The 144,179-nt window shown below is 39.4% G+C and overlaps 1 protein-coding gene and 1 long non-coding RNA gene across 4 annotated transcripts; both read left to right on the top strand.

Moving 5' to 3' along the window:
- The first annotated feature begins 22,189 nt into the window (after positions 1 to 22,189).
- Positions 22,190 to 24,985, top strand: LOC131256300 (uncharacterized). Its single transcript, XR_009176730.1, has 3 exons — positions 22,190 to 22,689; positions 23,207 to 23,257; positions 24,686 to 24,985. It is a non-coding gene; the product is annotated as an uncharacterized LOC131256300 (long non-coding RNA).
- Positions 24,986 to 63,478: 38,493 nt separating this feature from the next.
- On the top strand, positions 63,479 to 134,669 carry LOC131255428 (aminoaldehyde dehydrogenase 2, peroxisomal). Of its 3 annotated transcripts, none has more exons than XM_058256131.1 (15): positions 63,479 to 63,637; positions 66,416 to 66,558; positions 71,123 to 71,203; positions 71,293 to 71,441; positions 84,549 to 84,641; positions 84,757 to 84,880; positions 85,028 to 85,093; positions 85,356 to 85,422; positions 86,304 to 86,380; positions 94,314 to 94,427; positions 132,099 to 132,176; positions 132,275 to 132,426; positions 132,521 to 132,581; positions 134,062 to 134,168; positions 134,268 to 134,669. In XM_058256131.1, exons 1-15 carry the CDS (start codon positions 63,529 to 63,531, stop codon positions 134,356 to 134,358), a joined length of 1,512 nt encoding a protein of 503 aa, XP_058112114.1. In that variant the 5' UTR covers positions 63,479 to 63,528; the 3' UTR covers positions 134,359 to 134,669. The 3 variants fall into 3 exon arrangements, with proteins under 3 accessions (XP_058112114.1, XP_058112115.1, XP_058112116.1); XM_058256132.1 differs by lacking the exon at positions 63,479 to 63,637 and adding an exon at positions 64,060 to 64,079 and having other exon boundaries at positions 66,393 to 66,558; XM_058256133.1 differs by lacking the exon at positions 63,479 to 63,637 and having other exon boundaries at positions 66,408 to 66,558; positions 71,107 to 71,203.
- The last annotated feature ends 9,510 nt before the right edge of the window (positions 134,670 to 144,179 follow it).

Raw genomic sequence — 144,179 nt, 5'->3', positions numbered from 1 at the left:
ATAACCTTAACCTAAACCTTAACCTTAACCTTAACCTATAACCTAAACCTATAACCTAAAACTTAAAATCTAAACCCAAACCTAAACCCGATCCCGAACCCGAACTTGATTTCCTAAACCTAAACCTTAAACTATTCTCAATTCCCTAAAGCAATAACCTATAACTTAAACCTAAACCTAAACCTAAACCTAAACCTATAACCTAAACCTAAACCTAAAACCTAAATGTATTCTCAAATCCCTAAACTGAAACCTACACCTAATCCTAATCACAACTCCTTAACCTAAACCTAAACTTGAAAACCTGAACCCGAACCTGATTTCCTAAACCTAAACCTTAACCTATAACCTAACCTAAACCTAAACCTATAACCTACACTTATAACCTAAAGCTAAACCTATAACCTAAACATAAAACTTAAACCTAAACTAAAACCTAAATGTATTCTCAAATCCCTAAACCTAAGTCTATAACCTAAACCTATAACCTACAACATTAACATAAACTTATAACCTAAACTTATAACCTACAAAATTAACCTAAACTTATTCTCAAATCCTAAAACCTAAAACCTAAACCTAAACCTAAACCTTACCCTATAACCTAAACCTTAACCTATAACGTATAACCTATAACCTAAACCTATAACCTATAACCTAAACTCAATTCCCTAAACCTTAACCTATAACCTAGCTTAAACCTAAACCTATAACCTACACTTATAACCTAAACCTATGACCTAAACCTAAACCTACAACCTAAACCTAAACCTAAAACCTAAATGTATTCTCAAATTCCTAAACCTAAACCTACACCTAATCCTAATCTTAACTCCTTAACCTAAACTTAAACCTAAACTTGAAAACCCAAACCTAAACCCGATCCCGAACTCGAACCCGATTTCCTAAACCTTAACCTATTCTCAATTCCCAAAACGTACAACCTATAACCTAAAGCTAAACATTAACCTAAACCTATAACCTAAACCTAAACCTTAACCTAAACCTAAACGTATAACCTTAACCTAAACCAAAACCTATAACCTAAACCTTTAACCTATAACCTATAACCTAAACCTAAAACCTAAACCTAACCTTAACCTATTGTTGTTTCTATATTTTTTTAAACTCTTTTTTAATTCATTGCTTAGTTTTAATAAGATTGTACATAATCTGTTGCAATGGAAAAGAAAAAGGCTTAGTTTTTTTAGTTCTGTTAAGCTTCCTTATCATCCATGCATAGCACTGGAAACCTTTACTAAACTGTAACTCTAATCGAAACTTTATGTGCAATCTGATCAAGTGCATTAACATCTAATACTATCCTATTCCTTTGCAGGATAACATTGCCGTATTTATGGGCCCTTGTGCTGTGATTCTTGTTCTCATCATCATTGGACTCTCATGCGTGGGAATCAAGGATGTATCCCTTCAACACATGCCCCTTCTTACAAAGCTTTAATTTTTGTTGTTCTTTCTATTAACTTGAATTGAAACACTTTTTTGCATTATTTGCTTCCATTAGTTTTATTTAAATGATCATTTTTATTTTAAAAAAGTGTGCCCACTTTTTTGGAAAAAAAAAAGCAAATGAAGTTTCTGCAATTCTTCATAATTCTGAATTATAATGTTTTGTTAGTTGAATATTCTTTTATTAGGTGAAAGACACAAAATGAAAATTGTTGCTGATTTTTTTCTATTTTTTTTAACGCAAGAAATTTTTTGACGGCTTTAAGCCGTCCATATTTTTCAAAAATATTCAAATCTGAGACGGTCCGTAACCGTCCTTTTAAGGTTCATCAAAGACGGCTCATAATGGTCCTTTTTAAGGACGGTCCATGACCGTCCTTTCAAGGTTCATCAGAGACGGCTCATAACGGTCCTTTTTAAGGACGGTCTATGACCGTCCTTTTAAGATTCATCAGAGACTACTCATCACAGTTCTTTTTAAGGATGGTCCATGACCGTCCTTTTTAAGGACGGTCCAGGACTATCCTTTTAAGGTTCATCAGAGACCTTATAATGTCTATATTTATTGACGGTCCATGACCATTTTTCTTTATAGACGGTCTATAACCGTCCTTTAAATGTCCATAGAAATGACGGTTCATGACTATCCTTTAAGTAATACGACGCCCTAAAATAGGACAGCCCTTGCGACGGTCCAAAACTATCCTTTATTGTCTTTTGAGACGATTTTCAGCCATCCTTTTTTTCCAGTTTTGGCGTAGTGATTGTGATTACTATACGTCCTAGTGACATCAGGGTTGTGGCCTCCACAGGCATGTCAAGGATGGCCAAATGAGACACCGAAAATGTTTGGTTTGGGCATCTGGCACTTTGGATGTCCGTGGGTGAAAGTTCCTAAACCTCCGTGGCCAAGAGACGCCCCAATGTCTAGATCGAGTGGATATATGAGTACCCGAGTGTCGAATACCAGTACGCTGCGTCTCCTACTGTGTCGTGGTCGGTTGGGAGGGGGTGTGACCTTATCCGCCCAAGTGAGGGGGCTATAAGCTCGGCTGAGTTTGACTAGCTCCCAAATGGGTCTGCTATCGATGAGCCGGGTAGGCATTGGTATACTACTGGTAGGTAGGTAGTGAGGTCTTTTCCACTCGCTCGGCTACGCGGCTGGTTGGGGCGGTAGCCAGCTTAGAGTGTACTAGTCCGTGGTGATGATCCAAAAGATGTACAGTACTAATTCGTGGACTTATTGAGAAGGAGTTGCATACTCATTCATTCATTCACTATCCACTCGGGCTGGTAATGCACAACTAATTATTGTGTACCTTCGTAATGACAAGGATTTTGGTTGGGGCGCGTGACGAACCTGAGGTCATGGGTTTTCCACATTGACTATCCAAATTTAGGTATGGGACTGGTTTGGATAGAAGTCCTTTGTGATAGGCCCCATAGCCTACGATACCACGCACTATCATCCCAATTTCACACTTCAGCTTAGTCATTTCATTCGCACCGCATATTGCATATTGCATTACATCCTTGGCATATGGCATTTTGGGTTGCTATGTTTCTGCATTTATATGACCTAGATGAGGCTGATGGTATTCGTAGCTCTTCCGAAGTGCATATTGTATTGCATCCTCAATATCTGATATCTGGTTCATTATGTTTCCGCATTACATAGCCGATTTACATTACTTTCTCAGTATATGACATTAGCTCGCTATGTCTTTTCATTGCATATTCTGGATAAGGTTGATGATATTTTTATAGACTTGTCAGTATTTGTAAGGCCCGTATCCTAGTTCATACTATTCTTTCAACTTTCGCTGTCCTCTCGTTTGAATTTCGGCAACCTTCGACCCTTAACCGGTATTTGTGCGTGACCCTGAGTCACACGCCATCAACCTGAGTCGACTCAACCCGAGACTTGTACTTTAACGACCGCGCCGTTGCCTCGGTTCCAATGCCACATCTCGCGGGCTGAGGCGATACCCAGGCCAGGAGATGTGGGCCCGCGTTCAGTTTGAGGAAAACACCGCGCTTACGAATTCCGAGGGAATCTCAACAACTTGTCACATCCATCAACCCATTAACCAATCACCTCAACCAAGTACACCATCACCTCACACCCTTCCCCAAGCAACCCCCAAAGTCAAAAAGGTTCTTACACACCCATACTTTTCTTACACCATCTACCACAAAAGTTAAAAAAGTCTCTTACACATCCATCACCACCACATCCATCACCCATCTCTCTCCCTTTACAACCCTCTCTCTCTCTCTCTCATTCTCAAACCACTCTCCCAAGCAAGAGAAAACACCGTACGTCCAAGCCCTCCCAAACCTCCCCAAGAGAGAGCTTAGTGTGTGGCCCACTTCCTACCCTCCCATCTCCCATCTCAAGCATCCAAACTCCATCTCCTCCGTTAGGATCGAAGCTAAGGAGTAAAGGAAGCCAAGGGAGCAAGAAGGAGTAGACGGTGGGTGATCTTGGTCCCACATTTGCATTTTTTTTGTGTGTGATTAAAGTGCCACTTGTAGTGGGACCCACTTTGATGTATGCTTGTATCCATGAGGGGCCCATAGTGGCGGGGCCCCTCCGTTATCTCTGATCTTTCTTTCTCTCTTTCCACTTTCCTCTCTTCTCTCTCTTTCTCATGTATTGTGGACCCCACAATGAAGTATGATCCACGACGTCCCATCCGTAGGGCCCACCTTGCTGACCGCCTTTGGGTGGGCCTGGATGTAGGAGAACACAAATATCAGATTGATCTAAATATGGTGGGCCACGTCCAAGTGGGACCCACCATGATGCCTGTGTTGTATTTAGTCCAGTGTCTAGGGACGCCGGACGTGCATCACAATGAGGTGTGGACTGACATTGGGTGTGCTAACAGTGAAGTGTTAACTGATAGTGGTGGTGCACTGTCAGTGGGTGTGCTAGCCATGGAGGGGTGCTGATGGTGGGGTCCATGAGACCAATCCACACCGTCCATCCTTTTAAATGGGCCACACCGTGGTGTATATGGTTTATCCAGACCGTTCACCACCCTTGGATAGTGGGACCCACGTCCATGTGGGGCCCTCCTTGATGCGTCTGTCTACACCTAGATCCATAGCTCAACTGACAGACTGAGTGGAGACACCTCGTTTCAACGCTGGGGTCCAGACCCTCGCTCCAGTGCTAGGCGGAGTGCAAGGTACCTCGTCTCAACACTAAGGTCAGTTGGGGTCCATGGGACCCACCATATCCCATGCTGTCCACTCGTTTGGATGGGCCACACGTGTTACGTGTGAGCCGTCCACCACCCCTGAACGGTGGAACTCACCCTATGTGTGGGGCCTCCATTGATGTATGTGCATGTTCAGGCCGTCTAGGGTCTGGATGTTGTTTTTTTTAATATAATATTAATACATTATGTTATATTATATTGATATATGATATAATATATTATATATTATATAATATCTTATATTAGCTAGGAAGGGTGGGCCCTACGTGGGATCCACCTCTGCCTTCTCTTCAATGCTTAAAAGTTGCTGTGCAGTAGTATATTATATATATATATATATATATATTATATTATATATTATATATCATATACATGACATGTGAGGGTGGGCCCTACGTGGGACCCACCTCTGCCTTGCTTTAAGCAGCAATAGCAACATGTACGGCAGCTATATGGTTGCTCTGTTGCCGTGCAACCAGCTGCTGTACACAACAGCAAGCTCTATGGGTCCCACCTATTCCATCCACATCGTCCATCTATGGGACCCATCATGATGCATGTGTCGTATACAAACCGTCCAACCATTTGAAGATATCATTTTATGGCATGAACAAAAAAGTGGGTCAGATCTAAAGTTCTAGTGGGCCCCACCATTTAAATAGCGAACCGTGACATCCACCGTTCAAACTTCTAAGGGCCATGGTAGTTTCCAAATAAGCTGATATTGTTTTCACTTCATTTATCTCTGTTCTATCTTATGAATAGGTCGGGTCTTAAAATACATAAGGGCGGGCCCGACTTGATATATATGAGGCCCATCGGTGCAACCGATTTGATATATATGAAGCCCGATGGTGCGACCCATATAATGCGGCCCATGTGATGTGGCCCACTTAACATATGAGGCCGAGTGATGAGGCCCAGGCGCGAGGCCCGTTATGATATATTTGAGGCTCAGGTGCGAGGCCCACCTGTTGTGTATTCGAGGCCTGATGAGATGTATGTTGGCCCATATGACGAGGCATATGTGACATAAATGAGGCCCATCGTGATTGTACATATGGCCAATGGGCCCATTATTGTTTGGCCCTATGTAGGCCACTCCTTGGGAGCAATGTTGGTTAGATGTCCACATTGAGGGGCAATGATGGTTAGATGTCCTCATTGTGACCTTCCCTTAGGCCTTGTTAGGCCCATTCTCTTCATGGGTTAACCCAAATAAATGGGCCCCATTCACCGTAGATGGATGACTCTGTGCTATCAAATTTGATATAACCACGGTTGAGTGTCGATCTTTATACTATGGTTGATCGGCTGATCATCTATGGACCCCGCTTTATTTATCTGCAGATTATCGGTGCCGATTATTGAGGCCAACACTGATTATCGACCCTGATTGTCGATGTCGATTATCGACCCTGATTACCGGTGCATATTATCGAGGCCGATTATCATGACTGATTGTCAATTTTCGATTGACGTGACTGATTTTTTGATTCTGATTGTCGTGACCGATTTGTCGATTTCAATTGTCATGGCCGATTGCCGATTCCGATTGACTTGACCGATTGCCGATTAGCGATCGAGGCCGTTTATCATGACCGATTGTCGATTCCGATTAACGTGACAGATTTACTGATTTCGATTATTCGCCGATTCCGATTGTCATGGCCGATTGCCTATTAGCGATCAAGGCCGATTATCGTGACCGATTGCCAATTTTTGATTAATGTGACCGATTTGCCGATTTCGATTATCGATAGATTCTGATTGTCGTGACCGATTTGTTGATTTTAATTGTTGAGGCCGAGTATCGAGGCCGATTCCGAGTGTCGATCCCAATTGTTGAGGCTGATTTCGATTGTCGAGGCCTATTGTGATGTATTCGAGGCCCATGGGACATGGCCCGTTGTGATATATTTTCGGCCCATATGGTGAGGCCCGACTTGATGTATATTAGGCCGGTGGGAGCGGCCCATTGCGATGTATATTAGACCTGTGAGATGCAACCCACTTGATGTATATGTGGCCCATGAGTGAGGCCCATCGTGATGTGTATTAAGCTCTTGAGTGAGGCCCATGGTGTTGTATATTTGGCCCTGGTGTGAGGCCATGAGTCCACTGTATGTTAGGCTCTATATGGGTCATTCCTTGAGGGCAATGTTGCTTAAATGTCCACATTGTCAAGGTTAATTGTCGATGCCGGTTATTGATACTGATTATGAGTATGTAACCGTATAACATCATGATACATGCCCATACGCATCATCTGCATGTTTGTTATGAGATGTGGTTGACCATTGCATGTGTCCTTGGGCAGATTGTTATGAGACTCCCTGATAGGCAGAGGTTATCTCACATGAGCACACGGTATGCGCAGGATTGATGCATGACTGGATTGTATGACTCATGCATCTTGCATTGTGTGTTGTGATCACTATATGCTCTATCGACATCAGGGCCGTAGCCTCTACAGGCATATCGTGGGTGGCCAGATGGGACACCGAAAATGTTTGGTTCGAGCATCGGGCTGCCATAGATGGCCCTGGGTGAAAATCCCTAAAACCCTCTTGGTACCAGTGGATGTCCCAACGTCGAGACTGAGTGGATGTACATGAGTGCCCGAGTGCCAAATACCAGGAGGCCGCATCTCTCGCTGTGTCGTGGTCGGTTGGGAGGGGGTGTGGCCTTACCCGCCCGAGAGAGTAGGCAAAGCTAGGCTAAGTTTGACCAGCTTGAGGAATAGGTCTGCTATCGACGGGCCAGGTAGGTATTGGCAGACTACTGGCCAGGTGGATAGTGAGGTCTCTTCCACTTACCCAGTTGTACGCTTGATGGGGTGGCAGGTGGTGTTGAGTGTAATAGACCCCGGTGATGATCCCAGAGAGGAACCGTACTGATATATGGACTTATTGAGTAGGAGTTACATACTCATTTATTCATTCATTTACTATCAACTAGGGCTGGTGGTGCGTAACTATTTGTTACGTGTACCTTCGCAATGGCCATGATTTTGGTTGGGGCGCGCGACTAACCTGAGATCAGGAGTTTACCACATTAAGTCTAACTATCCAAATTTAGGTGTGGGACTGGTTTGGATAGAATTCCCTTATAATAGACCTCATGGCCTGCGATACTACGTACTATCATCCCGACTTCACACTCCAGCATGGTCATTCCATTCACACCGCATCTCACATTACATCTGCAGCATATGACATTCTGGGTTACTATGTTTATGCATTTCTATGGCCTAGATACGACTGACAGTATTTGTGGACTCATCAGGATTTGCATATTGCATTGCATCCTCGGCATCTGTTATTACCTTATTATGTTTTACATTGCATAGCCTTGGTACGACTGATAGTATTCATGGACTTACCAGTATATTTTCACTTACTGTGATTACTCTAATATTGGTTACTTGGCACTTACCTTACAAACACTTTCACCACCCTCAAAGCTTTCTATAAGCTTATGCACGATAGATGCCTGCACGTGGCGTTAGGTTGCAGCAGCGTTGAGCTTGAAGCATGTAGCTGTCTTCTGGAGCTTTGATTTCGATATATGTATTTCCCTTTTAACATTCTATTCAAATGATTATATTAGTGGATATGTGATGATGATGTTGCCTTTATGATTTGGGTATACTTGTGGTTATGCTTCTTATGAGACAAATGTACATTGGAAAATCCTCCTTGTAGGATCCGAGGATCGAAACCTGGTGTATGGACGCTGGGAACCGAGAATGGGGTACAATAGAGGCTGTCGGCACCGGGTTCGGCGATGGGGATTCATGTGAATCCGATTTTCCGGTTTGGGGCGTGACAGTATTTCTGCTTACTCTAATATTGAATGGTTCGTGGACTTACCAGTATTTCTATTTACTCTGATATTATATTTTGAGCACGCATATACTACTCACACACTTACACCACCCTCTAAGCTTTCTATAAGCTTATGCATGATAGATGTGTGGAGGTGATGCTAGGTTGCAATAACGTGGAGCTTGGAGCATGTAGTTGACTTCTGGAGCTTTGATTTTAGCATATGTATTTCCCTTTCAGCATTGTATTCAAACGTTTATATTAGTGGATATGTGATGATGATGTTGCCTTTGTGACTTGGGTAAACTTGTGGTTATGCTTCTTACGAGATAAATATACTTTAGAAAATCCCACTTGTAGGATCCCAGGATCGGAACCTGGCGTATGGACGCTGGGAGCTAACAATGGGGTACTACGGAGGCTGTCGGCACCGGATTCGGCGATCGGGAATTTTGTGAGCCCGGTTTCCGAGTTTGGGGCGTGACACTGGATCTTTAGATCTGCCATATTTTTTGGCTCAAGCCTTAAGACAAGCTCAAAAAATGGATGGACGGTTTGGATATAACACATACACATGATATAACCCACAGAACTTGCTGACATCAATACACTAACTACATAGCTAGTGTGTGGACACCAGCCAATCCATTTCCGTCCAGATCGGACATGGATTTCCCGCCAAGGACGCGGAATAGCCAATGATAAGTTGATTAACGAGAATCGCCACTGAAGTGACGCCACCAAGTTATGTGGGACCCACCATATGTATGTGTTGTATTCACACTGTCAATCCATTTGGTGATATAAATTTGAGGTATGAGTCAAATGATGAGTCAGATCCAAAGCTCGAGTGGACCCACAACAGAAATCAGTGGAGAGAGTGTCGTCCACTAATAAAAATGTCTAAGGGCCACAAAAGTTTTCGATCAAGCTGAAATTTGTGTTTTACCTTTTTTCATGTCTGTCTTAACTTATGAACACATTGGATCTCAGATAAACATCATAGTAGACGTTAGGAAGGTTTCAATTGTGGGTGTCACTCTTCTCACTGTTTTCTGTGGTGGGGTCCACTCCAAATTTGGATCAGACTCATTCTTTGTCTCATGCCCTAAAATGATATCTCCAAATGGATGGATCGTGTGGATACAATACATACATCATGGTGGGTCTCACAGAACTTGGTGGCATCACTACTTCAATAGCTGAGTCTTGCTACTCAACCTGTCTGTAGGGGTGTACATCGAGTTAAACCGAGTCAAGCTAGCCTTAGCTCAACTCGGCTCAACCACCATCTGACCTGAACTCGAACTCGGCTCGGCTCGATCCTTGAACCTAACTGGCCAGCTCCGCTCGGTTCAACTAGTAGCTCGGGCCAGTTCGGGCCGAGTTCGAGCCAAGATCGAGCCGAGTTCGTCATTGAGGCATTTCCTCAAACACCTACACTGCACCTTCAAAATACCCGGACTACACCTTCTAAACAATGCAAAAAATAGAGTTGCTATAGCAAAGCTCTTAAAAACAACAAAAAATATCAATACTCAACTTCTCCACTATCATTTTATTGCAGAAAATGAGATTACAGTAGGTATATATAGAGATTTCAGGCATATATGAGATTACAACAAGTATATATAGAGATTTTAGAGTTTGAAGAATCTGAATAGCTTGATTGATTCACACCCACCATCATCACAGGTGAGACACTATTGTAGAAACCATTCTCATATGATGTGCATCCCAACCCAGGTACTCGACTCAAACATAACATTTTATTAAATGCAACTCAACCAAGGTACTAGACTCGAACACTTCGTTGAGTCATTTTATCAAACACTTGGTGAGCAACATCAATGCAAAGTAACCGAGTCACCAAACTGGTTTGATCCGAGTTCAATTCAAGCTAGATTCGATTTGAGTCGAGTCGAGGTAGGGCCTACTCGAACTCGGCTCGAACTCATTTTCAACCTTAAAAAATCAGCTTGACTTAGCTTGAACTCAGCTTTGAACTGAGTCGAATCGAGCTTTTTCGAGTCAAGTTGAGTGAGCTAACCGAGCTAGCTCGGTTCGTGTACACCCCCACCTGTCTGTATCTAATCTGCCTCCTCCTGTGAAAACCTTCTGCATGAACTTCCTGCCAAAGATTTGTGTGGGGCCTACTGTGATGTTCGTGAGAAAGCCTGTCTGTCCATCCATTTTTCGAGCTCATTTTAGGACATGCAACCAAAAATAAGATGTATCCATTTTTTTTTGTTAGCTTGTTAATACACCCCACTGTCAGTTGACGCTTCACTGTTAGCAACCCCCATTAGAGATCGATACCAAGACCTCAAGTGTTGAAACGTGGTATCTTTCACTTAGTCTACCACTTGAGCTATGGATCAGGGTGTAAGATGTATCCAAAACTTAAATGGGCCTCACGATAGGAAATAGTGGGGATTTTGTGACCTATGTTGAAACATTTATATGGCCACAAAAGTTTTGTATCCATTTAAGTTCATGGTGTTTTCACTTCATCGCAGTTAAAATGACCTTATAAACAGTTTGGATGGAATATAAACATCAAGGTGGAGTCTAGGAAGGTTTCAATGGTGGGCATTCCTTTCCCCATTGTTTCATCTTGTATAGCCTACTTGAGTTTTGGATACTCCTCATTTTGGTCGAATGTCCTAAAATGAGGTAAAAAAAACGGATAGACGTGTTGGATTTCTCACAAACATCACAATGGGCCCCACCCAAAATCCTTGCGCTGGAACTTCACGTGAAAGGCTTTCGTTAGGAAATCTGCTTCAGTCATATGCTAGATTTACCGCTAAAACCTCTTGCAGAATTCCCTGCGCTAGAAACATAGGTGGGGCCCACCTTCATGTTTGTGAGAAACCCACCCTGCCCATCGGTTTTGTGAGTTTATTTTAAGACATGGGATCGAAACTGAGGTGGATCCAATAATCAAGTGGGCCCAAAATGTGAGGATTGAACATCTTGATTTGAAATATTCATGGGGCAACATAAGGAATTTATCTATTTTTTATGAATAATGATATTTTAATTTTCTCTTAATTACTTTAATTTATTTGAATTAAATAGAATAATTTTATTTTCATTTAATAAAAATTAATTTCTTTATAATGTAAAACATTTCCAAATAGGAGATAGGGGCAAATGCATCAAATTAACGTATTTAAGACCTTTCATATGTTTGTTAACAAACACGTTGTTTCAAATTTGGTACTTAATTTTCAGACTTCCACCATAATTACCAAACAAAATTTTTGACTTCAGATTCAGGCTTCAGATTTCATATTCAGGCTTCAGATTTCAGATTCAGGCTTTAGACTTCAGATTTAACAAATGGGGCCTTATTCTCAAAAAATTTATGACAATGACCTTATGGTATAACGAAATAAAGGTTTTAGCCTCCCCTCTCTAAATTTTAGGCTTTTTTGCCCTATGGGCACTTTTTGTTTTTTTTTTTTAAAGGATAAAAATGCCATTCTGTCAGTCGTTCCCTCGTATGGTAGTAGCTTATCTTGAAAGTTGAAAATCCTTTTTTCAAAGAGGAGATTGTGGTTCTGTGATCACCTCGCGCGTGCGTGAAGTGTCATTGTTACGGTGTGGCCCGCTCTGGCTCAAATTTTGCCACACACCATTCCTGAAAACGGGAAAACAGATTTGTTCAGAATCGCTAGGTTTCCTTTGCTATATAAACCTTTCCCAAGGTTGTCAGAATGATATGTTTAAATCTTTTGAGCCTTTTGGAGTCAGCACTAGCTAAAATAAGGCTTTAGAATCTACAATTGGCTAGAGTCCGTAGAATCACCTAAAGAGCGAGAAATCCAAAAAGTTCTTGACTCAAGTGACTCCTAAGTTGATATATGCTATGGATTCAGAGTAAGGGGTCTGATTATGGAAAAGGAAGTATTTTTCGCTTGTGCAACACACGGTTTTTACTTTATTGGGTTGTACATTTTTAGGGGCTTCGAGGGACTTCCGATAACTCTCAAATTAAATTGTACTATCTTGGCCTATATGGCCTAAATAAGTAAAAATTTAGAGAACTAAATCAAGGTAAATGTGCTAGTAAAAGTAATATAAAGACAACTACAATCCTAAATTTTTGGTTATTCCTTTAAATAACATTTTTATATAGAAGATCCCAAAAATGAGAGATTGTAGAGCATACTAGTCGTGACATCAGAATAAAGCCTATTAATAAAAGTGTTTGTAAGTAAAGAAGGAAAGAAATACAAGAGTGCGAGTGGGTGCAGGTGTTTAGGGGATGTGTGGAGTGGAACAGGGTTTAATTCAATATGTGAGAGGGAGCGAAAAAATCAAACACCCTTTCATTAACAAAGTGGGTGGTCGGACATCCTGGGTTTTGACCCTACTCATTGACTTTTGCTTGATTTTGGCTTTTAACTTCTCAATTGAAAGCGATATAGATAGAATTGAGGCAAGGAGCTGCTCCTGAAAGTAACATGATAAGTTTAGTTTAAATTATTGCAAAAGGGAAGACAAAAAGTTAATCGAACCCAAGTATAGGGCTGCAATGTAGTAATAACTTGGTAAGACCGAGGTCGATCCATGATAACATCTAAATATTGCATATTTATCCTCTCAGTTGCACTATTTTTCATGCATTCAAAGTACTTAATTAATTAACTAACATTTAAGTTGTACATGCGAGGTAATCCGGGAAACAAAGATAAAATCATGCTTAAGAAGAAGGATTAAATTCAAAGGATTAATCAAGAGAAGACTTAGAGATTTGGAAGTCATTAATAAAGAATTCACATGCCAAAGATACAAGAAAACTAAGTAGAAAAGGTGGAGAAAAGACTGGTGAAATCAAAAGTTTGATAACAGAATAAACCGACTGTTCGGTGCCACCTAAGGTTAGTTCGGTCTAACCGAATGTGTAAAAAAAGTCCAGTAAGAAATGATGATTTTTGGAGAAGCTAGGTTCGATGCCACCAAAGGTCCCTTCGGTGAGACCTAAGAGAGATGGAGACTTCATATGCAAATAGAAGAAATTTGGCCGCAATCAAGAGTTAATTCGATGCGACTGAAGGCTAATTGGTACGACCGAAAGTCCCAGTTAAATGTAACCGAAGCATAACTAAAGTATGTAAATTGAGGTCAGTTTTGTATCAGTGTGGATTTTTTCTATTTAAGGAGGTTTTTAAAGCTTTTCTTGGTACGAATTAGAGTAAAAGGTATTGGGTAATGAGTTGTGGAGCCTCCAAGGAGTCATCATTCTTATCCAATCCATTGGTTCTAATTACTTTTATGTTTTTCTTTTTTATTTTTAGTTTAATCATGTCTTTGATTAGCTAATCTCTTAGATAAGGCTAAGGGATGAACCTTTTAATTGATATTTGATATATAATTCATTTCTTCAATGAAACTTTAAGATTTTTATGTTGAATTATAATTATATATGATTGAATTCCTAGATTGGGGAAGGAATCAATCTGTAAAGTTGTTTGATCTATTATCGCCTCTGAGTACATTAGATGCTTTCAATTCCCTATGATGTAATTACCTAGATCTTCATAAAAGATCAAGCCTATCATGATTCTAATATTTATTGGATGTTTTTAATTGATATTAATATGTTATCTTCTTATTAGAATGGATTGGAATCCAGTTCTAGTTGAGTTATCAACTTAAGAAGACGAATTGAATTCAAAGTCTATTGATTAGGGACTCATGGATCCTTAATCCTTTTTATCATTATTTTTACAACTCTATTCCACTAGTTTAAAAACTCAGATCAACCAGTTTTCATATAATTAGTTCTTAATCTATTCTCTCCAAATTCCCTATGGATTCGACCTCGATCTTACCAAGTTATTATTACATCGAGGTCCGATACTTGGGGTTGTCAACTCATGGGTTTGGTCAATCCACATGAAATTTGGTGAGAGTATACTAAGATTTTAATTTAAGAAGAAAGGTTGGTCTGGGTTTTTAATCTAGTGGAATAGAGTTGTAAAAACAATGATAAAAAGAACTATGGATCCAGGAATCCCCAATCAATGGACTTTAAATTCAATTCATCTTCTTGAGTTGATAACTCAACTAAAACTATTTCCAATCCATTCTAATCAGAAGATAAAATAGTAATATAAATAAAAAAACATCCAACATAGATTAGAATTATGATAGGCTTAATCTCTCATGAAGATCTAGCTTTTTTTTTTAACACACGCACACACACCCCACACACTCATGCTAATGGAATTTCACCACTTATAGATACTTGAACCCTTGACTGAGTGTTGAAACTCATGAGAATCTACCACCCGAGCAAGAGTAGGGATCCTCATGAAGATCTCGCTTACCACATCATAGGGAATCGAAAGCATCTAATATATCCAGAAGCGACAATAGATCAAATAACTTTACATATTGATTCCTTCCCCAATATAAGATTTCAATCACATACAATCACAATTCAACACAAAAATCTTAACTTTAATTGAAGAAATGAATTAAATATCAAATATCCATCAAAAGGTTCATTGCTTATCATTAGTTAAGAGATTAGCCAATCAAAGACATGATTGGACTAAAACTCGAAAAGAAAAATATAAAAACCAACAAGAACTAGTGGATTGGAGGACTCCTTGGAGGCTCAACAACTCCTTGCTTTATCCATTCTACCATAATTCGTACCCAAGAAAGCTTAACACACTTCCTTAAATAGAAAAAGTTCACACTGACTTGGAACCGACTCCAAGTTACGCACTTTGATTACACTTTGGTTGCAGCCAACTGTACCCTTCAGTCGCACTGAATTACCTTCGGTCGCTCCGAATTAGCGCTCGGTTACAGCCAAATTTATTCGGTTTTCCATCTGAATTCTCTCTCCCTTAAGTCGCACCGAACCCCCCTTCGGTGGCACAGATCTTAGCTTTGGTCGCACCTAAAGTTGAGCCGAATTAAGTTTGAAAATCTTAGTTTGTTGCTCGACTTTTCTTTGCACATTCGGTCGGACCGAACCAACCTTAGGTGGGACCAAACTGTCTATTATTTTTATTATTTACACTACATGATTTTTCAGTCTTTTCTCCACATTTTTACTTAGTTTTCTTGGATATTTGGTATGTGAATTTTTCATTTATGACTTCTAGATCTTCAAGTCTTCTCTTGATTAATCTTTTAAGCTTTAATTCTTCTTCTTAGGCATGATTTCATCTTTATTTCCCGGATTATCTCGCATGGACAAGCTACATGCTAGTTAATTAATTAAGCACTTTGAATGCATGGAAACTAATGCAATTGAGAGGATAAATATGTAATATTTAGATGCTATCACACCTTCCAACCAACATTTTGCTACTCTTGAGCAAAACATGCGAGAAATTCTGAATTAAAAAACAATTCCGAAAAGAAACCAATTCTGTAACCTTAAATAATTTCAACTTAATCCAATCCAGAAAGAATCAAATCAAACATATCATTCACCTAAATTCTAGTACTTTGATAAATATTTCGATTAAACTCAAGTAATAATCATTTAATTGAATAATTGCTAACATTAAATTTCATGAATGTATTAAGTAATTCAGACTTAATAACACCATATATCTAGTGTTTATACCTTCATGTCTATAATGATAGTTAAACACATGAACAAAACAATCAAAACCTAAACCAAAACTTGTCTTACAGTTCAAAAATTCACTTGTCTAGCTCTTGAATTTTCCATCGATGGCTTTCACACTATTACTTCTTTTTTTAAATAGTCTTTTCATAAATAATTTAATAAGTAACCCTTTTCGACGACAAATATTTTTAAGCCAGGTAATACTCTTCATTTTTCACTTTTCTCAATAAACATGATGAAAAAATCTCCCAGGTTTGGTTCCTAGTAAGGTTTGGTTCCTAGTATTATTCATAATCATTATTTCAACAATTCAGTGTCCAAACTAAGGTCTAATGTGTAAGTTAGATGTGACAAATGAATTCATAAGTCAATTAATGTTAAAAGAATTTCAACTAAATATCATTGAAATGAACTTAATATTAAAATCCATTAAGTAACTAGAATTTAGGCCGTAAAAATATTTTATACTAACACTCGAATTTACCTCTTGAGACTATATAAAATTATAGAGTTGGGTCTAATTTTTTTATTTAGAATTTGTAGCTAAAAAAATCTCTATGGAAACCCACCCCCAACCTAAAATCTACATTGTCCTCAATGTATAAAATGTATTCAATAAATATAACATGAAAGCAACAAAATAAAGAGGAGTAGGTGGAACAAGTATCTAAAGGACAACATACGATAAAAAACTTCAAAGATTGGTGCTTCAACAACTAAAAATTACAAAACAAAAGATCATATTCTACTAAAAGAAACTAAATCATAAGAAAGAAAGGAAAAGGATCTCCATCAGACTAGGAGACCAGTCCTAATACACAAGATTTTCTAGAGATATGGACACTTCTTCTGGAACTAATTTTTCCACAAACGGTTTCAGTCTCTGACTATTTGCCTTAAACACATTACCATTTTTAGGATTCACAACTTTCACGGCCCATAAGGATAAACAATCTTTACTATGAATGGGCCAGTCCATCTGGATTGCAATTTTTCAAGAAAGAGATGAAGACGAGAATTATAAAGGATGACTGTCTGATTTAGCTCAAATATTTTTCTGAAAATGTTGTTGTCCTGAAACACCTTCATCATCTCCTTATAAATTCTCGCATTGTCATAAGTGTATTTCCTAATTTCTTTTAACTTCACAAGCTAGAGCTTACGTAGCATGCTATCTTTGTCAATGTCAAAATTGAACTTCTTTATGGCCTAGTATGCCTTATGTTCCAATTACATTGGTAAGTGACGATCTTTTTTAAAGACAAGTGAAAAGGAGAGCTCAAGTAGTCCTAGAGGGGGGATGAATAGGACTATACCAAATAATTGAATAAAGTACTGAATAATAAATAAATCAGAGATCTCAATTGCACTAGTATTGAAATGTTGATTCAAACTGATTCATAGGACAACCTTCACTCAAACAAGTTTAGGTAGGACAAACTTATTTCACGAATGTGATAAGAATTAAAATTCTAAACTAAACACAAGTAAATAAAACTAAATATTACAAGCATTCACCACTTTAACATAAAAGGAATTACAAACATTCATCACAAAAAAGATAAAAGCATTCACCACAATACCAAGAATTATAGTGGTTTGGTGTGTCAATAATTGTTCTCAAACAGCCACACCTATTCCACTCCCAAAATTATTATCTTCGTAATCTTGGCTTTCACTATGAATAAGGTTTTCTCGAGGTCACCTTAAAACCTGATACAGTTGTGATTTTACTGGGCTATCACAAACAAAAACCCTCACTGAGATTTTCTAACTTATCTTAGAAAAACCAATACTGAGATTTTCTAGCTTATCTCATGTATACTTATCTTCACCGCAGAAGTTGTAGCCGAAGAACCGTTTTTCTTGAATGTCGAATGTTCAATGTTCAATCCGATAGAAAAGGTCCAGGTTCTATTGATTTTAATTAAATTTAAACCAATAACTACTTGTATTAATTCATTGAAATTTCAATAAGAAGAGTATTCACTCTCTTTTTAAAATAAGAATGACAGAGTTTGAGATTAAGGAATTAAACAAAAAAGTTATAAACTGATTTATAAATACCGTTCAATAGCTTGACAATAACTAAGGCTTCTCTCTCTCTTATAGAAGGATTTTGATAGACTTAAATGAATTTTAGGATTGAGAGAGAACCTTAATTTATAGGTAAAAAAGTTATTTTTTTTACTAGCCTAAGGCAATCTTTGACTGGCCTAAGCACCAGATTTAGTTCCAATGGATTTTCAAATTTGAGCGGGATAAGATTTAACAAATCTTCAACTGGTTGAAGGCTCTACTCGACTAGTCGAGGATGCCAAGATCTGAAATGATTCAGTTGCTGGACTTCGAGTAGACCACTCGACTGGTCAAATGTGTAACAGAAATTCTATTTTCACTCGGTTTGTACTGGGATTGGTCGAGAAAATCTTAGGTTGGTTAAGCTAAAACTTAGGCTAGTCGAAACTCAACCAAATACAAGCATAAAAACCCAAATTTAAATATATTTTGATAGCACTTAAATCTAAGGTTTTTCTATCACGACAAAAAAAAAGAGCAAAGGCTATGGACTATGAGAGTCTTTTGTTAAACCGTAGCTATATTACTACGGATTATATCTGTAGCTATAAGCTACTTCAATCTGTAGCTAAAAGCTACAATCTCACCACTGTTTGGGGACCCATGGGGCCCATTGTAATGTACATGTTTTACCTAAGCCATCTATCCATCTTGAAAGCACATTTTAGGGCATTAGCACAAAAACTAAGGCAGATAGATGTCTTAAGTGGACCACATGGTAGGAAATAGTGGAGATTAAGTGCCTACCGTTATCTATGGTATGGTCAACTTGGGCCTTCGATTTGCCTTATTTTTGGGATCATGTGCTGAAAGTATATTTTAAAATGAATGGATGGTGTGGATAAACCACATACATTACGGCAGGCCCCACGGAGCTTCCAACTGGACCGTCCGTCTCTAATTCCTTCATCAAATGTATTACCAAATCGGCACCAAGAAAAGAGCTCCCATGCCAGGTAAGAAAACCCTTGCTCTTCTTTTCTTTCCTGCACAAGGAAGCAAGAATGGAAGCCCTAGCCCACCTGCCTCGTGAGATCATTAACCCCATGAACCAGCACCTCAAGCGTGTAATGGATCTCTCCATAAAGCACAAATTTCTCCCTAAAGATCTACAGGTCCTCCTCTTTCTCTATTCATATTTTTCGTTCATAAATTCAAGGGTTCGAGTACCCATAGGTGGTGAAATTCCACCAGGGCGTGAGTGTGTGGGGGTGTGTGTGCGTGGGTTTTAAAAAAAAGTTCAATCGATTTTTCCCTTAAGATTTTGTGTATTACTGTATGTTTTAAAACAAGTTGCCAATGATTGAATCTGTATAGTTTACATCAATCATTTTTTATTTGGCTATGTTATTCTTTGGCACCTTACATGCTTGATAAAATGCCAAACGGCCCAAACTTGCTGTTTTGGGGAGAACCCTGCTTTATTCCCCTGAGCTGGGTTTTTCTGTACATGGTGTAAAAGAAAAGTTATATTACTATAACTTTTCTAATAGAAACTTCACAATGTACTATATATGTATATCAGATTTCATGTGTACAGTTATAATGCTAAAATTGACCGTTTAAATTTGGGAAAACTGCCACATGCATATATAGAAATGATAAAAATTCAGATTAAACTACACTCAGTTTCTTAAAAGAAACATTTCAATAATTCTGCAGCATCAGTTTTTTGGTTCTCCTATGCACTGGTATGAAGTATTCAACTTAATTATCTGATATATTGTGCAGTCATAGGCTGTGATTGGATGGTTTCGTTAGTGGTAGAAAGCCATTTGTTTGAATAAAGCTACTGATTCTGTTAAGCATATAGAAATTTTAATAGTAATCATGGGAGAGAATAACTCTACTTTGGAATCCTATGATATCTACCATAAAGAATCTAGAGGGTATTCAAGGATTCCCAATAACTACAACTTGCTCGATCAGGTATTCTGACACTTCTTTCCTCTCTCCTTGTTGCTTTTCCTTGAATTCTTTCACTCGCCATGTTTGTAACTAACGGAAATAAATAAATGGTGATTGTAGATTTGTAGATGAATTAGAAAGTCCTATTCATTAGATGCTTCACTGCATGTGCGGCCCATGGTTTAGGGTTCCAAACTGTTGATATGATGTTCCTCATTCTGGAAGAGGAATGCCCTGTAATATCCCAGGATGTTCCAAACACTTATCTTGGTGGTCTAAAAATGTAGACTGAGTACATTAACATTTCATATTTCATAATGACAAGTCCATATATCAAAGGCTTAGGGCCTGTTTGGCTAGACGGATCCCATGGGATTAGGAGGGATGGATGGATTTTAAGGTAATGATGGTGGTGTCAGTGGATTGGTTTAAGATCCATGGGATTCCTATATCCCGGGACAAGTTCACTGAGTCTGTTTGGCATGCCTAGCATATCCCGGGATTTTACCTTCCAATCCGTCCAACCAAACACGCCCCTAGCATGATTGAACGGGATTAGGAGGGATGAGATCAATTTTAAGGTAATGATGGTGATGTCAGTGGGTTGGTTTAAGATCTATGGGTTTGCTATATCCTGGGACAAGTTCATCGGGTCTGTTTGGATCCTTTGGCATATCCAAGGATTTTACCATCCCATCCCTCATAATCCCATGGGATCCGTCTGGCCAAACACGCCCTTAGGATTTTCTTATTTGGTGTATTTCTAGTACATCACTCAGCTACTGTCAAGGCTGGCAGATGAACATTTTGAATCAGAGAATACCATGGGCCCCTAAGCAGGGAACCCTGTATGTTAGAAAGCGAAGGGCCCGGAAGACCAGCCACACATCTCGTGTTATACTATGGAACCAAACACCTAAATCTTAAATGTCAGCCATAAATACTTGTAGTTTCAAGAGATAAGTTCACTACAGCTATTTCTTTTCTTTGATGTCAGTGTCTCATGTAGATTAGGCCAAATAGACCATCCATTGGTCAAACATAAATCTGAGGAAACACTTACGAATTAAAGGAATCTCTATTAATGGAACTTTGTAAAACATCAAAGAAAAAAGTCTTTCACCTGTAACAGAAGACGATCATCATAGTTAGCCTTCTATTTAAAATCTGTAGATGTAAGTTTTTAGTACCATTTATTCCATGCCCAAGTACATGTAAGTTAGTATCTCACCGATATAAGGAATCGGCCAGTATATTTTTTATTATTATTATTATTTGAAAATTACCCTGAATGGCCCCCATGACTATTAGATGCATACTTGGAAAATTTTTACTTGTTTCGAATCTTATAGCTCCCTATTGGAATTAACCTGGATGAGGCGGGGTATAAGTATCTATCATATGTTGATAGACCCAATAGCTTTATAGGGTGCGAAAAGCATATACCATGATCTAATTGTTTAATGGTGGTTTCACCTGATAAACTGGATTGGATCTCCTGTGCATGTGCCAGGTTGGCATGTCTATTTGTGTAGAGATGACTATGGAGGGGATTGCAAACCTCTAAGGGCTTGTGCCTGGGTATAGTATTTTGCCACATTTAATTGTAGGTTTCTTGCAATTTTGTTTTTAGTAACTAGCAATATCCATGCCATGCCTGGACAATCTCCTGTTGATTTTTACATGGATGCTTATTCAAAAAATGATGTGTGTACAGTTGTTGGTTGACATGAGCTGGTTTTTGGTTGCAGGTAATTGATTATGGAGTTCATAAGCTTTGGAAATACAATAACATTGGGGGTATTTCATCTATTACCTACCTTGTCAATTCTATGTTGAATTGCCTCATTAAGCTGCTTGTGAAAACTATCTAGTCCTCTTCTTAATAGACCTTAAATAATAAATAATAATTGCTTTCAAAGCTGATGATTGTATTGTCTATATGCGCTAGCTGTTGGCTGAAATGGATATTAGTTGAGAAGATCCTGAGTAACTTTCTCATCTTGCAATTCTGTGGACAAGGCCCAACTATATTATATGCAGGTACCTATGATCTCCTATATATTTGTTGTATATGATTACTTGGAACCGAATGTGCAAGCCTTCATTACTAGATGTAGTTGTTAGATCCATCTAATTGATGGCTGAATGGAATGATTTATTTGAATGTAAAACTGTCATGATATGTTCGGTTTTATGCCTTGAAACTTGATTCTTGTAAATTACTCTTGATATGTTGGATGTGCTTGGCTGGTATGTTTTTGGGCATTTGGCAAGCCATCAACTTGGCTAATATGCTTAAAGATTAACTAGAAGTAAACTAACATGTTATGTATATGTTTTGATGCAAGACAATTTTTGCAAAGTTGGGCCAAGAATTCCAACTTAAACCTGATCCACAACCCATTAATGATAGTGTTAGCCTAGCTCCATTTCAAGTTGAATAACAGAAACATATTGGTAAATATTTTCTATTTTCTCTGTTTTGTAGGGATTTTTAGAATAATTTACTTTTAAATATTTCAGACACTCTTGATCCTCATGCAAACGTCACCATCATGTATGCTTTTATTCACATATGCACTAGCATCATTGTATAGCATCATGACCTAAAAGTTAACTCTATTAAGTTTGAATATTAGATTGATAGGCCTTTATTGGACACTTAAAATGAAAATATCCATGGTCTTATTTCAGAATTTAAGTATCCATGAATGGGAGGTTAGGATTGTTCAACCAATTTGGCTTTTGGAGTGAGCACATTTTCTTTATTTAGCACTTTATACCTTTGAATTAATTAATTACTGTCAAAAGTTTGTTTTATTTTCTACTTTAGTTTTTAGACATTTATGAAATTGCCCATACTCTACTTTTCAAACCTGTTAAAAATAACATAAACCGTACATCAGCACAGCCATAACTGAGAACTTTCTTTTTAGATGTTGGCATGACTAAGTTCCATGTCCCATGTAGAACTTGACACCTGTACACACGTAACATGGCATGTATGTTCATATACTCGATTTTCTTATTAATACTCAAACTAATAATACTATCTTGCTGTTGGCTTTCCACAGGGAGAGCTGGATGAAAAGGCAGAAATCATACATGAGGATTTGACCAATCACGTATGTACCTTGATTCCTTTTGAGAAACTGTGACAATTATGTCTCTTCATTTCTCATTAGTTGCAAAATTTTGGTTTCATGGATTGAAGCAAGCCATGGCAGGTTTGATTTTTCTCATGTTAAGACAGTAAATTTCGTTGATCAATCGCCTTACTTCAAATGTTTGATTAGGAAGTAATCTTCTTATGCCATTCAAAAAAAATAAAAAATAAATAAAAGAAGTAATCATTGTATGCTGATTTTTGAGTTGTTACTGATCTTCAATTTGGCCCTTTCTCTGTTGTTTTAAAAATAAATATTGATCTCAAGTCTAGCACATCTGCAATAATTTATCATCAGTTGTTTATGGTTCTGTTATGATTTTCAAAATTCACAATCATCTAGTCATATCACTGACTTGATTATCCTTGACCGTGCTCATAGTCCCGCGTACAGAGCTTGAAATTTTCTAATAAAATACCAAGGTATTCGTTGACCCAGCTAATTCATCCTAGAAACCGAAGTGAAGGCTGAATGTTGGGTTCTGAACATACATGGATACATCTTCATGAATTAGTCAAGCATTCTAGTTTGCCCATTGTTTTGTCTATTGTAGTTCTTTTGACATTGGAGTGTGCATGACTGGTTGATTTTCAGTGGATTGATAGAGAAATTGTAATGTTACAAAACCCGAATGATTGGACTGAGCGTTGAGGGCCATGTGTTGGAAACGTACGTGCTTGTATTTTTATATCTTGTTTAATTAATATTACTTCAAATCTGTAAATATACACGAGTGCAAAGAATTCTATGATATGCTCCATGCATTTGTCAAATTGTTGTAGTTGTCTGATCAGTGTGATTTGGGTGCTATGGTGTATCCATGATTGGATCCACAGAATAGTCTGGGTCACCATGTGCAATCTGTATTGCACTTTATATTGCTACCTTGCTCGTTGTATAATAGGTAATTTGTGTTATGGAAAATTTACAATTTTTGGCCATGTCTCACATACAGCGTGGTAAAAACCAAGTAAAAAAGTGAAAATTAAGAAAACTCATAGTGAGAAGCAAGTTGGGATTTGGTTTGTGTTTTTCAAATAAACAATCTACTACTAGCTTCCATCATCTACTATTGGCTTCCATCATGGGCACATGTTTCCCAAAGAGCCAAATTGTCCATTTATAAATGAATATTGCCTATAGCTATTTTATCCGTTCTTAATATACACTTGTGTGATTAGATTGCTTTATTGCACATGTATGTGCACTTAGCAAAGCTCTGTTCATGATGTAAAGTTTTTTGTTCAAATTGGAAGGAGGCTTCTAAGAATATTATTATCTTTTCTTTTTCTTTTGCTCCGTTCTTGATGTGTACCATTGTTTGCTCAAATTGGAAAGGGGATTTCTAAGTTATTTTCTTTCTTTCCTTTTGTTTTCTTTTGATAGGCTTGTCGGTTGATGACAATTCACAAGGAGTAAAATGGATATATGGAGCTCTTTCTACTCATATGTGGTCAGGGATGATTTGCAAGGAGTATAGATAAACTTTTCTTTATTTCTATCTTACCTTTTCTTTTTATTTCTTATTCTTTGGTTTTTTTTTTTTTTTTTTGGGTTCCTTCTACCCTTCCAACAGAATTGTGTAATCATATGTGAGAGATATGATGGCCCTTGTAAGAGCTTGGAAGACAAATTACTCTCTCGTTATGCATGTAATTAATTAAGTGTGATGTATTTCTTCTATTATTCTTTATTTGTATCAGTGTAGTTTGGTAGATGGATTTATAAGCCATGAAGTCTTTATATTTATTAGCTTATTAGATGGGTTGATTTATCAGGGCATGTACTATAATGGTAAGAGATACCAATGTTATAATTTCTTTATAATAAAAAAAAGACATTCGCTACGGCTCTCATTCTAGTTTCAGCTAGAAATATAATCTGTAGCCATAAGATATATGGCTACGGATTTAATCTGTAGCTATAGATTTAAGACCTATGGTTACGGTACTATGACTACAGTCATGCTACGGACGATAACCGTAGCCATAGATATTTGGATACAACTTTTATTTGTAGTCTTTGCCCTTTTTCTAGTAGTGTAGGGTTTATAATACCTATATGGACTAAACTTCATTGTCTTGAAGTAAATTAGAGACTTGAACTTCTCTAAGGAGCTTGATCTTCAACTTGATCTTGTGCTTGATCTTCTACTAGATCTTGAAATGGTTTTGAACCTTGATCTTGAATTATACTTGAAGATCACTTGATAAGATGTTTTGACTAAATGAAATTTGATAAACAAAGTGTGAAGTATACTTTAAATATTATAGCACTTACAATCTCCCCCTTTGTCAATTTCGTGACAAAACACTTAGTATTACAATTATTAAAATGAAGCTTGGTACTCTTGTACACATGTTGTAGAAGATTGTTGAAGATTTACTACTCCTCAATTTGTACTTCCCCTGTATTATGATATAAAAAATCTCATTCCAAAGCATTCCATACCATAACATTCATTAATTCTACAAGCATTTATGTATCATTCATATATTCATATATTCAAAATATGTCATTCTTCAAGTAATAACTAACCCTCTCCCCCTTTTTGTCACAAGTTGACAAGGGAAGGAATAGTTTATCTATTAAGTAAATGAGATATTCAATGAATTGAGAAGGACAGAAACTTAATAGAAGAAGAAATAAACACATGAATATAGCAAGGAGTAAATTACCATATGAAATTGTCAAAGTTAGAGAAATAACATCCGATTTTAGGAGAGTGTGAAGAAAGTAACCAACTAAACAAGCAAAGTTTAAGTTTTACAGCTCCATAAACATAAGTAATAAAAAGAAATGATTTCAATCAGATCCAGATGATGAAGGAGCAAGCATAGAAGGGTCAAGCTGGTGCAAATTCCTGGTGATACGATGAAAGTACTTTTTCATATACTTCATTGATGATTTTTGGGTTTGAACCACATTGTCTTGGGAGACCCGCAATGCTTCAACCTTCTCCTCCAAAGATTTAAGACGATCATCAACCTGAGAAGGTTGATAATCTGGATCTTTTGGATCATCTGACTCATTGAGTTCAGCAAAAATGTCTTCAGGTGCAGGTGCTACCTCTTCTTCTTCACATTGGCCAGGAAGAAATTGCAGATTCATCTTATTCAAGTTGGTATTATTAAATGGTAAGTCCAACTCCAGTGCCTCAGATGCAGGAATGGTGACATTACAATATAAAGCAATGCATGTCATGAGGTAAGGAAATGGAATCGAACCATGACCAAGATGTAGATGAAACTGAATAATAATGTAGCATTTTACATAAAGAAGACAGACTTGAATACCAGATGCAGTCAAATGGAGGACATGATTCATAAATGAAGTAAGTTCAGACTTATTCACCGATTTAGGATAGATGTTAGACGTAAAAATCCTATGAAGAACTCGATATCTTGGGAGCATTTGGTAAGCACGGAGAGCATTACTGGATTTCCATTCAGCATTAAAATGACATAATTTATGAGTAATTGCTTGCCATTCAGAATGAGTCATTTTATTAGTTAAATTATCAATTGGAATTGCATCTTCCGCAATGGTAATCTCAGTCAATGTCGAGATAGTATAGCGATTAACTGTGAAGGTCCCTTCTATGAATTTAATCGTAAATGTATGATCTTCTAGAGACATATCACAAATAGAAGTGTACATTCCTTGCGCAATGAAACGATAAGCCGTTCCGCCCCAACCAAGGATGCCATCCCAACCGATATTAGAAAGAAGAGGAACAAGATCAAATGGTGTAATGTTTATCATTCTTTTAGTATGATACTCTATTTAATGTTTGCACAAGAAATAATTAAAGAGAATAAATGGATTGAAGCTAGATCAGATTTTACACAAAACCCACTACAAAAAGGGTTTGAAATAAAAAATAAACCCCAAATATGAGATTGACTAGCAAATATCTACCCAAAACTTAAAGAAAATTGAAAAATAAACACTTATAACCAAGTTTGGAAGTTGGGTTCATCGAGTGAGGCACCGGCTAGTTGAGGAAGAAGATGGAAATGAAATGGAAAAAGTGAATTTTCCCTTTTTAGGGTGAAATCGCATGGTCCTCGACCGGTCGAGCACGTACTCGACTCGTCGAGGGTTCGATTGGTCGAGTATGTACTCGACTCGTCAAAAAACACACAAAAATTGAATTTTGGCATGAATTTTATTATTATTTTTTAATTTTAATTTTATTATGCATTTAATTAATATAAATATAAAACAAATAAATGCATAAACAAGATGATTAATTAATAATATACAAACTAATATCATGCTTTAAATTGGAAAATCTATTCTTATCAAGCGGTTTGGTCAGTATGTCTGCAAGTTGCTTCTCAGTTTGAATGTATTGTACCACAATACTCATCTTCAAATAATTCTCGAATATAATGGTACGAATATCGATATGTTTAGTATGAGAATGTCGGATTGAATTTTTTAAAATATTAAGTGTGCTTGAATTATCACAATATAATGTCATTGTATCTTGCACAATACCATAATCAGCTACCACTCTTTTCATCAAAATAAGCTGAGTGCAGGCATTACCAGCTACGATATATTCAGCTTCATCTGTCGAGAGAGATACAGAATTTTGTTTCTTGTTGAGCTAAGATACTAAACAGCTCCCTACGTAGAAACATCCATCACTGGTAGATTTTCTATTGTCAATATGTCATGCCTAGTCTGCATCAGTATATCCGGCAATTTGTACGAATATATCATGCGAATACCAAAGTCCTAAGTTAGTAGAACTCGCTACATTTCTTATTATCCGTTTAACAACAATTAGATGTGATTCCTTAGGATTAGATTGATATCTAGCACATATTCCAACATTAAAACCAATATCAGCTCTACTAGTAGTTAAGTATAAGAGACTACTAATCATGCTTCAATATAAACGAGAGCCTACACTTTTACCTGATTCATCCTTTGAGAGTTTAAGAGTTGTACTCATTGGAGTATCAAACTTTTTCTTATTCACAAACCCAAGGCATATTTGGTTTGTGAAATGAATATCCCATCTTTAAGTTGTTTAACTTGTAATCCAAGAAAATAGTTAGTTCACCAACCATACTCATTTCAAACTTGGATTTCATTAGATCTGCAAACTCAATAGATAAGTTAGTGCATGTCGATCCATAAATGATATCGTCAACATAGATCTGAACTATTAGTATATGATCGTTATATTTCTTAACAAATAAAGTTTTATCAACACTACCCATAATAAAGTTGTGACTAAGTAAAAATTCAGTTAATTTTTCATACCATGCCTGGGAGCTTGTGTCACGCCCCAAACTCAGAAATCGGGCTCACAAAATTTCTGATCACCAAATCTGGTGTCGATAGCCTCGTAGTACCCCATTCTCGGCTCCTAACGCACATACGTCAAATTTTGATCCTGAGATCCTACAAAGAGGATTTTTCACCGTACATTTATCTCATAAGAAGCATAACCACAAGTTTACCCAAATCACAAGGGCAACATCATCATCACATATCCACTAATATAAACTTTGAATATGATGCTGAAAGGGAAATACATATGTCAAAATAAAATCAAAGCTCCAGAAGACAGTTGCACGCTCCAAGCTTAACGTCGTTGTGACTAACGTCACCTGTATGCATCTATTATGCATAAGCTTATAGAAAGCTTAGAGGGTGGTGAAAGTGTGTGCGCAAGATAAGTGTCAAGCACACAAATACAACATCATAATCATACAAAGTCAGAAATACTAGTAAGATCATGAATTATATGATATCAGAGTAAGCAGAAATACTGACAAGTCCATGAGTCAAATAATATCAGAGTATGCAATATAGATCAGCTATGCAAATGAGGAGTTATAAAGAGCCAAATATCAGATGCTGAGGATGCAATGTAATATACAATTCTTGATGAGTTCACGAATACCGTCAGCCGTATTTAGATCATATAAATGCAGAAACACAGTAACCCAAAATACCATATGCCGTAGATGTAATGCAATATGCGGTGCAAATGGATTGACCATGCTGGAGTGTGAATTTGGGATAATAGTACGTAATATCATAGGCTATGGGGTCCATCACAAGGGACTTCTATCTAAACCAGTCCCATACCTAAATTTGGATAGTCAAACTCAATGTGGTGAACTCCTGATCTCAGGTTAGTCGCGTGCCCCAACAAAAATCCTGGCCATTGCGAAGGTACACATAACAAATAGTTTCTCACCACTAGCTCGAGTGGATAGTGAATGAATGAATGAATGAGTATACAACTCCTACTCAATAAGTCCACATATTAGTACTGTTCATCTCTGGGATCATCACTGGGATCTACTACACTCTACATACAAATTGTCACCCACTGACGCGCGACCATGCAAATGGAAGAGACCTCATTATTCGCCCGACCAGTAGTCAGCCAATATCTACCCGGCACGTCGAGAGCGGACCCATTCAAGAGCTGGTCAAACTCAGCCTAGCTATGCCTCCTACTCTCGGGCGAGTAAGGCCACATCTCATCCCAACCAACCACGACACAGCTGGAGATGTGGCCTCCTGGTGTTCGACACTCAGGTGCTCATGTATCCACTCGATCCGACATTGGGGCATCCTATGGTACCAAGAAGGTTTAGGGATTTTCACCTGAGGCCATCTATAGCGGTCCGATGCTAGAACAATTTTCGGTGTCCCATCTGGCCATCAATGATATGCCTATGGAGGCTACGACCCTGATGTCGCTAGGGCATACAGTACTCACAACACACAATGCAAGATGCATGAGTCATACAATCCAGTCATGCATCAATCCTGCGCATACTGTGCGCTCATGTGAGATAATCTCTGCCTAATAGGGAGTCTCATAATCACTTGCCCAATGACATATGCAATGGTCAATCACATCTCATAATGAACATGCAGATGATGTGTATACGTATGGCATGTATCATGATGCTATGCTGTCACATACTCATAATCGGTATCAATAACCAGCACTGACAATCAGCTTCGACAATGTGGACATTTAATCAATATTGCCCCCAAGGAATGGCCCACATAGAGCCTAACATATAGTGGACCCATGGCCTCACACAAGGGTGAAATATAAAACACCATGGGCCTCACTCAAGAGCTTAATACACATCATGATGGGCCTTTCACATGGGCCTAACATACATCATAATGGGCTCCATAGCCTGGCCCTCAAATGCATCACAATGGGCCTCATCACATAGGCCTCATATACATCACAACGGCCCTTCAACATGGGCTTGAATACACATCACAATGGGCCTAAAATATGGGCCGCATATACATCACTTGGGCCTCGTTAATCGGCCTCGGTGGTCGTTCTCAGCCTCGACAATCGAAATCAGCCTCGACAATCAGAATCGGCCTCGATAATCGGAATCGACTCGGATAATCGGAATTGACCTTGACAATCAGAATCATCCTCGATAATCATAACCAGCCTCAACAATCAGAATCGGCCTCGATAATCAGGATCAGCCTCGATAATCAGAATTGGCCTCGATAATCGAAATCGGCCTCGATAACCATAATCAACCTCAATAATCAGAATCGGCCTCGATAATAGGCCTTGACAATCGAAATCGGTCTCAATAGTTAGAATCGGCCTCGATAATCAGAATCGACCTCGACAATCAGAATTAGCTTCGATAATCATAATCGGTCTCAACAATCAGAATTGGCCTTGATGATCGGCCTCAACAATTGAAATCGGCCTCAACAATCAGAATCGGCATCGATGATCGACCTCAACAATCAGAATCGGCCTCTACAGTCAGAATCGGCATCGGTAATTGGAATTGGCCTCGATGATTAAATCGGTGAGAATAAGCTTAACAAGGCCTAAGGGAAGGTCACAATGTGGACATTCAACCATCATCGCCTATCAATGTGGACATTTAACCATCATTGCTCCCAAGGAGTGGCCCACATAGAGCCAAACGTATCGTAGGCTCATAACCTCATACAAGGTCCTAATACACATCACTATGGGTCTCACTCATGGGCCAAATACTCATCGTAGTAGGCCTCGGCACATGGGCCATGATTACATCACATCGGGCCTCTTTATATGGGCTGGAAGTACATTTCAATGGGCCACGACGCACGGGCCTAATATATCATAATAGGCCACAACCCATGGGCCATAAATACAACGAGTGGGCCGCATCAATGGGTCGCACCGATGGACCTCATATACACAACGGGTGGGCCCTACTCATGGGCCTCAAATACATAACATGTGGGCCCTACACATGGGTCTCATATGCATTAAATGGCCACGTATCAGGGTCTCAAATACATCAAATGGGCCACGCGTCATGAGCCTAATACACGTCACAATGGACCGCACGATAAGGGCCTAATACATATCATAATGGGCCTCGTGTGCATCAAGTCGGGCCTCATATATGCTAAGTGGGCCGCATTAACGGGCCACACCAATGGGCCTTATATACGGTCAAGTGGGCTACATTAATGGGCTGCAAATACATATAGGTGGGCCCCATGGATGGGCGACAAATACATCAAGGTAGGGCCTCATAGATGGGCCACAGAATACATCAAGGTGGGCCCACCATATTCTCCATACAATCTGATCATAAGGTCACAAAGACCTGGATTAAGAGGGAAAACAAATATCATATAGATCCAAAACTTCTATAACCCCAAAAAGGGTTTCAATGGTGGACGTTCAATCTCCATTGATATTTGCAGCGTGGTCCACTTGATAAATAGATCTGTCTTATTTTTTTTGTATCAAGCCTTAAGACGATGTCACCATCTAGATGGACGGTTTGGATGTAACACATACATCAAGGTAGGCCCGGCAGATGGGTGGCATGACCTAATATACATACATCAACGGTGGGTCCCACAGAACTTTACTGACGTGGTACAATAGCTAAATAGCTGGTGTGAGTACCAACCAACTTGTCTAGCAGGTGGGTCCCACATGGGGTCCACCACATACATATATATATATATATATATATTATAATATTATATTATATTATTATATACATATAACAGGTGTGAGGTATAAAACATATACATTCAATGGTCGAACACATACATCACGTGTGGGTCCCACCGCCCCATTTGCTGGATGTTGTAGACACCACATGTGCCAGGGGTCCCACGTCTAGCATGGTTGGACGGTTAGGATATAAATCATATACATTAAGGTGGAATCCCACGTGTGAGGTGTACCAGCCAATCCACGTCCTTGGACGGTGGACAGAATACACACATCAAGTGCATCCCACACAGATGGACGTTGTGGATATAAGACACGTGCATCAAGTGGGTCCCATCGTCCCATCTGCTGGATGGTGTAAACACCATATCATCAAGGTAGGCCCCACGTCCAAATGGACGATGAGGGATATCACGCATACACCAACGAGGGTCCACACGTGTGGCCCACTAGCAAACGAAAATTTGAGTTTTCTGTCCATCCAAACTCCATTGTCTGGACATTCTAAATGCAACACGTGCATCAGGTGGGTCCACACACACGTGACCCCTGATGGACGGTGGATGTACATACCTCATGGTGGACTCCACACGGATGGACGGTGTAGTTAACGCCCATACATCACAGTGGGGTCCACGTGAGTGGGCCACTCCACTTCGGATCAATCTAATATTTGTGGTTTCCCCTTTAAACAGGGTCTGCCCAAACGGGCAGCAAGATGGCCCTGCCAAGCGTCCAATGTCTGGACAACAAGGCTATCTACTTGGATGGACAGCGGGGATCAAATCCTTGCATCAAGGTGGGCCATCAAATGAAAAGAGAGAGAGAGAGAAATCGGAGTAGCGGAGGGGCCCCGCCACTATGGGCCCCTCTCTATCCAATACATACATCATGATGGGTCTCACCATAAGTAGGCCCTCAAATCACAAAATAAAATCACCCACCTCTAGAGCTCCAAGGGAACGATTTCAACGGTCGAGATGACTTTAGATGGTGGAGATGGGAGGTAGGAAATGGGTCACATAAAATCTATCCATGGAGCTTGGACGATTGCTCTCATAAGGTTGCTTGAAAATGGAGAGAGAGAATGAGAGAGAGATGATGCGAGAGAAGTGATGGGGGAGAGGGATGGTGAGTGATGGATGGGTGTACTTGTGTAAGGGAAAGAGTTGACTTTAGGTAAGGTTGTGTAAGAGAGGGATGGGTTGGGTTGCTTGTACTTGATTGATGGATTGATGTAATGTGTCATAGAGATTCCCTCAGGATTACAAATATGCGGCGTTTTCCTCAAACTGAACACGTGCCCACATCTCCTGGGCTGGGTATCACCTTAGCATGTGAGACACGGCGTCGGAACCGCGACGATGGTGCAGTCGCAAGGGTACAAGTCTCGGGTCGATCCAACTCTGATATACGGGACACGACTTAGGATTGCGTGCAAACACCAATAACAGATCGCGAGTTACCGAAATTCTACCAGGAGGACCGCGAAAGCCTACAGAATGGTACGAGATAGGATACAGGTCTTACAGCTTGTTTCAAACCATAAAGTGCCTTTTTAAAATGGTACACATTAATTAAAAGTTTGGGATCCTCAAAACCCTTAGGTTTTTCAACATATACTTCCTCATGTAAGCCACTATTTAGAAATGCACTTTTGACATCTATTTGATATATTTTGAATTTCTTATGACTTGTAATTGAAATAAATAATCTTATGAATTCAAGGCGCGTAACTGGTGCAAAGGTTTCCTCGTAATCAATACCTTCTATTTAAGTGTACCCTTGTACAACCAGTGTAGCTTTATTTATGATAATATTACCCATTTCTTCTGATTTGTTCTAAAAAATCCATTTAGTTCCAATTATATGTTTATTAATAGGTCTAGATACTAAGTATCATACAACATTTCTGATAAATTGAATTAATTCTTCTTGCATGGCAATTATCCAACTTTCATCGGCAAGTGTTTCATTTACATTGGTCGGTTCAATTTGAAAAGTGAAGAAGACATAAATACAGATATTTTTTAATTGTCTTCTTGTCTGAACACCAGTACTAGGATTACCAAGTATTTGATCAGTTGGATGGTCTTTGACTGATCTTAATTCAGTATTAACTGATTTGGATGAAGAGTTAGGTATATCAATTATATTGACTTCATCATCCTCTTGACTTGGAGTGGGTGTGATTTGTTGATCATCAATTACTACATTTATTGATTCTTGAATCACCCCAGTTCTTTTATTAAGAACCCGATAAGCACGGCTATTTAGTTCATAACCTAGAAATATTTCCTCATCACTCTTAGCTTCGAATTTTTTCAATTTTTCTCAGTCGCGTAAAATAAATCATTTACTTCCAAAAGTTTGAAAATATTTGACAGTGGGATTTTTATTAAACCATAACTCATAAGCTATTTTATTTTTAAATTTTCTAGTGTAAACATGATTTATAGTATAACATGCAGTATTAACAGCTTCAGCCCATAATTTTTTTGGTAGATTCATGCTTTTAGCATTACACTAGCCATATCCTATAAAACTCTATTTTTCCTTTCAACAATTCCATTTTGTTGAGGTGTTTTAGGAGCAGAGAATTCATGCGATATACCATGATCAGTATAGTACTTTTCAAAATTGCTATTCTCGAATTCATTGCCATGATCACTTCTAATTTTGATCATAGATATCTCTTTTTTAGTCTGAATTACACTTTAAAATTTTCTTGACTTCATTGAGAGTATCTGATTTTTCTCTTAAAAAGGCTACCCATGTATATTTGGTGTAATCATCAACAATGACCAGAAAATACTTATTTCCTCCTCTACTCTCCATTCTAGTTAGTCCTACTAGATCCATGTGAAGTAGTTCTAGTGGTTTAACCGTGGTTAAGAAGTTCACTTTCTTATGACTACTCCTGATCTGTTTGCCAATTTGACATGCACCACAATTTTTTTCTATCTTTCTGAGCTTGGGTAAGCCACGTAAGTGATCTCTTTTGCTTAGCTTATAAAGATCTCCATAGTTCACATGTCCAAGACGTTTATGCCATAGCTCAGTTTCATCTGTTTGGACCATGTAATATGAATGGTTTGATGAACAAGAGTTATCAATTATATAACAATTTTTAGAGGTCCTGCGACCATTTAATATTATACTACCCTTCTCAATTGTAATCTCACATCCGTGATCTAAAAATTTCACACTGTGTTTATTATCACATATCTAAGATACGCTTAGGAGGTTATGTTTTAATCCTTCAACATAAAGCACATTTTCAAAGAGAGGTAAGTTAGGAAGTTGTACAGTACCTTGGCCTATTATTTTATAGTTGCTTTCATCACTAAAAGTAACTGAGCCTCCATTTACTTCTTTGATATTCGTGAATATCGCCTTCTCATCTGTCATATGTCTCGAGCATCCAATATCCAGGTACCATCTTGAGTGGCTAATGTCTTTGAAAGCTGTGTGGACAATAAGACACTTAACCTTTGAAACCCATTTCATTACAGTTCTAGGTTTAGGATTGTCTCTTGATTTTCACTGCATTTAGGAGTTAGGATTTCTCCTTTTTCTATAAATTCCATTTTCATCTGAGTTGAATTTTAGAAGCTCTTTAAGCAAGTCCACAATTTTTTCAACTAAGGGAGATTTATTATTCCTTTGATTTTTTTAGCTGATGACATTATTATTTCTAGGAACTTGAAAGGGTTTTGAGTTTTTGAAATCATTACGATTAAAATCTCTTAAAGTCTTACCTTTAGAGTTCGAGGATTCCCCTCTTACAAAAATAGGAGCAGAATCCTTGAATTTCAGAGAATTACCTTTAATATAACTAAGCCCAGACTTGTCACAACATTGCCTTGATGCTGTTAATAATCTTTCAAGTTTTTTGTCACCATGGGCATATTTCCAAGTGTCCTTAGAACTCATAAGGGAGGAAACTTCAAGTTTTAGTTTCTCATTTTCTATTTTGAATTTTTTAATTTAGAAGATTTGAAACTTAAATCTAATTTTGTTTTTTCAAGACAATTTGAAAAATGAGTTTTTTTATTTTTCTAAAACTGTATTTTCAAATTCTTCTTATAGTTTAGCATATTTCTCTTTTTGAATTTTCAATTTAACTGCAATTTTACAACTTTCTCTATATAGGGCATTGTAGGCATCTTGAAGATCATCTTCATTTTTATTTTCAGGGTCACTCTTAAGATTTTCATAGTTAGATGTATTACAACTATTTGAAGAAGTGACTCTGGCTATAGTCATAAGGGCTTTCACATCATTTGCATTTGTATTTTCTTATTTTGATTCATCAGATTCAAAAGAACCTTCAGAGTCATATGATTCATCCCAAGTTGCTATCATGCCCTTTCTTTTTTATCTATCCTTTTTAGGACATTTATTTGCCAGTGCCCATATTCATGATAGGTGAAACATTGTCTGTCCTTAGTTTTAGATTTTCAAGAATTAGATTTCCCATTTCTTTCAGTTAATTTTTGAAAATCTGATCATTTTTTGTTTTTGAAAATTCGATATAATTTCTTAGCTAACATTTCCATATCATCTTCATTTTCTTCAAAATCCGAATTAGAACTATTTTCTTTTGAAACAGATTTAGAAGATTTAAGAGCAATGGATTTATCTTTAGGAGCCTTAAAGTTCAACTCATATGTTTGAAGAGAACCAACTAACTCCTTAACCTTCATAAGATCGGTATCTCTCGATTCCTGAATAACAGTAACCTTATAATTGAATCTCTCAGGAAGAGATTGCAGTATTTTTGGGCAAACCTTGCTTTTTGGGATTCCATCTCCTAAACCTCACATAAAATTTACTATGTCATTTAGTTTCATATAGAAGCCCATGAAAGTTTATTTTCTTCCATACGAATTTCCTTAAATCTGGTAATGAGGATTTGAACTTTTGATTTCTTAACTATAGTAGTTCCTTCATGTATCATTTATGTATCATTTTGAGAATATCCCATGCTTACTTAGCTGTATCCCATGAAATAATTCTTTTAAATTCATCAGGCGATAAAAGCGCAAGTTATGACATTTAAGGCTTTAGCATTAACACTGCTTTCACTTTTCTGATCTGCAGTCCATAAAAAGAATGCAGTTTCTCTCATAGATTTAGATTCATCACTGCCTAATACTTCAGTCATAGGAGGTTTCCATTTAGTGACAGTGGCTTGCCACACACTTTCATATAAGGATTTTAGAAAAATCCCCATTCTGGCTTTCTAGTATGAATAATTAGGGCCGTCAAAAGGAGGTGGCCTGGTAATAGATAAACTGTCAAAATTTGACATAATAAAGCTCTGGATCTAAACTCAAGGAGGTGGCCTGGTAATAGAACTATTTTCTTTTGAAATAGATTTAGAAGATTTAAGAGCAATGGATTTATCTTTAGGAGCCTTAAAGTTCAACTCATATGTTTGAAGAGAACCAACTAACTCCTCAACCTTCATAAGATTAGTATCCCTCGATTCCTGAATAACAGTAACCTTATAATTGAATCTCTCAGGAAGAGATTGCAGTATTTTTGCGCAAACCTTGCTTTCTGGGATTCCATCTCCTAGACCTCACATAAAATTTACAATGTCATTTAGTTTCATATAGAAGCCCATGAAAGTTCATTTTCTTCCATACGAATTTCCTCAAATCTGGTAATGAGGATTTGAACTTTTGATTTCTTGACTATAGTAGTTCCTTCATGTGTCATTTTGAGAATATCCCATGCTTGCTTAGCTGTATCGCATGAAATAATTTTTTTGAATTTATCAGGTGATAAAAGCGCAAGTTATGACATTTAAGGCTTTAACATTAACACTGCTTTCACTTTTCTGATCTGTAGTCCATAAAAAGAATGCAGTTTCTCTCATAGATTTAGATCCATCACTGCCTAATACTTCAGTCATAGGAGGTTTCCATTTAGTGACAGTGGTTTGCCACACACTTTCATATAAGGATTTTAGAAAAATCCCCATTCTGGCTTTCTAGTATGAATAATTAGGGCCGTCAAAAGGAGGTGGCCTGGTAATAGATAAATTGTCAAAATTTGACATAATAAAGCTCTGGATCTAAACTCAAGGAGGTGGCCTGGTAATAGAACTATTTTCTTTTGAAACAGATTTAGAAGATTTAAGAGCAATGGATTTATCTTTAGGAGCCTTAAAGTTCAACTCATATGTTTGAAGAGAACCAACTAATTCCTCAACCTTCATAAGATTGGTATCCCTCGATTCCTGAATAACAGTAACCTTATAATTGAATCTCAAGAAGAGATTGCAGTATTTTTGCGCAAACCTTGCTTTCTAGGATTCCATCTCCTAGACCTCACATAAAATTTACTATGTCATTTAGTTTCATATAGAAGCCCATGAAAGTTTATTTTCTTCCATACAAATTTCCTCAAATCTGGTAATGAGGAATTGAACTTTTGATTTCTTGACTATAGTAGTTCCTTCATGTGTCATTTTGAGAATATCCCATGCTTGCTTAGCTGTATCGCATGAAATAATTCTTTTGAATTCATCAGGCGATAAAAGCGTAAGTTATGACATTTAAGGCTTTAGCATTAACACTGCTTTCACTTTTCTGATCTGTAGTCCATAAAAAGAATGCAGTTTCTCTCATAGATTTAGATCCATCACTGCCTAATACTTCAGTTATAGGAGGTTTCCATTTAGTGACAGTGGCTTGCCACACACTTTCATATAAAGATTTTAGAAAAATCCCCATTCTGGCTTTCTAGTATAAATAATTAGGGCCATCAAAAGGAGGTGGCCTGGTAATAGATAAACTGTCAAAATTTGACATAATAAAGCTCTGGATCTAAAATCAAGGAAGTTAATCCACAATAAAATAGAGCAACCCTCTCTGATACTACTTGAAAAGGAGAGCTTAAGTAGTCCTAAAGAGGGGGGGGGGGGGATTAAATAAAGTGCTGAATAATAAATAAATCAAAGATCTCAATTACACTAGTATTGAAATGTTGATTCAAACTGATTCGTAGGACAACCTTATTTCACGAATGTAATAAGAATCAAAATTCCAAACAGAGTAAGAGTAAATAAAACTACATATTACAAGCATTCACCACTTTAACATAAAAGGAATTACAAAAATTTACCACAAAAAGATAAAGCATTCACCACAATACCAAGAATTATAGTGATTCAGTGTGTCAGTAACTATTCTCAAACAGCCACACCTACTCCACTCCCAAAATTACTATCCACGTAATCTTAGCTTTCACTATGAATAAGGTTTTCTCAAGGTTAACCTGATACAGTTGTGATTTTACTGGGCTATCACAAACAAAAACTCTCATTGAGATTTTCTGGCTTATCTCCAAAAAACCAACACTGAGATTTTTCGGCTATCTTAGAAAAACCAAATACGAAATGTAAATGTATACTTATCTTCACCGTAGAAAAAGTCGTAGCCGAAGAATCGCTTTTCTTGAATGTCGAATGTTCAAGGTTCAGTCCGATAGAAATGGTCCAAGGTTTTATTGATTTTAAATAAATTAAAACCAATGGCTCCTTGTATTAATTCCTTGAAATCTCATTAAGAAGAGTATTCACTCTCTTTTTAGAATTAGAATGACAGAGTTTGAGATTAAGGAATTAAACAAAAAAGAAAAAAAAATGATTTATAAATACCGTTTAATAGCTTGATAATAATTGAGGCTTCTCTCTCTCTTGTAGAAGGATTTTGATAGACTTGAATGAATTTTCGGATTGAGAGAGAATTTCAATTTATAGGCAAAAAAGTTGTTTCTTCGACTAGCCTAAGCACCAGATTCAGTTCCAACGGATTTTTAGATTTGAGCGGGATAAGACTTAACAAATCTTCGACTAGTCAAAGGTGGTCTTCGACTGGTCAAGGATGCCAAAATCTGAACTGATTCAGTTGCTAGACTTCGAGCCGAGAAATGCTCGACTAGTTGAAGATTGTCCTTCGACTAGTCGAGCAGACCACTCGACTGGTCAAAGGTATAATAGAAATTCTATTTTTACTCGGTTTGTACTAGGACTGGTCGAGAGAATCTTAGGCTGGTTGAGCCAAAGCTTAGGTTGGTTAAAACTCAATCAAATACAAGCATAAAAACTCTATTTTAAATATATTTTAAAAGCACCTAAACCTAAGGTCTTTCTAGGGTTTATAATACCTGTATGGACTGAACTTCATTATCTTGAAGTAGATTAGAGACTTAAACTTCTCTAAGGAGCTTGATCTTCTTTTAGAATATTAGTAGATCTTGACTTCATGTTGTCTTTCGAGCTTAATCTTTAACTTGATCTTGAGCTTGATCTCTACTAGATCTTGAACTGGTTTTGAACCTTGATCTTGAATCATACTTGAAGATCACTTGATAAGATGTGTTGACTAAACGAAATTTGACAAACAAAATGTGAAGTGTGCTTTAAACATTATAGCACTTACAACAAGTCTATAAGGAGACATTCCAATAGGAGTTTTAAAAGCAGTCCTGTAAGCCCACAACACGTTAGTTAGCCTTAAAGACCAATCCTTACATTCTGAATTCACAGTTTTCTCTAATATTCATTTAATCTCCCTATTAAAACTTTAGCTTGGTCACTCATTTGTGGATGATAGGGTGTAGCCACTTTATAGTGATACTATATTTTCTAATTAAGTTATCAAATGGTCTATTACAAAAGTGTGAACCACCATTACTGATTATAGATCTCGGTGTTCCAAAAATCGTGATATTATATTATATTTTAAAAAACATAGAACTACTTTGTGATCATTAGTTCTACAAGAAATCGCCTCCACTAACTTGGAAACATAATCTACAGGTAGGAGGATGTAAAGATGTCCAAAAGATTGTAGTGACATTCTTCCCATTTTTTGACATTGCTCACATGCTTTGCAAACTCATGGTATCTTTAAACACCGTCACCTGATAGAAATCACATTGAAGAATTTTATCAGTGGTTTTCTTTACCGAAAAATGACCTCTATAAGCTTGTGAGTAGCAAAAGGACATGACACTAGAGTGTTTATTATTCGGAACATATCTCCTAATGATTTGGTCTTAGCAATACTTAAACAAATAATGATCGTCTTAGAAAAAATTAGGTACCTCAGTTAAAAATCTTTTCTTATCTTGTGATGTCCAATGATTCGACAATTTACTCGTTACAAGATTATTTGCTAATTAGCGTACCAAGGTAATTGGGAGACAACAAATAATTATTCATAGAAAAAAGTGTCTTTGATTGGTGAACTCTCAATAGAATCTGAAAGAACTAATCGAGAAAAGTGATTTGTACAGACGTATCATGTGGATACCATAAGCCTAAGTTCACAGAACTTATGACATATCTGATTATCCATTTGATAGCAGATAAGTGGGATTCTTTAGGATTGGATTGATATCTAGCACAAATGGCAACACGGAATGCAATATCAGGTCTACTAGCAATTAAATAAAGAAGACTACCAATCATACTGCGATATAGTCGAGAGTTTACACTTTTACCTGATTCATCTTTTGAGAGTTTAAGAATCGTACTCATCGGAGTACTGAAATTCTTACCATTTTCAAAACCAAACCTCTTTACAAAGTTCAAAGCATATTCGGTCTGTGAGATGAATATATCATCTTCAAGTTGTTTGACTTGTAATCGAAGGAAATAGTTTAATTCGCCAACCATACTCATTTCAAACTTAGATTTCATAAGATCTGCAAATTTAATAGATAGATTAGTGCACGTAGATCCATAGATAATATCGTCAACATAGATTGAACAATCATAAGATCTTTAGTGTTGACAAAACCCTATTTGTCAACACTACCAATAACAAAATTATGACTAAGTAAGAATTTAGTTAATTTTTCTATACCACGCTCTAGGAGCTTGTTTTAAACCATAAAGAGCCTTTTTAAGATAGTAAATATGATCGGGAAGTTTGGGATCTTCAAAATCTTTTGGTTGTTAGACATAAACTTTCTCATTTAGATCACCGTTTAAAAAAACACTTTTTACATCAATTTTATATATTATAAATTTTTTATGACATGCAATGGAAATAAATAGTCTGATTGATTCAAGAAGCGCAAATGGTGCAAATGTTTCATTATAATCAATACCTTCAATCTGAGTGTCATGCCCCAAACTCGGAAACCGGGCTCACAAAATTCTTGATCACCGAATCTGGTGCTGACAGCCTCCGTAGTACCCCATTCTTAGCTCCCAATGCCCATACGCCAAATTCCGATCCTGGGATCCTATAAGGAGGATTTTCTGTGTAAATTTCTTTCATAAGAAGCATAACCATAAGTATAACCCACAAACAATACCTAGAACATCACCACATATCCACTATGATCAAAACTTTGAGTATAAGATATAAAAGGAAATACAATATAGAGATATCAAAAGGAAACTCTGGAAGCTCAACCACACGCTCCTACCTCAACTCGAGTGTGTCCTATCATCACCTGCATGCATCTATCGTGCATAAGCTTATAGAAAGCTTAGAGGCTGGTGTACGTGTATGCACAACGCAAGTGCCAAGTATACAATACAAGCTCATAAATCATACAACGTCGAAAAATACTGGCAAGTTTATGGGCCAGATGATATTAGAGTAAACAGAAATACTGACTAGTCCATGAGTCATATAATATAAGAGTAAGCAGAAATACTGACAAGTTCATGAGTCATACAATATCAGAGTAAGCAGAAATACTAACAAGTCCATGAGTCAAACAATATCAGAGTAAGTAGAAATACTAATAAGTCCATGAGTCATATAATATCAGAGTAAGCAGAAATACTGACAAGTTCATGAGTCATACAATATCAGAGTCGGTAATGCAAATCGGCTATGCAATGCGGGGTCGTGGTAATCCAAATGTCATGTGCTGGAGATGCAATGCAATATACGGTGCGAAAGAAATGACCAAGCTAGAGTGTGAAGTCGGGATGATAGTACGTGGTATCGTACGCTGTGGGGTCTATCATAAGGGACTTCTATCCAAACCAGTCTTATACTTAAATTTGGATAGCTAGATCCAATGTGGTAAACTCTTAAACTCAAGTTGGTTGTGTGCCTTAACCGAAATCCTGACCACCGTGAAGGTACACATAACAATTTGATAGCACACCACCACCTCGAGTGGATAATGAATGAATAAATGAATGAGCCAAATGCTGAGTACAGAACTCCCGCTCAGTAAGTCCTCATATCAGTACCGTACATCTTTCGGATCATCACCGAGGTCTAATAACTATACACCACATTGTCGCCCTGTATTGTACTTACAACCGTGCAAGTGGAAGCGACCTCACTATTCACTTGGCCAATAGTCAACCAATATGTGGGATCTTAGTCTTTTACAACACTGCTCTATGCACACGTGTCCCAACTCGTACCGTTGATAGACCATACACTACACCCTAGTGCACCTAGAAAACTCACTAAAGTGATTTGTTCTGGATGATCTTAAGACCTTTATCATGTGGACCACGTCATTGTTGCGGTCATAATGGTGAAAACCGTGCATCAATCCGATGCTCCGTTAGTGAGATATGACCCATCGAATGTAAGGCCCAAATTATATATCCATTAACACAAGCAACCTTTATTAGGATAGGCCCATTGGACTTGAACCCATGTGGACCTAAAGCCAACTTTTAGAACATGGAAATTACTAACAAATAGGACAATTGCTACCTGACAAAATAAGAACCTAGCACATATAAGACAAGCACTATACGACAAAATTGGATTCTATTCCAAAACTCATCATTAGCTCTCTCCCTATGCCTTAGAAACTAATCATGATCCATGTCCACCTCATCCTATACATGCATCCAATGCATGTCTTGATTTGTGCTACATTACTTTAAACAACTAATTGCAACACTCTACTCATCATCCACCATGCATCACCTATAACCTATAACCCTTATCCATCTATTAGCCAATGCATGTCTATATCTCTTTCACCTTAGCCAATGCATGCTTAGCACCATTCACCTCATCTATCCACTACCCATGCCATACACCACCTTCCACCACACTTTTAGCGCCAATAAGATCACATAAACTTGCCACATCATCTTACCACCTCAACCCCCAACTCTCTTGCACTTATTTTTTTCCTATACTTAGAAAAATTCTAAGATTTTAAGAGAGAGTGGGGCCGAGTGGGGCCAAGGGGTGGCCCACTATCAATCCCAAAGGGAGTGGACCATACATCATCATCCAACCATCCATCTATTGAGGTGAGTCTATACCCCTCCTCCCATCCTCCTCATTCTCCTCTTCCTTCCTCTTTTTATTTTCTTGATATGTGTGGGCCCTACTGGTGTAGAGTTCTTGTGTGCATGTATTTATATCTATAATGGTGAGCAAAGTGGCTCATGTCAGTATGGTCCACCATGATGAACATCATATTTATACCCTTCATTTGTAATCCTGTTTTTGTTTCTAGACAATAAGTTCTAAAAATCATATAAAATCAAACATGCTAAGATCGGATGAAACTTAAGTATATTATGAATCATAATATGAACTAACTTTAGACCAAATTTCGTAGTCATCCAACGGTCCAATCATCCGTAACATCATGTTTACTTGGCTGCTGTCCAGCAACACATGCATGATTTCGATTTGCCTAAAAGGACCCATTTTTAATTCCTTTAATGAATGTATTAAAAATATATGTTCCATTGGGTTCATAGAAAATTGAACTGGCTTTCCAATGGTATATAAGAAGCCTCAATCGTAGTTCAGACGGCTGAGATCTTGGCCTTATACGAAAGATGTATTTGAGAGCTTATTATGACCATTCTTGTTTGGGCCATATCCGTGATTACAACGGTCAGTTGTATTTGATATTTACTCTTAACTTACTTGAGATAGTTAATGATCATATGTATGGTCCCTATGGTCAGATTCTTTCATGATAAAATTTAGAAAATTTTAGACCAATAGATACTTCTGTAAGGACAAATCTTGAATTTCTATGTGTGGTCCAGATGGATCCAAGGCTTTGTATGGTTGGAAACATATAAACGGCTTGAATGACTTGTTCTCAAACCATCCATTGGATCAGATCTTCCAATAGAGAATCTAATCATAGAGATTTTATCAATATATATTTCATGTGTTACTAGATAAATATGTTGGATCTATGTTTTACATAACAATTATCATCTCATTGACCCATTTGGGTGTGGGATCACTTGTGATTTATGCATTTTATTATTTATGTTGCATAAGTGATGCGTTGGAACTCGTGGGTTGAGTTTATGCTCGACCCCCGATTTTTAGGGCGCTACAACTCTCCCTGTTTCTGCATGCATTGTACGTGTATTGTTTGACTCTGGTGTATTGCATTCCTTTGTGGCCGCTGATTTCTACCGACCGACCGGTTTGCCGATGGAGTCTGCCCATGAGGGTTTGTCAGTATCGACGCCCTTGGGAAAGACTGCAGTATTAGACCGATTTTACTCGTCGTGCCCCATTCTGATTGGGGATATCTTTTTGCCTGCGGACCTATTCATGTTGCCGATGTCCGATTTTGATGTTATCTTGGGCATGGATTGGCTCACCGAGTACCACACTGTATTGGACTACTCTGCGAGGATACTCACGTTCTGTATACCCGGCATGCCAGAGTTCCAGTTTGTTGTCGAGCCTAGAGGAGAGCAACTTTCTTGCCTGTTATCGTGTATCGTTGAGGAGTCAGTTGCTTTGAATATCGACCAGCTGCCGATCATTTGTGGTTTTTCCAATGCATTCCAGGAGATTTCGGGGTTACCACCTCGTCGGCACACCAAGTTCCAGATTGATCTCGTGCCCAGTACCGCACCTATTTCGAAGGCCCCGTATCGTATGACACTATTGGAGTTACGGGAACTATAGAAGCAGTTGGACGAGTTGTCCGAGTTAGGCTTTATCCGTCCGAGCAGTTCACCGTGGGGAGCACCGGTACTCTTCGTGAAGAAGAAGGATGGCTCGTTGAGGCTTTGCGTAAATTACCGCGAGCTCAACAAGGTCACAATCAAGAAAAAGTACCCGCTTCTGAGGATCGATGATTTATTTGATCAGCTGCAGGAGGCACAGTTCTTTTCGAAGATAAACTTGCGGTCCGATTATCATCAGGTTCGAGTTCGAGATGAGGATATCCTGAAGACAGCCTTCAAGACTCGTTACAGTCATTTTAAGTTCCAGGTCATGTCCTTCGGACTAACCAATGTGCCCATAGTGTTCATGCAGTTGATGAATAAGGTCTTCCATCCGTATCTCGACCAGTTTGTTGTGGTGTTCATCGATGACATTCTGATCTATTCGAGGACCCGTGAGGAGCATGAGCGGCATCTGGAGATTACATTGCAGACCCTCCATGCACACCAGCTTTACGCGAAGCTGGAGAAATGCGAGTTCTGGCAGGAGGAGGTGAAGTTCCTCGGTCATGTGGTGACGAGGCAGGGTGTCGCCATGGACCCCTCGAAGATTGATGCCATGCGTCAGTGGGGCCAGCCCACGAACGCATCTGAGATCTGCAGTTTTCTTAGTTTGGCGGGCTACTACCGACGTTTTATTAAGGGATTCTCTTGCATTGTAGCCCCGTTGACCAGGTTGACCCGGAAGGGTGCCAAGTTCGTGTGGAGCGATGCTTGTGAGCAGGCATTTATGGAGCTGAAGGACCGCCTCACGTCCGCTCCTGTCCTCACTCTTCCCTCTGGGAGTGATGGATTTGTTGTATTTACCGATGCCTCGTGAGTTGGTTTGGGTACTGTCCTAATGCAGCATGGGAAACCGGTGGCTTATGCGTCTCATCAGCTCAAGGTCCATGAGCTGAACTAACCTACGCATGATTTGAAGCTGGCAGTAGTGGTCTTCACACTGAAAGTGTGGAGGCACTATCTTTATGGGGTGAGGTTCGAGCTCTTCTCCGACCACAAGAGCTTGAAGTATTTGTTCTCTCAGTCTGAGCTGAACAAGAGGCAGAGGCATTGGATGGAGCTTTTGAAGGACTATGATTTTGATCTCCAGTACCACCCAAGCAAGGCGAACATGGTGGTAGATGCCATCAGCCATCAGCCACAAGGCCTGGTGGCACACATGATGATTCAGGAGTGAAGGATGCTCGAGGATATAGCAGAGTACGACTTCGAGTTTAGTTTGCAGTCTTCTATCGTTCAGCTATCGAGCTTGTCGATTCAACCCTCTCTTATCGTAAGGGTGATCGAGGCTCAGCAGACAGACAAGTCGTTACAGGATTACTGAGAAGAAGCAGCATCAGAGAGTCAGACAGATTGGCAGATTGGTTCTGATGGTGGACTTCACTTCGAAGGCCAATTATGTGTCTCGGATATTCCTGAGTTGCATCGAGATCTTATGACCGAGGCACGCCGATCGTGGTTCTTTATCCACCCTGTCTCGACGAAGATGTATCGCGATATGAGGCATCAGTATTTTTGGGCGGGGATGAAGTGCTAGATAGCCAGTTTTATGGCCGAGTGTGACACGTGCCAGCGTGTCAAGGCTGATCATCAGAGACCCCCTAGTCTATTGCAGCCGTTGAGAGTCCCAATGTGAAAGTGGGAACACATATCTACCGATTTTGTCATGGGTTTGCCGAGGACTCAGCGCGGTCATGACGTTATCTAGGTTGTCGTGGATCGTTTGACGAAGTCGGCACACTTTCTTGCGATTCGTGAGACTTGGTATACGGACTGGCTCGCCAAGATGTTTGTTGATGAGATCGTGAGACTACATGGTGTTCCTGTCTCGATTGTTTCAGACCGAGACCCAAGATTCACGTCTCAGTTTTGGAGGAGCTTTCAGAGAACGATAGGCACTGATTTGCAGCTCAGCACCATGTATCATCTGCAAACCGATGGGCAAACCGAAAGGGTCAACCAGATCCTTGAGGATATGCTTCGGGCCTGCGTGATTGATTTCTTGGGTAGTTGGGACGATGTAATGACCCTGAAAATTTTGTGCTTTTCTTTCCCTAGTAGTTGTTTTTGGGGTAATTAGTGTTATACTCGATTGCTTGTGAAATTCGCAGCAATCACTTTAAATTCGATCTGCATGGCTCTGAACCTGTGGATTAGTTAGCGCTATGTTACTCTGAAATCTGGGATTCATCGCTAAATCCAGTTGTTCTGGGGAATTTTTGGAAGTTCTGGATCGGACCTGGACCGCGGTCGAAAGTCCGATAGCGATGATCTTAGGTTGTTGTGGTCGCCTGGTTGGACTTAGTCATCACCCAAAAATCAAGTCCAGGTGATGTTCTGGATCGATTTGATTGAGTTCAGAGTGAAGAGTGTGAGAACGGTTGGAAAGTAAATGTGATTTTATAAAATCTGAGTCGTGTCGCTTGCGTGATGATTTTAAGCAATCTGACCGTTGAAATCTAACCCAATTTCACCCTCTGATCAGAAAAGATAGCCCAGGCATGTCCTTGTGCTTGTGGACCTGATCGAGATTCAGTGACCGTTGATTTGAGTGTGGTCCGCCACGGCTGATTTGAAGATCCGGTCGGTACGAAAACTCAGCTTGACCTAGATCCATGGTCAGTGAGCTTAAGTTCGACCTTTCGTGGTAATAGGCCCACCAAAAGTGCTTCGTTGGATCGTGAGAGGCCGGTTTTGGTTATACCCTAAGTATACCTTGGCCCTGAAGTTATTTTCATCAATATTAGGCCTATTTATAGACCTTAAAACCCTAGCTCTCTTTTCCATACGAATTTCCTAACCCTAGCTAAGTGAGAGAGAGGAAAAGAGAGAGAAAGTGAGAGAGAAGTTGGTGAATCATCTTAGATTCTTTCATGTTCTTCTTCATCCTTAAACCTTCACTTTGAATCGTTATTCCGGCGATTCTGAGTTCATCTTTGGGTAAGTTAACCTAACCCTAATCTGTGTTAGAGCTTAGAATAGTCTTTGTGATGTTGTATCTCATTTCTTTTCTTGCCTTAGGTTGTTCTGTCGCCATTGACGAAGACATATCGTCTGAAATCAGTTCGGTGTTCTTTTCTGGCTTAAGGTGCAGACTTTAAGTGTATAAGTTATGGTTTTCAAGGCTTTCAATGCCAGTGAATGGTTTATTCTTGTTATGGATGAGATTTCACATGCCAAATGTCATGTTTACTTTGCGTTCCTGATATGCATGTGTTATATTGAGATTTGTGTATTCTATGTGTATATATAAAGTACCGTATGCGTATAAAATATGAACATGTGATTGCCATGATTATTTGTCGTGTACTTATGCTAGATGTATGTGCGACAACTCCTCGGTAAAAGGAATTGCCTAAATGCATGTTTTCAACATACGTCATGTATGTTGAACTATGTATTCTAAGTGTTTGTAGAAATGCCTGAATGATCCAAAGTGCAATATATTATACTATTTGTGGACGTTGAGAAGCGATTCTCAACTCTCCCATTAGTGTGTATGATTTCCTTCATGTAAGTTACATTCCTTGTTGTTTAAATTTCAAGTCTTACTTATGCTTAAATCCATGTTAAGTTGATATTCTTTAGATGCTTACATACCTTATGATTTGAGTTGTTGTTCCATTACTATTCTAAATTATTGATATCAATACCTGTTATAGTGGAATGTGTTTGGGACTATGAGTAGTCCAGGAAATCGGTAATTGGCCTTAAGTTCGTGGTTGAGGTTGCTTTCGCCACGTAGGACGTGATTAGACGAACCCGAGTCGTATTAGAGTTGTCGGCAGTGGTTTGGCCACGCGGAGTGTTTGCGCACTCTATGTCGTTCAACCCAACGTGCACTCGTGCTAGTCGAGTTCGTCAAGTAACCCGATTGTCCGATGTATGTTCACCATGTATGGACGCTACTGCTTGAATCTAGGGTACCAGACTTACCGATGAAATCCTATTAACTATGGTACCTTGATCCGCTAAGACTCATGAGCCGGACATGGTGGTATGGGACACCGTGGTCGAGCTGTCGGCCTACGCTGGGATGACGAGCCTCCCCGTAGTGACCAGTGAGCAACCAAACTCGTGAGCCGATTATGGTGGTATGGGACACTATATTCGTGTTGTCAGCCTACATTGATTGGTGACGAGCCCTTTGTAGTGACCTCGAGCATGCCTGAATACCGCATTAAGGTGACGAGCCTTAGTGTAGTAACGAAGGTATGATAGGCGTGCATTGATTGGTGACGAGCCCTTTGCAACGACCTAAAACTATATAATCGTATGAGATGATCTAGGACTGACGACCCTAGTATGGATCATTGTTTGGATAGTGATGGGAGGAAGGTACTTTAGCTTCCCAATCCTGCTGTATGAAAAGGACTAATAACAACTTGATAATCATGTTCATGCACCGCATTTGCATGTGCTTTGTAAACGTGGCGCACTTTGAGGTGGTGTCATGCGTAACGTAAGATGAAGACGCTGAGGGTGTACGCGTGAGGGCACGCATCATTCTGCATACATCCTTGCATTAACAAGAGTACTTAGGACATGTTTGATTGTTCTGCTTTATCATTACCGCTTGATTGAACTGATAACATGTTAACCTGTGCTTTATTGTTCCACTGAGTTGATCACTCACTCCCACATTCTGGGGCGGTGTTAAACACCCACCAGACTCTGTCTTAGTTGCAGATGTTGCAGATGTTGATGCGACTTCTGAGGCAGAGTGGGAGATGGATGATGATGAGGCTGCTTTCTCTTTTATGCAGTTTTCAGACGGGTTCTAGTGAGCCTCGTTCTGATGTGCGGGATGCTGGGATTTCTTTTGGGAATTAAATGATGTAATTTGATACTTATAATTTTGATAGTAACACTTGAAATATGACCTGGTATGTATATGTATTTCAGGGATCTGCACATGTACACATTTATTTGTATAAGTCTTCCGCTTGCTTTCTTCACTTATCCCTGAATTATATTTGCTATTTGGCTTAATCTATTCCATGTTTTATGCGCTAATACAGACAACATACATCCATCATTAAATATGTTGCATAATTGATGTTTTGGAACTGGGAGCTGAGTTATGCTCGACCCCCGAATTTCAGGGCGTTATAGATGAGCACCTGTGATTGGCTGAGTTCGCATACAACAACAGCTATCAGGCGACCATTAGCATGACTCCTTTTGAGGCATTATATGGCAGACCGTGCAGATCTTTGAGTTGTTGGACCGAGGTTAGAGAGCACCGTCTCTTAAGTCCTGAGCTTGTGCAGCAAACATCAGAGACTACCGACATTATTAGGCAGAGGATGCGCACAGCTCAGAGCTGGCAGAAGAGTTTTCTTGATCGTCGGCGTTATCCCTTGGAGTTTGCCGTTAGGGACCATGTGTATCTCAAGGTCTCACTCATGAAGGGTGTGGTTCGTTTTGGAGCGAAGGGCAAGCTTGTCTCGAGATTTATAGGACCTTTCGAGATCATAGGGCGCGTTGGCGCCGTGGCCTATCGGCTTGCCTTGTCACCTCAGTTGTCTGGCGTCCACAACGTTTTCCACGTCTCTATGTTGAGGAAGTGTGGGTCAGACATCGTGCCTGTTATTAATTGGCAGCCGTTGGAGGTTCGTGAGGACGCTTCTTACATTAAGCAGCCAATTCGTATCCTCGATCGAAAGGAGCAGGTCCTGCGAACCAAGGTCATACCCTTAATGAAGGTACAGTGGGGCCATCATAGTGTGGATGAGGAGTCTTGGGAGCGCGAGGCGGAGATTCACGAGCGTTATCCCCATCTTTTTTATGTTTGATTGTATGATGTATTGTGTTTTGATTATATATGATGATTGTTATTCTCTTATGAGTTGTAGTTAGTTGCGATGGTAGTATAAATTTCGAGGATGAAATTTTTATTAGGTGGGGAGAGCTGTAAGATCCGTATCCTACTCTGTACTATTCTGTCGACTGTCGCGATCCTTCCCGTCAAATTCCGGCAACCTACGACGTATAATCAACGTTTGCGCGTGACCGTAAGTCGAATCCCGTAGATTTGAGTCAGCTTAATCCGAGACTTGTACCATTATGACTGCACCGTGGCCGCGGTTCAACGTCACGTCTTATGCACCGATCCGATACCCTGACCAGAAGATGCGGGCAGGCATTTATTTCGAAGAAAACACCGCGCATTGCAATCCCAAGAGAATCTCTACAACATGTCTCATCAATCAATCACTCACATCAATCAATTAATCCCATCAAGGGTCAAGTACACCATCACCTCACACCCATTCCCAAGCAACCCATAAGTCAAAAGTTTCTTACACACCCCATACCCTTCTTACATAACCTACCCCAAAAGTCAACAAAAATCTTACACAAGCCATCCCTCTCTCACATCCATCACCCATCTCTTACATGTTCTTACAACCCTCTCTCTCTCCCTCATTTCCCAAGCAACAAATCCTAAGCAAGAGAGGTGCACACGTCCAGGCTCTTCCATGTGAGAGAAAAGTGAATTTTAGTGGCCCACTTTCCCATCCCTTTAATCTTCATCCTAGCCATTCAAACCTCATCTCCCTCCATCAAAGTGAAACACAAGGTGACCGGCATTCCAACGGACCGAGAAGATCGAACGGTGGGTGCTTCTATAGGCTAGATTTTTCATGTTCTTATGATGGGTGAGGCCTACCGATCAATGGTATGGATCTCACTTTGGACCCTAGGTGTGGCCGATGGCCCACCTTGATGCTCATGATCGTTCCATGATGGGGCCATTCTCCATGGACCCCATCATGATGTTTATTTTTCTTTGCATGTTAAGAGGTCATCTAGACCGTCCATTTTAGGTGGAGAATGGATCTCCACCGTTGATCCTTGATTTGGTAAGCCCACATGTATTGGGACCCACTTGATGTATGTTACAGATCACGTAAGGGAGGGCCCATAGTGCCGAGGTCCCTCCATCATCACGTCTCTCTCTCTCTCTCTCTCTCTCTCTCTCCCTTTTTTATGTGATGATGTAGTTGTGTGGCCCACTTGGATGGACCCCACTTTGATGTATGTATTTCCCATGCCATCCAACCCTTTCTGTTGTTGGCCCATGTCCATAGGTGGGGCCCACCTCAACTGTATGTACTATGCCAAAACTGTCCAGCGTCCAGGGATGCTGGACGTTGAAAGGAAAACATAAATATTAGCCTTGGTTCAAGGCTATTTGGGTGGGCTGCTTGTGTAGGCCCCACCTTGATGTATGTATTCAATCCACGCCGTCCATTCTATTTGCCAACTCATTTTAGGCATTGAGCCGAAAAATGAAACTGATCCAACTTTCTGGTGGGCCACACCTTTGAAAATAGTGATTTTCACTATTGAAACTCACCTTAATTTTTCTACACGCCGAAAAATACCCAATATTGGGCTTGATGGATGGGTTATGGATTGTAGAATCCATTGGCTAGGTTGGATTCCCTTGAATCGGACCCCACGTATGAAAAACTCCTGAAAAACAGGTTTTTCAAAAAAAATAATATAAGCAGCAGCTGACGCTGCTGCTATCAGAGGCGCAGGCAGCGCCAGCGCTGGCGGGCCGGCGGACGACAGGGACCCGCGGTCCCAGCCGTGGGCCCCGCCATGATGTTTTTTTGTATATCCACTCCGTCCATTGTGAGCCCCTTAGGGCTGTGGGCCATCCCCAAAAATCAACCCTATCTGATGCTCAGGTGGCCCACATCATAGGAAACAGTAAGATTGAATGGCTACCTTTAAAACCCCTTTTTTGGGCCACAGAAGTTTTGGATCAAGATGAAATTTGCTTTTCCCTTTCATCCAGGGTCGTGTGACCTTACCAACGGGTTAGATTGCAAATATACATTATGGTGGGCCCCACGTGGGACCCACAGTGATGTGTGTGTTTATTTCCCACCGTCCACGGCTGTGGACGGTGGAACCCACTGTGCGGTATGTGTTTTATCCACTCCTGTCCCCCCTGACTCTGGTGTTGTACCGGTCAGGCCCCACCATGATCTGTTCTATCTGCACCGTCCACCCCTGGACGGTGGAACCCACCCCATGTGTGGGACTGTTGTGTGTGTGTGTGTGTATTATATTGTATATATTATGTGTATATATATATATATATATATATATATTACATTATATTATATATAATATATACATGATATATACATGATGGTGGGCCTTCATGTGGACCCCCACCATGATGCATGTGTTGCATCCAATCTGCCCAACCATTTTAAAAGCTTGTCTTTGGGCTTGAGGCTAAAAATAAGACGGATCTATAGTGCAAGTGGACCCCACCTTGGTATACACCTATGGCCCATGTGATGTGGCCCACTTGTCACATTTATGGTCCGTTGTTGAGGCCCACCTTGATGAATATAAGGCCCATGGGTTATGGCCCATTGCAATGTACATAAGGCCCATTGGTGCAGCCCATTGATGTGGCCCACTTGAAGAATATAAGGCCCATGTGGTATGGCCCATTTGATATATTTAAGGCCCAATGGGGTGTACCTAAGGTCCATTGCAATGCGTGATTCCATCTTGGATTATGTAATGATATTTATGGCGGGTCGTGCCTAGGGAACAATGATGGTTTGACGCCCACATTGTGAGTACAATGTTGGTTAAGTGTCTGCATTGTAACTCTCCTTAAGGCCCATTGATGGGCCCATACTTGTTGATAATTCATCACTTTATAACATGATTAGTATAGCTCCATAATTCATGCCCATACGCATCATATGTATGCATGATATGAGGAATGTCTGATTATAGCATAAGCCGTTGGGCTGAAACATTTACGGGACTCCTTATGAGACGGAGTGCCCCACATGAGTGCGTGGTACGCGCAGGATTGCTGCATGATTTGACGATGTGACTCATGCATTCCGCATATGTGTGACTTGATCACTACACGCCCTAGTGACATCAGGGTCGTGGCCTCCACAGGCACATCATGGATAGTCGTATTGGATACCGAAAATATCAGCTTTAGCATTGTGGGCACTTAGGATGTCCTTGGGTGAAAATCTCAGAACCTTTTTGGTACCAGGAGATGCTCCAACATCTAGACCGAATGGATACCCGAGCGCCTGAGTGCCGAATACCAGTAGGCCGCGTCTCCCACTGTGTCGTGGTCGGTTGGAAGGGGGTGTGGCCTTATCCGCCCGAGTGAGGGGGCTATAAGCTAGGCTGAATTTGACCAGCTCGCAAATGAGTCCACTATCGACGAGTCGGGTAGGTATTGGCAGACTACTGGTGGGGCAAATAGTGTGGTCTCTTCCACTTGCTTGACTGTGCAGCTAGGGAGGAGGCAGTCAGTGTGAGGTGTATTAGACCCCGGTGATATCTAGAGAGGAACTGTACTGATATATGTACTTGATGAGGACTGGCATGCTTGCTTTGCATCTCGCATATAACATTTGGCTACATAGGCCTCGCATCGCATGACCTTGGTATGGCCGATAGCATTCATGCCTTGCATCATATAACTTTGGTACAACTGATAGCATTCATGGACTTACCGCATATTTTCGCATTACTCTGATACTGCACACTTGGCGCTTGCCTTGCGCACACACTTACACCACCCTTTAAGCCTTTGTAAGCTTATGCACGACGGTTGCATGCAGGTAGCGTTGGACAGCAGTAGCGTTGAGGCAGGAGTACGCATCTGGCTATTTTGGAGCTTTTGATCACCTTGTATTTCCCTTTTTATATTGTACTTAAAGTTTTTGATATAGTGGATATGTAGTGATGTTGTTTTGTGACTTAGTTATGCTTGTGGTTATGCTCCATTACCAAAAAAAATAAAAATATTCACACTGAAAATCCTCCTTGTAGAATCCCAGGATCAGAATCTGGCATCTGAGTGCCGGGATCTGAGAATGGGGCAATAGGGAGGCTGTCGGCGCCGGATTCGGCGATCGAAAATTTTGTGAGCCCGTTTTTCGAGTTTGGGGCGTGACATCTAGGGCTATAAATAGCCCTCATTTCACTCTCTCCCTCTCATATACAAATTTTGTAAAACCCGAGGGGAGAGAGAAGAGAAAAGAGAGAAAAGAGGAAAGAGAGAAGAGGTTCATTGGGAGATTGCTGCAGAAATCTTCTCTCACGAATCCACATGCCAAATCACCACCCCGTTGTGCTACCAAACCTCTTTCATCTGCGATTTCGAGTAAGAAATACCAACCCGTATGTCGATGTAGAACTCCAGGATAGTTTTCATTAACCTAGCTAACCAGTTTCATCGTTTAGGTGCCCGATGTTCCATTTTGGAAAACGTAAAATTTGGACCGAGTCCGAGTCGAGCATACTAATGAAAGGTGCGGACTATAAACGCTTAGGTTACGGTTTATCAATGCTTTCATGACAGCTAATGATTTTTGTCTGTCTTGATTGCTGCCGTATTGTCATAAATACGTTGATTTCTGTATGAGATACACCTATGAACTGTGATAAATAAATGATGTACCCTATGTGTTTGTTGAAATGTTTAAACGAGCAATAGAATATGATTAGTGCTTGCCATGATTACTAATTTACGATTCATGAGTGTCATATGCATATAGATCTCTCTGTATAAAGAATTGATAAAACACATGTTGTAACTAACGTAGTCTATGTATTTGATAAATTGTCTAAATGAGAAATTGTTGATGAATTGTATTTACTATAAGTATTAAGGTAGGATTCCCTATTGCCTTATGCATATGTATGTTTCCTCTATGAGATCAATTGATAAAATACAAGTTATATTTGACTTGGTCTACATGTTTGATGAAATGCCCAAATGAGAAATCCATATGGATTGGTTGTTGAATGCTGGGATAAATATTACACTTGATTGTTAGCCACATTTGAGTAGGATTGAGGCTACAAATATAGCCCAGGCAATTGGTAAAAGTCCTTATTCGGGTGGCTAAATTAGTCTCACCACCTTGGATAAACTTGATGAATCCGAGTCGCACGACGATTATCGACAGTGGCTAAGCCACGAGGGGCACTTACGTGCTCCATGTCGATTAAGTCAGCGTGCGTCCGTACCAATCGAGCTTGCTTAATGAACCGATTGGCCTATTATGTGTTTACCATGTATGGACGTGACTGCTTAAATCTAAGGCACCCCTCACCAATGTAAAAATCCACTTTAACCATGGTACCATGATCCACTAAGACTCATGAGCTGGGAATGGTGGATGAGACACCGTGTCCTAACTGTTGGCCTACGCTGGGGTGATAAGCCTCCCTATAGTGACCAATGAGCAACTAAGACTCGTGAGCCAGGCATGGTGGTGTAGGACACCGTGTTCGTGCTGTCAGCCTATGCTAGAGTAACGAGCCTCTTCGTAGTGACCGCGAGCACAACTTCTTGCAACTTGCCTATCGTATGTGTTTTACTAGGAGTGACGAACCTTCAACTTGTCTATCGTATGTGTTTAACAAATAGTGACGAACTTAGATGGATCCATAACATAGGAGTAGGACCACTGCGATTGTCCAATGCCAAATGTTCGATTTGGGTCAATGATATAAAGGGAGGTACCCTAGCTTCCCAAACTTACTGTATGAATGACTTAATTAATTACTTGGCTAACACGACCGTGTATCACACTGCATTAGTTAGGATGTGCCAAAAAGGCATTGGAGTTGTACCGTTTGAGGAAGTGTTGTCATATGCAAAATAGACTGTCAGAGTCGCGTGTGAAGGAGCATTGATGGGTGAGGGCATGCATCATTATTTGCACTCCATTTCTGCATTAAAAAGAGTAATTAGGAAGTGATTGTTTATGATTGTTTTATCATTACTGCTTTGATTGACTTGATAACATGTGTAACTTTTGCCTTATAGAACCATTGAGTTGATCACTCACTCCCATTTGGGACAGTGTTTTAAAACACCAACCACACGCTGATTTAGATGTAGGTACTGATGACATTTATGCTCTGAAGCAGGACTTCTTGGATGAGGAGGAAGAATTCTCCTACTTCCAACTCTCTGGCGGGTCGTAGACCACGGACCGTTACGCAGGGACCACTGGGACATCTGGGCTTAGTTGGATACTTTTACATATCCATATTTTGTTCATTTTGAAACGATACATGTATATATTGAACCCGACTACATACTCATACTCTGGAGGAAATTTTGTGAAACACCTGCATACTTAAATAGATATGTTTTAGACTTCTACTCTTGCTTAATTTCATTAAATCCGGAGTATGATGTGTTGTTTAGTATAATCTCACACACGCTTAACTCATGAAAATGAAAGAAATCTGAATATCATCATCTATAATGCATAAGTGATGTTCTGAATCTCGGGAGTAGAGCTTTGCTTGACCCTCGAAATTCAGGGCATTACAATGATGGGCCCATCTTGATGTATATGAGGCCTATTGTCGCGGCCCATCTTGATGTATATGAGGTCCATTGTTGCAGCCCATCTTGATGTATGTGAGGCCTATTGTTGCGGCCCACCTTGATGTATATGAGGCCCATTGTTTTGACCCATCTTGATGTATATAAGGACCATGAGTGAGGCCTTTTTGTGAGGCCTAATGTGATGTATATGAGATCCATTGCGGTGTGTGATTCCACCATGATGTATGTAATAATGTTTTATGGGCCATTCCTTGGGAGCGATGTTGGTTAGATATCCACATTGATGGGCAATGATGGTTAAATGTCCACATTGTGACCTTCTCTTAGGCCTTTGTTAGGCCCATTCTCGTCCTTCTCTAAGTGGGTTGACCCTAATCATTGGGCCCCATTGATATTTGCATGATCCATCCATTCACATTGGGCTAACCCAAATGAGTTGGGCCCCCATTAGTGGCTAGTAGAATTATGTTAATCTTAGAATCCATCTAAGACTTATTTGGGCCCCCTAAGGCATCTAGGGGCCATATGATAGTATGGTGAAGGAAGCCCATTCTGGATCCTTAGGTTTATAAGTAGGCCACCTAGGCCCAACCTTAATATGAGGAGAATTCATCCTCACCGTAGATGGAGGGATCCATACTATCAGATTTGATATGTCCACAGTTGAGGACTGACCCTCATGTTATAGATCTATTATCCTTCCATGGACCTCGCCTTGTGTATAGGCCGATTATCGATACCGACTATGAGTATGCGATAATATAGCTTCATGATACATGCCCACGCACATCATCTGCATGCTTGTTATGAGATGTAGTTGATCATTACATATGTCATTGGACAGATTATCTATTGGGACTCCCTGATAGGCGGAGTTATCCCACATGAGCGCACGGTACGTGCAGGATTGATGCATGACTAGATTGTGTGACTCATGCATCTTACATTGTGTGTTATGATTGTTGTATGCCCTAGTGACATAATGGTTATAGCCTCCACAAGTATAGCGCGGATGGTAGGATTAGATACCGAAAATCTTTTCTCTACATGGGGTGCTATAGATGCCCCTGGGTGAAATTCCCTAAACCCTTATGGTACCAGGAGGTCGCTCCAACTCTAGACCGAGTTGATGTATGAGCGTCAAGTGCCGAATACGAGGAGGCCGCGCTTCCCACTGTGTCGTGGTTGTTGGAAGGGGGTGCGACCTTACCTGCCCAAGAGGAGGGGGCAAAGCTAGGTTGAGTTTAACCCGCTCGAGGAATGGTCCGCTATTGACGAGCCCGATATTGGCGAGCGGATAGTGAGGTCTCTTCTACTCACCTTGTTGCGCGCGATGTGGGGGCAGTCTGGTTTGGAGTGGACTAGACCCCAGTAATTATCCAAAGAGAACTGTACTGATATATTATGATCCAGACATGAGCTGGATTGATATGTGGATTGGTATACTTGAGCTGCATCTTGCACATAACATTGGCTATGTAGGCCACGCATTGCATCGCATAGCCTTGGTGTAGCCGACAGCATTCATGCCTTGCATCGCATAGCCTTGATATGACTGATAGTATTTATGGACTCGCCAGCATATTCCACATTACTATGATATTGCATACTTGCATTGCTACCTTGCGCACACACACTTTCACCACCCTCTAAGCTTTGTATAAGCTTATGCACGATTGATGCATGCAGGTGACACTAGGTCATAGCTGAGCAGGAGCAGGAGCATGCTGCAGAGCGTCTGGAGTCTCTATCATTATTAGCTTTGCATTTCCCTTTATGTGTATTGTACTTAAAGTTTTGATTATAGTGGATATGTGGTGATGTGGTGATGTTTTTGGTTGTTGTTGTTTATGGGTTATACTTCTTGCGAGATAAATGTACATAAAAAAATCTTCTTTGTAGGATCCAAGGATCGGAATTTAGCGTATAGGCGCTGGGAGCCGAGAATGGGGTACTACGAAGATTATTGGCGCCGGATTCGGCGATTGAGAATTTTGTGAGTCCGGTTTCCGAGTTTGGGGTGTGACACTTGTTGATTTACATTCCATAGTGTAATTCATAGCATTAACCAAGTAGCCAATAATTCTAACTATAATTCGAGTTTACGCTCGCCCACTGGACTCAGTCCATCCATCAAAAAGATGTTCTTCAACCGCTCTTTGCGATTGACTGTAAGGATTTCTTTTTCGTTTCATTTAATCTGTATTGACAAGTCCTTTCGTAAGGAAGGCAAATGACTAACCCATCATCAAAGGATGAACTCCACCCTCTAAATATTACCTAATTCAATTTACACATTGAGTGAGTGGCTGAATAGGTGAATGATCTCTCCAGATCTCGGTCATACACTATGTGTCTGCCTTCCTTGGCACTTGGGGTACTAGTGGTTCGGTTCGAATTAGAGTTACAATTCTAATTCGTGCATACCTGCATACCCAGTGCAGAAAACAATGGCAAACACCATGATGTTTATATACCATCCAAATTGTTCATAGGGTTATTACAACCTTAGATAAACTGTGGGAACAAATATCATAATAATACAAAACTTTTGTAACCCCAACAAAGTTTCTGATGGTGAGCCTTCAATCCCCAACAATGTGGGGGCAATGTTCGTCCCCACTACGGTCGTACCCTGCCACGATCAATAAGAGGATATTATGTGTGATCCGTACAGATGCACATGGTGTGCCCAGAGATCTGTAGATATGTACAGAGGAGATTTATCTTTAAGTGAAGTCATGACATATCAGGTGGTGTCATGCGTTATTAGAGCGGTCAAGAGGGAGGTGGTCGAGCTCGATTGATTGCATGACAAGTGGCGAAAGAGGAAGCATAACGTGGAAAGTGTCTAGCTGTAATTTGAGTAGTCAGTAATTCTAGCTGTAATTCGAGTTTACGCTCGCACATTTGACTTAGTCCACCCATCGGAAAGACGATCTTCAACTGCTCTTCACAATCGACTGTAAGGATTTCTTTCTCATTTAATTTAATATGTATTGAAAAGTCCTTTCATATGGAAGGTAAATAAGTAACCTATCATCAGAGGATGAACCCCGTCCTCTAAATATCGCCCAATCTAAATTACACATTGAGCGTATGACTGAATATTGTCCAGATCTCGGTTATACACTAGTATTTGCCTACCTCATCACTAGGGGTCATTGTTGTTCGGTTTAAATTAGAACGGTAATTTCAATTCTAGCACGCTCACATACTAAGTGCATAAAACAACAACGAACATGGTAATGTTTATATGCCATCCAAACTGTTTATAGATGGTTATTATTAGCTCGGATAACAGTAGGAACAAATATCATAATAATACAAGATATCTGGAACCCCAACAAAGTTTCCAACGGTGAGCGTTCAATCCCCACGTGCTGTTTCGTGTGGTATGGCCAACATGAGTTTTGGATATGCCTGATTTTTAGACTCATATTCTCCCGTGGTCTTTTAAAGCCGATGGACTGGAGTGGATTTGTCACCGGCATCTCCGTGGACTCTACATAACTTCCGATTGCTGGAACTTCGGTTTTGGGATGGATATCGTGCACCTATTCAAAATAATAAAAGTGGAGGAGGGCCTAGGATCCGGGAATGGTGCGGTGGGTTGTAAGCGTGTTATCCTACGCATCCTCTTTGGAAAAAGAAAAGGTGTAACTGTATATCCAAACGACGTTTTTAAGTGTTCTGAGCGGGGCTGAGCGGTGCTTATCGGCTTTTGGACAGCTATGTCCAAGTCCGGCCCAAATTTAAAATGGGCTTGATTTTTAAATCCGAACCTGGAAGCATTAGGGTTTGATACTTCAGCCCAAACCCTGTCCGAGGTAGGCCAAGCCCGAAACCCGACAGGCCAACCCGGCCCATTGACAGCACTGTTGACACCGCAACTTGGACGGAATAGTAAAAGAAATGATACACTTGGCCAGCTCATGGAAAACTTTCCATGCACCGAGATGTATTTTGATTTTTGGTGACTGCATTACCTATGTAGACCGTCCACTGGTTTCAGTTCGCTCTTCATCCAGCACTCTATAAAACTCACGGGTAGCTGATGCTTCCCAACATCTGTGACTGGACCTATATTCTTCAATCAATAGTGTCTAATCCATTTCTCCATACCTCTTAATTATGGTTTGGATAATATCCTCCGTATTCCTTTCTTCAAGGCTGTCTAAACATATGCCATTGGATCCATTGAACGGTTGGTGACAAGGATGGTTTCAATGAGATGCGGATTAGATACACAAGGTCAGTAGCCAAATCGCTACTGAAGTGACGTCACCAAGCTCTGTGGACCCCACCATGATGCATGTGTTGTATCCATACCGTCCAACCAATTGTAGAGATCGTTTTATGGCATGAGAAAAAGAATGCGATAGATCTAAAGTTCAAGTGGACCCACCACAGAAAACTGTGAGAGCAGTCACACCCACCATTGAAACATTTATAGTGCCAACCATGATGTATTTTTGAAATCCAACTTATTCATAAGTTAACGTAGAGATAAATGAAGTGAAAACAGAAATATCAGCTTGATCGGAAACTTCTGTGGCCCCTAAGAAGTTTTGAACGGACAATGTCACTGTCCCCACTGTTTTCTATGGCGGGGTCCATTTGAACCTTAGATCTATCTCATTCTTTTTTTCATGCCATACAATTATCTCTCCAAATGGATGGACAGTATGGATACAACACATGCATCATGGTGGGGTCCACATAGCTTGGTGACGTCACTTCATTAGCGATTTGGCTACTGACCTTGTAAGTATCTAATCCTCGTCCGTTTCAATAAGTTGGTATATATATCTTGTCGGTAGTTGCGTTTCATTTTTGTCTGCAGGAAGAGAGAAATGGCGATCTCGTTCCCAAATCGTCAGCTGTTGATCGATGGGGAATGGAAAGAGCCCATCAAGAAGAAAAGGATTCCCATCATCAATCCCGCTACTGAAGAGATCATAGGTCCTCTTCACTTTCTTTCTTCTTCCTTATTCGTTTTTTTTTTTTTTTTCTTTTACCCCAATCACAAGCAGCAGCCTCTCTTCCGTTTTATATATTGTCTGGAGAGTTGAACAAATAAGTGTTCCCTAATAAAAGGTTTTAGGATATCGAGATCAATCTGCTTGAGTATTGTTGTCATACTTTTCCATTCCAACTTATAAATAACTCTGTTGGAGTGTGTGTGTGTGTGTGTGTGTGTGTGTGTGTGTGTGATGCAACTGAATATAGTAAAGTGAATACCGACTTGGATATATACCTTTTTATTGAAGATTAAACCACTAAATTTCTCCACAGATGCAACGTGAAGATAAGAAGGATATTGTGTCAATTGATATCCAATAACCTACTAGCTCCTATGCTAGTTATCACAATAATGCCAAAGGAAAGCACTACATGCTATGGCGTAAGAAATCATATCTTCTTTTCTCCTTAGAAGGGAGTCTTTATATGTATGTATAATATTTCTTAAAGCAAGAGAGAGCCTTAGTATAGTCCTACTTATCTGATCCTGATAATCTATTTCACTAAAATGAACAAAGTACCCTTGAATCCTGTCTATGTAAATTGGCCATAATTCACTTAAATGGTATCAGAATTGCAACATCTTTGGCTCTTTTCAAAGTTAACTTAATAGGTTTCCAAACATGACTAATTTCACATTAGTCAGACATCATTTGATACCTGAAAAAATGGCCTAAAAAATATGTGGCTAAATAATGATAGAAAATTGGTTCAACCAAACTCTAACACCAAAAACTAAGTAAAGGACTACTACTGTTGTCTGCAACACATATTAGAACCATTGATCTTCCTTCAGATCAATCTAGACCCCTTAAAGTTTTTCAAATCTTCAATCTAGACAGTTTGATGGTCTAGATTCTCCTTGATGATGACCCTTGGATGTGCAAGATCATTGATCGTTAGCTTGTGTGGTCTGGATGCATCAATATGACAATGAAGTAGTGACTTGCCAACTCTACATGCACCCTCCCTATTGCAGTGGATGTGCCAGCCTGGCAAGTCTGTAGGATATCCAAGCAGCCATAAAGTGGTCCCACAATGAAAATGACCATACACAAAAATCTGGCCAGTCTGCCCAGTTAGTCGGCCAACCATCTAAGAAGAACACACAGTTTAAAAACAACTGCCAATGGTCCACATTAAATGTACACATATGGCCAGCCTGATTAGTGGGCCGACCTGACTTCATGCATGGTCACCTTCATGGAGCGGACAACACTTTGCACTGCTCAGATTTTTCACACAGTTGGTAGGCGGACATGTGTTGCATGTAAAGGTGTGTGTGGAGCTAGTGAATTGCTGCTTTGCTCTTAATATAGGGGTATAGGACAGGACTACAGCTTTCATTCATCTGCCATACGCATGGCATAAATGTACAAACAATCTAGACCTTACAATTACAAATCATATAACCCCCTCAATGGTGGATGGATAGTAACCCAAAAATTTAAACAGATATAAATATCCTAGTGATGAAGCCGCTGGACATAAAATCAATGGCTAAAAAATTATTCGTCGGAAGACATTTGATGGGTAAAGTAAAAAAGCTAAGATCGGTTGATCTATGTAATTTTTGGGATTTGATCCATTATCAATGGAATCAGAATTTGGAAGGTTTGGGTCGTTTACATATACAATGTGTAGAGTGGATGAGTTAACACCATCTTTTGAAATGAATGCAAACCATAGTCTCACCCCAATAAGACTTAGAAAAATAGTACTGGTATACCATTTATCCATTTTTCATGGGCATTGTACCACAACTACAGTGTTTTTGCAACTCCCTATGCACATGTGCACGTGCCTCAGATGTGAATTGCCTGAATGGTGGAGCCAACCATAGATTGGTCATGTTCCCAAGATGAGAATGATTAGACAATCTGACCTGTGACTAATGGACGTCCTTTTAATGAATTTGCGTTGTTTAGTTTTACGCTCCATTAAGCACCCACCAATTGACCAAGTAGGAATTTTCTCATCTATGGCAAATATTGGGGTTATAATCCCTTCACAGTAGGTCCAGCTATTTGGGCAGATAAGATTTGACGTATGTGCCATGTGTTACTGTAGCAAAGCCACCCAGCAAATGTACTTGTGGTACAGTGCAGCACCAGTCGTTCCAATTTCAATACGTTGACGTATTAGAATGTTTCATTTGATAAGAACTGAGACACATTGAATATTTGTTATTGCGATACAAATTGTATTGCCAGATGAATTTATATCTATACATTCCCGATACAATATGATACATTCTAATATTTTGAACCTTGGTGCAGTGCTTGGGATGTGCAGGTTTTGGTGAACAGGGTCAATAATTTTTTATTTTTATTTTTTTAAAAGCAAAAGAAAATAAAAGAGCAGGTTTTCAATTTCTTCTGCTTTTTTGGCCTCTTGGATTTCTGAAGCATTTAGCACTGATCTGAGGCAATGAAGGTGGGAAAAATGGATCCCGTTCCTACTTGCTGTTGTTCCAGAAGCATGCACCATCCCAAACACAAAGTGAAATCAATAACCATTTGTTCGCCCAAAATATCCATTATAGCATGTGATTTGGGGTGGATACAAACAAATCCTAAATAATTTAATATGTGAAAAAGGAAAAATGATTACTGCTGCTTCAATGATTTTATGATTGTCACATTACTCAAAGATCCTCTATCTTTCTTCTCTAGACCCTACTAAATTATTTCAGGTGGTTGCCATGCCCATGTCTAGGGGATATACCCGCGGCAACTGCTGAGGATGTGGAGCTGGCAGTGGAAGCTGCTCGCAAGGCTTTCACAAGAAACAATGGAAGAGACTGGTCACGTGCTTCTGGGGCTTATCGTGCTAAATATCTGCGTGCCATTGCTTCAAAGGTTTTTTTTTTTTTTTTTTTGGGTTCTTAGTGCACATTCCCTCACCTTTTATCTACTTCTATTTGAATGGAGTGCCTCTGATCACTGATCTAACTTTCCTATACTGCATCAGGGATTTTATTCGTGAACACTTTTTGGCTTTTTTAGTTTCTGAATCTGGAACCCAGATACAAATTTTATATAGATTTAATTGAAATATAAATGTTATTCCTTGTCATTTATGGCCTTGTTTGTGCCATCTTTGATCATATTTGGTCAAAACTTGCTGCTGCACTAAGGAGCTTACTTGTGCCTGCCAAGAGAATGCTTTTATGCCATGAACTTTATAGGAGTTATATGCAGCACCTTCCACGCCATACACATGGCAAACATGTATGGGTCTCAGGACTGCTGATCTGGTTGGATGCTCTGTGAATGGGCTATGCTAAAAGATCACGGAGATCGTATATGTCGAAACATCCACTTGTTGAACGTGGACCACCATCCTGCTTGAGCAAATTGTCCCCAGTCCAATCCTTTGGATTTTTGGATATTGGCCATCCACATAAGTGTACTACCAAATTAATGGTCCTGATTACTGTAAACTTGTGCCATGCGTAGAAAAAATGTTTCAGTAGTATTCGTTGTTTGATAATGATGCAATGTTTGTTCAACTTGGTTCCAGTCGTGAGGGATGCAGAAGAAAATTTGGGCTAAATTCCTCTCATATTAGAATAGCAAATGTGGTGAGAGTAGTTGGCCCACGATATTAATCAATTTTATTCATGTATTAGGATTTATACTAGTCATGATTGTTTTGGAATGGCGTCAATACCCTTGGTAAGAAACTGATTAATGTAATCTATGCTACAACATTTTACAAGTTAGGAGCAACAAATCAGAGTGGCTCCTCTAAAAATAACCTTTAAGATGAAATTCAACTCTAGACTGGATCATCAAGCTCTTTCAGCTGGGTATTTGTGTTGGCTTCTTGAAATACCTTTGGCCTTTGAGAAGAGTTCTGCTTCTTGTTCTTTTGTTGGGAATATAGGCTGGTTTATCTTCAGTTCCTCTTTGAGGAGACGAATGGTTCTTTCGCGATTCTGGATCAACCATGATACAATGTTAGATATAAATTTCTTTATCGTATTATTTTATTGTTTACATATTTTCTTGATATTACTTAAATGATGGATTGGCTTGTCCTTGCTAAGTTACACGTCCTAGCGATTTTATATAGTTGGTCAATTAATCCATCTTTATTGCATGCATAGTTTGGCTTTAGTTTCCGTAAGTGATCATGGTACCATAGAGCTTGATCCTTAAAGTTACTATCTATGATACCCAGATGCTGATATTGATATGGATATGAGAATGGGAATGGCTCTTCAATTTTCAAAAATCTAGGATAATGGATACAAGTACAATTGGTGGCAGGCTATTCATTTTTAGTTTTATGAGGAAACATTTAATCCATTCCGTTAACGTTCTTTTGCAAGTTAAGTAAATTTTATTGATTAGAGAAAAGAAAAGGTACAAAGAGGGAGTTCAAAAGAAGATGGCACTAATACGAAAACACTTATAATAATACTCCTACAAAGCAGGGCACACCCATTGCAAAACTTCAAAGCTTAAAACTGCAGTCCCATAAAATCCATTCTATTAACTCTTGGTATTGCAAAAAAGGTTGTGTTTTTAAAATTTTCTAACATGCTAACTTTAATGAAAATTTATTTTTTTACAAGTTTTAGCGTACACAAATGCATATTATGATGGGAATGGAAGAAAATTGTCAGATTTTTAGGCATTCTGGATCTAACATGGTAGGAATTCTTAGTTGCACATCCAGGTGCCACTCCTGCTTTAAATCATGGTTCAAATCGGTTCTCCAGCTCCAATATCTCATTCAAACAACTCGCTAACATTCTGAAACATAGCTTCTCTGCTCCTGCACCTGAATACATTGCTACTTCCCTCCACAGTTTGTGTAAATATAAACAGGGTTCTGTTAAAACATGCTCTAAAGTATCCCAGAGTATTTTGTTACCAATTTTGTGTGAGTATTTGTTACCAATGTTATGTGAGTCCAACACGACATGTTGCACATAGGTTCCTACTGCAGTTTGCTTCTGAAGTATATAAATAATAGTACTTGCACTACAAGAGACTCCATAATGCAACATTGTTTCCATTTGGCTACTCCATTCTCTTCGGCGTTTATGTTATCCTCACATTGATAAATTTCAACTGAAGATGTTAAATGTGAATTCCTCCCTGTTTTTCCATGATGAACTTCATGATCACAACATAAAGGTCATAAACCCTAGTGCCTAGGATTTATGATCAAGCCACATGTAGATATGTGACTTTGTTGCAAATGTGATCATACACTTCAACATGGGAGGGCAATTGTATAGGAATCTCAAATTACAAGAAAAGAAACCTAATCTTCAGACAAGTTGTGCTTGTTTAGCATCTCTCTCTCTCTCTCTCTCTCTCTCTCTCTCTCTCTCTCTCTATTTTTCAGTTTTTTTTTTTTTTCAATACATTCGTGAAAAAACGTGTTGATAACAGTATAAGAATTGGGGCAATATGATGGGTTACTCTCATAGTTATCGTAATATGGGTAGGAATTAGAAGATGAATAATTTTCGTCACAATAAGGTTGGGAATCCAAGTAGCAATAATCATATGAAGTATATGAATGAATATCTTAATGTCACCTCAATATGAGGCATGGACAGGTTCAAACAGGCTATGGGCTGAACGTCTGGGGCTGAGGCTCTAAAGGCTAATATGGGCTTGAGATAAGGGCTGGATTTTGTTTGGATGACAGATCTAAGGGTTTTGGCAGTTAAAATATGGGTTGTATATGAGTCGATTTGGTGTATCACTTTACATCTAAGGTGAGGAGCTGGTGCTGTTGAAAATTCTTAATGCTGGATGGGCCTGGTTTTTGTATGGAGGGGTAAGTCTAAGAGTTCAAGGACTTTTAGCTAGAAGCCTTGAACCAAAATTTAGAGTTAGGGTTTGGTCTTGAAGATCTAAAGGTATTATGATCGTACCGTTAGATTTAGGGTGCATAGAAGGCTGGACCTTTAAAAAAAATATATTGTTTAGGGTTATAGCTTGCAAAATTTAGGTGTACAATGAAGATTGAGGCTAGATTTAAGCATTTATGGCATGGTATTAAAGAAATGGTTACGTTATGGCTGTATTGGCCCCATGATGCGATACGGGGATGAATCAGTCCGTTATGAAGAAAATGGGCTATATCGCCTTGCATCGGACAATGCGGGCTGGTAAGTCCTGTTTTGGCACCGTTGTGGGGCCAATACAGCTGTTACAAGCTGCTACAATAATACATGACCCATATTTTTGTCTCATTTTCTGCTTCTTTATTCATTTTGACCATGATGGAAACTTAAAACCTAATTTTAACCTAGATCTAGGCTATTTTTTAGGACCAAAACACAAAATTTGTGTGGGATTCGATGAACCGAAGCATGATGGACCATTTTGGGAAATATTGGAAGAAGGGGTAACAGTAACACGTCACTTTTTTTTTCTTTTTTGTTTTCCATCCTTTTTTTTTTGTTGTTGTTGTATTTATATGTGACAGGCCCTAATCCACCAAATCATGCTTGATTTGTGTTCAATTAGGGCCTATTTGGTTGACTTTCGGTAGGTCAAACTGATATTGGCTGACGGACATCATTCCTACCAAAAAAATTACCCGTTACACCATCAAATACATGTCTAAAACAAAAAACGAGAACATATTTGGGATCCTCACGTTCCGTGAAAGGAACAAAAAGCTGTTACAGTGCCGCGCCATATCGGCCAGCAAGCCGATACCCGGCTGTTACTTTTATGTGATTCTATGATTTACATTATGGTTCAGTATTAGGGAATGTAAATTTAATGGTTTGGATTGTGTATATGTAGGATGTAGTGGTTTTAAAGGGGCTGATGTGGTCCTTTGGGTGTAGATCTAAAAGCTGCAACGTGTACAACTGGGGAGGATAAGGCATGTAATATTACTGGTTTGAACTGTGTATATGTACGATGTAGTGGTTTTAAAGGGGCTCATGTGGTCCTTGGGGTGTATATCTAAAAGATGCAACATGTACAATTGGGGAGCGGATGCTTGCTCTATGAGAAACAAAAGAAACCCTAATACAATGTGAAAGGACAAAAATGCCCTTGCAGTTATTTCACAATGACAATCTTGGTAAACTCCAGTTATTTAAAGAGATGTAAAACTAATAATAAACAAAAAATAATACTAAATCCATCACTTGTGTATTCATAGGACCCACACATGTGATCATTTGGGTCCATATGTGGGATTGGAAATATGCTTAGGAGAATACATGAATTACTTTCCATGTCAGCTAAGAAACTCGGAGTCATGAAAATCATGAGATTTTGTTGTTGCATATCATTATTTTTTTTCATTTTCATGCTGTACTTTGAGAAGTTGATGGTTTCTGCATTTTAAATTTATTTATTTATTTATTTATTTTTTCTGAGTACCTAGTTTATACTATTTTGAGTGCATTTTAGTTGCTGTTACTATCAGATAATGGAGAGAAAATCTGAGTTGTCCAAGCTAGAAGCACTTGATTCTGGGAAACCACTAGATGAAACAGCATGGGACATGGTATGCATTTGACACCTTGTGAATATTCTTTGGTGAAACTGCTTCACTAGCAGCTTGCGTTTTCTTATCTGATTGTACATGTCATCCAGGATGATGTTGCTGGATGTTTTGAGTACTATGCAGATCTTGCAGAGGCTTTAGACGGGAAGCAAAAGGCTCCTATCTGTGTTCCTCTGGAAACATTCAAAAGTCATGTCCTTAAGGAACCACTTGGAGTTGTGGGCTTGATAACTCCTTGGTATATGATGCTTCTTTTTCCAGGAACTTCTCTTCGACTTATATATATATATATATATATATATATATATATATATATATATATATATATATATATATATAATTTTATAAATCAAATAAGATAATGCTGATTTGCATTTTTATTGTAACATGCATCTCTTGTATAGACGAGCATTTTATGATATTTGCTCTACCTTCTATCCATAATTGAGTGTTAGCTGCATGGCCACAGGTGCATGGCAAATGTGGGAGAATGATCATTTTTTATTTTCAACCATTCATTTTTTATAGTCCAATTCTTGACTCCCAACACCAAAGGCTGAAGGTTCCTCAACTACATCAGCTTACATGACCATTAGCCATGGTAATATGTGGAAACAACTGGTTGTATGTTTCTTTGACTAATACCTTTGTTACTTCCAATAAATGCAAAATACCCTGATTCTGTCATGACCCAAATCCGATACTAAGGTTAAGACTAACTCTAGCCTCAAGTTTAGAGCCATGACTAAGATTAAAGTATAAGGTAAACATTCACACCACACAATCCACTTCCAAACCATACACAGAAATATAAACTGCTTGAACTTTATTTGACTTAACCAAACCATCAATCATCAATGCACATCTCAAAAATCCAAAGAGAGAGAAAATATAATAATCAAATCTAATAATATTTGTTCCAACATCCATGATCCATCTAAAGCAAATAATTCACACTATTGATCTTGTCTGGCCAACTTTGAAGCATCTCGACTTGCTCCTTAGTCTGCAATTTTTCCATTAATGAATGGTATGAGCAAAATTTTCCCAGCAAATAGTTTTGAATACAAGAAATAACAGCAGTTTTGCAAATATAGAGATTTAAGGAAAACACTTGAAAAATGAGATAATATGCATGATTTATCACAACTTAGAGTACGGTTGATAAGTTTAACACCAGGTTCAATTCCTTTCCAATTGGTAATGGAGACATCACGCGCACACGCGCACGCACGTACGCCGGAAGGAGGACCCCATCGTTAATCTGGATTAATGAGAACGTCTAGGGAGGGCCTCCTAGTTAGGAGACGAAGTTTTGATTTAAAATAGTGGGCCCGACGATCAAGAAAAGCCCACCATATGGGATCTCGTGATCGTAGCCCACTAGTTGGATTGATTTTATATTTTAGGTTTTGCTTATTGTTATTATTTAGAACATCATGAACGCTTTAGATTTTTTTGTTCGGTTTTTATTTTAGTTTACTTCATCGCCAAGTAATAGGTTGCGCACATGGCGCGAGTTTTGGGATATAGGGTTTTCCTATAAATAGGCACCCCTTGTAGTTCTTTTGATTAATTGAAAATTAATTTAAATTTTGCGTTTTCCTACTCTCTGAGTTGTGAAGCCTAATTGGGTGCGAAACCCTTCATTCATCGAAGGGTTAATTACCGTTGTGCGAAGCCACATCTATCCAGATTCGCCCCCATCCATCGCCATCTCCACTACCCATCTTCTATCATCCCTTCTTCTCATCTCACCCCATCATCTACACTTCGAATCAATCATCTATTGCAGCAATTCTCCTCCCCACAACAGAATTTCAGAATCTGGTCCTACAGGAGGGCTGAAACTTCGGCGGAGCACCACGCACAAACTGTACATCGGATCGAGCTGAAATTTGGGGGTTTTGGAGTCCATCCCTAGCCAACCAGGGCCAAGGTGACCTTTTTCTGAATAGTGGACCCCACACACTTGCGGCGGGGATCACAAGCATGTGCGTCTGGGCCATTGTTATTGTCCACGTGTGCGGTACTTCTCTGGTTCGTCTCTCTCCTCTCTTTTACTCCGCTTTCACCCAAAATCCCTAAACCTAACCCTAAATTACTCAAATCTCTAATTTTATGCCCCTTTTCTTATCCTAGGGTTCCCCGAATTGGAATTTCTGAATCCCTTGGATCAGGGACTGATTACTATGCATGTGTGGATGATTATTTCTTATCTTTGAGTATCGTTTGGTTCATAATTTTTATTGATCCAGCCCTATCATGTGTATGACTGGACCCGCATAGATTCCCCTTAATTGAATGTTTGGACTTTCATGTGGGATATGGAATTTGTGTAATTGTTTCTGAACTAACGTGATCTTACGCCTGAAATCTCGCATATCATATTTAATTTTCATGTCCTGCATCGATTGGTCTAGTCTTGCATACCACTCAAATCGTTCAGCATCACTCATATCACACAACCTCACTCATAAATCAAATTAATTCATCATTCATATTTACTCATCTCTAGTTGGACAGATAGGTGGCTAACTTCCTGGCCACACTGAATTCTACAAAGGAGTCTAGGGATTCAATCCCAATGGACATGCAGTCCTTAAACTCAGAATTTCATTCACTCAAAACATACCTCACATTCACTCAAGTCACTCAGAAACCTCACATTCACTCTTGAAATAACCTCTCCATCACTCACGGAAATCACTCGTGAATAAATCCTTGCCATCAATCATATAAGACACTCATATAACCTCTTGTCCTGAAGACATGTCCTAAAGACCTCCTTTGTCGCCACTTCCTATGGAGTTTTGTCTTGACACTAAGTGTTGTGTGCCAATTCTCAAGGTGAGGTTTGTGCGCTTGTCCTAAGACGTGTTGTGCGCTATTTCAAATAACCTCGTCCTGAAGACATGTGTTGTGCGCAACTTTAAATAGCCTCTTGTCCTAATGCCATGCATTGCGCTCCACATTTCAAGGAACCTCTGTGTGTTCCATGTTTCAAGGGTCTTATGTACCACATCTCAAGGAACCCTTGTGTGCTTCACTTCTTAAAGGCCTTGTGCGCCCTATATCTCAAGGAACCCTTGTGCGCTCCCACCTTGGATTGTGCATTCCCACCTTCAGACAAATGGCCTCCACACATGTGGGAGGTCTATAAATACCTTTCTACCATCTTCATTTGGACAGACAGAGATTGGAAAGCTTCAAGGAGCAGCATCAGAGTAGAGAGAGAGAGAGAGATCCAGACTTCAAGGCTATACCTGTTGTGCGCTAGGTGGTCAGTGGGGCGCACTACCCAGGTAGCGCACAACCCTTGTGTGTGCACAATGCTTATGGGCACACAACAGATGGGGATACACAATCCCTGCTGATGCACAACCAGATTGAAGGGTTCACAGAGGAGAGAGAAAAGTGGAAATGTGATAGAAGATCCGCACAACGGAGAAGTCTCTGCCGTTTCCTCAATTGTGCACCCGTACAACTCAAGTTCGTGAAAGTTTACAGCTCCTAGATTGCGCACCAGTATTCTTGCCCAAAATGCCCCTTCCTTGATCAAGTGCGCCAGTTGCCAGATTCATAAAGAGAGTGAGGGAAATGTGAAGCACAAAGAAAGAATTCCAGGAGAAAGAAGAGCAAAAGCATGGAAATGTTGCTAAAATTACCATTAAATTCCTTCTCTTTCATTCATTGTGTTGATTAATTGTACTTTGTTTTCAGAATCAAGGGAATGCGAGGATGTAAATGAACTCAGACTAAGTAAACTAATTTTATGATTATTGTTCTCCCATTCTTTCTTTGTTATCATTGAATAAATCCCCCAAATCAAATGCATTTGTTTCTTGTCGAAACAAATAAACTCAAGAGAGATTTCTTAATGCAATGACAATTTTAACAGCTCCAAATTCCATCTCCTCTCTTGGTCAGAGGTGTGTAGACCCTATCGTTTTGACAAGAAACGAAAATATTTCGATAGGGGAGTTATCATTCAATAATTAACAAAGAAAATAGAAGAACATTCATCATCATAAATTTCATTAATTCCGAGTTTCAATTACATCTTCATATTTCCCCTTGATTCTGAAACAAAATACAATGAATTTGTGCAATGAAAGAAAGGATAATCAATTCAATAGCAATTTCAGCAGCATTTCGGCGTATTTGATGTTCGTTAGAGTGACAGAGGGGTTGTGCGGGTCCAAGATCCTTTGCTTCGAGTCAACACTTGGGAGGTATATGTATCGAAAATCGAACTGCGAAGGGAACTCACAAAACTGCAAAGCATAGGGCTGTGGAGGCCTTTTATGCCCCGAACGCACAATAAACACATCAAATCCGTGCAACACTATTCACCGCGCAACACTATTCACGCGGCTCCCCTCTCTGGAACTTCCGATCATGCAAATGAGAGGGGGAGGGGGTATTTATAGGCTTTCACATATGTGAGGCATCGATTTACGTGCCATGGGCCCCATTCCGTGCAACGCTATTCACCGCGCAACTATTCACCGTGCAACATTATTCACCGCGTAACACTATTCAGGCACAATAGATTTTCCAGAGGGATGATAGAGAGAGGGCCGCGCAAATGGGAGAATGTTGAGCAATGGGAGATCAAGGGAGATAGAGAGAGGGTCGCGAAATGGGCAGGGCTGCCTATCTTGGATCCTTGATGCGCAACAACCCAATCTCCTATCGATTTGTACATTTTTTGTGCCCCAACAGATGCCCCCTCGATGTTTCTTTGATTAACTTATAAAATCAAATAAAGGACGATCTTCCTTCTGCACAAAAATCCTTTCACATCAAAGAAGGATTCTTCATGAAATAGAGTTGGTCGCATAACGGAGAAGGATCGCTTGAACAGAGAACTGAAGAGTCGAGCTCGAAAGAATCAAGCTCAGAAGAATCGTGTTCGAATGGATTGCTGTCAAATGAATCACGGTCGAAGGAATCGAGCTCGAATGAATTGCAGTGGAATGATGACTGGATGATTGTGCTTAAACGGAAGACTGAATGATTACGCTCGAATGGAAGACTGAATGATCATGCTCGATGAAAGACTGAATGCCCTTGGTCAGAAGTACCAAGTGAATGCTTCAATAGGAAGGATAATGGCGGCAACGAAAGCACTCTGTATTCGTAGTAGTCAATCGGATAAAACACGCCTTTCTATTAATAGGGTCGCAATTGCATCCTTCGCTGTTTTAACTCCCTTATTCGCGCAATTTTCTTTTCATTGCCGTTGTAACAATTTCGACAATTTCATCTTTGAGTAATTTGATCAAAGAACTGTCCTTTAATGCTGCTCCTGCTGCAACAATCTCTTTGGTCAGCTTTAACAGCTCTTTCTTTGAACTCCGTGTCTAGGGAATTGTTCTTTATTGTTGTTCCTGTTGTAATAATCTTTGAGAATGTCTCCTTTATTTGTGGCTTGCCATAATCCAAAATTTCGAATGATAATCTTTCCTGCCAAATTAATCAAAATTAGTGTCTCAGAATATTCGCAATTTCACAATTCAGTTTCATGAAGTATTGATAAATTCAAAATATAGATTCAGAATAATGTATTGAATCTTTTTGAAGTAATTAGAATGTATAATGATTTGAATTGCATGTTCCTTTTATTTGCAATATTCTCAATGTGATAATGATTTTGTCATTTCATCTTTGTACTTGTTAGCGTGCTTTGCATTGCATTTGTTGTATTCTTTGCTTTAGTTATGCTAATATTTGGATCACAGTTTAAGCTCTTGAGTTGTTGGAGTGAATATAACTTGGACTGAACATACTTTGACTGGACTTGACTTGACTGGGCTTAAAGAGCAATTATAGTTTACCGTGGATTTCGGGTCGGGCTCAAGGAGCATTCACAATTTTAGGCTCTCAAGTTGTTGGAGCATTCAAAGTTTAGGCTCTTAAGTTGTTGGAGCATTGTATATAGGTCTCATGCATGGTTGACCTGCTCGGGCGCTCACTCTTGCCATATATAAATGAATCGTCATTGCTGATAATATAGGACTTATGCGTGATTGGCCTTCTTAGGCGCTCACTGCTACCATAAAATAATCAACGCTGTGTAGTCAGCGATAGTCAGCGATGATCAAATAGTCGATAATATCATTAACGCGACTACAGTTTTCGTTATGTTGATAATAAGCGATGGCGTCTGATAGTACTCGACGATAATAATAGCTGATTGATAAATGATAACATCATTTTGTCGAGGTGATAATATCAGCTTGGCAGCAATCATGGTAATATCAATGATGATCTGTAATAATCTTCCGCAATAGACGATGTCTTAGCGATTGTCGATGCTTTGTAATAATTTTCATAACCAATGATCATTGGCGATATCAGCACTGACCAATGATATTTTAATAATCGACAATATTTTGTAAGAATGATTCTGCCGATTGACTGCTATAATATTCTGTCATGAAGAATAATATAAGGTGGCTATCATCTTGTTGCCACTAACCGTTGCTTGCTGAAGATATAATATGGGTGTGACTTTGATAAATCTTCAAACGATAGTATGTTTATTGCGGCTATTATATAACTGTTGCCTGATCTTGAAGATATAATATGGGCGTGACTTTGATAAATCTTCAGGCGATAGTATGCTTTTTGCGGCTATTGTATAACTATTGCCTGATCTGCCCCCTTTTGATTGGATGATATTTTCTCTGAGAATCTTTACAATCAAAACTTCTTTACCTTTCGAGAACAATAATTTTGATAGGATGAATATCCATAGGCATTCTGATGCCTTATTCATTCTAATCCCTGGCTTGATAAGTTCTGTTGATATAATCTTCAGTGATAATATGTTAATTATTTCGTTTATGATTTAAACTTGGCCCTAGTCTTGTAAGTGATCTTTAATAAATCCCAGTATGTTAAATCTCTTCGTGACTTAATTGGCATTATAAGCATGATAATTGCCGATAATCTAGATATAATTGTCGCTTCATAAATCTTACAGATAAATGGCCAGGGTAGAAATAGTTTTGCGATGGCTCCCCTTTTTAAGAATATATATAATTTTGTAGCCACTTTTGTCGATCGTAGCAATAATAATCCCGGTCTTGAGTGTTAATATATAATAATTCAGTCATGGTAATGATTCTTGCCCCAATGTTGACCTGTAAAAATTGATATCGACAATTATCATCTCAGGAAATCAACAATTACCTTCTTTGGGATTAGGTGGATCGAAAATTTCGTCTCGCTACTTAAAAAGTATATGAATAGATTTTTAGAAATTGTCTTTCTTTGACTCTTCCATTTGTTAATCATTCCTTGTCTTCACTTCACTAAAAATATATTACTGAAGATATATGACTGAAGATTACTCTGTATCAAGATTATTTGTCTTATTATGCTATTACATAACTCTTCTTCTTTTCTTTTTATGCGTAAGCATGATGAATCGTACCAACACTAGAATCTTGTTCCCTTTCTCAAAAGGTTATCAATGTTCTGGACTCGCCATTCTTCTTTTTCTGTCATGTTCTTCCATGGCAATTTCTCCCCTATTGATCATCTTTTGTAGCTTTTTCTTGAGGGCATTACAACTTTCTGTATCATGTCCAAATGTACAGTGATAATGACAATAATCCTTTCCTTTTGTCTTTTTAATTTCTCCGAGGTATTTTAGCCGAGGTAATTCGATACTCTTCATAACCAACAATTGATTTATCATAGGAAGTACGTCTTCTCTCGCGAATGTATCCTTCAGATGGTCTTCATATGTTCTAGACCTTTTATATGTCATCGTAACCGCACAACCGTTTCTATCTTCTTCATCACTGTTTTTTTCGTCATCCTGATAACCTTCTTTCTTTTCTTCTTTGCTAGTGATGTTGGCCGATGTTTCATAAAGATTATGATATAATGACTATATGTAAAAAGCAGACACTTTTTCAATCATCTTTTCAAGAGCATAAGCCTTTGTAGTAAGATCACGAAAGGTCTGTATATCTGCACTAATCAAGTTGCATGCCACTTCTGGTCTTATACATTCCAAACATGGTTTAACCTGTTCTGACTTTTCGACTGGTTCGTTTTCCCCTTGGCAAATAGAGGTCAATTCGGTCAAACTGACTTCTCTGTCGGAAGAGAAAAAGTTCAACACAAAAGTATCTTACATCTGTTCCTAAGTATGAATAGACCCCGGATCCAACGCTAAATACCATCTGAAGGCTTTTCCTGTCAAAGATGACCCAAATAATCGCAAACAATATTGAGGAATTCTAGATAAATTTCCCATCATTATTATGAAGTGCATCATATGTTCTTCTGGTGACCCATCCCCATTAAAATTTTAAAAGTCTGGATGTTTGAAATCAATGGGAAATGACATTTCTTATATTCCAGGGGGATACAATGTCTGATATCGAAACCTTTTATTCTGATTTTTTTCATTCTCTAGATGAATGGTTTCAATGACCATCTGTCAGATTTCTCCTTGCATCACGATTTGAACAATATTAGGCGTCGGTCCATGAAATCTAACCACTTATGGTTATGGCCTTTCCGCTTTTGGTTTAATGTTGCTTATGGTAATCACTGTCGGAAGATTAGGGACTTCTTCAACCACTTGCTCATCTGGCGAGAGCCGATTACGCTGATTAATATCTGTCAACAAGTTTTCTGTTTCTTTATACTTCGATTGTCTTGATATTGAAGGAGGTAGCGAGCGCTGCATTGCTAATGCCGTTGAGGAAGATGAATTGTTGTTTGATTCAAAACCAGTGTACTACCACTTTGAAGGACCAACGGATTCGAATCGCAATATCCTTGGTGCATGAGTTCGTGTTAAATTCTTGGGGGGGGGGGGGGTGTTGTAGCGAACATTCACTTGTCACAACGGCTTTCCCTTTATTCTTCTGAATTTGTAATGATTCTGTGGTAGATGTCTTTACAATTGTAGTTGGCGGTACTGGAAGATATTCGGGAGTGACGGGCTTTTCAGTACTTCTTAATGAAATGATTGCGCGACTGAGGCAAAACTGTGTCTCGTGACATTTTGCATAATCGACCCTCTAGTCGTACTTGGCGGGACGATACTTCTTATGGGAGGAGATCGAACCATTTGTCTTTTAGATGTCACCATTATCCATCCTTCATTGTCCTGTTGTGTTGTCGGTGAAATGGAAACCATTCCGGACATCACCTGACATTGCCTTTCCTTGATCGCAACTTATTTAACCTTCTTTGGTACTTTCTGTAGTAGTGATCGTGTGTTGTTGATGTAATTCACATCAAATCTATTAGGTGTGAAGTAAACAACTACATCAGTCGGGATAAAAGCCATTACGATTGTGTAAAGACAGAATACCTGTTGTTAAAAACAGAGCATCAATTACTGTAATGAAATAAAATTGTACTTTGTTTTAGAGATGGAGGGGAGAATGTTCCCGTTGAGAGTCACCATTTTGACGCCACTACAGCGTCGATTGATAATAACCGTTCTTCAAATAATTTCTAAGTTAATATTGAATGAGTTGTTATTCCCCAGCAGAGTCGCCATTTTGTTTCAACAAGAAACGAAAATATTTCGATATGGGAATTATCATTCAATAATTAACAAAGAAAATAGAAGAACATTCATCATCATAAATTTCAGTTGAGTTTCAATTACATCCTCATGTTTCCCTTGATTCTGAAACAAAATACAATGAATATGTGCAATGAAAGAAAGAATAATTAATTCAGTAGCAATTTCGACAGCATTTCAGCATATTTGATGTCCGTCAGAGTGACAGAGGGGTTGTGCGGGTCCAAGATCCTTTGCTTTGAGTCGACACTTGAGAGGTATATGCATTGAAAATCGAACTGCGAAGGGAACCCACAAAACTGCAAAGCACAAGGCTGTGGAGGCCTTTTATTGTGTAACCGCGCAACAGACCCATCAAATCCGCGCAACACTATTCACCACGCAACACTATTCACTACACAACACAATTCATGCGGCTCCTCTCTTTCGAACTTCTAATCATGCAAATGAGAGGAGGAGGGGGTATTTATAGGCTTTCATATGTGTGAGGCATCGATTTACGTGCCATGGGCCCCATTTCGCGCAACACTATTCACTTACGCAACACTAGTCACGCGCAATAGATTTTCCACAGAGAGGGATGATAGAGAGAGGGCCGCGAAAATGGGAGAATGTCAGGCATTGGGAGATCCAGGGAGATAGAGAGAGGGTCGCGTAATGGGCAGGGCTGCCTATCTTGGATCCTTGATGCGCAACAACCCAAACTCCTATCGACTTGTGCATTTTTTGTGCCCCTACACTTATGTGGAGGGGGGAGCTGGAATTAGGGAGCTATTAGCAGTCAATACCTCCCTTTTAGGTAAGTTGCTTTGACAGTTTGGGAAAGAGGATTCCTCTTGGTGGAGAAATATTTCATTGGCCAAATATGGTTTACAGGAAGGAGGTTGGTTCTCCAGATCTTCTCCCATGTATAGAGCTTCATCAATTTTGAAAAACATAATGAGTATTAAGCCTATTTTTATCCAGGGTTACTTTTAGTCTAGGTGATGGGTCCAAAATTTACTTCTGGATAGATAGGTGGCTTCTTGACAATCCCCTCCTCTCCATCTTTCCCAACCTAGCAATGTAAATTCTAATATGAATTCTTCTATTGCTAATGTGTTCTCTGCTTCTGGTTTAGGAGCTTGGTGCCCACCTTGTAGAAGAGCTTTGTTGGACGTAGGATTGGAAGGATTGATGGAGTTGCTAAATCTCCTTCAAGGAATTCTCCCTAATCCGGCTGTGCCCGACTCCTCTTGGATTATGTCTCGTTCGAATGAATTCTCCTACAAATCTTTCTTCCCAATTGTTAGAAGAAGTCCTCCCTTACTGTCTAGGTTCCCCTCCTTTTGGTTGTACGGTGCCCCCCCAAAGGTTGCGGCTTTCACCTGGCTTCTTGCGAGTGAGAGGACATTAACAGTAGACAACCTCCGGTGTAGGGTCCTCATCCTTCCTAGTATATGCATCCTCTGCATGGAGACGGAAGAAACTATCAATCATCATTTCCTCTACTGCCCCTTCACTTACAAAGTCTGGTCAACCATTCTCTCCAAGTTCAATGTTCTCTAAGTTATGGCTCTCTTGATTTTCTCTTTCCTCCTTGGTTGGCACTACAATTTCTATAGAAGTTCTTCCAAAGCATGGTGGCTGGCAGTGTTGGCGACTCTTCAGGAAATCTGGCGCAAAAGAAACAACCATTATTTCATAATGTTTCATTTGCCCCTGTCAGAGTGCCAGGCCCAACCCTATGGAATATCAAATTTTGGATGTTTGTTCTTTTCCCAACAGATTGGTCCCTGATCTCTCATCATCTGGCCTAAGTGGCCTTTTTTGCTTTTCGTTTCGCTGCCTTTCAGGCGGGATTTCAAATTGTATAGCTTCTCTAGGTTTTTGGTAGAGCTCTTTCATCTTTTCTTTCCTTTTTTTTGGTCGCTTTGATTCCTTAATAATATTTTCAATCTTGAAAAGAAAAAATTGCTTGATACATAAGTTGGGCCAACTGCCTGGATTAAGTATTGGTCACATCACACATCTTGGCAAGGAGGGCTTAAAATGAAGAAGTTGCTAAGTTGTCGAACGAGGAGGTGGAGAAGGTGAGCACATGTCACACAACAAGAGGCAATCCAGTCAAATACCTCCCAACCAAACAGCAGAAAAATCATTTAGCTTCAACCACACATAAAAAAAAGCCTTCAAATCTACCAACGCATGAACCGGATCACCAAAAACTGCAGTTGATTAATAAAGGGGTTTCAAATTTAGCAACACATAATTTAAAACCCTAAAAATTCCTGCCACAAGTCATCCCCTCTCGCTAATCACAACAAGTTAGTGAGAAAAGGGCCTCACAACTCTCAAAATAGAAAAACAGAATGAGAAAGAAGAACCAAGGGTGAAGGGAAAAGGGTTAATAAGTAGCTTTTATGTAGGGGAGGAAAGAGGGAAAGAGGAAAGAAAAGAGGAAAGAAAGAAAAGAAGATTAGGAAGGGAAGGAAGGGAAAACACCACTTGTTGAGAAAGATTAGAAGAATAAAACTCAATAGGGTTAAGAGGAAGAAGAAGAAAAGGAAAAAGAAGCAAGAAGGAACTATAGAACAAGAAGAAAAAGAAAAAGGAATGAAAGAGGGGAACCACCGAGGATTAGGAAGGGAAACACAAAAAATACAAAAAAAATCTGCTCTAATAGACAAAATCAGCAAACCCTAGCCAAGGCAACATAAAAAATTGCTTCATAAAAAAATAAAATAAAATCCAGCAAACCCTAGCTAAGGCAACATAAAAAATTTGCTTCAATATGAAAAATCTAGCAAACCCTAGCCAAGGCAACACAAAAATCTACTTCAAAAAGAAAAATCTAGTAAACCCTAGTCAAGGTAAGACAAAAATTAGCAAGTCCTTCAGAAAAATCTTCAAAAAAAAAAAAAGAATTGAAGAAGAATAAGAAAAAATGGAGGGAAAAGAAGAAGAAATCCTAGAAGAAAAGGAAGAAGAAGAAACCCTAGGAGCACTAAGGCTTTGATACAATGTTAAAGGGCATGTGAGAAGCTACAATAATAATAATAATAAGAAGAAGAAGAAGAAGAAGAAGAAGAAGAAGAAGAAGAAGAAGAAGAAGAAGAGAGAGAGAGAGAGAGAGAGAGAGAGAGAGAGAGAGAGAGAGAGAGAGAGAGAGAGAGAGAGAGATGCTTAGGGTCTGTTGAAACCCCAACCCCAACCCTCTATTCTTATGATAGTAAAAATATGAATGGGCATGCTTGGGCCTAGTGGCCCTTATTCATCTATCAACCTTTCAACATGACTGAAACGTATTGGCCTGTTCAGTGTGATTTTAGGTCTGGCTTGATTTCACTTTCAATATTGTATTAGGATCTTGGAAACTTAATATTTTATGAATTGGCGGATATTTTGAACCATGGTCCTGAGCTTTGTCTGGCTAGCACGTTTAACACCTAGAGTCAGTGTTGAACCTCCTTAAGACTCGTAGTTGCATTCAAATAGCATTTTTTTTTTAAAGAAATCATTTTTGTTATCTGTTGCCAATTTTAAATTTAATTGACCTCTGAAGTTTATAGCACGTTCTTGGAACTCAAATTAAAGAAGGGGGAATGAATGCCATAGTAAACAATTTCCTGGTTTTACACTTGAAGTTTTTGTGCACTACTATCTGATGCCCCACAGAATTTATAGGAAAGAGGAGTGTCCATGTTTCTTGTTGTATAGATGGTATTTGTGGAATCTACTGAACCATTACATCAGCGGTCTTTCAAAAAATAAATGGTTCATTTTTCATTGAAGGAACTACCCACTCTTGATGGCTACATGGAAGGTTGCTCCAGCATTGGCTGCTGGGTGTACAGCAATACTAAAGCCCTCTGAGTTGGCATCTGTGTAAGTCTTTGGTAATAATAATTATTATTATATTAATTTTGAATTTAGCCCTTCTAGTATGTATGACTTTTCTTCTTCTTCTTCTTCTTCTTCTTTCTTTTTTTTTTTTTTTCAGGACTTGTTTGGAGTTGGGTGAAGTGTGTAGAGAAGTCGGGCTTCCACCTGGTGTCTTAAACATTGTGACTGGATTAGGTCCAGAAGCTGGTGCTCCTTTGGCATCTCATCCACATGTTGACAAGGTTTGTTTGACTTGTTAAGTTATTTTGTGCATTCTTAAGTCTATACATCTGATCTTGCTGTTTCATCATGTTGTTTTGCTTGTATAAGATTTTGGTGTCCTTTATCTCTGAGTTTTCTACTTACCGCTAATTTATTGGCTCAATTAGATTGCATTTACTGGAAGTACTGCAACTGGCAGCACAATCATGAGTGCTGCAGCTCAATCAGTCAAGGTATGTTGGATGATTTTTATCCAAATACTGCATGTTATAGGCAAGATGTTTATCTTATCCTTTTCAAAATTTTCTTTCCATGTGAAGGTGCATGGTTCATTTATGCATTAAAATTTTTTTTATGCTGATAAAATACTTGCTATTGGATGATTAATGGCCTGTCCAACATCTCTTGCATTTGTTATAGTTTTTCTATGAACTAATAATATCCAAGCCATTTTTTGTTCTCTAGTGTTTTTGTTGATGCTTTTGTGTTTGGCAGCCTATTTCTTTGGAGCTTGGTGGAAAAAGTCCAATCCTTGTATTTGATGATGTGGAGCTTGATAAAGGTTAGCTTTCTCAGAATCTCAGAGTTGAAATTAGCAGATACTTACCTATTCCCACAGGTTAACTTTATACAAGATCTTAGCTGCATGAAGCTTCTTAACTGCTTCTTCAACAAACAGGTGCTTTTGTTGCACTAAGCTCCAGTTCTCTGGGCTTTTTAGTTGCTAATAGTTTGAAAAGGTTATTCCTCTCACCAGCACCTGAATTGCCTCCACTTTGTGTTGCCAAGTACAAGATTTGCCATGTGCGGGGCTTCTTTTATGCAAAACAAATGAAAACAGAAACAGTATATATAGGAAAATGATATAGTGCAAACCTGTTTACTACAGTTGTGGTGCAAGCAAGTTTTGTGAGCCCTACCGTGATGTGTTGGTGACATCCACCCTGACCATCATGCACATGCTCCCATGTTTAGCCATGGCCCCAAAAATCATGCCAATCCATGACCCGGGTGGGGCACAACATACGGAACACTGGAGAGGGCACGCCCTCCCCCTCCCAACTGTTCCTGCTTTTGTGGCTCACCTGAGTCATGGATTGGCCTGATTTGTGGGTCCATGGCCAAACGAGGATGTTGTGCATGATGGTCTTGAGTGGATGTCATGGACACATCACGTTGGGGCCCACATAACTCATTTGCACTATAATTATAGGACAAATGTCTGCTCTAGATGATGACGCATATATATATATATATATATATATATATATATATATATATATATATATATATATATATATATATATATATGTATGTATATATGTTGTAGTGATATGCACTTGTTTCAGGCCACCTACCTGAAACCCAAATTCACTCTGTAGAAGTAAAATTTACCATGGATCTAGGTATCCATATTTATTTTATTCCTTTCGGTTTGAATAGCTGCTGAATGGACACTTTTTGGATGCTTTTGGACAAATGGTCAAATATGCAGTGCAACATCTCGTCTTCTGGTACATGTAAGTGACAAACAGATCATCGTAGTTCATATTGTATAAATCGCCTGGTCAGATATGAATTTCAACATATTTCCCCTGTCCAAGCTCAGTGTTTCATATAAAAAAAAAAAGGAACTATTTGCCCTTCGTTCTATTAGTTGTCCCATATGCCAATAGAAAAGAAAAAGTCATCTTTTGTGGGAACATGTTCTTATGATTTCTGCATTACGTTACTTGTTCCTAGATACTTTGGTTATTAATCTTCCTTTGATCTTTATTTCCTTTTCTATTATTTTATTTTTTCTTATTAATTTCTAGCTTTGCATGACCATGTTTATGAGCAAAGACTTGTTTTCACTAGGTTGAAGCTATTTTCATATACTTTTAAGATGGACATGACCTTCTAGCCACATGTTGCTTGGATAATAGAACAAAATGTGGGTAGAAGGTCATGGCCATCTTAAATAAAAAGATATAGTAGATAAATAAGTTCCTGCAACTCGAGAACAGAGAAAACAAAATAACCTTGATTTATATATATATATATATATATATATATATATATATATATATATTATTATTATTATTATTATTATTATTATTATTATTATTATTTGAATGGTTAAATAGCATTGATAAATGAAGCCACAATGTTTGTATATGTGTATGTTCCTGTCATAATCATAATCATCATCACTATTATTATCATAATCTTAGCTTTTCTCACAGGTGTTAGGGGTTAACTTTTGAAATTAATTGGCAAAAGTTTTGTGGTTGGCTCCTTTACTTGAACTCATAAACAACACTCGTGTGCCAACATTGTCCCACCCAATACTAAACCCTTGCCCAAGTAATATACACGAAATACTGATACAACAAAGAAAGGAGATTGGTCTTCGGAACAGGCTTCCTAGATGCAATCCATAGGGCTAATGTCAAAGGTGAGGAAATCATGGCTTGGTATTTGAATTGAAGTTAGTAGCATGTAGTAGTATTTCCCATCTCAGTATGTTGTTGGGTCAATACCATTAACAAAATTGTAGTGGGAAGGAATTTGATATCTGTATTAAGTTGTTCAATGATGGCGTGTTAGTTGTTACTGTAATAACATGTCTTAAAAGAGCTCTGTACATACCCACATGTATGGAAATGCTAATGTGATGCAGGACAATTACGAACTGATAGAGCATGACGAATTAATCCCTTTATCTCATAGCCCAGGCCCCAAATCCATAGGTTAGGTCCTTGTCCGAACCCTCCTGGTGAGCCCCAAATCCATGGGTTCCACCTCACACGAGCCACCCGCCTCACACAGCCCCCAAATCCATGGGTTCTGCCAGCCGCCCACCTTGAGTGTGCCCCTGCATCCCACAAGCCACCCCACTCGAGCCCGGTGTGAAAATGCCCCCGCATTAATCACCCCCGGTGAGAAGTCTCGAACATGAGACGTCCCGCTCTGATACCAATTTGATGCAGGACAATTAATCACTTGCTCTAGAAGCTCGAACTAGTAAAGCATGGTGAATTAATCCGTTTATCTCATAGCCCAAGCCCCAAATCCATAGGTTAGGTCCTCGGCTGAACCCTCCTTGTGAGCCCCAAATCCATGGGTTTCACCCCCTTGTGGACCCCAAATCCATGGGTTCCACCTCACATGAGCCACCTGCCTCACACGGCCCCCAAATCCATGGGTTTTGCGGGCTGCCCACCTCGAGTGTGCCCTTGCATCCCACAAGCCACCCCACTCGAGCCTGGTGTGAAAATGCCCCCGCATTATAATGTCCCCGTCTTGATGGGAATGTTAGCAATGTTGCCAAAGCTTTTTAATGACACATGGTACAACCAATCATCAATTTGGATTGTCTATTTCTTCCATAGCATGTTGCCAAGTGGTATAAAAATCACACCGATTGGATTATCGTAGCCCATCTAGCAATAGCATAGAAAACATACTCTCATATCAGGCAGAGAAAAAAAGAAGAAAAAAAGAGGGCCAATCATCATCCTGAAACTTCTATTGAATAGGCCTTAAGCATGGATTGCTTATGATTCCAAAAGACACATTTTGGTTAGATGATGATAAACATCTGATCTTTGGCTTGTACGCAATCACTTGTAAGAAATGCCCAACACCCGAACTGTTTGGATTATCTAATTGGCTGGGTTTTTGCTCCATGGTTGCCCCTAAAGGTATGGAATGAACAAACATTTATATAATTCTATTATTGATTGATTTGAGTTCTCATCCTTTTTTTAGGCCCTTCAACCTTGATCAATGCTTTTCCTGTTGGAAGCGGATTGCATACTGAGTAGCTCAATATGCTAAGCGTACTGAGTAAATTCTGTGGGGCCCACTGTGATTTATGTATTTTATCCACTCTGTCCATCCATTTTACCAGATAATTTTATAGCTTGAGCCTAGAAATGAAGCATATCCCAAGCTCAAGTGGACCACACCACCGGAAACAGTTTGAATTGAACGTCTACCGTTGAAATATTCTTGGGGGCCATAGAAGTTTTGGATCAAGGTGATGTTTGCGTTTTCCCTTCATCCATGTCTGTGTGATCTTATGAACAGGTTGGATGACAAATAAACATCATTGTGGGCCCTAGGAAGGTTTCAACAGTGGAAATCATTATTCCCACTGTTTCCTATGGTGTGGTCCACTTGAGCTTTTGATATGCTTCAATTTTGGGCTCAACCCATAAAATGAGCTGGAAAAATGGATGGACAGCGTCTATAAACCACATACATTCACAGTGGGCCCAACAGAGTTTATTCAGTATGCAATCCGATTTTCTTCCTGTTACGGATACGTCTCTAGTCTTTGTTGCACCCTTAACCTATTTTCTTGCGTAATTGCACAAACCTTCTACCAAGGTGTTGTTCCTGTTCTGAACCACAGATCATCTTACGTTCTGGCCTCACTTCTTAGCTGTCTATACTCGTCAACATTTTGGAGTAGAGGCTTCCCTTCTCTCACATCCGAACCTGTTGTCTCTCTCTCTCTCTCTCTCTCTCTCTCTTGTGCTTCTAATCTTTTTATGCTTGCTAACATTTGGAAGCAGGTGCTCTGCACCCGAATGCACTACCACTTCCCCCCTCATGCTTTGTGCTACTATCATGGTTTAAAATGTCATCCAATACGACTCAATTTTGGCTGCAAGCAGTCCAGGTTGCCCCTCCAATACATGAATTACCCTCAAATCAGTCTGACTCAGCACAGACTCAGTTCTTCCAACTCTGTCAAACTGGTTGCATATTGGAATGAGTTGCCCTGACTAGGCCCATTTGTGTTAAAAAGAGAGCAAAATCCTTATTTGGGAGTTGTTTGATACTGTAGGAGAGATTATTGATACAAATGCACTTGAAAATTGTACTAGTATACATTTACTCAAATTAGACCATCTAAATCATGGGGACCCACTGTGGATGGGTCATCACCATCAAATCTGATCAAATTAAATTGTCTTAAACTCGGATTAATGGACATTTTTTTTGTTGAATGTGAACAATTTACCACTTTTCCTTTAAGCAGTCCAGTTGTTATCAACCAATCAGGCAGTTAGAATATGAAATTAATGTGATCTTTAGTTTATGATCAATCTAATTTAGGTCCCATGATCTGTACCGTTTAATTTGAGATTGATGTATGCCATGTGTATGACATTTATTGATTGTTTATCAACCATAATGTTCTGCCAAAGTTGTTTCCTTTTGCTATTTGAGAATGTGGATTGCTAATTCCACACGATTGCAACACATGTTAATGAGTCGTGCTGTCCTACCTATTTGACGAGACAAAAGTAGGGAAGCAATGGGATGCTTTGGGACATTTGGCAAAGTTGCAGAGAATAATAATAATAAGAAGAATGTATATTTTTTCCCTATCATTTATTCCTTAATAGGGATTCTTAGGCTGCTTCAGATGACACATTTAATGTGGGCTCCACAAAAGAAACGAAAGAGGAAAGAGTAGGGATATTGTGGTTAGTGTCACCTTCTAACCAGCATCATGTATGTGTGATATCCACCATAACTGGTAGGTTGGCCTCACCATGAGGATTTCCAAGGGAAAAAATAAGCTCAATCCACACATTGAGTAGCCCAAAACATAGAAAATGATGGATAGCCTCTGATATAAATTAAAGAAACATGTATGGCTCACCTGATAGGTGGATTCGGCTGATTTTTGCACAAGGTGATCTTCATACTGGGACAACCTTTTGGACAGGTTTGATGATGCACACATGTGAAAGGATGGGTGGTAAATTAGTAGTTCAACTGGTTGGACATGTTTTTGTGTGAAATAATCACATGGTAATGTTATCTCCATGTGGTGGTAATGGTTAAAAAGGGTCAAATGTCATGTGTTGTGTTACATTCATCTGTGCATTGGGTGCATGGACCATTTTATTTTGAAGGGGGTTCCAAAGATTAGGGTAATCCGGTCATCAGGAGGGCCAGAATTTTCCAAGGAAGCTGTCTCACCATGCGGAACAATGGGGGCATGCCCACAATACAATGGCCATATTTTCAGTTTGGGGCCCACCGAGGTGTATGGCCTGGATTATACATATACATAACACAATGGGCTTCCACAGAAATCAAGGGTGGCTGTACCCTTTCAAATTGTTCCTTGTGTTATGGTCCACTTAAGTTAGGATTGGGCTTCTTTTTTTTTTTTGTACCTTTGGGATAAATTGAGGTAACGGTCTGATGGACAGGTTGGATATCATTCATACATCATGTGAGCCCCACTCAGCCCAGTGCAATTGTAAGCTACGGTGGTACTAGCACCATTGGAGCAAGCGACACCGAGATGCATGCGCTCACATGGCATTGGTACTAGCATAGAAACTGTTGATATTGGGGTGTTGTGTGCCTCACGCATCATATTCATGACATCCAATGCATCCCATCAGATGCATCCTCACATGTTAGGCCCTTAAACCAAAAATCAGGCTGATCCAACCTTAGGTGAGCCACACCAAACCGAACAATTTGAGTGGGACACCCACCATTAATTGGTGTGGGGGTGTTAGGATTTCTTGAAAGATGAAAGCATATAACTTTTCAAATACCAATTTAGATGACAAGGATCTGCTTCCCATCTAGATAAATCAAATTTCCAAGGGATACTAACCAGTGGCCAAGATCATTGTCTTCTAATCATGTTGATACCCGATGTCGATCCTTCAATGTAAAAAGTCTCTCCTTGATCTATCTCCAATAGAGGATTGCCTTAAAAGCCTTCTACAACCATACTATGGGCTATGGATGTGAGAAACAACAAGATAAGTCCACTAGGTGGACTACACACGAGATGGAGAGAGAAGGGAGGATGAGTAGGAGACCTCTCTTCTTCTTCTTTTTCTTTTTGGGAGGAACTTTCAGGGAGTTCCACCATATGGTGGTCCTCTCCCCTATAGACTTCGGTATGCCCTACATCGAAATCTATGGTACTGCTTATCACTGTACTTGAATTGACCCAAATCCTCAACGACTGTGCGTGGTCTCCATCCTTGGCCCAAAATCCCATGTAATCACAAGAGGTGGGCCACTCAAAGATCTAATTGCCAAGGTATTCAAAATCGGTTACGTAACGGCCATTATGCAACGGTAATGGTCATAATCGTTACCTATTATGGGGTCGAAATGGCCGTAACGGCCATTAAAGAAAAACAGGCCGTAATGGTCCCGTAACAGTTTTTTCAAAAAACCAAAAAGGGCCGTAACGGCCCATATCATAACAGTAACGGTGATGGCTGTTACAGCCACCGTTACCGTTTTGGAACACCTTGCTAACTGCCGAATGTTCATTGAGTTTGAATAAAACACTTCAACGGTAAAACGAACAGATCTAAAGGTTGAAAACTTTTGGAAACATTTCAGAGAACTGGTCAGCTATAAAACACTTGATAGATGGTGAAATCCACAAGTTCTGTTGACAGTTTAGTCCTGGGAAGACAATTGGGTCCCATGTTGGAGCATCTAAGGCTTCAATTGCATTCTAATGCATGCACCCAACAATATCCATATCTCGACCACTAATATAACCTCAAAAAGTTTGTCAAGGCCCAATACTAGGACCATGAAGTCCTTCCATGACCTCAAGTCTAAGGATTTAATCAAAGCTAGCACATGATTAAGTCAATCCAATCCTATCTTCATGGGCCTCTCAGCTAAGAGACTTCATGCGATCCTCCAATGCATTCTAATCGAGCCTATTACAAGTACTTGTAAACAAGTCAACATTCACGTTCCCATGTGCTGAAGGGCATAGGCAACATATGCCTGATGGTGGATATCATGGTATTAAAAAATGTTTTTAGTAACAGCCGTTATTTTATGTAACGATAATGATGGGAGCCCTTACACAATATGGGCTGATAAATTTTCGTCCCTATGGCCCATATTGTAACGGCCATAAGGCTGGCTGTGACAGCTACCGTTACCGTTATTGAATACCTTGGTGCCTAGTAGAGACTGATCCATCCCAACTCGTCCTTGGTTTCACATCACACAGGATAATCACAAAATTAATCTTAGGTTGCCCATTCCTGATGGAGTTGCTATGGAATTTAGGGTACTTGAGAACTGTGCTGCCCCAACTCTCTTGCAGCCATGATACACGTTGTGTCCACTTCATTCTTCCCCATGGACCCACAAGGGAGATTCCATAAAGGAATCCCTATAACCCACTAAATATATAATGCATGAGTTCCACACAATTAATAATAAAAATAAAATACATTCTCTTCGACTTAAGTGATAATGAATAAACAAAGTGCCACTGCGTGTGCATGCGCGCGTGTCATTGGTCCTTCAGGGGACAAACATCTAACATGGGGCCCAAGGTGTGGCCACCTGAGTTTTAGATGTCTGATTTTTTGACCCTTGGCCAAACATGGAGGTGCACAAATGACGGCAAAGTACCACCACTAGCTATGGTGATGCCAATACTATAGGAGCACACCTATTTTTATATACATATCCATATGCATACAAAAATATCTATCTCCAAACACAGGGAGAGAGACGTGCGCACGCACACAGAGCTTTGCAAGCTGCACAGGAGTGTATAATGCAGCTCATGTACATGCCATTCATGTGCCAGCATTGCACATAAGTTCGAGATCCACAACATGCATCAGAAGGATACCGCCATTTAGATGCTCTACAATCAGATCAGTGAACTAGTCAAGGGGGCCATAGTTTATGAAACAAATGTATGGCTGAGGAAAAACTTGGCCGAAGCTTTCTAACCTGTCCGCCTGTTTCCAATATTGTAACCCACCGAATGGACCTGCTTTATATGTGGACTACAGCATCTACACAGCTTGGATATCACAGCTTTCTGCCATGCTGGCACATGTGGTGGTGTTGATGGTATGCCTTGTATGTGCGTGTGGGCATAGCAAAGTTCTCCCTCTCTCTCTCTCTCTCTCTCTCTCTCTCTCTCTCTCTCTAATATAACTAGCTAAATCCTGAGCTTAAGAAATCAATCTTGACTGTCCAATCATTCTAGATGATTCTCGGCAATGAAACAACCATGCTAATAGGATGAGCTAATAAACAATCTGCTGCAAAAAATGGATGGGCAAAATCAAGCAGATATAAATAAGTCTAATCATCTACTCGAAACATCTATTCAAGGAGCCCCACCAGGGATTGTTTATCATTCTAAAGAAACTCTTCATTGAAGGATGTCAAACCTGCTATCTATAGCTTGTAAAATAGACGTCTGTAGTAAAAATGACCAACATTGTATGAGTTGAAATCATTCAATTGATGTGATTTTTGACACCTGCCAACATTGTATGACCAACATTGATGCCTGCCAATCCCTCATGCCCTCTCTCTGTATTATTCACTTCCTGCAAAAATTGTATTCTCTATATTTCTTTTCCCAGCCTTCCCTGTTAACACTGATGTGTATTGATGTTATAGGAAAACATTGCGAAGGAATTCCAGGAGAAGCTAGCTAGCTGGGCCAAAAACATCAAAGTTTCAGATCCTTTGGAAGAAGGCTGCAGGCTTGGCCCAGTTGTTAGTGAAGGGCAGGTATCTGATCTGTTTAAATAGTTACTACATGTAGTCATTCATCCCTGTTTCTCATTCTAAGACTCCTCTATTCCTTCTAAAACCTTGACCAAAAGCTTGATAGATTTAGCTGACAAAACTAGATTCCATTTGCCATTACCTTCTTGTTTCTCTGAACTTTGTTATTTTGTACTGTTCTAGTAAGTCATTCATTTACATGTTGCCAAGAAAAAATGAAATAAGTAGAATTAGGGGAGGACATGAAGATGTAGCTTATTCCAAATCTTTAGCTTGAGTATGCTAACATGTCTATTCTGACTGTTGACAAATTGTGCAACTGTAAAAATCGAAAGAAAGATTTACCCTTGAGAAGCTATAAGGAATTTCTTATTTATTGGTTTACTTTTTTAATGAGTAAGATGGTACTAGATGTCTGTCACTGTATGCCCGGGAGTTACACATGGAGTACAAGTTAAGCCATAGCTGTAGGTCCACAAATTAGCTCAGCGTAGTTTGGTCCACCTTGTGAGGTTCCCAATAGATGCAAATCATGCAGTTCAATTTTGTAGACATTTCCAATTTCGCATGCATCTTCATGTATCTTAAATTCGGTCTAGGTCAAGCATTTTTCAGTTGCATACCTTAATTTGTGAAGAACTGCCAGATTTAGTGATTCAAATTGCTTTTATTGTGGGTTGATTCCACATTATGATAAATTATATTTAGGTCTCTTTTTAGTTAAATTATCTTGCGTCGGGAAAAATCAGGTGCCAGGAATGAACACGTGGTGTGAAAAATCAGGTGGGTGTTCACAGCCAGTACAGATGCTACCGGAAGGGAAGGGAAAGGGAAGCAGGTTCACTTTGTTGGGACCGTGGGGGGAGAACAAGCACTAGGAAAAATGGGAGATAGTTTACAACAGAAAGGGTGGCCAGAGAAGTTTTGGAACGAGGGGAGTAACAAGGTTATTGGAATATCCGACCTCGTTTATCGAAAGTTTTCCTGCAAGGTGGCAGCCAATAAACTTCGAAAGAGTGTTCGGACAGGCCAGAATAGTTATGGAGGTTGTTGTACCTTGAGAAAGAAACTCTATTGACCTCCGGGGCTTCACCTTTTTTTGGATGAGCTCGGATGGACTAGAAGAGGCAATTCAATTACTGAATGGGGAGAGCTTTGGAGGCATTAAAGTTCGAGTTCAGAGAGTTTGTTATGGCCCGGAGCGTAAGAATATGGAAGGGGAGAGATGGAAGGAGCAAGGGAAGTTAATCAACAAGAAAAAGAGAACGACAACTTTCAGGGAACCAACATCAACTTCACAGGGCCAGATGCTGATGTCATCAAACATGGATTTGGAAGGTCCTACAAAGAGGTAGTGATGAACATCCCAAAGAAGGGGCTAAGGTGCCTGAGAAAGGGGACCTTTTAGTAGAGAAATGGGTATGGAGGTTGTTTACGGAAGAAGGGCCGGAAGTGCGTATCAACAAGGTCTTAGATGATTCCTTGAAGACCTTTCTATTCTTTCTTATTGCTACAATTAAATCTAGTTTAAAGGAAGAAGAAATGGTGGCCAAGCTAATCCAAAACTGTAGACGGATTGGAGAAGAAGATATAGTAGTTACGAGCAGTGTTCGAGTTGTCGCTATCGCTACAAGTTTCGCTGGCCGGAGATAAAGATATAATATCGTTATTGCCGATAACCGAAAATGCAGGGAAAAAGGGGGAAACATGGAGAAAATGGTGGAATTTTTTAGTGAAACTTCAGGACATGCCTAAATACATATATTTACATATTCAGGAATGAAAAAATTTGAAAAAGAATGCATGAAATTAGAAGTTTCCATTTAATGGGGGCCAAAAGGCATGTGTTGTCATAAGAAATCACTCAAATAGTAACCAAAATGAGTTTATATAACACAAATGCAGCTAGCATACAGTAATTAAGACATGTAAAAGTAAATGAACTCAAAGATGCCAAATCAAGGATGGATTAGATTATCCAATCGGTGTGGTATTTGATACTCTGGCTGCATATGACACTTGATACGTAGCATTTGAAAATGGTACATGTAGCAAATTCTAACATAATCTAAACCGTGTTTTCGCTTCATCAAGATCTGTGTGACCTAATCAAGAGGTTGGATGGAAAAAAAAAAAAAAAAAAACCATTACAATGGCCCTATGAAGTTTTTGATGGTGGGCATTTAATCACCATTGTTTCCCTTAGTGTGGTCCACCTGAGATGCAGTCATGTAGATCTGTCTCATTTTGGACTCATGCCTTAAAATTATCTATCAAAATAAATGGACGACATTGATAAAATATTTATCATTATGATGGCCCCACATAACATCGACCCATCCATGTCATTTTACATGATAATGTGTGGGGCCCATTGTGATTTATATATTTTATCCACCCCATCCATCTATTTTACAAGATAATTTTAAGGCTTTATCCCAAAGATGAAGCATATCCAATGCTCAAATGGACCACACCACACGAATCATTGTCCCCACTGCCTTGGCGGTGTGGTCCACCCTAGCTTTGGATCTGCTTCATTTTTGGGTTCACTACCTAAAATGATCTCGCTAATTGGATGGACCATGTGGATATAACACATACATCATGGCGGGGTCCACAAAACTTGGTGACGTCCACACGCCACTCACTCGCGCCCGCACACCACGCTAAAAGGAAGCGGATTGCGTACCGAGTAACTCAGTAGGCTAAGCGTACTGTGAAAACTCTATGGGGTCCACCGTGATTTATGTATTTTATCCACTCCGTCCATCCATTTTAATAGATAATTTTTGGGCTTGAGCCTAAAAATGAAGTATATCCAAACCTCAAGTGGAACACAATAAGAAATAGTGTGAATTGAACATCTACCGTTGAAAATTTCTTGGGGGCCACAGAAGTTTTGGATCAAGCTTGTATTTGTGTTTTCCCTTCATCCATGTCTGTGTGATCTTATGAATAGGTTGGATGAGAAATAAACATCACTGTGGGCCTAAGAAATGTTTCAACGGTGGAAGTTATTATTCCAACTGTTTCCAATGGTATGGTCCACTTGATCTTTGGGTATGCTTAAATTTTGGTCTCAACCCCTAAAATAAGATGGAAAAACGGATGAACGGCGTGGATAGATCAGATACATTCACGGTGGGCGTAACAGAGTTTACTCAAGAGCATACGCAATCTGATTTCGCATGCTAGGTTGAGTAGCGAGACTCGCTACACGTCACCAAGTTCTGTGGACCCCACTATGATGTACGTGTTGTATCCAGAACGTCCATTCATTTGGAGATATTATTTTAAGGCATTACCTAGAGAACGAGGCAGATCCAAAGCTTTGGTGGACCCCACCACAGAAAATAGCGGGAAGATTGATGTACACCGTGATGTACGCCGTTGAAACCTTCCTAAGGCCCACCATGATGTTTTATCGAAATCCAACCTGTTCAAAAGTTAACAAAGACATTAAAGAAGGGAAAACACAAATATCAGCTTGATCGAAACTTTTGTGGCCTTTAGAAGTTTTTAATGGTGGTGTCACTCTCCCCACTATTTTTTGTGGTGGGGTCCACTGGAGCTTTGGATGTGACTCATTCTCTGGATCTTATGCTAAAATGATCTCTCCAGATGGATGGATGGCGTGGATACAAAACATACATCATGGTGGGGCCCACAGAACTTGGTGACATCACTTCAGTAGTAGTCTCGCTATTCAACCTGTCAATTAGCCAATCCGCACCCGTAAAAAGCCTCGTGAGGCTGTTTTCGAAACGAAAGAGGGTTTCAGAAGGGAACCCTCGAAACCCTTAATTTTCGAAAGAAAGTCTCTCCAAGTCCCTAATCTTCAGCAGATTCTTCGCCGAAATCATCTTTAGGTTTGAAATTTTTGTGTATTCGAAGAAAAAAAGTGGAAAGTAGAGATTGGATGGCACTTACGGCACACCGATCAATCAATTGGCCCACCGCAATTTCCGTTCATCGATCCTCTTCTACGATTGGTCCTCCTCTTCTACAGGTATTTGCGTATTTACGCAACGCTCGGTCCTTTTATCATTGAAAATGGGTTGTTTGCTGTTGTTATCCCGCGATTTCTCGCTGACAACTGGACTTTTCACAAAAAATCGATAAAATCGCCGCAAAATCGGCGATATTAGGAAGAGAAACGAAAAAAGGGAGTTTCGGTGTCGGAACTCCAGCGATACCGAAATTATCGGCGATAATTCGATGATATCGCCGATAATTTAAACACTGGTTACGAGTCTCCAAAAGAACGTTTTCTTAGTCTCTCTAAGCTCCTAGGATCACATGATATAGTGCTCTTCACCTGTAAAGGGTGTCGGTATGATGCAGTGAGAAGGATTTAGAAATGGGAAGAATGGTTTGTGTTTGGCTGGGAGGAGCACTGATATCGAGTCTAGAATATTCCAGTGGAATTTTGGATGAATGACATCTTCAAGGAAATTGGAGAATGCATTGGGGCTGTGCAGTCTGTTGATCCTCAGACGAATAACAGTGAAGAGTTGTGGTTTGTAAGGATGCAGATCAGAAAGAAGAAGATCTATGTGTTTTTGGAATCAATCAACTTAAGAATCAACAATGCGAAGGTGTTTGTCAAGGTGGTTAAGTAGGACCAATCTATAGAGGATGGTGGAGAATACAATGCATTGTGGATGGTGGTCGATTGGAATGAAGAAGAGGATATATATACAAACAAAATATTCCTCAAGAGTACCGAATGGAATAACAAGTTCATGTGGAACCCCTATTGGTCAGCATAAAGGCGTTGCAGAGAGAGTCATTTGATGAAAGAGTGAATGGAGGTGTGACACGTGGCACTCTCTGATGACCAAATTAATGCTAAAGAAAGAGAGCGCGCGATGGGAAGTGACTTGATTGAGTAAAGATATTGCCACAATCAAACATGCAAACGCTGTGCAGAAGATCCATATGTGATCAAAATCACTTAACTTTTGGCACGTGTGACTCAAATGAACAGTTATATCCCGATCAAGACACACTTATGAAGGTTACGACCGGGTTACAGCCAACGGAAGAGCTGGAAGCAAAAACTAATCTTGAATGCTCAATTATTCAATCAGAGACCCCAGATCTTCATGGGAGTCCAATCAAAGCTCCTCTGGAAGGGTTCTCTGGCTCCGGGGGTCAGTTTTCGAAGGCCTCAGTAGAGGAAGAAACGGGGTTAGGGCACAATGTACACAATGATCAACAACGACGATCAATTCTAAGGTGGCGCGACTTTGTAGCCTCTCAGTTAGTGTCGTACACTGATTTTGGCAATAATCCCCCCCTCCCCCCCCCATTGGACAATGATTACGTAGATCAGAATTCAAATCTCTTCATGTCGGTAGTGGCAGGCAGTGTTCGCATTGTCGACGAAATGTCGATAATATCGCCGATAATATCGGTGTCACTAGACTAGCAACACCGAAATCCCCCTTTTTCGTTTCTCTTTGGATTATCGGCGAAATATCGGCAATATTGTTGATAATTTTGGATTTTTTGTGACAAAATAGGTAAAAAGGAAAAAAATCGAAAAAAAAAAAACCTTTGATTTCGGTAATACCTTGTCTGATGGTTGATCGGAACTCGGAAGAAAAGAACCTGGCAGAAATCGACAGCTCGTCTTCGACGGAGGTAAAGGAATCTGAAATTTTCCCTTTTCTTCGTTCGATTGGAAGATTTTCGGCGAAAAATCATAGGATTTTGAAAGCCAGTCGAAAATCCCCCCTCCGCCGAAAACCCCTCTTCGCATACGAAAAAACCTCTTTTATTTTTTTTTCTTCTTTCTTTTTTTTTTTTTTTTTTTTTTTTGTCTTTTATGCCTCAGACCTACAGAAGCAGACCGCGCATGGTACGCTTCAGCGTACTGAGTAAACTCTCTGGGCCCACCTTGAATGTATGTGATTTATCCACGCCGTCCATTCATTTTTCTAGTTCATTTTAGGTGTAAATCCAAAAATTAAATCATATCCACAACCCCAGTGGACCACACCACAAGAAACAATGAGAATAATGATTTTCACTGTTGAAACCTTCTTAGGCCCCACAGTGATGTTTATTTGTATCAAACCTTTTTGTAAATATAAAAAGGCATGGATGAAGGGTTAAAATAAATATCAGCTTGATTTAAAATTTCTGTGGCCACCAGGAAGTTTTTAATGATATGCGTTCAATTCACACAGTTTCCTGTGGTGTGGTCCATTGAAGATTTGAATCTGGTACATTTTCGTATCATGCACTAAAATAATTCATCATATATGATGGACGGTGCAAATGTAAGGTAAATACTTTATAATGGGTCCCACAGTTAGGGATGCACGGGAAGCGGATTGGCTGGTGTACCTCACACCGGGCGCGGATTGCATTTTAAGTTATGATCCAAAAACTGAGCAAGTTACAGGCCTTAAGTGGACCACAAAGTGGGGATTTATTTTCCACCATTAAAAACTTCTCGGGAGCTGGAGAAGTTTCAGATCAAGCTGATATTTGTTTTTTCACTTCATCCACGTCTACATGACCTTATTAATAGGTTGGATGATAAAAAAACATCACGGTGGCCCTTAGAAAGGTTTCAATGGTGGGTGTCATTATCACTGCAGCTTCCTCCAGTGTGGTCCACTGGAGCTGTGGACCTACTTCAATTTTAATTACATATCTTAAACTGATCTGAGAAAATCGATTAACAGCTTGGATTAACGGCAATCCACGTCCACCTCACACCAGCTATAAAGCTACTGTAAGTACGTGTCGTGCGAAGACGAGCACCGACGCTACTCGAGCTCCGAGTTGTACGAACGATTCAAAGGAGATCAAAGTTATATTAGCCCCACAGTGATGTATTTATTATATCTATACCGTTCATCTGTTTTTAGAGTTCATTTTAAAGCATTATCCAAAAAATGAACTATATCCAAAGATTATATGGACCACACCATAGATAGCAGCGGAGATAATGATTTTCACCATTAAACAATTTGCAGGGCCCATCATAACGTTTATTTTGCATCCAATCTGTTCATAAAAACACAAATATCTGAATGAAGAGGAAAAACAATTTTCATATTGATCCAAAACTTCTGTAGCCCCAAAAAGGGTTTAAGGGTTTCAATGGTAGATGTTCAATCCTCCACTGGTTTTTGCAGTGTGGTCCACTTGATAGTTATATCTGTCTTATTTTTCGTTTAAAACCTTAAGACGAGCTCTTCAAGTGGATGAACAGTTTGGATATAAGACATACCTCATAATCAAACCCACAGAACTTGCTTACGTCAATAGCTGGTGTGATGTACACCAGCCATTCCGCCTCCCGACCCACCTAGCTAGGTAAATTTTGGGATTCATAAAAACTACAACGGAAGTGGATTGCATACTGAGTAAACTCAGTGGGCCCATCGTAATTATGTATTTGATCCACTCTGTCCATCCATTTTATTAAATGATTTTAAGGCACCAACCAAATAATGAAGCATATCCAAAGCTTAGGTGGACCACACATGAAACTATGTGAATTGAATGTTTACCATTGAAAAATTCTTGAGGGCCATATTTCTGATTTTTATTCATCCATGTCCCTGTGATCTTATGAACAGTTTGGATGACAAATAAACATCACTGGGCCCTATGAAGATTTCCATGGTGGAAATCATTATTCCCACTATTTCATATGGTTTGGTCCACTTGAAACTTAGATAAATTTACTGTGGTTATTATTAGAGTAATTTTTTATGGAAACGTATGCTTTTTTGGCCCCATTAAATGAAAACTTATTATTTAATGTATTTTTTTTTGCAAATTTTTAATTTTTAAATATACAAATATATGTATTTAGGCATGTCCTGAAGTTTCATTAAAAAATTTCATCGTTATCTCCATGTTTTCGCATTTTTCTCCGCATTTCCGGTTATCAGCGATATTATCGGCGATAATGATATTATATCTTTATCTCTGGCCAGCGAAACTTGTAGCGATACCGACAACTCGAACACTGGTGGCAAGAAAGAATATCCAGTCGTGGCAAGGGGTTATTGGTCCAGGGGGGAATCTACAAATAGAGGATCCAAAAATGGTGACCTCATTGGCAATCGAGCGTCAGGTAGTGTTCGGAGAAGAAGTGGCCTTGGCTCCGAAGGATGTTGACGGGGTGATTGCAATAAGTGATTTGGGTCAGGATCAGAAACCTAAAGTGTCTATGGCCTAAGGCATGAAACGTATAAAAAAAGTTTCCAGTGGAAATATCACGACTAGTGAGAGTAACGTTTCGTGATGGACCAGAGGATAATGTGGCCTTGATCGAGTTTGTAGAAGAAACGGGTAGGCTGTTAGCCCAGACACCAAAAGTGTTAGAGATATGATGTGTGTGGAGATTTTTTTTTTAAAAAAATGTGCAGAAATTTTAAAATTCAAATAATAGGGTTCTATGATGCAAGGGATAGATCAAAATATTGTCAGCTCACTATGGTGGGAGAAGAATAAAGAATGGGAAGCTTTGGAAGCCTTAGGTTCAACATGAGGTATTATGATAGTGTGGAATACAAATATTTGGTGCAAAGAGGATTGTTGGAGGGGGAAATACTCATTTTCTTTAGTGTTCAAAGACGTATTCTCAGGTTTCAGATGGGTGTTTTTAGCAGTTTATGGGTCGTGCCGATTGAGACTCCGTTTTGAATTTTGGGAAGAGCTAGTGTCATGCCCCAAACTCAGTGAACAGGCTCTCCAACAATGCATCGTGGATGGCGGTCAATAAGAACGAAGAAGAGGGTATATAGACGAAATATTCCTCATGAGTACCGAATGGAATAACAAGTTCGTGGGAACCCCTATTGGTTTGCACAAAGGTGTTGTAGAGAGTGTCATTTGATGAAAGAGTGAATGGAGGTGCGACATGTGGCATTCTCTGACGACCAAATTAATGCTAAAGAAAGAGAGCGCGATGGGAAGTGGCTTGATCGAGTAAAGATATCGCATCCCTCAAACGTGCAAACGTTGGTTCATGTGCAGAAGTTCCTTAGCCTTTTACACGTGATCAAAATCACTTGACTTTTGGCACGTGTGACTCAAATGAACAGTTATATCCCGATCAAGACACTTATGAAGGTTACGACCGGGTTACAGCTAACAGAGGAGCTGGAAGCAAAATCTGATCCTAAATGCTCAATTCTTCAATCATAGACCAACTCTTCATGGGAATCCAATCAAAGCTCCTCTAGAAGGGTTCTCTGGCTCCAGGGATCAGTTTTCGAAGGCCTTAATAGAGGAAGAAACGGGGTTAGGGAACAATGTACACAATGATCAACAATGAAGATCAATTCTAAGGTGGCATAGCTTTGTAGCTTCTCAATTAGTTCCGTACACTGATTTTGGCAATGATTCCCCCTCATTGGACGATGATTACACAAGTCAGAATCCAAATCTCTTCATGTCGGTAGTGGCAAGAAAGACTATCTAGTCGCGGCAAGGGGTTATTGGTCCAGGGGGAAATCTACAAATAGAGGATCCAGAAATGGTGACCTCGCTAGCAATCGAGCGTTAGGTAGTGTTCAGAGAAGAAGTGGCCTTGGCTCCGAAGGATATTGATGGGGAAAGTGCAATAAGTGATTTGAGTCGGGATCAGAAACCTAAAATGTCTATGGCCCAAGGCATGAAACGTATAAAAATGTTTACAATGGAAATATCACAACTATTGAGAGTAATGTTTGGTGATGGAATAGAGGATTATGTGGCCTTGTTTGAGTTTGTAGAAGAAACGGGTAGGTTGCCAGCCTAGCAAAATGGAAATGTTTCAGATACCAATGGTGTTAGAGATATGGTGCGTGGTGTGTGTGGAGAGAGAGAGAGGGGGGTTCGACAGAAGCGAGGCCAAATCAAAAGTGTGTGCAGAAATATTAAAATTCAATTAACAACGTTCTAGGATGCAAGGGATAGATCAAAATATTATCAGCTCACTGTGTTGGGGGAAGAATAAAGAATGGGAAGCTTTGGATGCGTTAGGTTGAACAAGAGGTATTATGATAGTGTGGAATACAAATATTTGTCGCAAAGAGGATTGTTGGAGGGGGAGATACTCATTTTCTTTGGTGTTCAAAGAAGTATCCTTAGGTTTCAGATGGGTGTTTTTAGCAGTTTATGGGTCGTGCCGATTGAGACTCCATTTTGAATTTTGGGAAGTGCTGGTGTCATGCCCCAAACTCTGCGAACGGGCTCTCCAACTTCCCAAACTCTGAATCTAGTTCCGACTCTAAAATTTTCTTTTGAATGGTTATGGTAGTCAAGTTCGACATTAGCAATAACAAAAGATATGAGACCATATATATATATATATATATATATATATATGTCCACAAAAAAAAAATACATTGTTGAAATAGAAACATTCCTCAATATTTCAAAATAACAATACATTGCTGAAATAGAAAACCAAAGGAAGTTGCGCTTACTTGTCATCACTAGCGAGTCCCTCCTGTAAGTATAAGAGGAAGCCATGGGATGAGATACGAAAGCTCAGTGGGTAGTTCTATCATGGTGGCATAACATAGCCAAAACAAAGGCATAACATTGCCAGATCATAGTATAGTGCAAGTAATCATGTCATATCATAATCAAATAACATTTGCAACTAAACAGAGTAAAGTGCAAGTAACCACATATAGGAGGTAAATAATTAAGGATGTTATCATCATGTTATAATAAGTAGTTAATATAACCAACACATGGGGTGGTCAGGATAGTTGTGCGAGGTTTCACGAGTTGTGGGGTCCGACACAGAAATTCTATCCAAGCTATTCACATACCTAATTTGGATTGCAAGTTTCAAGGTTGTAAACCCCTAATCTCAGGTTAGTTCTATACCTAATCGAAATCTTAGCCACTATGTATAAGCACTTGATAGTCTAGTTGCACATCTACCAACCCGAATGAGTAATGTATGAATGGATGCGGATGGAATGTAACATCCGTGCAAATGTATAGATGCATGCGGTGCACCATTTTTCCAAATGCCCCACATGATAACGTCTAGGACAATCTCACATCCCTTCTGAAAGAATCAGGGGATGGGTGCAATTCACTGTTCCCCTACGGTAGGTTTGCCACACTCTCCCTTGCTCCCAACATGTATGCACATGAAGACATGGGGCTTTTCAATGGCCAATTGCAGTAATTGTTAGATAACGTACCTTGGGGACCTAATAGCCTCCCTAAACTACGAAAATTGGGCTTCTTCACACATGAGAAGGTTACTCCTACGTCCCCCGAGGCGTCTGTATGGTTCCAAGTCTAGATCGAATCATCCACGAATTCAGTTAGACCAACACGAGGACCGTCACCCAATATCTATACTAGGGTCTTGCTACCACATTGGCGAAATACGATGGGCCACCTAGCAACACCTCGGGTCTGTCACATCATCACGTAGATGGGTTGCCTGACAATAGACATCACTAAACTTTGATCCCGTCACCACATCGCGTACAATGGGCTGCCCGGTAATACAATACTTCAATGCCTTGGGTCCCGTCACCTCATTGCATAGATGGGTTGCCTGGCAATGCACATCATAAAACCTTGGGTCCCGTCACCTCAACGCGTGGATGGGCTGCCTAACAATCATATAATATAACGTATAATCCACTTAGCCACACGAGGGCCTAATATCATATCACATATTTCACTTGGCCTACACGAGTGCCCAATCACATATTTCACTTGGCTAACACGAGGGCCTAATATCATATCGCATATTTCACTTGGCCAACACGATTGCCTAACATCATATTACATATTTTACTTGGCTAACACAAGGGCCTAATAACAATTCATCATATGAATCCACTCGACCACTATGGGGGTAGCAATATCATATCACATATTTCACTTGGCCAACATGGGGGCCTAATAACAATTCATCATATGAATCCACTCGACCAACACGGGGGAACGCAATATGACTAACACGGGGGCCACAATATCTATTTAATCCCATAGGATGCCATAGTTCCCGTTCTTCGTCTTCCCAGGAATGCATGCATAGATATGCTATGCTAATGTTGGATGTATGCAGAAAGCACATGGTATCCTACCATATCAAGTCTATCATCACATAAAAATTGGGATTAATTAGATATTTGTGGACCCACAAACAGAACCACAAAAAAGGAAATCAAGTTGAAACACATATATTGAAGTGGGCCTCCATGTGAATTCAATGGTGGATTTCATTCCCATGCTTCCTCAAAGGGGTGGCCCACTTAGATGTGGTCTGGGCCACCCAAACACCACAATCCATGGTGGGGCCCACTTTTATATAGAAAAAGAAAAGAATGGAAGAGATACAAGGGATGAATCTAACCACCTTTAAGGTTGGATGGCTTGGATCTTCCTCTCTAATGGTGGCCCACGTCCTCTCTCACTCTCCTTTTCCCCCTCATTTGTTGGAATTTTTCTTGCTAGAAATGGCTAACCACCATGGTTAATCCCCTTTTGTGTAGAGAGAACTCTTGGTTAAGAGGGAGAGGTTAACTTACTTAGGTTAGCTAGTTAGTAGGGTATGTTGACATTGCATGGCCATTGCTCATGCATGGGAGGGTGATGTGTCATAAGGAGAGGTATAGGTGAGGTGTTACATGGAGCATGTGCATGTGGTGTGAGGTGTCATGTGCATGTGATGCATGTATGGTGAGTGGACTATGACATCATCGTCATGTGTGGGTTAAGTTGGTGGAGAGTGTTGACACATTCTACTATGATGCTGACATCAGTGGTGCACCCTTTAGAGTGTACCTGCCGACAGAGTACTGGAGCGGAGGAGTTGATGTGGATAGACGTTAGGTTCATCGGACCCATTTTCTGACAGGCTACGAGTGTAGGAGCGGCATGACCGCACCCTGATCATAGATCTATGGGTCGGATTTCACACCCTACCACACGGGTGTTTTAGTTTTAGGCGTTTTTATTCTTTTCCTTATTTCAGGGGCTTTATTGCACTTTCTTTACTTTTTCATCTTTTTTTGTTATTTTTCTTGTTTCCAAGGGCTTTAGTGCACTTTTACTTTTCCATAGCGTATATGTTGTGAGAAACCCTATTTTAATTATTATTAAATGGATAAAAATTCTTCTCTTTTCTTCCTCTTTATTCAAAAGATTAAGGTTTCAGGATTGGCCCTTGGGTGTCGAGGATTCCACCCTGATTTCGGGTTTCCTTCTTTCTAGATCTTTAAGGTGCAGGAAAAGGTAAGAATCATCCTCCTTTTCTTTTGACGACAAAATGACTTGTACCTTCTTCATCTCGAACCCTTCATTCTTCACCAATTTTCGTTTCTCTTTGGATATCCCCTTTCTAGTTTGAATGGAAAAGAGGGATGATTAGTCAATAGAATCATATCCAAACTTGACTATGGACTGACTTATGCTAGATTTGGGATATCCTCATATCCCTAGGTCCTCCCTTTTTATTGTTTACACGATTTTATGCTAAGGGGCATGATCCTGACGGAATGACTTCATCTTTGTTTTGAAATTTACCTAATCCCTTTGACTGGAAACGGTTAGTTAATTGGTGTATTTATTTGAACATTCTTTAACTTAATTATACATGCATCTAGGATTAGGTCATCACATGTCCCTACATCATACTAAGATGTGAAATGAGCTTTCTAGAATTGCCCATGGGCTATGGCCCCCAGCCCATATTAGTGTGGATGTGCGGTTCTTCGTGCACTAGCATTCTCGGGTTCTTCGTGGTATATCTCATAAATGGAGCAGTGCACAAACAAACAGATGGTACCTTCACGATCGGGGTGATCTGCCAATTGATATGGCGGGGGCTTCAAGGTTTCGAGGTTCAAGTCACCTAGGTGCTTATTGTGCACGGACAGTTTGAGTCCCGCTCCAAGGCTCCAGACGATGCACACTTGTGCGTGGAAGATATGTGGGGTACCAGAGTACTACAATGGGCGCGAAGGTTGCCTACGAGCGGGTGGTCGAGATAGGCATATAGATGAGTTGTCGGCCATTGGAAAACTTGAGTGTTATAGCCGAACTCATGCAGAAGAAGATGTGCTTACCATGGTTTGTTGGCGATGACTTCAATGTACTTAGATTTGTACATGAGAAATCAAACAGGGGTCAAATAACCACTTGTATGTGAAGCTTTTCAGACAGGATTCTTAGAAATGAAATGGTTGGCTTACCTATTTGGGTGAAGTTAAATTTTACATGGTTGAATGGTCAAGAAAAAGCGAAGTCAAAATTTGACCGTTTCCTTCTGTCTCCAAATTAGGTGGAGAAACTGCCATGATTCATTAAAGAGGCCTAACTAAACCGATCTCAAACCATTGTCCGATATTGTTAGAAATAAATGAGGAAGACTGAGGTCCTCGCCCTCTCTGATTTAAGCTCTCTTGGCTAGAAAAAGGAGGTTGTGTGTGTGTGTTGGGGGGGGGGGGGAAGAACTCTAATTTCTCAGAGGCAGTGGTAAAGTTAAGGGCTGTTAAGCTAGTTAGTGATTTCAATTTTCAAAGAAAGTTCATCGGGCGAAATATAATGTTAGAATTCAAGAGGACTCCCAAGCACTTCTTTGAAATCTCCCATAATGCAAACGAGGAGAGGAGGGGGGTATTTATAAGCAACCACACGTGTGAAGTCTATTTCCGCGCAACAACTCTCTATGAAGTCTGTTTCCGCGCAGCAGCTCTCTGGGTAGTCTGTTTCCGCGCAACAGCTCTCTGGACGTTTGTTTCCACGCAATAGCACTTTAGAGGTCTGAAAATGCTGCAAGAGGGACTGGGAGGTCTAAAAATGCTGCAACATGGATTGGGAGGTCTGAAAAAACAACAACAGGGACTTGAAGGACTGAAAATGCTACAAGAGGGACTGGAAGGTCTGAAAATGCTGCAAGAGGGACTGGAAAGTCTAGAAATGAATTTTTTGTGCACCAACAGATGCCCCCTCGACCCTTTTTTGATTTGTCTATGAAATCAAATGGAGGATTGATCTTCTTCTGCACAAAAATCCTTTCACGAATGACTCTTCATGAAGGTAGAGCTGATTGCATACCGGAGAAGGATCGCTCGAACGAAGAACTCAAGAGTCGAGCTTGAACAGAAGACTAAAGAATCGTGTTCGAAGGAATCTTGATCGAAGGAATCGCGCTTGAACAATAACTGGGTAATCACTTCCGAACAGAGAATCATGCTCGACGGATGACTAGATGATCATGTCCGAACAGAGAATCATGCTCGAAGGAATTGTGCTTGGCTCAAAGGGATGACTGAATGCCAAGTGGTCAAGCAATTTGTTTTCGACAGTGCATACAACGGCAGTGATAATGCTTTCTTTGGTTAATTCTCTATCTTCATAGCGGTCAATCAGATTCTATTAATCCTTATGACAGCTTCTGGAAAAATATTGATGTAGAACGCCTTTCTACAAACTGGGCTGCAAGCCATTTTCAATTGCCATTGTTTGTGCAATTCACTTTTCGTCGGAAGTTGCCATTGTAATAACTCTGGTGACTCCAACTTTGAGCATCTTGATCAAAAAATTGTCTTTTGATGTTGCTCCTGCTGTGGTCCTTTTGATCAGCTCCAGCAGCCCTTTTCTTGAGCACCATGGCCAAGGAGTTGTCCTCTAATGCAACTCTTGCCATAGTTCTAGTGACAACTCCAACTATTACTGCATTGTTGGATGTCTTTTAAGTAGTGATTTCTTCTGCCAATTAGCCATGATTAAATTTTCAGAGCTATATAATTCTTTGATCCAATTTCATTACATACTGATAATTTCAAGATGCATTGATATTCTTCAAGTAAATATATTGATGATTCTAAAATGATAATAATAGATTGACAATTCTAGAATGATTGCAATTCAATATATATATATATATATATTTCAATAGAGTGTCTCTCTTTTCAACTCGAATTATATATCATGTCAATGATTTAGTCATTCCATTTTTCATGCTTATCAGTATTGTATCCTCTATTTTAGAGTTCAATCAGTAAGATTAGTATGTCAATATTGAGTTAGGCTCGTAAGAGCAAACATAGTTTAAGCTCATAAGGTATTGGAGCAGATGCAACTTTGATTGAATGTAACTTGACTGTACTCGACCGAACTGACTTGACTTGACCATGCTCAAGAGAGCAAACATAGTTTACCGCTGATTTTGGGCTAGGCTCAAGAGAGCAAGCGCAGTTTAAGCTCGTAAGTTATTAGAGCATTCACAGTTTATGCTCGTAAATTATTGGAGCATTCACAGTTTAGGATCGTAAGTTAATGGAGCAATCACAATTTAGGCTCGTAAGTTATTGAAGCATAAGATATAGTTCTCATACGTGGTTGGCCTGCTCGGGCGCTCACCGCTGCCATATATAAATGAATTGTCATCGCTGATAATATAGGGCTTACGTCTAATTAGCTTGATCGGGCGCTCACCGCTGCCGTATATAAATGAATCGCCATCGCTGATAATATAGGGCTTATTCGTAATTGGCCTTCTTGGGCGCTCACTGTTGCCGTATATAAATGAATCAGTAAAATAATTGACGTTGTGTAGTCAACGATAGTCAGCGATGATCGATAGTAGATAATATCATTAACGCGACTACAATTTTCGTTATGTTGATAATAGGCGACGACATCTAACAGTGCTCGATGATAATAATAGCTCATTGATAAATGATAACATGGCGTAAATGATCGCTTACCTATGGGTGAATTTAAATTTACATGGTCGAATGGTCAAAAGCTAAAGCTAGTAAGTCAAAGTTGACCATTTCCTTCTGTCTCCAAATTAGGTGGAGGAACTTCCATTGATTCATTACAGAGACCTACCTAAGCTGGTCTCAGACCATTGTCTGATATTGTTAGAGATAGATGAGGAAGGGTGGGGTCCCAACCCTTTCAAATTTGAGCTCTCTTGGCTAGAAATAGAAGGTTTTATGGGGAAGATGGTTTAGTGGTGGTCGTCTTTCTCGATACAGGGGGCATGGGAAAAAGAAATCTATAAGTGGAGGAAAGAGGAATTAAGGGGCCGAAAGGAGAAGACCAAAAAAGTTCTGTAAGAAATTTAGAATCTTAATGTAAAAGAAGAGTCAAAAGTCCTATCAAAAGAGGAGAGAGCATGGCGAGAAGTTGACTGGGCGAAATATAATGCTAGAATTCGAGAGGATGAAAGTAAATGGTGTAAACGATTACAGGCCCTTTGGTTGACAGAGGGTGATCAAAACACATTTTCCATGCTATAATGAGCGCTAGGGCAAGGGTTAACAAAATAAAATCTATCATGGTTGAGGGGGAAAGAATTGAGGGAAAGGCTAAGGTACGTGCTTCAATAAAAAGTTGTTATCGCGAGAAGATTAGAATAGGCCGCTACTTGATAATTTTTCTTTTGACTCTATTTTCATCACAAGAGGTGGAATCATTGGAAAAGGCATTCTCTGAGGAAGAAGTTAAACAAGAGATGGAGGAATTGGGTAGTGATAAGTTTTGGGGGATGGTCAAGAGGGATGTGCTTACATTTATTAATGAATTCTACGAGAAAGGATACATTACATTGAAGTTAGGGGCCACATTTACAGTGATAATTTCCAACAAAAGGTGTCGATAGCCTTTGAGACTTCAGACCCATTAGCTTACTACGTGGCCCTTACAAGATCTTGGTCGAGATGCTCGCATAGTTCAGAATATCCGCAATGTATTGACCAGTATAGGTGTATCGTATCCGTATCGGCTTGATACGATATGCGATACGGCCATGTATCGGCCGTATCAGTAAAGGTTGTGCTATACGGGCCGTATCGGTTCCGATATTTTGTACCTGTATCGATTAGGCCGATATAGGTATACAAAGGCAAAAACGGCCCATTTCTTTCCCCTTTTCGATCTCTCTCCCTCGTTTCTCTTCTAATCTTTGAAATACCTCAAATGCATCAATCCTAAGCGATTTTTGGCGCCATTAATAGTAACTTGGAGGATCAAAACATTAGATTTTAGCTGATTTGATGTATCGAAACGGTTTGGGGCCGATTTTTTTAAAATGGAATAATAGGTAAAAAAAAAATACATTTTTTGTTGTCAATCCTTCTTTTAATCCACATGTATGTTTATTATACCCCTAGATCTTCCAAAAACTACCAGTTTTGAAAATCGATTTGAGCTTTTTTGATTTTTTTTTTTTTTTTTTTGTTTTCGGGCCATTTACGCCCAATTTTTGTATATTTTTCTAAAATCGTTTTTTAATGTGATCTTAGATCTATACTCTCCAACCATTTCCGATCGTATCTATGTATATCTGATTGAGGAAAAAAGTTTTTATTTATTTTTATTAAATCTATCGAAAAATATGTAAATTCCTTTTTTTTTTTTTTTTTTTTTTTTTTTTTAATATGATGATTCTGATTGTAGATTTGGAGAGGCCATCCATTTCCCATCAAATCTATGTAGATCCGATCGAAAAAAAGATTATTTATTTATTTAATCTGTCAAAAATATGTAAATTCTAGATTTTTTTTTTTTTTTTTAATCTAATGATTCTGATTATAGATTTGGAGAGGCCATGCATTTTCGATCAGATCTAATAAAAAATAAAGTTTTTTTTGTCATTTTTTTAAAATATTATGTCTAGTTTTTAATTTGTTTTTCTCGAATTTTAAATTTGTTCTTAGGCAGGTTAGACTATTAGCAATATTTGATATCAATTTATGACATATATCAATAGTTTATATAAAGAAAAAATCAATACTAGAACTTATAGTAGGTCAACCCTTCATGACGACATTCTTACCAAAGAATAATGGTCCGATACACCATTGAATACATGGTCAAAATACAAGAAAAGAAGAAGAAGATAGATTCGTGAATATCTCATTTTATCCTATTTTTCTAATATTTTTTCATATTTTTGTGCTTATAAAATTTTTTTTACCAATACGGGCCCGATTCCGATACGTGATGTCATATCATATTATTTTTCCATGGGGCCGATACCGTCATTCAGAAATATGCTTGCTTCTAGATTCTAAGTGGTGCTTGGTGAAGCAATTTTAGAATCACAAGGGACTTTCGTAAAAGGATGACAGACAATGGATAGCTTTTTGGTGGCAAATGAGTGTATAGACCACTTGGATAGAAGAGGGTTGAAAGGTCTAGTTTGCAAGTTAGACATAGAAAAAGCTTACAATCATGTGGATTGGGACTTCCTAGATTATATGTTAGCAAGGTTGGGATGCGGGGTTAAATGGCAAGTTTGGATGCTGACATGCTATAATGTGTGTGGTCCGCAAAATTCTTAATTTTGGTTAATGGCTCCCCAAATGGTTTTTTCTCTACGTCAAGAGGCCTGTGTCAAGGGGATCATTTCTCCCCATATTTATTCATCATTATTACGGAGGCATTGAGCTAATACATAAGAGGGGTGGAGATGGGGCTCATGAAAGGATTTAGAGCTGATAATTCAGATTTTCAGGTTTCTCATTTACTATACGTGGATGATACTCTATTATTCTATGAGGCTGACTCTCTTAGTGTTGAAAACCTTAGAGCAATCATCGTCAACTTTGAGGCAGTTTCAGGTTTGAAAGTTAATATTTGTAAGAGTTAAATTTTGTGGGTGAGAATTCTGAAGGAGAAAGTGAAGATATATATATGCTTATAAATTTGGGTGTATGGAGGACGCCTTTCCTACGTCATATCTTGGTCTTTTGCTATGTATTGGAAGACCGGTGAAACATCTATAGGACAAAGTAATCGAAAGGTTTGAAAGAAGGTTGTCTCAATTGGAAACTCGACATCTATTTTTTGGTGGGAAAATAATTTTGATAAACACAACTATTTCTAATCTTCCTGTTTATTATATTGCACTATTTAAATGCCCAAAGTTGGTTTTTAATAAATTGGAAAAACTTAGGAGGGATTGTTTTGGAAAGGAGTGGAAGATAAACATAAATTTCATCTTATGAAATGAGAAGTATGAAAGCCCTAGGATCAAGGGGGTGTGGGATTTTGGAAGTTGGAGGATATAAATTTAGCATTGTTAGGGAAATGGATTTGGAGGTTTGGGGTAGAAGTAGATTCACATTGCTGAGAAGTGATATGTAGGAAATATGGGGTGGAAGATAGGAGGTGGTGGATTAGGTCGTTGTGTAGATAATACATCTATGGAAGTTGGTGGCGACATAAAAGTTTGGGAAGGGGTTGGGTTCCTATTGGGAAATGGGTAGAAATCAGATTTTGGGAAGATAAGGGGGTAGCAGGGCATAGGTTGAGGGACCTCTTTCCACGATTGGTGGGAGTTTCTCTTGAGGTGGATCTTAGGATGGCTAGTTGTGTTTCTCTTGTGGGAGTAGTATGGGCCCCACCATGTAGAAGGAACTTAGTGGATGAAGAAATTACAAAATTTATTAGTTTGCTCGATATGCTTTCTAAGGTATCTTCGGTTATTTCAGAACTAGAATCGATGGTGTTGTTAAAAGAAAATTCCAGTAAGTTCTCAGTGAAATCCTTTTTTTTTTTTTTTTTTTTTTAAATGTGTCCTTAAAAAGTAAAAATAAAAATCCCTTTATATGTTTGTAAGCGGGGATGTTTCTTTGGTTTGGGTTTGTTCGACGTCGTTTTTTTGGCAATATGGCACTCCTCCAAGGGTGGCGACATTCGCATGGCTAGTGGGGAGGAAGAAAGTGCTAAAATTGGATAACCTCCGTAGAAGAAATTTGATCTTGCCGAATGTATCTCTTATGCCTTCGAGCCGAGGAAATGGTGGATCACCTATTTATCCAATGCTTGTTCGCTAGAGAAATGTAGGATAACTTATTCAAATTATTTTGTGTTGCATGCATGTCGCTGGGCTCTATTGATAACCTTTTCTTAATGTGGCACAGTGAGGATGTATGGAAGATCGGGAGGAAAATTTGGCACCCAAGTCTATTAGCAAGTGTTTGGGCTCTATGGTTTGAGAGGAATGATTGGCCGGTCTTGGAAGTCTTCCGAAGGGCCAAATTTCATGTTTTGGAATGGGTGCAAGCATTAAAGATCGCCTCTCATGTGCCATAATGTTGGCGGGATGTGTAAATCTGCGGCTCCAACCTTTTTCGAATAAAATTGTCAATGTTGAAAAAAAAAAATCATTCTATCTCAAAATTCTCGACTTTTTTTTGTAGAATGACATTTGACCCTAAGTCAAATGATTTTTGCAAGTGAAATGACAAATGTGCCCTCAAGAGTCACTTTTTCATCTTTCCCCATCTATTACGGTATTCAAATTGATGCATGAAGAGAGTCTTCCTTCACATAATGTGTGTGTGCATCCTTGCCATACACAACCGGTTGAACTGCCAATATGAAACACGTGTGTGGCATTTGAGCTTTCCATAAGTTGGGTTACATTGTTTAGATCTTCTGTCCTAAATCATTCCCTTGCAATCCTTAGGTGGGCCACAACATGCAAAATAAATGGATCAAGACAATATAAATAGTGGAAAACCAATGGTATGACTCAATGTAAGGGTGTGGCCTACCTAGTGAGTAGAGTAGCCTCATTTTCATTTTAGGTGAATGTAATGGCCCACCTTTTGCATAGATTGGATTCTACACACGACATGTTGGTGGGAAAAAGTTGTGCATTGTAACTTATGACATAGCCATTTTATCTAATCATTTTTCACTCCTATTCAAGATATTTCTTAACGATAACGGTGGCCATAATGGCATTGTTGTTACCGTTACAATACGGGCGCCTTTTTTTTTTTTTTTTTTTTTTTTTTTAAAGTTTTGAAAAAAAAAAAAAATCAGTTTCTGGACCGTTACGGGCCATTTTTTTCTATAATGCCCGTTTTGGCCCCGTAACGCATAACAGTTACCACTTACCACCATTACCTTTACGTAATGATTGTTATGTAACCATTTTGCTCCTATTATAGTTCCCCGCCATTTTGAAATGGTGGTTACTCATCCTTCTTATATGTGGCAGTCACACCTAAGTATAGTTGTCTATGCTATCCAAATTGTGAGGCACATTGTGAATCTAATATATCTCTAATATTAGAATTTTCAAGCAATCTTGAGTCCTAACCATCCATGTGATGGCTCTTGGATGGATGGTTAAAAGTACATAGCCAGTGGTCTAAATTCCATCATCTACTTAATTTATTTTTTGGATCATGCTCCATCCACAATTCAACGATTTGGAAGGTCGTAATTGTTGTACAACTATGCCAAGAGTCACCAAATGGTGGTGAACTATTACAGGAGCCTAGCCCTTTCTCCAATTTCTTTGGTAAGGAAGATGATATGAGTAGAGTCATCATGCTAAAGCACTCGTGGGCATTATTAAAGAAGAAATCTGAATGGGCATTATTAAGTATTGGAAAAAAAATGAAAAAAGATGATGGCCATGATTCCTCTGATTAGTGTTATTTTAAAACATAGGCCATGGGTAATGAGGCACACTAGATTGGTATTCTTGATTAAGACATCACCCTACCATGTGTACCATGGCAAGATGGGCTATACCTTATTTCCAATTATTAGGCTCTATTATATCAATTGCCAATGTGATACACGTGGCTTCGCTAATTCCACAGGTAGTAGAACATGCCGATATAGTGCACGTGTGTGAAATCTGAGCTTTCCATCAAATTAGAGACAATACTTACATCTTGTGCCTAAAAAATCAGGATGATCCAATCATCAAGTGGACCTCAATATACAATGTAAATTGATGATTAAAATTATTTTTTCTAGACGTCCATTTATTTTACATGTTATGGCCCACTTGGGGTATGAAATGCCCTAATTTTAAGATAAAAGATCTAAATAATGTAATTCACCTTATGAAAGCTCAAATCTCTCAAAAGTAACATATTAATATACGTGCATGCATGTTGAGCGTGTGTGGATGGGTAGGGCTCCATCCACACAACATGTTGGATATATGTGCCCTGGAAAGCCAATTGAGCGTAGATTTTTGGATCTTAATCACTTGTGACCTTTTGTGATGACTGAAATCAAGTCACTAATAACTTGTTAATTTCTTGGTTCAGTTACTAATTGTGTGTTATGTTTTGTGGGTTATAAGGATTCCTTTATGGAATGTCTTTAGAAGGCCCATGGGGAAGGAATGAAGTGGACTCAATGGCCAATAAGGCTAAGGGAGAGTTATTTTACCATGGTTCTTGAGTACCTTAAATTCCATAACCAGTCCAGCAGATTTGGGCAACTTGGGATTATTGTTGTGGTCATCCCATGTGAAGAGAAACCAACGATGAGTTGGAAATAATCTCCATCATTGGATAACTTGCTTGTCTTGTTTACAGCTCTTCACTACATAGGAGTCTGATGTTTACTAGTTTATGGTTACCAATGATAGATTCAATTGAATATTTGCATTGGAGGATTGCATCTAGTCTCCTAATCAAGAGGCCCATCATGCTTGGATTGATTTGATCGTGCACCAATTCTAACTAATCCTTAAGATTTGACGTTACAGAAGGACTTCATTGCCCAAGTGTGGTGGCTTGGACACACCTTTTGAGGTTACTTAGTGGCCAACATACAAGTGCGGCTGGGCACATGCATTAGGATTTGTTAGAAGCCTAAGATACACCAACATGGGATCCACTCGTTTCCTTGGGACTTAATTTGTGAATAGACTTTATTGATTATAGCTTCCATCAAGCCTTAAATAATTCACCAACACCTTGAATTGTTTTTAAAAGGTTTATTGAATGTTTTTACTGTTGGATCTTTTGATTTCACCATAAGCTTACAGTGGCACCGATACCATTGAAGCACACCCCTAAAATGTTTTATCTAGCTTAATGGAAATTCAATGATTGAATCTTTTTGTGGTCAACCTAATGTGCTTGCATGTGATTTTGGGCCAAGAGTAAACACCACTAATAGTAGAAAGATTTGGGTCAATTTGGATTCATGGTATAGGCAGGTTAATGGCCTTTTGATGAAGTAAGTGATGCGGACACAAGTGCATTCAAGGTATACCAACGAAGAAAGCGCCAACCACAAGTGTCATCCTTGTGGATAGGCGACTATTGAGGAGCTGAAGACCTTTCACATGTGATTGGACATATAGAAGACCCCACTTAGGGAAGACACATGTGAAGGAAGATTGGAGAAAGAAGACCGAGCGCTCAAACTTTCCCATACTTATGTTATTTGTTTTTGACTTAGTTAGGGGTCTTTTAGTAATTTTATATTTTTATTTGCTTATCCTAGGGGTATTTTAGTAATTTTATGTCTTTATTTGCTTATTTAAGTGGGGTAAAGCCCTAAACTCGAATTTCAACTATTGATTAATGAAAAGCAAACCCTTTGGTTGCCTCCTTCCTCTCTTCTCTCTAATGGTGCTTCTTCTCTCCCCTTGATCTTCTTCTTCTAATTTCTTCTTGTGTCCCTCCAACTTCTTCAAGGTAATAATTTTCTTCCTTTTATTTTCCAGTTTTGGCTAATCCTTCTTCGATCAAAATCTTGAGAACCGATCTAAACCCTAAATCACCAAATTCTCAAATCCCTAATCCGAGAAACTTCTTGGTTCTTCGGACTAGTGATCTTCATTGATCGATTGGGTGTGACCATGCAAGATCGGGAGGTCTCATCCTTCACCGGATCCAACCTAAGTAGTAATTGAATTCCATAACCCATGGTTGTAGTGATGGCCCGATCCATTGCATGTTTCCTTTATGATTTTCTCAATTATGATGATTACTGTTAGAATTTTAGATCATTTATTCCTTTTATTTCCGCTGTTTAATTATCTCCATGAGCATGCATCATAATTAGGGTTGTCCTGCGTCAGTAAGCCACATAGAAGTTCGTAAGGGGGAGGACTACTGAAAGTAGTTCTCCAAGAGAAATCCTAATTCCTCTTGTTTAAGATCCTAGTGGAAGTGGTTCCCACCCATCCTTTGGGGTGTATGGTATAGGTAGGATAACAGGCATTTGATGATGTAAGGCACACAAAAGTTCGTAGAGGAAGGACTATTGAAAGTGGTTCTCTAAGAGAAACCCTACTTCCTCATGTATAAGATTCTAGTGGAACTGGTTCTCCAGTAACCTCCTATTGAAAGTGGTCCCCCATCATCACCCGATGGTTGGAGCAAAAAGGTTGAAAAGAGATGGGAAAAGAAAATGAAAAAGAGCGATGAAAAAAGAAAAGGGATCCCATCCCTTCTCTTCGTTCATCCCATTTGTCTTTCAAAAGATAAACGAAATGAAAGGGATGTACAAAACAATAAGCAAGGATATTTAAAAAGGGTACTTTTGGTCTTTTAAATGATTTCCTTTGACCAAGTGTATAGAAGAAAGTATTTTAGAATTGTTAGGATACAACTGTAATGAGATGATTTATAGGTGGATAACTATAATTATATCATAAATATAGGTGTTTGACTGTAATTTTTCCTAATAAATTTTCATGAAACTATTAAACAAAAGTTTCATGATTTTCCATGGGAATAACTGATCTTGGCAGATGACACAATCCTATTTTGTGAAGCGGAGATATCAAAGGTGGATAACCGAAGGAAAATTTTGGGTTGCTTTCAGTCAGTATCAGGATTGAAGATAAATGTAAGGAAAAGTGGGATACTCAGAATCAGGATTTCTAAAGAAGAGCTTTCACTGTATGCGACTACATTTGGTTGCGCAGTTGGATCGTTCCCCTCTACCTATCTGGGTCTTCCATTGTGTATAGGAAAACCGGCAAAACATCTCTGGAACAAGGTAATTGAACAATTCGAAAGGAAGTTGTCTAGATGGAAAACTCGTCACCTCTTGTTAGCTGGTGGATTTATGGTGATTAAAGTGGCCCTATCAAACCTTCCCGTCTATTTTATGTCTCTATATAAATGTCCAAAGTCAGTGTTGAACAAGTTGGAAAAGTTAAGACGTGACTTCTTATGGCAAGGGGTGGAAGATGAATAGAAATTTCATTTGCTAAAATGGGAAGAGGTAAGTAAGCCAGTAGTGAAAGGAGCGGGAATCAAAGTGTTGGAATCTATGAACTCAACACTTCTTGGAAAATGGCAATGGAGGTTCGGTACAGAAGACGCGTGCTGACTATGTGACAGCTACGTCTCAAGAGTTTAAAACACAGGCTTTTTTGCGGTGTAGAGGGAGGCCACGTCTCCTATCCCTCTTTTGAGAAACCGACATGTGGCATTGTTGTCACGTGTGAAGATAGGAATGCACACACGATTGGGGCATGCGAAGCGAGAGAAGATTACCCATGATCCCTCGTGCTATCTTCGACTAGTGGGTTAGATAACACCCATTTTCAGCATGTGTCGCCTTACTCTCTAGCTAAAGAATTGATTTCAACTCCTTCCAGGGCTTTCGTTCCTTATTGTAGGGACAATTCGAGGGTAGCTCTTCTACCAAAAGATTTACAATTTTCCAAATCGAAATTTCCTGGCTCAAAAGATATCATATTGAAGAAAGACAAAGTGTCTTGCGGCAACCTGAAGATAACTCTTGCGCCTTGGTTCGTCCTCCACATCAACTCGCAGAGGGGCCCTTAGATAACGACTAAGATTATCCTTCTGCTGTGGGGAATGAGGCAGAAATCTCAGCTATCATCGAGGTGGAGGTTCAAGCTGAAGGTTCTCTCTCCTTTCGCTTTGGGGGAGGTTTTCATGGAGACTCTAGATGTTACCCCTCTACGAGTGAGAATCAAAAGAATTGATCATCATTTTGAAGGTCAGGAATAGTTCACTAATCTGGACAAAATGGAGGACAAAGGGCGGTTGTAAGAAGATCTCTTGGAAGATAAGATTTATTGGACCAAAGACATGATCAATCGGGTGGGAAGGAAAGTCTGTTTGTCCCTCCAGGCTAAGGATGAGGACGCCATACCCTTCATTCAGTTTGTCAAGCAGAGGGGTAGAGAGGTATCTAGAAGACCTTCTCGTCAATAAGTTCCAAAGAGAGCTGATGTGTTTGGAGACGTCTGCGAACTCCGTATCAGGTAATCTCTAGGGTGATAAGCACAGGGCAAAAGGGCAAGATTGGTTTCTCGATGAAGATTCTCAGTTGGAATGTTCAGGGCCTGGGATCCAAAGGGAAGCATCTCCAAGTCAAAGCCGTTTGCAGGAAGTAGAAGCCCCATATCTTAACAATCCAGGAAACTAAGCTTTCCTCCTTCAGGAATGCCATTCTGGATGAATTATGGGACTCTAGCCCCAAAGACTTCGTTGCTCTCAACACAATAGGGTTAACTGGTGGTATTGTGGTCGCCTAGAATTCTAACTTATGGAGAAAAGAAGAGTCTGGTGCGGCTAATTCTCAGTTTCTGTGGTGTTATCAAACCTATCTTTCGGGTTTAAATTGCTTTTTACGGCGGTGTATGGTCCTTGAAAAAGAGTTATCATAAACAGATTTTGGGAGGAGCTTCTATCGGGAGGGGGGGGATTTCAACATGACCCGTTTCACTCGTGAGAAATCTTCAAGCTCCTGTATCACTACTTGTATGTGGGCTTTCGCTGATTGGGATCAGAGGTTTGAGCTTGTGGATATTCCAATGCAATGGACTATTTATACTTCGACCAACAATCAGAGTAAACCTATTATGTCTTGTCTTGATAGGTTTTTGATTTCACCCAATTGGTTAAGCAGATATCATCTCATCCAGCTGAAAGGTCTCTCCAGAACTACCTCAGATCACAAGTCTATTCTTCTTGAGTCTGTTAATGACAGTTGGGGTCCCAAACCTTTCAAATTCGAGTTATGCTGGCTCGAGGTGAATGGCTTTTACGGTTTAATGGAGAATTGGTGGAACGAGTTCCATGTCTCTTCTTCTCTGTTGCATCTGAAATTAAAACAACTTAAAAGTAAACTTAACTTTTGGCATAGAGAAGTTTATAGGGCTAGAGAAGTTGAACTCACTTGCATTCAGGAAGAGATCCATTCTTTTTACCTAAAGGAAGAAGCCAACTTCTCTCTACAGAAGAGAGAATCAGGTGGGAGGAACTCCTTCAGGAACACTCAAAACGTCTTGAGGATGAGATCAAAAGGCATCAAAGGTCCCGGGCCTTGTGGCTAAAAGCAGGTGATAGAAATACAGCTTTCTTTCATAGTGTGGCATCGACAAGGGCTAGAAATAACAGAATCTCGACCATTTTGGTGGAAGGTAAAAGAGTAGAGGAGAAGGCACAGGTTTGTAATGCTATAGTTTCTTTCTATGAGAAACTCCTTTTTGGGGACTCTTGGAATCGGCCTCAATTAGACTCCCTTCCTTTCTCTTCTCTATTGACTGTCAAAGCAGGTGAGTTGGAGAGAGATTTTCTAGGAAGAAGTTAAGGAAGTTGTTGATACTCTGGGCCGTAATAAGGTGTCGGGTTCAGATGGTTTCCCCACGGCCTTCTTCCATGTTTTTTGGAACGTGGTGAAGAGTGACGTGATGTGCTTCATCAACGTGTTCTTTGTTAATGGGATCCTTAACCCAGTTTATGGTGTGACCTTCATAGCCATCGTTCCTAAAGTTGAAGGAGCCGATAACATTAAAGATTTCCGCCGCCTCAACCTTATTGGTGGTCCGTACAAGATTATTGCCAAAATTCTTACTTCACGATTCTGTAAGGTGATAGGTGAAATAGTCTCTAACTCCAAAGGAGATTTATGGAAGGTCACCAAATTATGGATGCTACTTTAATAGCTCACGAGTGTATAGACTATAGATTTAAAGAAAAAAAGATGGGGATCATCTGCAAGTTAGACATCAAGAAGGCGTATGACTACGTTCAATGGGACTTTGTCAGCTACTTATTAAAAAGAATGGGGTGTGGTGAAACTTGGAGAAAATGGATCCAGATGTGCATTAAGTCCATGACCTACTCAGTATTAGTTAGTGGCTCCGCTGAAGGCTATTTCAAAACTTCCAGGGGTCTTCGCCAAGGAGACCCTCCTTCCCCTTTCCTCTTTTTTTTTTTTTTTTTTTAAATTGTGGCGGAAGCTTTTAGTCGGATGCTATCGAGAGGCCAAGAATCTAATCTTATTAGCAGATTCTGTGTTTCCAAGAACATGAACCCCATATCTCACCTCCAATTTGCCAATGACACCACCATTTTTTGCGATGCCTCTACTCACATGATGGATAATTTATGCAAAATTACCATTTATTATGAAGCGGTTTCTGGGCTGAAAATCAAAATGGGTAAATTTGCGATGCTGGGCATTCATTGTCTCAAAAGGTCGGATCCTTCCCATCCTATTATTTGGGCCTCCCTCTTTGTATTGGGAAACTTGCAATCTGTCTTTGGGACAAGGTAATAGAAAGAATAGAAAGGAAACTCTCAAAGTGGAAAGGTCGGCATCTATCCTTGGGTGGAAGATTAACTCTCCTCAAATCGGCCTTCTCTAATATGCCTCTTTATTTCATGTCCCTTTTCAAGTGTCCTATGGTGGTTCGGAAAAGGTTGGATAATTTAAGAAGAAACTTCTTTTGGAAAGGTGCGGGAGGTGTCAACAAGTTTCATTTGTTAAAATGGGAAGAGTTGTGCAAGCCGATTGTTTAAGGTGGGGCTGGTTTGAGAGAGCTTAGTAGTATGAACAAAGCTCTTCTTGAGAAGTGGATTTGGTACTTTGGAACGAAGGAAGGGAACTTGTGGAGGGAAATTATTGCTTCCAAGTACGGGTTGGAAAAGGGGGGATGGGAGACTGAGGAGTCTACACTTTATAGGTCTTCCAATGTTTGGAAGTCGATCATGGGGGTTAAGAAGGCTTTCACGAAAGGTATTTCTTTCTCCATTGGTGAAGGAACTAGAGTCAAGTCTTGGGAGGACTCGTGGTGCGGTGTTTGTCCCCTATGTCAAGCCTTTCTGAATTTGGCCCATCTTACTCCTAAACATTTCAGTGGCGGAATGTTTCTCACTCACAAAATCCACCGTTTGTTGGACTCCTTGTAGAAGAGGGGATTTTCTTGTTCTCCAAGATAGACTCTGTTTGGTTTCTCCTTCTAGAGCGGAAGACGAAATGGTTTGGACCGCTCATAGTTTTGGTCAGTTTTCTATTAGTTCCTTCTACAAGTTGCTTTGCCCTTCTCCTTCCGAAGCAAATTAGGGTTTCATATATCATTTTTGGTCCTATGCAATTCCTCCTAAGATGGCGGCTTTCACGTGGTTGGTGGGAAGTTCAAGAGTCTTGACAATAGATAATCTTTAGAAGTGGTCTTTCATCATTCCATATGATGTTTTCTATGTCAACAAGCTGAGGAAACTATTGATCACCTTTTCATTTCCTGCCCCTTCACCGCCAATCTTTGGTCGTATGACATTACATCTTTCATCCCATCATGGCCTATGCCTAACGATGTGAAGGACTTATTGTGGGCTTGGCACAAAAAAAGGTTCGACCATCAACGACAGGATTCACTGGTTCATTCCAGCGGTTTGGTGGGTCATGCGGAATGAGAGGAACGATCACTGCTTTAAAGATTCCTGCTCTTCTGCTGATGCAGTTGTTGCTTGAGTCAGGCCTTGTTTCGGAGTGGGCCTTTCTTGTCAATTCTCTTGACAGATAGCCCTCGCCCGTTTCTTGTTTTCTGTTTTGTCGCCTTGTATTCTTTTCTTGCCGGTTTTCTCGGTGAGCATTTAATAAAATTCCATTACCCTTTGAAAAAAAAAGGTTTGGTACGGAAGAGGGGAGACTTTAGAGAGAAGTTGTAGCATTCAAGTATGGCACTCAGGGGGCGCTTAAGGAATATGGAGAGCTATAGTTCCAGTTAGCCTGCTATTCAAGCAAGGACTAGCTTTTCCCCTAGACAGGGGGAACTGCCTCCATTTTTGGGAGGATGCATGGTGCGGAGATAGATCTTTGGAGCACGATTTCCCTTCCTTGGCATCTCTTGACTGTCAAAGAATATCTTAGTCTCTACATGGTATGCTCTAGTAGGTGGATTTGGAGTGTGATGCCCCCCTTTAGAAGAGCTCTAACAGATGAGGAAGTGGCAGATTACACTCTATTATTAAATCGGCTCCGTAGCTTCCACCCGATGCCGGCACTAGAGGATTCTTTGGTGTGGAAGGTTTCACCTTCGGGCTTATTCTCAATTAAATCATTTTATAAGCCGTAATCGGATCCTAAGGAAACAAGAACGAAAGAATTCTTCCACGCATTTTGGTACTATGGGGCGCTTCCTAAGGTGGCCTCCTTTCTTTTGCTAGTTGGTCGCAATCATATCTTAACCGTAGATAAATCTCCAAAAACAATCTATGATACGGCCAAACGTATGTCTTTTATGCATGGAAGATGCCGAATTGGTTGATCATATTTTCATCCATTGCCCGTTCGTACAACAAATTTGGGCCTCCTTTTTATAATGTTTTGAGGTTTCATGGGTTATGCAACAGTCAGTGGTTGATCTACTCTGGGTGTGGCATGGAAGTGTATTACCGAAAGAGAAGAAGCAACGGGGCAGCTTGTTCTGCTAGCATTAGTATGGAACCCCTGGCGGGAACGAAATCGGAGATGCTTCCTCAACAAACAAAGTCCCAATGATCAAATTGTTAGGAAATCAAAGAGGGAGATTCTAGAATGGGCTGCTGGAAATCAGGACATAAACGTGGATTTTGTTGGATCTATGTTTTGAAGGAATGCCAAATCGGTTACGTATCGGCCGTTACGGCCGATACGTAACGGTAACGGTACGCACCGTTACCCGATTCGGGGCCGAAACGGCCGATTCCAATTTTTGTACCCGTATCGGCCGATACGGGGCCGATACGCCTGTAACGGCCGATACGGGCGTAACGGTCAGCGCCGTAACGGTCGAAAAACGGCCATTTTTTTTTGCATTTTAAGGTCCGTTTTTTATGTTTTTTCGAAACTTCTTGCTTCCAAACTCCTTCTCACTCCTTCTACTGCTAATTTCGACCAACCTTGGCTGGATATTTGAGGAAAAAACACATTATATTGGCGGATTTTGTTGAATCAAAGCTTGGTGGGTCATTTTTCATAAATTTGTCAAAAATAGGTATTTATACTTTTTTTAATATGTTTTTCTGTTTTAATTATCTCATATGATGTGTTAATCATAGTAGAACATGCTAATATGCATTTTACAGATTTGGGGTGCCATTTAATATTTTTTTAATATTTTTTTCTATTTACGCATGAATTTTGCCCCTTTTTTTTAAAATTCAAAAAATCAATTTTTAATGATTGTTTTGCTGTTTTAATCACTCCATATGATGTGTTAATCATAGTAGATCATGTTAATGTGCATTTTACAGATTTGGGGACCCATTTTATATTTTTTAAATATTTTTTTCTCTTTACGCATGAATTTTGCCCCTTTTTTTTTAAATTCAAAAAATCAATTTTTAATGATTGTTTTGCTGTTTTAATCACTCCATATGATGTGTTAATCATAGTAGAACATGTTAATGTGCATTTTACAGATTTGGGGTGCCATTTTATATTTTTTAAATATTTTTTTCTATTTACGCATGAATTTTACCCCTTTTTTTAAAAATTCGAAAAATCAATTTTTAATGATTGTTTTGCTGTTTTAATCACTCCATATGATGTGTTAATCATAGTAGAATATGTTAATGTGCATTTTACAGATTTGGGGTCCCATTTTATATTTTTTAAATATTTTTTTCTATTTACGCATGAATTTTGCCCCTTTTTTTTAAAATTCGAAAAATCAATTTTTAATGATTGTTTTGCTGTTTTAATCACTCCATATGATGTGTTAATCATAGTAGAACATGTTAATGTGCATTTTACAGATTTGGGGTGCCATTTTATATTTTTTAAATATTTTTTTCTATTTACGCATGAATTTTGCCCCTTTTTTTAAAAATTCGAAAAATCAATTTTTAATGGTTGTATTACTGTTTTAATCATGCCATATGATGTGTTAATCATAGTAGAATATGTTAATGTGCATTTTACAGATTTGGGGTACCATTTTATAATTTTTTAATATTTTTTTCTATTTACGCATTAATTATGGCCCTTCTTTTTTAAATTTAAAAAATAATTTTTTAATGATTGTTTTACTGTTTTAATCATGCCATGTGATATGTTAATCATAGTAGAACATGTTAATGTGTATTTTACAGATTTGGGGTGTCATTTTATAATTTTTTTCTATTTTCGAATTAGTGACTTTATGTTTTTATTTGCTTATATTGGACAGGTTTTGCCTTGGAGCTTCTTAGGGTTTAGTTAGAATATAAAATCATCTTTATTAACATAGGTCATACACTCATACTCAAATCTAATTATCTAGTGTCTACCTAAGCCTAAAGAAATGTCTGGATCTGGCCAACAACAAGTGATGATATTGGATGGCAACATTGTGAGAGGGTTGGTGGTACTAGGCACCAAATGAAGTGCAAGTATTGTGATAGACTAGTGACTGGTGGAATTACCCGTCTCAAACAACATTTGGCACATCGAAAGGGTCAAGTTGCGCCATGTAGTAGAGTACCAAAAGAGATAATGCTTTTAATGCAAGCTAGTCTGGATGAGTCGAAGGGTAAACGTGCTGCTGTACAAAAGAAGAAAGATGATATTTTGGATGCAGCTCGACAGGAAGTGTTTGGTCCTGAATATATGGGCATTCGTGATGAAGATATTATTGATTTTGACGAAGATTCAGATCGAGAACTTATTATAGCTAGGAGAGAGAGCTTATGTCTAGCTCGTGAAGAGGAAGAACGTCGCCGCATGTTTGGCACGCATGGGTCAGTGCGTGATACAGGGGGGAGGAGTGGGAGTGGGAGTGCAACTGGAAGTGCAACTGCTTCTGCAGGTGGGGGTGGGGGTGGGAGTGGGGGGGGGGGGGGGTAGGTTTGGTGGGTTACGACGTATGTTTGGGAGCCGACGACAGACATCTTCACATGATGCCCCTATACATTTGGATGAAGAAGTAAATGAGCCTAGGAGACCCTCTATTGATCCAATCCTATTTAGGAAAGAATCAACTAAACAAAAGAAGATAAAACAAATGTGGAGTAGAACTTCCGTTGAGAAATTAGGTAGAGCAGCAGCAAAGTTATTTATACATGCCAACATACCTCCTAACGCAGCCAATTCTCCATATTGGCAGGTGGTAATTGATGCAACAGCAGAAGCAGGTGAAGGAATAAAAGCTCCCACGGCTAAGGAGATTAGGGGGAAATGGACAGATGCAGAGTATGCGGATGTGAAAGCATACGTGGCTACCTTTAAACCTGTATGGCAAGCCAGAGGATGCACAATCATGTGTGATGGTTGGACTGGCCCAACCAGACGCAGCATGATCAACTTCATGGTATACTGCCACTTAGGAACTATATACCACAAGTCAATTGATGCCTCAGAGGCAACAAAAATTCTAGTTATATTAATGGACTATTTGATAAAGTTGTGGACGAGATTGGAGAGGAGAATATAGTGCAGGATTGTGACAGATAATGAAGCAACATATAAGCTTGCAGGACATATGTTGATGGATAAGAGAAAACATCTTTTTGGGTCACCATTGCCCATTGTATTGATCTTATATTGGAAGATATTGGGAAGAAGAAGAATGTTAAGGAAATGGTCGAAAGGGCAAGGGAAGTGACGACGTTTATTTACAACCATAATCAAGTAGTTGCAATAATGAGAAAGTTTACGAAAGGACGAGAGTTGTTGAGGCCTGCGGCGACTAGATTCGCAACAAACTTTATAGCATTAGAGAGTTTATTCCAGCATAGAGAAGAGTTGAGTGAGATGTTCGCTTCCCGAGAATGGCTCAACACAAAACATGGGAAGAAGACATCAGGAATACCGGTCGAAGTTGTGAACACCATACGGGACAACAAATATTGGAAGAAGGTCAAGGCGATCCTAAAGGTGATGGAGCCACTAATGAGGGTACTCCGTCTTGTTGAATCCGATGAAGCACCTACCATGAGCTTCATATATGATGTCATGGATAAGGTAAAGCTTGCAATTCAACGTGATTGTAGAAGTTGGCAGACTTATTGGAAGATGATCAACAAGAGATGGACAAACCAACTCCATCACGATCTTCATGCAGCAGGTTACTACCTAAATCCTAGGTATAGATATGCCCAATCATTTGTTGCAGATGATGAAGTTCGTGTCGGGCTAAAAAATGTGATAAAGAGATTAGAGCCTGACTTAGATCTGCAAATAAAGGCATTAAATGAATTAGATACATTTGGAAATCGCCTTGGTAGCTTTGGAGATGCTCTTGCACAGCATCTAGATTGCAACCGGCCGAATGGTGGATTAATTTCGGAGAGAGTACGAAGGCTCTCCAAAAATTGCAGTAGAAATTTTGAGCCAAACAACATCTTCTTCTAGTTGCGAAAGGAATTGGAGTTGTTTTGCGCTCATTCATTCAAAGAATAGGAATAGATTGCTAGAACATTAGATAGACTTGTCTTCATGCACTACAATATAAAACTAAGAATGCGACGACATCATAGGAGCATTACAGCTACTGATGACGGAGACTACTGTCCAATAAACTTGGATAATATTTATGATGAGGATGACCCACTTCTACCTTGGTTGGAAACAAGGGAAAAACAAATTGAAGAGGATAGTGAAGAATTGGAAATTGATGACCGAAATACGCAGAGCGCAAAAGAAGTCGTGCGGATGTATTTGGACACGATAAGAGGCGCGTTTATGCCACGCACGGATACGGCTCAAGATCAACAAAAGAGTCAGCGTGGTAGCGTGGCCGTGTCGGATGAAAGCGATGACCCCCCCCCAGTGCCGGCACTAGGTGTTGCTCGGTGCCACTATTCGTCTGAGATCACGATGTCGATGAAAGCTGACGAGGTGGTACACGAGTCGGACTTATGAGTGTACGAAGTCACGATAGCCCGCAGGAGGTGGGTACATCTAGTGGTGCACCGGGTCCGAGAGGTTCGAAACATAGCGGGCTCATGGTCTTGGTTATTATGATGGATATTCTTATGGTGAATTGAATTATGATGGTTATACTGAGCCTGTTCCATCACATCATGTTGGAGTAGCCCTCCCGATCAATATCCATATGATTATAGATATCTAGATCCAAATCCAAGTTACTCATCACAGACGCACTCTCAATCTCAAGATTCTCAACAGGCCTGAGTATGGGCACCGGTATGGCTATTCGACGTGGTGGATTACTTCGGGTCAAAGTCGTTGCCTAGTCAAGATTAGTCATCCTCTGATTTCGTTGATCTAGTATTTCCTTCTGGCACTAGATATTATAGATATACAGCACCTACACCTATTGGACAGCCTCCGCCTGATGGTGACGATGACGATGATGTGGAGGTCAAGCAACCACAAAAAAGCAGATATTCATTTTGGTAGTGACTTGTGATTGTGACTTGTGAGTATATATTTGTGTTAAGGTAAGTATTTGTTGCAGCAGACAGCTCACAACAGTATTATTGCAAGAAGCCATGCACACACTTGACACTGCCGAACTTGTATTTAAAATAGCTCCCCTGACAACCAATCAAGTAATCCTTAATCAAGTTGCAGGGAGTATATCAGACACTACTAATTTTTTATTTTTTATTTTTTAATATGAGGATGTTAGGTCATAGAAAGGAATCACACTATCACAGTCACGTGCACCACACTGCACAGGACCACAGGTATGTTCGAGAAATTCCTCAAAAATAATTGCAAACACCTAATGTAAGATATTTTCATTTTACATTCATTCTAATATATCTATCATTGATAGTAGATAGTTAGAAAATTAAATATATGAATTTTGTAGTCAAATTCAGGTTATCTGGTTCATAAATTCATCAGACAGTCCGATACAACTTCTCACCAAAGAGTGGACCGTTACACCACCATAAACATGTTCCAATTTATAAATGAATGCATATTGGAATGCTTAGAATATTCTGGATTTAATCCATATTTTTTTGGCAAAAAAAAAATTTTGCGCCGTTACGGGCCGTTACGCCCCCGTATCACCGTTACGCCCCCGTATCCGTATCGGTTTTGGAGGACACCATTACGCCAACCGATACCGATACGGGATACCTTGGTTTTGACTATAGGGCTTGCAAGTTCCATCTCTTTGTGACTCTAATTCTTTACATGTAGGATCCTTTATTGGTGATCTAAACCATTCTTCTGATGGACTCCACTCTTGGGGGGGGGGGAGGGGATTGAGGAATCCTCCATCTGTGTTGGGGGCTATCAGATCAGTAGTTTGGATCACAGAACCGTTAGCCCAATGCACTGAATCCTTCTCAGCAACAAACTGTGCACTTGCTGATGTGCTGGACCTACCATCATGTCATATCATGGATATGGTTTTCAAGACCATCCTTGTCAGTTACCTTAAACAAGATCCTCCTTCCAAACTCATGCTAAACCTTCCAAACTTGTTCTCATGCTGGATCTTTCAAATCTGTTACCACAAGTGAATCAAATGGTTAAAGCATAAAAACTACCTTTTCCAGTGAGAAGCTTGAAAAAGAAAATTGGATTGCTTGCTTTGTAGATAAGATTTTTCTATCGAGAAATAATTCCTTCCAAACTTTGTTCTGTCCATTCTTATTAATAATCTCTCATTCACTTGGCTATTATGAGAATCTTGGAATTCAGACATGCAAATCATATGTTGTGATATTATTTTGGACTGGACTGAGCTAAATATTCTCTCATTCTTTACAGTATGTGAAAGTAATGAACTTCATTTCAAAAGCGAAGAGCGAAGGTGCAACCATTCTATGTGGAGGTACCCGCCCACAGGTGAACTGTCTACATAATCAATAAAAATGATATCCATCTTTAGTACTCTGCTACTGTATATACTGTGCTGATCAAATCACTTTGTGGTTGAATGGCAGCATTTGAAGAAAGGATTCTATATCGAACCGACCATCATAACAGATGTCGACACCTCCATGCAAATTTGGAGAGAGGAGGTTTTCGGACCTGTTTTATGTGTTAAAACATTTAGGACTGAAGAGGATGCTATTGAGCTTGCAAATGACAGTCGGTGAGTTACTATTGGGTTTTTGTTCAATATTCTTGTGTAGTTGGGTTGGGAGGACAATGTTGTTGAGACACCTTTTACTTCTTTTTTTCCTCAGTTATGGCTTAGGTGGTGCAGTGCTTTCCAAGGATCTGGAGCGGTGTGAGCGTGTATCAAAGGTACTTCCAAGACATACAGTTGAAGTAACACATCATCACCCACGTTTAGCGACACTTCATGCCTGTCATTTTCCATCATATGATGGAATTCATGATGGTTGGAAGAAATGGAGATGTGGATTTGGAGTTTTATGTGATCGGTTTGTACCACTCAAACTGAAAGGGAAACTTTATGGGACAAAATGTTGGGCAGTTAAGGAACAACATGTTCATAGGATGAGTGTAGCTGAAATGAGGATGCTAAGATGGATGGCAAGATGAGGAAGGATAGTTAGAAATAAATGCATTCATGAGAACTTAACAGTACCACCAATAGGTAATAAGATGTGGGAAAGTAGTCTTTAGAATTTGGATGGTTTATTCATGTGCAATGGAGACCAAGAACTGTGCCAGCTAGGAGTGAGTTGGTACCCATCGAAGGCTCTATTAGGGCAAGGGGAGGGCCCAAAAGGACATGGGTGGAGGTAGTAAGAAAAGACTTGATGACCTATGGTTTAACTAAAGTCATGGCTCTTGGTAGAGTTGAACGGCGGAACAGGATTCATTCTAGTTGACCCCAATTAGTTGGGATAAGGCTTTTAGATGATGATGATGGAATTCATGCCAACACTGATTAATCACCAATCAACTAAATCAGTACTATGTTTTATGATTGCTTTTTTAGGCTGTGTTTGGGTACAACTAGTGAGTTGAATTGTGAACGGTCAGTTGAAACCAAAAGAAGCAATGGCATAAATTGATGTTGTTGCCTAGTATTCATAACAATGAAGTAGCTCCCAAAATGTGGTTGTTTCTTTCAAGTCTGAGTTGGAAATAACATAATTGACATTTGGAGCCCAGACTGAGAGTATGAATGCTAGGAAGGTAATAACAATTTCAATTTGGCTATTTGGCTTGTAACTGCCATAGTTCTAAAATTCGGTGGATCAACTTGAAACTCAGCCGAGTCAACTCGACTCAATGAAATTTCGAGGACTCGACGAGATTTCAAGCCGAGTCTCTGGGAAACTCACTGGTGAGCCTGACTCAATCGGGACTCAACAAGACTTGTTGAATCAATTCGAAAACTCAGTTGACTTGGCATCACTTGACCGAGTCGCTTGCCAAGTCAACTGTTAAGATAATAGTTTGCTTTCAAGATAATTCAAACACTAACCCATGCTGAAGAATGACAGAGTTGATACCACTGCACCATTTGCACCAGTATGCTTTTCTTTTGAATGTTTCAATACTTGGGACTCTTTTAAGAAATTAATATTTTGCTACCCATCTGAATACTTTAAATTTGAGCATTAAAATACTGATTCGAGTCTATAAAAGACTCAGTCCAGTCTTCATGTTAACCCGACCCGGCTAGTGCATCAAGTTGAGTTGAGTTTTCTAGTTTTTTGAATTATGGTAATCAATAGTGCATACATTCCAGGTCAACATTTGTTGATAGAAAAATTGCTACTACATCAGATGTGTATTTATTTTACAGGCTCTCCAGGCAGGGATTGTATGGGTGAACTGCTCACAGCCCTGCTTCTGCCAGGCTCCTTGGGGAGGAACCAAACGCAGTGGTTTTGGGCGTGAACTAGGGGAATGGTGAGAGAACCAAGATAAAAGAGTCCTCTATTTGATGAAAGCATAGATCAGCTGGCTCCCTTTGCTAACTGCAATGCTTGTTTTCTGTTTATTTTGTAGGGGACTAGATAATTACTTGAGCGTAAAGCAGGTGACTGAGTACATCTCAAGTGACCCATGGGGTTGGTATCAATCACCTTCAAAGCTGTAAAACTTACACCCCAGATGACCCCCCGAGGGGAAATTAAAAAGGATAATGTGTCCAACAACAGCAATGCATTTGATGGAATAGTTGCAGATGTGCTTGATGACCAATGCTACCATCATTGTCGTTGATAGTTAGATTTCCTAATATCATGTATGAACTTTTATTTGGAAGTGCATGATTACTATGAAAATAAGAAGCAAAACAATAACAGGGAAGTTTCTGCAGTAGCAGACTGGTTATGTTTGTTAGTAAATGTTAACATCTTAACTTGGGAATTCTCTAGCATTTCTTTCCCCATTGTCACCATTTGATAATCCTCAGTGTCTTTCCCCCTTTCTTTTCTTTTCATTTTCTTCTTCTGTTTTTTTTTTTTTTTTTTTTTTTAAAAAAAAAAAATAATAAAAAAAAAAAAATTGGTTCTTTCTGGTTTTGGTAGGTGAAGAAAAATATGATGTTCTGCTGTTGACAAGCAGTTTGCCTGTTGGGGAGGTGGCTGGAAATCCGATTCCCCAATCCTGTGGAATGCATCAGAAGGGTGTCAACTGTCAAGCTCTTTGCCTGGGGTTTTCTTTTCTTTTCTTTTCCTTTTTTTCAACTTGTTTATTTATTTTTTTTCTCTGTGTGTGTGTGTGTGTGTGTGTTGCTTTGATTGAGCACGTGGCATGTTGCCAGTGGGACTGTCGATGGGCTGTGATGGCCTAACAGGGCAATCGGACCAGGATCAGGTGGTGCTAAAAGCACGTTGGCCTGCTTAGGGTTTTCAATTGCATTTTTGGAAATATGACACATTACCCATTCGCAGATTTTCTCCAACCGCAGAGCTGAGATGAACAGTGTTGATTTATGGGTTCATTAATAGGAAGTTTTGAAGCCTCCAAAAAGTTTACTGATTTGAAACGAGGCACAAGGCTTTCAATTTGCTCTTGGTTTCTCTCATCTTTGATGAAGAAAATGTGGCTCTGTCTGGGACGTGAATTGCCTGTGCCCCTGGCCACAGAAAGTTCCTGTGGTTGGAAGCTATGTGGGGCCCACAAAGATGCCAGTGATAAGTTGACTCCATCCATAGTTTTTCATGATGAAAATTGGACAAATCCAGAAACTAGGCAGATCCATAACTCGGACCTTGCCACATGAAACAGCAAGGAATGAAGACCCACCGTTGGGAAACGTTGTGGTGCCACAAATTTTGTATGAGGATGATATTTGTGCTGACCATGTGAATGGTATAGATGGCATATGAACATCATGGTCAGCTACAGGAAGGTTTCATAAGTGGAAGTTTTTTCTTTTTACCTTTTCGTGTGGTGTGGCCCAGCCTAGTTTTGAATCTGCCTGATTTGTGGATTCCTGTCCTATCGTAATATTGAGAAACTGATGGATGGAATGGATTGATCACGGGCATCTTTGTGGGCACCACATAGCTTCAGACTATGATTGGGTTCTTTTTTCTTTAAAAGATCATGTTTAGATTGGCTTTCTGCCAAGAGTTGGACTTTGAACCCACTTTTGAAATGTTAAACAATCTCCAACCTAAATGAATCTAAATTCATTTGAGATTTTGTTAAATAATCTTTCCAACGAGTATAAGATTCTCTCGATTCTACCTATAATGGGAGAGAACTGTTTTTGTGGTGTCATGTGATACTGGAAACTAAAGGGAACATGAGCTGGACTTTGGGTCCATTTTTATAAGTTCAAATAATCTTTAAATGAGATGAATCCAAAGCTATTTAAGAGTTCATCAAATTATTCAACGAACACAACATCACCCTGATCTAACCTGTAATGAGAGAATTATAACTGTTTTTGTGCGACAACACGATGCATAGTTCAAACCACATTTAGGGTTTTTGTCCAAATTATGATCTAGAGTTTGGACCCACTTTTGAAAGGTCAAATTATTTCTAAAGGAGATGATTTCAAAGTCATTTGAAAGTTTGTAAAATTATATATCCAACGAGCACAAGATCACCAAGATACAACTTGAAAATAGGGAGTTATGAATGTTTTCATGGGAAAATGCAATGCAGAGTCCAAACAGTGATAAAGATTTTGTCCAAATCATGATTTAAACTTTGGTCCTACTTTTGAAACATCAAATGGTCTCCAAATGAGATATTTCTAAATCCATTTGAAAGTTCATTAAAATATCTTTCCAACAAGCATAAAATCACTTTGATCTAACCTGTAAAGAGAGAGTTATGGATATATCATGGGATTGCATGATGCATAGTTTAAAACGTAGTCAGGGTTTAGTCAAAATCATGATTTGAATTTTAGGCCCACTTTTGAAAGGTAAAATGGTCTCCAAATAAGCTTATTCCAAAGCCATTAGAAAGTTCGTCGAGTTAACTTTTTAATGAACACAAGATTACGTCGATCCGACTTGTAATAAGGGAGTTATGACCGTTTTCATGGGATTGCAGGATGCATAATCCAAACCACGATCAAGGTTTTATCCAATTATGATCGGAAATTTGGGCCCGCTTTTAAAAGGTTAAATGGTCTCCAACTAAGATGATTTCAAAGTTGTTTAAAAGTTCGTCGAATTATCTTTTTAATGAGAATAAGATACCCCGATCCAACTTGTAACAGGGGAGTTATGAGTATTTTCGTGAGACCACATCATGCATAGTTCAAACTACGATCATGGTTTTGGCCAAATCGCGATATGGACTTGTGCCACTTTTGAAAGGTTAATCAATCTTCAAATGAGATTATTCCAAAGTGATTTGAAAGTTTATCGAATTATCTTTCTAACTAGCACAAAATCACCCTGATCCAACCTCTAACAAGAGAGTAATGACTGTTTTTTGTGGGACCATGCGATGCATAGTCCAAACTATGATCGGGGTTTTATACAGATCTGGTAGATTGGGTATCCTAAATCATATAAAAATCAGTGAAATTTTGGGGTGCCAAGCATTTACAAAATTGGGTTAGTTTAATGACCCAATTTGTGTAATACTTATGTGTGCTAATTTTTAACCCAAGGGTGGACAGATTTAAAACATTTCAATCATTCAAAATAAGTAGCTAGTTTTGAATATAAAATGGACAGATTTATTATATACTGCTATTCAAATCCTGGACCCTTGGACTGATTGAAAATTTAGATTTATTGGTTGGCCCTTAAACCGGTCCAAGTATGGACCAAGTAGTCCACAAATTGCACTAATAATTGACCATCAATTCACTTGTAAAAACTATCCATTTAAGGGCTATATCGAGGGTAAAAAATAAATTCCAAAATTAGACCTCGTATAATAACAACCACGATTTGGTTATGCACAATTTGGCACTAGTTAAATTCAAGTCTGGTTATGGATTAGGTTTTGTTGTAGCCTGGGATTACTGTGCAAATCAAGATTCAAAATGATAAAGTGTCAATTCTTTATTTTTCATACTTATTGTTTTTGAAAAATCATGCCCATTCATGACCTCCACATAAGCATATTTTTGAATTGTAATAGCATAGTTTTGGTTTAATTCATAAAATCAAGACTTGTCATGAAATGAAGATTTAAACGGAAAATTTTATTTTCACATTCATAGAACCAAGAACATGAAAATTAGAACACTAGAAATTATGTAGGGTGATTAAGTCCCCTAGGTTGAAAGTCCCTAAAGTGTAAGAGGTGAGAGCAGTTTAGACCCCTGGGTGGAAAGTCCCTAAATCTCAAATTATTACTATTTGGAAATTCATTGATCAAGGCATGTTTGGTTAGCATATTGGAGAGTACAACAGACCAACTATGCAAGTCAGGTGGAGTAATTTGACCAACTAACGTATAAATAGGTCCCCTCATTGACCAAGGCTAGTTTGGTGAGCACATTGGCGAGTGCAATAGAATTTCTACACAGGTGGGGTGAAGTGTTAGGAAAGTTAAGGCCAACTATAGTAAAGTGGCCCTGGTGTTTAATGAAAATCAACCATATCGATTATTGTAGCGAACCCTCTATGCATTCGTGCATTAGTTTTTCTAAGTTAATGTACTTTCTTAAATTCCTTTGAAAATTCTTCATCATGGTTTATCTCTTGATTTTTGAAAAAGGTAGTGAAGGTTTACTCACTGAGTTGTTAGCTCATTCTATTATTTTGTTGATGAATTACATGTTTGGATTAGAGCTACAATGTATGGGACATATCTCCTTATTTGAGTTTTTATTTAAGACTTGGAATGATTGTAATAATTGAAGTAGTGGAAAGAAAGATGTGTTTATGTGGGACTATATTATAATAATTATGACATCTTTATGTGAAGTAGATATATGTGATGCTTGAATCTTTAGAATGTTGATCATGCAACTTTAAATACTTACTCTCAACTATGATACGACATCAGGATCGAGAATATACTCGGGTGCTAGACTCAAGGCGTGACATATTGGTATCATATTTTAAGTTAGAGTTTAAGCTATAAATTTTATCGAGGACCTAGGGATTGAACATTAAAGAACTTAAACAAAATCTAGGACCAAAATTCTCCTTGCAGAAAAATTTCGTATTATAGATTCTAAATGCATTATATATATATATATCATCATAGATCATGGCTAGAGGTAAGGGCAAGTAGACCGCCATGAATGTAGCGACATCCAACACTGCAGGAAATAACCCAACAATGGAAGGAGTGATAGTGGAAGGAATAATGCAAGTCCTAGGAAACATGGCCAACATTTGAAATCAACAAGTCCACCGTAGTTAGGAAGAAGCCACCCGTAATCAAGAAGAAGTCGCACCCATTGAACATGAGTGAGTAGAAGTCTACTTAAGGAGTTTAAGAGGCTCCACCTACCAATTTTTAGAGGTCATCATGTTCCAATGGAAGCTGAAAAATGGAGAGCTAAAATGGAGAAGATCTTTGATGCAATGAGGTATAATGACAAACAAAAAGTTACCCTAACTATGTTCGTCCTAAAAGGAGTACTTTTGGTGGAAGTCAGTAGCTAGGAATGTCGAGGAAGGAACGGACTGGACTTTGAATAGATTCTATAATGAATTCAATAAGAAATACTATTCGAACAATGTATGGGAGGAGGTAGAATTTATGAATTTGAAACAAGGTGACATGACGGTTGGACAATATAAGGCAAAGTTCACCGAGCTATCTCACTTTGCTAGCCACTTCATAGTAGACGAGAACCGCAAGGTGATGAAGTTTGAAAGGGGACTTAAAGGATCCATCAGTAACAAAATAGTACCATTAAGACCTAACACTTATGTGTAGGTAGTAAAAAGGGCATCAATCATTGAGAAAGATAATGAAGATCTTTAGAGGAACAAAAATCTAAAGAAGGATAACAAAGGGAAAGGGAAGGCCGCCCCTAACATGACTCAAACATAGAGCGGTAATACCAAAGGGCCAATGACAACTCCCATAGGACCCAACCAACCAAACTCACATCAATTCAAAGGAAGATGTTACAATTGTGAAGGGGAAGAGCATCAATCTCGAAATTGCACCCTCAATAGAGGCCTCATCAACCTCAACAAATGTTGGGAGGACATAAACAACAACAATGGTCGAGTGGTTACTAGCAAGGGTTAAGCGATTACTAGCAAAGGCCCAGAGGGCAACAACCATTTACGTAGGGAGGACAACGAAACCAGCACCGCCAAGGAGGGCCCCAGTAGCAACGATTTAGGCCGAGAGGACAACAACCCCAGAGGCCAGTAGGATAGGCCTCACAATAATAGGCTCAAGGGAGAGCTTATGTAGTGGCACTGAATGATGAAAACATCACTAATATAGTAGTAGAAGGCACCCTAATTATCTATTCCTCACTTACCCAAGTGTTATTTGATTCTAGAGTAACCCATTTATTCATATCAAAGAAATTCATGCATTTGTTAGGCCTATCCCCTAGCACACTTGAAAAATCCTTAATGATTGCTTCACTAATACGAGATTCCATAATGTTAAACCAAGTATGTAAATCATGCTCGATTACCATCGGAGATTTAGAATTACCTACTGACCTGATAGTAATGAAGATACACGATTGTGAGGTCCTCCAAGGGATGAATTTGTTAGCCTCTCACCATGTAAAGTTAGATTGTTTTATGAAGATAGGTTATCTTCTATATTCCCAAAAAGGCACAATTCCATTATCTAGGCATGGGAAGGGTAAATTAATAAATGACCTTCTAGCTCAGATAGAAGAAGAGTAGCCAAACCTAAGCATTAAATGGATCCCAATAGTATGTGAGTTCCAGGATGTGTTTACATGCTCGAATTACTGCCACGATGGATGATCGATTTTGGAATTGATCTTGTGCTTGAGACTTCACTAGTATCAATGGCTCCGTACCTCATGATTGTTTATACCATATCCGACTGGGTCCTTTTTCAGTCAATTCGGAATCAGACATGTTGTAACGTCCTGGAAAAATCCGTACAAAGACCCGAATTCCCCCTCAGGCAGAAATCACTAAGGACCGAACCCTTTAGAAATTAGACGAAAATTATTAAGTGCTAAACTAGATTACCTGTGAAATTAGCACTAATCACTTTAAATACGATTTGTAAGACCCAAAATGAGTAGAACCGTTAATGCTATATCACGTAAAAACTTAGGATCAATCTTAAAATCCAGTTGCTCTCTGGAGCGCTTTGAAACTCCGTATCGGACCTAAACCGCGTGTCGAAAGTTCGATGACCGCGAAACTATACGGTTATGACCGCCTTACTGGGCTTGACAACCATCTCAAAAATCAAGCCCTAAAGGTATCCAGAAATGCATAACTTGAGCCCGGAGCAAAGTGTGTGAGAAACGAGAATATCTTTAGGATATGAACTGAAACTTAAGTAAATTGAGTTGTTCACTTACAGGTCAATTTTAAGGTTTCAGACCATCAGATTTCGACCCAATTACACCTTCTGATCAGGAAAAATTTTCAACACATGTCAGCTCGCTCCTCATCAAAGAATCTGGGGGGAAGCAGCACCCTGTGTATTATGTCAGCAAGGCGCTATATAACGCCCTGAAATTCGGGGGTCGAGCATAACTCAGCTCCCGAGTTCCAAAACATTACTTATGCAACATATTTAATGATGGATGTATGTTGACTGTATTAGTGCATAAAACATGGAATAGATTAAGCCAAAACACAAATATGATTCAGGGATAAGTGAATAAAGCAAGCGGAAGACTTATAGAAAAATATGTGTACAAGTGTAAATCCCTGAAGTACATATACAAGCCAGGTCGTATGAAAGTGTTATTTAACAAAATTATAAGTATCAAGTTACATCATTTAAACTTCCAAAAATAATCCCATAATCCCGCGCATCAGACCAAGGCTCGCTAGAACCCGTCTGAAAACTGCATATAAGAGAAGGCAGCCTCATCATCATCCATCTCCTGCTCTGCCTCAGAAGTCGCATCAACATCTGCAACATCAGAACCTAAGACAGAGTCTGGTGGGTGTTTAACACCGCCCCAGAACGTGGGAGTGAGTGATCAACTCAGTGGAACAATAAGGCACTGGTTAACATGTTATCAGTTCAATCAAACAGTAATGATAAAGCAGAACAATTAAATAAATCCTAAGTACTCTTGTTAATGCAAGGATGTATGCGAAATGATGTATGCCCTCACGCGTACACCCTCAGCGTCTTCATCTTACGTTACGCATGACATCGCCTCAAAGTGCGCCACATCTACAAAGCACATGCAAATGCGGTGCATGGAAATGATTACCAAGTTGTTATTAGTCCATTTCACACAGCAGGTTTGGGAAGCTAAGATACCTTCCTCATATCACCATCCAAACAGTGATCCATTCTAGGGTCTCAGTCCTAGACATCTTATACGATCATATATTTGAGGTCGTAGCAAAGGGCTCGTCACCAATCAATGCACGCCTTTCACACCTTTACTACCACAGTTCGGCTCGTCACCTCATTGTGGTATCCAGGTATGCTCGAGGTCACTACAAAGGGCTCATCACCAATCAATGTAGGCCGACAGCACGAATATAGTGTCCCATACCACCATAACCGGCTCACGAGTTTAGTTGCTCACTGGTCACTACGGGGAGGCTCGTCACCCCAGCGTAGGCCGACAGCTCCACCACGATGTCCCATACCACCATGTCCGGCTCATGAGTCTTAGCGGATCAAGGTACCATGGTTATTAGGATTTCACTGGTAAGTTCGGTACCCTAGATTCAAGCAGTAGCGTCCATACATGGTGAACATATATCGGACAATCAGGTTACTTGACGAACTCGACTAGCACGAGCACACGTTGAATTGAGCGACATAAAGTGCGCAAACACTCCACGTGGCCAAACCATTGCCGACAACTCTAATACGGCTTGGGTTCGTCTAATACGCCCTACGTGGCGAAAGCAACCTCAACCACGATCTTAAGGCAGATTACCGATTTCCTAGACTAATGCATAGTCCCAAATACGTTACACTACAATAGATATTCATATTGGATATAAAACAGTAAAGGAACAACAACTCAAATCATGGTACATAGACATTTGAAGAATATCAACTTAACATAAATGTAAGCATATGAAATGCTTGAATTTAAATAACATGGAATGTAACTTGCATAAAGGAAATCATGCACATCAATTGGAGTGTTGAGAATCACTTCTCAACGCCCGTAATTAGTGTAATAAGTTACACTTTAGATCATTCATGCATTTCTACAAACACTTAGCATACACGATACAACATACATGACGTATGTTGGAATACATGCATTTAGACAATTCCTTTTACCAAGGAGTTGTCATACATGCATCTAGCATACATACATGACAAATAATCATGGCAAACACAAGTGCATATTTTATACGTATACGGTACTTTATAAATACACATAGAATACACAAATCTCAATATAACGCATGCATATCAGGAAAGCAACGTAAACACAACATTTGGCATGTGAAATCTCATCCATGACAAGAATAAATCACTAACTGGCATTGAAAGCCTTGAAAACCATAACCTATACACTTAAAGTCCGCACCTTAAGCAAGGAAAGAAACACCGAACTGATCTAGACGAGTTGTCTTCGTCAACGCCGATAAAATACCCTAAAACAAGGATAGAAATGAGATACAACAACACCAAGACTAATCTAAGCTCTAACACAGATTAGGGTTAGGTTAACTTACCCCAAAATGAACTTAGAACCGTCATAATCACGATTCAAAGTGAAGGTTCAAAGATGAAGAAGAACAAGGAAGAATCCAAGATGATTCACCAACTTATCTCTCTCACTCTCTCTCTTTTCCACTCTCTTTCCAAGCTAGGGTTAGAGAAAATTCGTATGGAAAAGAGAGCTAGGGTTTAAGGACTATAAATAGGCCTCAAATTGATGAAAATAACCCCAGGGTCAAGGTATACTTAAAGTATAATCAAAACCTGCCTCTTACGATCCAACGAAGCACTTCTGGTGGGCCTATAACCACGAAAGGTCGGACTTAAGCTCATTGACCATGGATCTAGGTCAAGCTGAGTTTTCATACCTACCGGCTCTTCAGATCAGCCGTGGCAGACCACACTCAATTCAACGGTCACGGAATCTCGATCAGGTCCACAAGCACAAGGATATGCCTGGGCCACCTTCCCTGATCAGAGGGTGAAATTGGGTCAGAATCCAACGATCAGATAGCTTAAAATCGTTGCGCAAGCGACACGACTCAGATTTCATAAAAACTTATTAAATTTCCAATCGTTCTCACACTCTTCACTCCGAGCTCAAACAAATCGACCCAGAACATCACATAGACTTGATTTTCGAGGTGATGGTCAAGCCCAACTCGGTGACCGCAACAGCCTAAGATCATC

Source organism: Magnolia sinica, chromosome 9, assembly GCF_029962835.1.
Source record: "Magnolia sinica isolate HGM2019 chromosome 9, MsV1, whole genome shotgun sequence".
NCBI lineage: Eukaryota > Viridiplantae > Streptophyta > Magnoliopsida > Magnoliales > Magnoliaceae > Magnolia > Magnolia sinica.
Note: the sequence above shows the minus strand (reverse complement) of the source record. Positions and strands in the feature narration are given on the sequence as shown.

Coding starts and splice junctions, on each gene's coding strand:
- LOC131255428 (XM_058256131.1), top strand. CDS start 63,529: ATGGCGATCTCGTTCCCAAATCGTCAGCTGTTGATCGATGGGGAATGG. Junction 71,442..84,548: donor GTGGGCTTGATAACTCCTTG/GTATATGATGCT, acceptor TTTTCATTGAAG/GAACTACCCACTCTTGATGG. Junction 86,381..94,313: donor CATCTCGTCTTCTGGTACAT/GTAAGTGACAAA, acceptor TTGATGTTATAG/GAAAACATTGCGAAGGAATT.